A 121896-nucleotide genomic window follows, 5' to 3' on the forward strand; every position below is an offset into this window, starting at 1 on the left:
GCTTACAGTCTAGAGGGAATGGGACCGACATTATACTCTGTGTGTGTGCGGGGGGGGGGGGGAGCATTTTCTTTATGTATTTTTTGGTGTCCATATAGGTATATTTGTGCTTTTTGTGTTGTTGAGGAAAACAGCACTGCCTAGAGGAAAGAACCCAGGCCTGGGAGCCAGAGGACCTAGATTCTAATCCTGGTTCCACCACTTGCCTGCTGTGTGACCTAGGGCTAGTCACTTCACTTCTCTGGGCCTCAGTTTCCTTAACTATCAAATGGGGATTCAATACCTGTTCTCCCTCCTCCACTGACCGTGAGCTCCAGGTGGGACAGAGACTGTGTCTGACCAGATTAACTTGTATCTATGCCAGCATTTAGAACAGTGCTTGACACATAATAAGCACTTAACAAATATTGGTGGTAGTTAGTAGAAGTTGTAGTCGTACTAGCTGTAGTAGTTTGTGACTGTTTTTCTCTTCAGCATGGCATGGTGGAGAGAGCACAGACCTGGGGGGGTCAGAAGGACCTGAGGTGGGTCAGAATCCCACCTCCGTCACTTATCTGCTGCATGACCTTGGACAAGGCCCTTCACTTCTCTGTGCCTCAGTTCCCTCATCTGTAAAATGGGGATTGAGACTGGGAGCCCCACACGGGACAAAGATGTGTCCAACCCGATTTGTCTGTACCCACTTCAGCACTTGGTTCGGTGCCTGGCACACAGTAAGTGCTGAACAAATAACACAGTTAATATTTTTAGTCCTGTCTCTGCAGGTGTCTGAATCTGCTTAAGTGTTTTGTATATGTATTTGTTGGTAGTTATATAGGTATGTTTGTGCGGGAGTGACCGTGTAGCTCTGTCAATTCTTTTTGAGCAGGTGCGTGAGCATGTGTATGTTTGTGCTCTGTATATGTCTTGGTGTCTGTGTGGGTGTGTTTGTGCTGGGGTGAATGACTGTGTGTCTATTGGCTCTGTTTGTGCAGGTGTGTATGTATCTGTGTGTGCAGATGTGTATTTGTCTGTGTGTGTGTGTGTATGTCTGTTTAGTGGTATCTGTGCTTTTCTGTCACATCTCTGTAATGGGATTTTTTTAATTTTCATTCACTCATTCATCTGCATTTACAGTGCACTTATTGTGTGCAGAGCACTGTACTAAGTGCTTTGGAGAGTACAATACAACAATAAACAGACATAGTCGCTGCCCACAATGACAATTTCAAAGTGACACTTCAGAAGGCGCTTTCGTTGTTATATGATTATTGTTATTATTATTAATGTTATTTGTTTTATGCACAACCTTATGCTAGCACTTTAGAATTTATAAAAGAAACAGAAATTCCAGATCATCCCTGCCCATAATGAGCTTATATACTCTGTTGAGGGAGGCAAACACTGAAAATTATTCACCTTCAAACATCAGCGTGGCCTCGTGGAAAGAGCACAGGCCTGGGAGTGAGAAGAACCTGGCTTCTAATTCCAGCTCTGTCACGTACCTGCAGTGTGACCCGGCGCAGGCCATTTCACTTCCCTGGGCCTCTATTTTGTCACCTGCAAAATGGGGACTGAATACCTGTTCTTCCATCTACTCAATGAGCCCCGTGTGGGACCTGATTATCTTGTACCTACCCCAGAGCTTAGTACAGTGCTTGGCACATAGTAAGGGCTTAACAAATACAATTCTTCTTCTTATTTTAATTATAGTTTAATAAAGTGCTTGCCATTTTCTCATAAGCCTCACTGTCAGACCCAGCCATGCCCAAATCTGGGGAAACCTCTGGATCCCTTGCTGTTCCAAAACTAAGAGTAGGAAAAGGGGCTACGCTTCCAAATAGCAGTTCCTTCCCCAAGCCTCCTGACATCCCTCAAGCCAGGGGTGGATCGGAGGGGCCGAGTCTCGCCAGAAGCAGTTGGGAGAACAATCGCAAGCAATCTTCCCAGTTTTAGTACGGACCAGTTGCCAAGAGAATGTTTTCCAGAGAGCTACTAAATATAGTTGAAATCTCCCAGGGGATGATGCATCTCTCGCTTTCTTTGGAAGACTGCTGGTGGGGTCTGAGTGTTTCTTGATATAAGCCATCCCTGCGGCAGCTCTTTCTGAGGGAAAAGGAAAGTAGGGAGCTGTACAGTGCTCTAGGCCTAGAACAGTGCTTGGCACATAGTAAGTGCTTAACAAATACCATCATTATTATTACAGGGTTAGTTTGGGGTGATGGGGGAATGAAAATGGAGATCGTCCGACTAATCTAGGAGAGTGACTCCATCAGTTTTTTTAATGGTATTTGTTAAGCACTTACTATGTGCCAGGCACTGTATTAAACGCTGGGGTAGATACAAGTTAATCAGGTTGGACTGTGTCTCTGTCCTGCATGGGGGCTCACAATCTAAGTAGGAAGAAGATTAGGTATTGAATCCCCATTTTACAGATGAGGTCAGTCAGTCAGTCGTATTCAAGAGCACTTACTGTGTGAAGAGCACTGTAATAAGCTCTTGGGAGAGTACAATACAACCATATAGACACATTCCCTGCCCACAGTGAACTTACAGTCTAGAGGACTTTGCCACATCTCTGAGGCACAGAGAAATGCAGGGATAGGTAAGGTCCCACAGTAGCCAAGTGCCAGAGCCAGGATTAGAACCCAGGTCCTACAGACTCCCAGGCCCGTGTTCTATTCACTAGGCCACGATGCTTCTTTCTTTCATTCATTTGATCATATTTATTGAGTGCTTACTGTGTGCAGAGCACTGTACTAAGTGTTTGGAAAGTGCAATTCAGCAACAGAGACAATCCCTGCCCACAACAGGCTCACAGTCTAGAAGGGGGGAGACAGGCATCAAAACAAGTAACCAGGCATCAATAGCATCATTATAAATAAATAGAATTTGAGATATAAACACATCATTAAAATAGAATTACAAATATGTACATATATACACAAGTGCTGTGGGGCAGGGAGGGGGTTGGAGCAAAGGGAGTGAGTCGGGGCGATCGGGGAGGGGAGCAGAGGAAAAGGGGGGCTTAGTCTGGGAAGGCCTCCTGGAGGAGATGAGCCTTCAGTAGGGCTTTGTAGGGAGGAAGCGTGCTAGTTTGGCGGATGTGAGGAGGGAGGGCATTCCAGACCAGAGGTAGGAAGTGGGCCAGGGGTCGACGGCGGGACGGGCGAGAACTAGGCACAGTGAGGAGGTTATCGGCGGCAGAGGAGCAGAGTGTGAGGGCTGGAATGGAGAAGGCGAGAAGGGAGGTGAGGTAGGAGGTCAACTGGGGCTAAAAGTTAGTGGCAGATTTCCCAGTAGGCCTGGGCCTAAAGTGGCAACATTTAGGATAATGCAACAGAATCTGCAAACTAAAAAAAATAAAAATTAAAAGTTAGAGCCAGAAGGATGGGCAGAGCAAGGGGACAAAATTTTCTGCAACATCTGGGGAGTAACGAGGAACCAGAAGACCGTTCCTTTCACTGGTAATAATAACCTTAAATGTGGCATTTGTTAAGCGCTTATTATGTGCCAAGCACTAAACACAGTTCAGGTATAAGATAATCAGATCGGACACAGTCCCTGTCTCATACGAGACTCACAGTCTAAGGGGGAGAGAGAACAGGTATTTAATCCCTATTTTACTGATTAGGAAATTGAGGGACAGAGAAGGGAAGTGAGTTTCTCAAGGTCACACAGCAAGGATGTTGAAGAGTCAGGATGAGAAGTCGCATCTCCCAACTCTCAGGGCCAACCTCTTTCCATTACAGCATGGTAGAGTATGGCCTTTCAAAGTCAGTTTATAATCAAATACACTTATTTGAACAATAAATGACAATTTTATCACTGTTTTAAAACTTTGTCATTAAGAAACAAAGGGGCGGCAGTAGGTGAATACTGATGGATAGCACAGGAAGAAAGCCATCCTTATCTGAGGCAAAGGGGCATTTTGGGTAGGATTTATGCCTGGAATAGGATAATAACACTAATAATAATAATAATATTTTTAAGTGCTTACTATGTGTCGAGCGTTGTACTGTCGGCGTAGATGCAAGATAATTAAGTTGGATACAGGCCCTGTCCCACATGGGGCTCAAAAGGGACAAATTTCAGGAACAATTAGAAAGCAATGAGAAGGAAGCAGGGTAGTCACTGAGAAGAAGGAAGTGGGGCAAAACCACAGCCAGCCTAAATTGTCTGTGATCAAGGAGCATGGAGAGAAAGGTTTGGGGGGAGGGGGGAGGGTGGTCTGGTGAAGGCTCAGCTGGCGTGGCAGTCTGAGTAGTCAGTCAATCATATTTATTGAGCGCTTACTGTGTGCAAAACACTGTACTAAGCACTAGGAAAAGTACACTATAACAATATAACAGATGCATTCTCTGCCCACAACGAGCTTACAGCCTAGAGGGGGAGACTCACGTGAATATAAATATATAAAATTACACTTATGTACTTAAGTGCTGTGGGACTGTGGGAAGGGGGGATGAAGAAAGGGATCAAGTCAAGGTGAAGTGGAAGAAAATGGGAGAAGAGGAAAGGAGGGCTTAGTTCAGGAAGGCCTCTCGGAGGAGTTGTGCTTTCAAAAAGACTTTGAAGGTGGGGAGAGTCATTGTCCGTGGAATACAAAGAGGAGGTGGGATGGGGGCAAGAGGTCGTGAGTGAGTCGAGACCTTGTTGGGAGAAGCTCACCCCATCCCACAAACCCTTCCATCCCTGTGTCTGTCTTAAACACTGAGGCAGAAATGGGTTCCGGTGGAAAGAGCCGGGAAGTGGGAGACAGAATGTCTTGATCCTAGTCCCATTCATTCATCATTTATTCAGTCGTATTTATTGAGCACTTCGTACGTGCAGAGCACTGTACTAAATGCTTGGAAACTACAGCTCGGCAACAAATTGAGACAATCCCTACCCAATAATGGGCTCACAGTCTATAAGGGGGAGACAGACAACAAAACAACAACAACAAAAAACCAAGTAGACAGGAATCAGTAACATCAATATAAATAAATAGAACTATAGCTCGGCCATTGGCCTGCTGAGTGACCTTGGGCAAGTGAGTTAATCTCTCTCGGTTTTTATAAAATGAGGATAATAATACCTGACTTCTTATGGTATTTGTTAAGCGCTTACTATGTGCCAGGCACTGTTCTAAGGGTTAAGGTAGATACAAGATAATTGGATTGGACTCATAGTCTTAATCCCTATTTTTCAGATGAGGTAACTGAAGCCCAGAGAAGTTGAGTGACTTGCCCAAGGTCACAGAGCAGGTAAGTGGTGGAGCTGGGATTAGAACCCAGGTCCTTCTGACTTCCAGGCCCGAGCTCTATCCATTAGGCCACCCTGCCTCTTCCCACTCACAGAAACTTTGTGAGGATAAAATATGTCATGTGAGAGCCCTTTGGGAAAATAAAAGCGCTCTAACATATTCAAAATATTTTTATTACCCCAAAATGTACTCTGTACTAATCATTATTGGGCACCCACTGTGTTGTTCTAAGAATTTGGGAGAGCATGGTAGGGTTAGGGGACATGATCCCTGTCCTCGGGAAGCTTGCGGTCAGATTGAGAGATAGACACAAAATAGTTTACCATAAGAAAAAGGGATAGGTAAATAAGGTGCTTAATTTGTAGAATGAGATGTAAGATGATTCATTCATTCATTCAAACATATTTATTGATCAGAGCACTGTAATAAGTGCTTGGAAAGTACAATTCGGCAACAGAGACAATCCTTACCCAACAACGGGCTCATAGTCTATAAGGGGGGAGGCAGACAACAAAACAAAATAAGTGGACAGGCATCAAGAGCATCAGTACGAATAATTAGAATTATAGATATATACACACCATTAATAAAATAAATAGAAGAATAAATATGTGCATACATCCACAGATGGGGTGGGGCCGGCGGGGGGTAGAGGGGATGATGTGTATGAAAATGCTACATGTGGGTTTGAGGGCACAAACGTGTAGTCCGTGCAGGTGATAGCTGAGGGGCTAAACCTAAGGAAAAGAAAAAATAGTCAGGGAAAGACTTCTGGAGAAGATATGATTTCAGAAGGGTTTTGACGATGAAGAGAGCTGCTGTGGGGTGGATTTGAAAGCGGAGGGAGTTTCCAGGCAGGAGGCAGGGTGCGAGCAAGGGGTTGGAAGCAGAAGATTTGAGAAGGAGGCACAGTGAATAGATTAGCTTGAGGGGATCAAAGAGTGCAAGCTGGGGTGTAGTGGAAAGAGAGAGCAAATATTTAAGAGGGAGCAAGCCGACGGAGATCGGATACATCAGAAAGAGCTGGTGGAGTGTCTGAGGCAATGGTCAAGAACTGGTCATTATTATTATTGTTCTGATAATAATATTTGTTAAGCGCTTATCCTGTCCCTCGTGGAGGCTCACCACAGGACACTGATGAGAAATGCAATCACTTGCTTCATTTATTGATTGAATAAATGAATGAACTGACCTGTTAGCAGTTTTTAAATTTCCCTTTAGACACCACTAAGCTAAGCCCAGCCACGTTCTAAATACTTCCCATCCAGCCCCCTAGTCATACTTTCTTCTCCCCCCAAATTGTCCTCAGTTTAGCTAGGTCATTCTCTCTGGGAAATGTTCCAGGTCAGCCCTGGCCCACGGAGACAGTATGCAAAGAGGAACTATTACTGCTCTGTAACATTATGTCTTCTGAGCTGCCGCCAAAAGTGTTGTGTTCTGTACTCAGTGCCCTGTCTCACAGAGTTCTCTCATACCCTTTTAACCGCCCTGTCCTCCTCCCGGTCTCCGTTAGTGCTCCTGCCATTCATATCTTACTTTCCAGCAAATATACCTTTAGATTCTTTTCTCTCAGGAGAAATAGCTTGTGGTTCTCCCAGTTTAAGCTTTTTTTTTTTTTTAATGGTGTTTGTTAAGCACTTACTCTGTGCCAGGCACTGCTCTAAACAGTCGGGTAGATACATGGTAATCAGGATGGACACAGTCCCTGTCCCACGTGGGGCTCACAGTCTTAATCCCCATTTTGTAGATGAGGTAACTGAGGCACAGAGAAGTGAAGTGACTTGCCCGAGGTCACACAGCAGACAGGTCATGGAGCCAGGACTAGAACTCAGTTCCTTCTGACTCCTAGGCCCGTGCTCAGTCCAGTAGGCCATGCTAAATGTTGTTCCCAGGCAATATTACTTTCCATATTCTTCTTAATGAAAAGTAGCATAGCCTAGTGGGAAGAACACGGGCCTGGGAGTCAGAGGACCAGGGTTCCAATCATTCATTCAGTAGTATTTACTGAGTGCTTACTACGTGCAGAGCACTAAGCACTTGGAATGTACAATTCGGCAACAGATAGAGACAACCCCTGCCCAATGACGGGCTCACAATCTAAACGGGGGAGACAGACAGCAAAGCGAAACAGAACAAAACAAAAACAAGACAACATTATCAAGATAAAATCCTGTTTCTGCCACCTCCCTTTTGTATTTTGTTAAGCCCTGACTATGTGTCAAGCCCTGTACTAAGTGCTGGAGTAATTACAAGATATTCAGATCCCACATGGGTCTCCCAGTCCCAGTAAGAAGGAGAACAGGTATCGGACCCTCATTTTTCAAAAGAGGGAACGGAAGCCCAAAGAAGTTGAGTGATTTGCCCGAAGTCACTCAGCAGGCAAGGGGTGGACGTGGGATTAGAACCTAGGTCCTGTGACTCCCAGGTCTGTGCTCTTTCCACTAGGCTACAGGTTGTTGGCTTCATAACCAATCCTATCCCATCAGGGTCTTTAAGGATTGAGTTCCGCCACTGCAGACAGGAAGAAATCTCCTACGTGAATCCCAGTCTAAATCAGACCCTATTCGAATCACCAGGGCTTGACGGCACTTAGTACAATGCTTGGCACATAGTAAGTGCCTAACAAATACCATCATTATTATTAAAAGTGAGAAGTAGCATGGCCTAGTGGATAAAGCCCTGGCCTGGGAATCCGAGGAGCTGGGTTCTACCAATCCTGCTCTGTCCCTTGCCTATCATATGCCTTTGGAAAAGTCACTTAACTTCTCTGTGCCTCAGTTCCTTCATCTGTAAAATGGGGATTAAGATTGTGAGCCCCATGTGGGACCTGGCCTGTGTCCCACCTGAATAGCTTTCATCTACCGCACTGTTTAGTACAGTGCCCGGCACAGCGTAAGCACTTAGTACATACCATTTATATTAGAATTGGACTCCTCTCCAACAGATAGCAGTTTCAGCTACATACATTCAATTGCCTATTGCATTTCCAAATAATCAAGCTCCATTTTTTTATCATTTTATCTCTGAAATTCCTTAATAGCCTCTGAGTATTCCTTCTCAAAATTAAATCTACGAAGAAATACATTCCTTGCGAAGCTGTGCGACATTCTGAGAAGAAATATAATCGAGAGATAGAGAGCACGGAAGAGGAAAACTTAGGAAATGTTAAGCAAAATATGCAAAAACAAATAGAGTTTGCAGGAATTGCAAAAGGAATCTATGGGCTCAGAAAATGAGTTGGGCAAAGTAAGAGCAACATGGTTGCAACAATCATTCGGATAACTGTAACCGCGCGCCACTTTTTATTTTTGTTAACGCCAAACCGTGTCTGCATTCCGGGCAGCACGAGGCCAATTCTCTGGATATGGCACAATTCTTTCTCCTGCAACCTCTCTGACACTCTAGTTAGCTAGCAGGCAGCTAGCAGGATGGGGGAATAAACTGACTTGAATTGTAGCTTGACAGTGCCCTCCCCTCCTACTTAATCGGATTCGATGAGCACTTACTGTGCGCAGAACACCGTACCAAGCACTGGGGAGAGTACGGTAGAACAACAGTAGAGAAGCAGCGTGGCTCAGTGGAAAGAGCCCGGGCTTGGGAGTCAGAGGTCATGGGTTCCACTCCCGGCTCCGCCGCTTGCCAGGTGTGTGACTTTGGGCAAGTCACTTCACTTCTCTGTACCTCTGTACCTCAGTTACCTCATCTGTAAAATGGGGATTAAGACTGTGAGCCCCACGTGGGACAACCACATCACCTTGTATGCCCCCAGCGCTCAGAACAGTGCTCGGCACGTAGTAAGCACTGAATAAATACCACTATTATTAACAATTGAACAGACACATTCCCTGCCCACAGCGAGCTTACACTCTAGACCTCCCTTACTCTCCTCAACTCCTGCTTAGCGGCACAACGTGGCAGGGACTGTATCTGACCTGGTTAACTTCCAGCTACCCCATTATCTAGTGTAGCGCTTGCCAACTAGTAAACTTAACAAATACGATCATTATTATTATGATTTAAGCACGGTTTGAATGTCCAAATTAATGCTTCCTGTTTGTTTTTCACATCCTTCTTTCAGACGGGTTTGAGTTTTAAAGAGTTTTTAAATTTAAATACACAAATACAAAATGACTCCATTCATTCATTCAATCGTATTTATTGAGCGCTTACTGTGCGCAGAGCACTGCACTGAAGAGCTTGGAAAGTACAATTCGGCAACAGATAGAGACGATCCCTACCCAACAACGGGTTCACATCATGCTGGTGTTCAGGTGTCTATCCTTTAAAATAGGGAAGCAGTGTGGTCTACTGGATAGAGCACGGGCCTGGGAGTCAGAAGGATCTGGGTTCTAATCCCGGCTCTGCCACTTGTCTGCTCTGTGACCTAGGGCAAGTCATTTCACTTCTCTGTGTCTCAGTTTCCTCATCTGGAAAATGGGGATTAAGACTGTGGGCCCCATGTGGGACATAGACGGTGTCCAACCTAATTAGCTGGTGTCTACCCCAGCGCTTAGAACAGTGGCTGGTACAGAGTAAACACTTAACAAATACCATGAAAAAAAGGTTATGTAACTTTGAAACAGCTTTCCAAATTTAAAAATACAGGCAGAAAATAATTTAATTCTACTTTGTCCATTCTTTGGCCTGGGAGTCATTTGGCATGATAAATCAATCAGTCATATTTACTGAGCGTTTACTATGCGCAGAACTTTGTACTAAGCACTTATATATGATGCAGTATTCTTAATTAGGAAGAGCATTGCCTAGCTTTAGATCAAATGGGTGGAAAAGGGAAAGTGAAGGATTAGATCAAAGCAGCAATCACCTGAACAGACCTTTTGTATTCTGTTATTTTATGGCTTTTCAGTCTCCTGCTTGATTTAGTCATACAAATCGATTTGACCTCTCAGCATTTTTCATTTCCAGAGCTGTAATTACAGATGATAAAGGCAAAAGGCAAGCAGTCCTTCTTTATTCAGATCCCAAGAAAGGGAAATATGAACCATGTTGGAGTCCACATGTAGTGCAGAAAGGATGGGCCTGGGAGTCAGAAGGTCAAGAGTTCTAATCCTGGCCCAACCACTTGTCTGCTCTGTGACCTTGGGAAAGTCACTTCACTTCTCTGAGCCTCAGTTCCCTCATCTGGAAAATGGGGATTAAGACTGTGAGCCCCATGTGGGACGGGGATTGTGTCCAAAGCATAGGCTTGAATGTCAGAGGTTGTGGGTTCTAATCCTGATCCCACCACTTGACAGCTGTGTGACTTTGGGCAAGTCACTTCACTTCTCTGTGCCTCAGTTCCCTCATCTGTAAAATGGGGACTAAGATTATGAGGCCCACATGGGACAACCCCGATAACCTTGTATCTACGCCAGCACCTAGAACAGTGAGAGTAGAGTTTCAGAACCCCTGCAAAGAATTCCTAGAGAGACTCAATTCCAGCTTCTTTTAGTGGGAAGCAGTGAAGACTGAAGAACCCACCTCAGGCCTCCTTCAAACTAGATTACAACCTACAGGCAGTCTCGACTGGAGGCCTTTCATTCATTCATTCAATCGTATTTATTGATCACTTACTCTGTGCAGCGCACTGTACTAAGCAATTGGAAAGTACAATTTAGCAACAAACAGAGACAATCTCTACCCAACAATGGGCTCACAGACCAGAAGGGGGGAGACAGACAACAAAACAAAACAAAACAAAAAGCAAGTAACCCTCTAGACCTTTAAACTCACTGTAGGCGGGGAATTCTTTCTGTCTCCCCCGACTAGACTGTATGCCTGTCAAAGGGCAGGGATTGTCTCTATCTGCTAGCGATTTGTACATTCCAAGCGCTTAGTACCGTGCTCTGCACACAGTAATCACTCAATAAATACTATTGAATGAATGAATGAATGAATGAATTCAATATCTATTGAGTGCTAACTGTGTGCAGAGCACGGTACTAAGCGCTTGGAAAGCACATTTGGCAACAGATAGAGACAATCCCTATCCAACAATGGGTTCACATGTGCCTAATAATAATAATAATAATAATAATGGTATTTAAGTGCTTACTATGTGCAGAGCACTTCTAAGCACTGGGGCAGATACAGAGTAATCAGATTGTCCAACGTGGGGCTTACATTTTTTAATCCCCATTTTTATATTAATGTTTGCCTCCCCTTCTAGACTGTAAGCTTGTTGTGGACAGGGAATGTGTCTGCTATATTGCACTTTACCAAGTGCTTAGTTCAGAGCTCTGCATACAATAAGCGCTTAATAAATACAATTTATTGATTGATCTTGGACCAGTCACTTCACTTTTCTGTGCTTCAGTTACCTCATCTGTAAAATGGGGATTAAGACTGTGAGTCCCATGTGGGACTTGGACTGTGTCCAACCTGATTAGTTTGTATCAACCCCAGAGCTTAGAACAGTGGTTGGCACCTATAATTACTTAACAAACAAAAGACATTATCCAAAAAAACAAAAGAAAAAAATTTCCAGTGTGGGAGAATTTGACTACCTTAATACCGACTCAATGCCAGTATATCAATTTGGTTACGTTATTCGTCTACGATTGCTTTGAGAATGCATTTCTGGCCAATTTGGCTAAAAATAAGCTATCCGACCTTGGTTCAGGAACCGTGTCTCTATTTATAATATTATTCTGAAGAAAAAAATTGGTCGCAACTCACAACACTGCAATTTAAGGCATTTTCCAGGAACTAGCTGCGTCATCATTCTAGGGACTGCTGGTACCTGAATCAGCCCCTACTCCTATCTTCCATCCAATCCGACGGGGTCACTGCGATTTTCCAGGGCAGTTCTGCTTTTCCACAGTTCCTCCAAGATGGGAAAAATCAATGTAGGAGGAGTCACATTCCCTATTCACTCCCGGACTAAACTCCCATCTCTCCACTCAGATCGCATCCCGTCAGCCACATTAGCACGCGTGTGCTTATCAGTTTATTTATTTACTTGTTTACCCAGGTACTCATGTTTTCCCTACTTTTCATTCATTTGATCGTATTTATGGAGTGCTTTTCCCATTTCTTGTTTGCAGTTTGGGTCTGCCTCATTCTCCATTAGATGGTAAGTTCGTCCGGGGTAGGGACCAATCAGTGATTGGTTTTATAGGTGCAGAGCACTGTACTAAATTCCTGGGAGAGTATAGTAAGATACAGTTGATTGACACAATCCTGCACTCAAGGCATTTACAGTCTAACTGGGGGGGTGGACATGAGAATAAAATACAGAAAAACAAAGCGACCAAGTATAAGGGTATGAAAATAAGTGCCATGGGAATGGGGGGCCAGGGCGAGTACCTAAATTCTCTGGAGGTAGGAAGGGAAAAGAGTGTGGTGGGGTGAAGGGATGAGAATGTAGGGAAGGCTTCGTGGAGGAGGCAGGCTGTTACACTTTTACTGTAGGCGGCCAGTACACTTGCCCGGCACAGGTCACCGTAGCATTTATTGAATGCTGCTGACACAGATGGAGCCCTGGGGGTTAGGGTTTAGGCCTCTACGCTAACCTTCTCCCTGTGCCTCCATCTCGCCTGTCTGCCCGCTGATCCCTGGCCCACGTCCTCCCGCTGTCCCGGAACGCCCTCCCTCCTCACATCGGCCAAACTAGCTCTCTTCCCCCCTTCAAAGCCCTACTGAGAGCTCACCTCCTCCAAGAGGTCTTCCCAGACCAAGCCCCCTTTTCTTCAGCTCCCCCTCCCCATCACCCTTACTTGCTCCCTTTGCTCTTCCCTGCCCCACATTACATATGTCTATACCTACAATTCTATTTACTTTTATTGATGCCTCTTTACTAGTTTCGATATCTGTCTCCCCCCCATCTAGACTGTGAGCATGCTGTGGACAGGGACTGTCTCTCTTCATTGCTGTATTGTACTTTCCAAGCACTTAACCACTTGTCAGCTGTGTGACTGTGGGCAAGTCACTTCACTTCTCTGTGCCTCAGTTACCTCATCTGTAAAATGAGGATTAACTGTGAGCCTCACGTGGGACAACCTGATTACCCCGTATCTACCCCAGCGCTTACAACAGTGCTCTGCACATAATAAGCGCTTAACAGATACCAACGTTATTATTATTATTAATACAGTGCTCTGCACACAGTAGGTGCTCAAAAAGTTTGGAGGGGGGTGTGCAATGGTAGCAGCTGCACACCAGGCCTCGGCGCCCTATGCAGCAGCAGCTGCAGATTTAAGAAGCCGCGAGAAGTGTGGCAGTGTGGCCTGATGGTAAGTGCAAGGGCTTGGCAGTCAGGGGTGTTATGGGTGCAGAACACTGTACTAAGTGATTCTTTCCCGACTCTGCCGCCTGTCAGCTGTGTGACTTTGGGCAAGTCACTTTGCTTCTCTGTGCTTCCATTGCCTCATCTGTAAAATGGGCCTTAAGTCTGTGAGCCCCACGTGGGACAACCTGATCACCTTGTACCTCCCCCAGTGCTTAGAATGGTGCTTGGCACATAGTGAGCGCCTAATAAATATCATCATCCTTATTGCTATTATTATTATTGTTAACAGCAACGGTTGCACCTCCAGCCTCGGCGCCCCCTGCAACAGCAGCAGCTGCAGATCCGGCCTCGGCGCATCGTGGCTCAGTGGAAAGAGCGCGGGCTTGGGAGACAGAGGACGTGGGTTCTGATTCCAACCCCGCCACTTGTCTGGTGTGTGATCTTGGGCAAGTCGTTTCACTTCTCTGGGCCTCAGTTACCTCATCTGTAAAATGGGGATTAAAAGCGTGGGCCCCATTTGGGACGATCTGATTACCCTGTATCTACCCCAGCGCTTAGAACAGTGGTTGGCACGTGGTAGGGGCTTTACAAATACCATTATTATTATTATTATTATCGTGCAATAGAAGCGGCTGCACAACCGGCCTCGGTGCCCCATGCCAGCAGGGGCTATGGCCCCAACCTGGCTGCCCTGTGCAAAGGGCAGCTGCACCCCCAGCAACGGTTGCACATCCGACCTCGGCGCCCTGTGCAGACCGCAGCAGCCGCAGACTCGGCCTCGGTGCATCGTGCAATAGCCGCAGCAGCCGCAGACTCGGCCTCGGTGCATCGTGCAATAGCAGCAGCAGCTGCAGACTCGGCCTCGGTGCATCGTACAATAGCAGCCGCAGACTCGGCCTCGGTGCATCGTGCAATAGCAGCAGCAGCTGCAGACTCGGCCTCGGTGCATCGTGCAATAGCAGCAACCGCACACTCGGCCTCGGTGCATCGTGCAATAGCAGCAGCAACCGCAGACTCGGCCTCGGTGCATCGTGCAATAGCAGCAACTGAAGACTCAGCCTCGGTGCATCGTGCAATAGCAGCAGCAGCCGCAGACTCGGCCTCGGTGCATCGTGCAATAGCAGCAGCAGCCACAGACTCGGCCTCGGTGCATCGTGCAATAGCAGCAGCAGCCACAGACTCGGCCTCGGTGCATCGTGCAATAGCAGCAGCAGCCGCAGACTCGGCCTCGGTGCATCGTGCAATAGCAGTAACCGCACACTCGGCCTCGGGGTATCGTGCAATAGCCGCAGCAGCCGCAGAGCCGGCCTGGTGCATCGTGCAATAGCAGCAGCTGCACACTCGGCCTCGGTGCATCGTGCAATAGCAGTAACCGCACACTCGGCCTCGGGGTATCGTGCAATAGCCGCAGCAGCCGCAGAGCCGGCCTGGTGCATCGTGCAATAGCCGCAGCTGCAGACTCGGCCTCGGTGCATCGTGCAATAGCAGCAGCTGCAGATTCAGCCTCGGTGCATCGTGCAATAGCAGCAGCAGCTGCAGAGCGGGCTCGGTGCCCCGGGCACCGGTGGGGCGGGGGCAGCCGGGGCCGGGCCGGTCCTTCCCGCCCCCCTCCCTTCCTCTTGGCGCAGACGAGGCCGGGGGCGGGTCTCGGTGACATCAGAGCTGCTGGGGGGGGGGGGGGGGTTTCGGGCCTCCGTCCCGCCCCCTCCCCGTGACCCTTCCCCCGCCCCTCTCTCTTTCCATCGGGCCGGCTCGGTCGGGCCGGTGGTCGGGCGGTGCACTGGGCATCGCCCCCCGAAGATGGCGGCGCTGACCCTCCCGTGGGCCGCCGCCCGCCTCGTCCCCGGCGGCCGGACCCTGGCCAAGGTGGGCAGCACGGGGGGGGGACAGTCCTGGGGGAGGACAGTTGGTCCTGGGCTGGGGCCGGTCCTTGGGGGAGGATGGTCAGGCCTGGGGGCGGGGGGGGGGGGAGGTTTGGGGACAGTCCTGGGAGGGGGACATTTGGGCCTGGGCTGGGGCCTGTCCTGGGGGGAGCAGTCCTGGGGAGGATGGGCAGTCCTGGGGGGCAGTCCTAGGGCAGGATGATCAGTCCTGGGGTTGGGGGCAGTCCTGGGGAGGATGGGCAGGCCTGGGGTGGGGGGGAGGCCCTGGGGAACATCCCTGGGGGAGGGTGGTCAGTCCTGGGGTGGGGGGCAGTCCTGGGGCAGGATGATCAGTCCTGGGGAGGATGGGCAGTCCTGGGGTGGGGGGGGAAGGCCCTGGGAACATGCCTGGGGGAGGATGGTCAGTCCTGGGGTTGGGGGGACAGTCCTGGGGCAGGATGATCAGTCCTGGGGTTGGGGGCAGTCCTTGGGAGGATGGGCAGTTCTGGGGTAGGGGGGACACAGTCTTGGGGAGGATGGTCAGTCCTGGGGTGGGGGGGACAGTCCTTTAGGGGCAGTCTTGGGGAGGATGATCAGTTCTGGGGTGGAGGGGTTGTTTGGGGACAGTCCTGGGTAGGGGACAGTTGGTCCCGGGGAGGATGGCCAGTCCTGGGGAGGATGGTCAGTCCTGGAGTTGGGGGACAGGCCTGGGGGAGGATGGTCAGTCCTGGAGTGGGGGGGGACAGTCCCGGGGGAGGATGGTCAGTACTGGGGTGGGGGGACACTCCTGGGGAGGCAGTCTTGGGGGAGGATGGTCAGTCCTGGCGGGGGGGCAGGCCTGCGGGAGGATGGTCAGTCCCGGGGTGGGGGGGGGGGGGTTTCGGGCCTGGGGGAGGACAGTCCTGGGAGGGGGACAGTTGGTCCTGGCATGGGGCCAGTCTTGGAGGGGGGCAGGCCTGGGGGAGGATGGTCAGTGCTGGGGGGCGGGCCTGGGGAGGGACAGTCCTAGGGGAGGATGTCAGGCCTGGAGGGGGTGGACAGTCCTGAGCGCGGGGGTGGGGTGGACAGTTGGGCCTGGGGTGGTCGGGGCTGGGCAGGGGGTCCCACAGGAGAATTTGGGGTCACGGTTAACGTTGGGGAATGGGGTCGGGGTCCTGCAGCCACCCTCTACCTGTCCCACCCTCAGCCCCCCTCCCCTCCAAACCCTAACGCCCCCCACCCCCTGCTGCCCCCGACCTCTGACCCCCATCTCCCCGGGCCGGGCCTGTGTATCCGTGTATGTATGCATACATCAGTGTGTGTGTACGTGTATTTATATGTGTGTGTGTTGTGGGGGGGAGGTTAGGGGAGAGGATGTATGGTCTAGAGGGGGAAAACTGCCAGCTCGTTGTGGTCAGGGCTTGTCACCCGTTATTGCTGTACGCCACTTTCCCAAGCGCTTACTACAGTGCTCAGTGCTCACTAAGCGCTCCGTCCATGCGGTGGAAGGAAAGAGTGAATGACGACATGAATGAATGAGCGGAAAAGGAGGAGGGGGCGCTGGGGGCTGGAGGTGGGGCAGACCCCGGCCGCCCCACACCCCCGGGACAGGTGGCTTTCCTGAGTTTCCGGGCTCTTTTACAAACACACGCTAAAGCACCCAGAAAAAAATCCTGCCAGGGTTCCTGTGCCACGTGGGGTGGGGCCTCCCCCGCCCCACATCCGGCCCTGCACGTGCTCTCAGACTCTGTGCCCCAGTGCTCTGCACTTCCTAGCTCTCCGGTGCCTTGCACCGTGCTCCCCAGCTGCCCGGCACACTGCCCTGTACTCCCTAGCTGCCCAGCATGGTGCTCTGCACCCCTTGCTGCCTAGCCCAGTGCTCTTCACTCCCTAACTCTCCAGTGCAGTGCACTGTGCTTCTAGCTGCACGGCACAGGGCTCTGCACTCTGTGGTAGCCCGGTGTGGTGTATTGTGCTCCCTAGCTGCCCAGCACAGTGTTTTGCACTCCCTAGTTGCCCGGCATAGGGCTCTGTGCTCCCTAACTGCCCAGTGTGGTGCCCTGCCGACACAGTGCTCAGCGCTGTCTAGCTGCCTAGAACAGTGCCCTGCACTCCCTAGCTCCCCAACCCAGTGCTCTGCACTCCCTAGCTGCCCAGTGTGGTGTACTGGGCTCCCTAGCTGCCCAGCACAGTGTTTTGCACTCCCTAACTGCCGAGCACAGGGCTCTACCCTCTCTAGGTATCCATTGTAGTGCACCGTGCTCTTAGCTGCCCAGCACAATGCTCTGCACTCCCTAGCTGCCCAGCACGGTGCTCTGCACTCTCTAGCTGCCCAGCACGGTGCTCTGCACTCTCTAGCTGCCCAGCACGGTGCTCTGCACTCTTTAGCTGCCCACGACGGTGCTCTGCACTCCCTAGCTGCCCACCACGGTGCTCTGCACTCCCTGACTCTCCAGGCTAATGCTCTGCACTCCCCTAGCTGCCCAGCACGGTGCTCTGCACTCCTTAGCTGTGCAGCACGGTGCTCTGCACTCCCTAGCTGCCCAGCATGGTGCTCAGCACTCCCTGACTCTCCAGGCTAGTGCGCTGTGCTCCTAGCTGCGCACCACGGTGCTCTGCACTCCCTAGCTGCCCACCACAGTGCTCTGCACTCCCTGACTCTCCAGGCTAGTGCTCTGCACTCCCTAGCTGCCCAGCACAGTGCTCTGCACTCCCTAACTGCCCAGCATGGTGCTCTGCACTCCCTGACTCTCCAGGCTAGTACACTGTGCTCCTAGCTGCTCATCACAGTGCCCTGCATTCCCTAGCTGCCCACCACAGTGCTCTGCACTAACTCTCCAGGCCAGTGCACTGTGCTCCTAGCTGCCCGGCATAGTGTTCTGCACTCCCTAGCTGCCCAGCACAGGGCTGTGTGCTCCTGAGCCACCCGGTGCAGTGCTCCCTACCCGATAGACCCCGGTAGAGTTGTGTGCACATGGTGGGCGGCCCAAGTACGGCTCCTTCCTCCCCGCCGCTCGATTCCTGAATCATCGGTTTCTAAAGATGTCCCTCTTTCACTATGAATCAGCCCTGAGAGGCAGCTGGGAGTTATTTCAGGACTAGACTACCTGCTAGTAAAATAGACAGAATATCAGAGCCCCCTTGGTATCATCCAGTTTCCTGTAATTTGATTACTGACTGAGTTTTTTCTTAAAAGAATAGGAATTAAGATAAAGATTGTGTCTCAACCAGTATTTTGCCATCACAGTGGTTTTGTTGAATGAATTCACTTATTTGTATTTGAGCACCTCCTGTGTGCAGAGCGTTGTATTAAGCACTTGGGAGAGTGCAGTACAGCAGTCAGCCGATACATTCCCTGCCCACAAGGAGCTTACAGTCTGGGGGGGGGGGGGGTGCAGGCAGACTTTAATGTACATAAATAAATTACACATGTGTACCGTAAGTGCTATGGGGCTGGGAGGGGATCTACTATTCACTGCTTTTTTGTGTATTGTTCTGAAAGAGTGAAAAACCTTTTTCAGTACAATGTTTGTTTGCCAAGGGCAGGGTGGTGACTGCTGAACTAGGAATTCAGCTCAAAATTCATATCAGAAATGATTTAAAATGCAGAGGTTTGGGAGGTCTGGTTATCATTATATTATTATGGTATTTGTCCATGCTTTTGATATGCCAGGCATTGTGCTTAGGCAAATACAAGATTGAAACTTTAGACAATCAAGAGTGTCGTTTTTGAACGTGCTATGTACAGAGCACTGTAGTGGGCACCTCCTGTGTGCAGAGTACTGAACTTGGTGCTTAGGAGAGCACAATAAACACACAAAAAAAATCTTTTTCTCCCAAATGTCTTACAACTAATAATAATAATAATGTTGGTATTTGTTAAGCGCTTACTATGTGCAGAGCACTGTTCTAAGCGCTGGGGTGGATATAGGGTAATCAGGTTGTCCCACGTGAGACTCACAGTTAATCCCCATTTTACAGATGAGGGAACTGAGGTACAGAGAAGTGAGGTGACTTGCCCACAGTCACACAGCTGACAAGTGTCAACTAGACACTTAGGTCAAGTCATGCCTAGACTGTAAACTACAGACTCTCCCTAGCACTTAGTACAGTGTTCTCCACACAGCACTCAATAAATTTGATTCCACTTACACGGACTGTGCTCTCCCCTCCCCAGCTCCTTTCATTTTCATGTCTGCCCTCCTCACTAGATTGTAAACTCCTTGAGGGCAGGATTCCTGTCTAGTAACTCTGTCGTATTTTACTCTCCCCAAAGCACTTAGTAGTAGAGTGCTCTTCACTCAAGAGACACTCAGTAGGTACCACTGATTGATTTTTATGTTTGGGATCTTTCTTATCGCACCCGTTGCCAAACTCTTATTCGATTATGAACTCCCAGAGGACCAGAGGTTGTGTCCAGTTCTCACCAGTGTATTTTTTTCCCCAGTGTTTAGTATAATGCTCTGCACCCGGTAGGTAATATTAATAATAATAATTGTGGTATTTGTTAAGCTCTTAACTATGTACAAAGCTCTGGGGTGGTGTGGCTCAGTGGAAAGAGCACGGGCTTAGAAGTCAGAGGTCATGGGTTCTAATCTCTGCTGTGCCACCTGTCAGCTGTGTGACTCTGGGCAAGTCACTTAACTTCTCTTTGCCTTAGTTCCCTCATCTGTAAAATGGGATTTAAGACTGTGAGCCTCACGTGGGAAAACCTGATTATCCTGTATCCATCCCGGCTCTTAGAACGGTGCTCGGCACATAGTAAGCACTTAACAAATACCAACATAATTTTACAAGCAAATTGGGTTGGACATAGCCCCTGTCCCATGTGGAGCTCACAGTTTCAATCCCCATTTTACAGATGAGGTAACTGAGGCCCAGAGAAGTGAAATGACTTGCCCAAGGTCACACAGCAGACAAGTGGTGGAGCTATTAGAACCCATGACCTTTTAACTCCCAGGCCCGTGCACTGTCTACTATGCCATGCCACAGATGTCCATATTACTTTCCAAGATTAACTTTCCTCCCTGCTCGGGCCTTATCATCCCAACAGCCATCTCAGCATTTCCAGCCATGCATTCATTCATTGTCATACTTATTGAGCGCTTACTGTGTGCAGAGAAGCAGCGTGGCTCAGTGGAAAGAGCCTGGGCTTGGGTGTCATAGCTCATGGGTTCGAATCCCGGCTCTGCCGCTTGTCAGCTGGGTGACTGTGGGCAAGTCACTTCACTTCTCTGGGCCTCAGTTACCTCATCTGTAAAATGGGGATTAAGACTGTGAGCCTCGTGTGGGACAACCTGATTACCCTGTATCTACCCCAGCGCTTAGAACAGTGCTCTGCACATAGTAAGCGCTTAACAAATACCAACATTAATTAACAATACAACAGTTACAACAACAGTATAACAACAGTGGCAAGAGTACGGGCTTGTGAGTCAGAGGTCTTGGGTTCTAATCCCGGCTCTGCCACTCATCAGCTGTGTGACTTTGGACAAGTCATTAAACTTTTATGTGCCTCAGTTACCTCAGCTGTAAAATGAGCCTCACGTGGGACAACCTGTTTACCTTGTATCTACCCCAGTGCTTAGAACAGTGCTTGGCACATAGTAAGCGTTTAGCAAATGCCATCGTTATTATTATTACCTTTATACTCTCTGAACAGGGCTTTTGTACTTGCTCCTTGGTTTGGAGCACGTAGAAGTGCAAGACAAGTGGAAAAAAAGGAAGGAATAGAGGAGCCCTATAAATAGAGGTTGAGAACTCAATAGCCTGTTTATTCAGTTTGAAGAGGGTTTGGGTTTTGGAAGCCGGCCAAGACTCCTGTCTTTCATCAAGTCCAGTGATGTAATAGTGGTATTTGTTCAGTGCTTACTATAGTGCCAGGCACTGTACTGAGCGCTGGGGTGGATACAAGGTAATCAGGTTGAACACAGTCCCTGTCCCCCAAGGGGCTCGCCGTCTCAATCCTCATTTGACAGTTGAGGTAACTGAGACACGGAGATGTGAAGTGACCTGCCCAAGGTCACAGAGCAGACAAGTGGCGGAGCCGGGATGAGAACCCTGGTCCTTCTGACTCCCAGGCCCGTGCTCTTTCCGAGAAGCAGCACGGCGTAGCGGTTAGACCGCGGGCCTGGGAGTCAGAAGGTCATGGGTTCTAATCCTGGCTCTGCCACAAGTCTGCTGTGTGTCCTTGGTCAAGTCACTTGACTTCTCCGTGCCTCAGTTCCCTCACCTGGAAAATGGGGATTGAGACTGAGCCCCATGTGGGATGAGAACTCTGCCCAACCTGATTTGCTTGTATACACCCCAACGTTTCATATAGTCTTTGGCACATAAGTAAGGGCTTAACAAGTACCACAATTCTTTCCACTAGGCCACACTGCTTCTTGCCACCTCGCAGGGCACTCAGAGTGCCATTAAAGCCCAGTTCTTTCATAAAGCGGAGCAGGGAAGCAAATCTAGGTTGCCCTTGCCGGTGAACGACTTCTCCGTGTCCTCTTGAATACCCAGGGTCAGCCGTATTCATTGGGCATGACCGTCTTTCTCTGCGTGTCCATCCCAGCCCTGATCTCAAACCCCTGAGGGTTAAAAATAGGCCAGCCACGTGTGGGCTCCTGAGTCATCGCCACTCAGGATATTTGTAGCCCCTGGGGGAGGGCTATTTATAATTTAGAGGTGTGTCCAGGTGCCCCTTAGAGCCAGAGATTAAGGGTTGGGGTTTCAATTCTTTTGGGATCTCCGTTTCTAAATCCTTCCAGTATCTGCTGTACGGTATTTCCCAGATCCGCTTCTTCCACTCCATCCTTAAAGCCACCACTCTGGTCCAAGACCTCGGTACCTCCCGGCTAGATCACTGCATAAGCCTCCTTACTGGCCTCCCTGCCTCCAGCCTCTAACTAAGCTGCAAACACAGACGTCCATATTACTTTCCAAGATTAATTTTCCTCCCTGCTTAGGCCATATCATCCCATCTCAGCATTTCCAGCCATGCATTCATTCATTCATTCATTCATTGTCGTACTTATTGAGCGCTTACTGTGTGCAGAGAAGCAGCGTGGCTCAGTGGAAATAGCCTGGGCTTGGGAGTCATAGCTCATGGGTTCGAATCCCGGCTCCGCCGCTTGTCAGCTGTGTGACTGTGGGCAGGTCACTTCACTTCTCTGGGCCTCAGTTATCTCATCTGTAAAATGGAGATTAAGACTGAGCCTCGTGTGGGACAACTTGATTACCCTGTATCTACCCCAGCGCTTAGAACAGTGCTCTGCACATAGTAAGCGCTTAACAAATACCAACATTAATTAACAGTACAACAATAAACAGACACATTCGCTGCCCACAATGAGCTTATAGTGTAGTATAGTGTGGATATAATGATAGTATTATTTAAGATATTACCATGTGCCAAGTGAAGTGACCACCTGCCCAGGGTCACACAGCAGACAAGCCACAGAGGTGGGATTAGAACCCATGACCTCCTGACTCCCAGGCCCCATACTCTAACCACTAGGCCATGCTGCTTCTCTGTAAGGCTCTAACGGAAGATTCTTGGGGACAGAGAATGTGTCACTTTGTTAAATACTTACGAAGAGCTTAGTAAAGTACGCTATGTGATGATGATGGTATTTAAGTGCTTACTATGTGCCAAGCACCGTTCTAAGCACTGGAGTAGATACAAGGTAATCGGATTGTCCCACATGGGGCTCACAGACCTAATCCTCATTTTACAGATGAGGTAACTGGGGCACAGAGAAGTTGTGACTTGCCCAAAGTCACACAGCTGATGTGACGGAGGCGGAATTAGAACCCACGACTCCCAAGAACTCCCAAGCTGGTGCTCTTTCCACTAAGCCAATGGGTGCTCAATAAATACTAGTAATCTATTATTACCAGTTGTATCTCTTGTTTTTCTCGCTTCCCCTAATGTGCGAATAGCTTTTATCTTTCTGTCTCCCCACTCCCCCACATAGATTTTAGCTCTTTGAGGGCAGGGAAGATGTTTTATATGTCCATTGTACTTTCCTGAGTGCTTAGTACAGTGCTCTGTAAATGGCAGGCACTCAGTAAATACTAGTGATTGATTTATCGTTCTAAAATTCTGTTTAGAATGCTTTCACTCCACTCCACCAAGCCTCCAACGGTTACCCATTTTTCTCTGAATGAAATAAAAGTTCCTGACCTTTTGAGTGAAGGTTCACCACTGGCCGTCTCCCTCTTGCCTTTTGGCTTTGTGGGTTACACTTTCCTCCTCATTCTTTGCGCGCTTCCGAAGCTCACCTCCCTCCTAGCTGTGCCTTGCTTTCTCCTCTCCTCGATCAGTCATATTTATTGAGCCCTTACTGTGTGCACTGCACTCTACTAAGCGCTTGAGAGAGAAGCATAGTGGCCTAGTGGATAGAGCGGGAGCCTGGGAGACAGGAGGACCTGGGTTCTAATCCCAGCTCTGCCACTTGTCTGCTGTGTGAGTTTGGCCAAGTCACTTAATTTGCCTGTTCTTCAGTTCCTCCTTCTGTAAAATGGGGATTAAGATTGTGAGCCCCATGTGGGACATGGACTGTGTCCAACCTAATTAGCTTGTACTTACTCCAGCGCTTAGTACAGTGCCCGGCACATAGTAAGCACTTGAATGCCATTACCAAAAAAAAAAGTAGACTATAACAGATTAGACATTCATTCATTGAGTTGTATTTATTGAGGGCTTACTGTGTGCAGAGCACTGAACTAAGTGCTTGGGAGAGTAGGATATAACACTGATTAGATCTGTTCCCTGCTCACGATGAGCTTAAAACCCAGATTTACTCTGTCTCCTGGCAGGGATTCTTTCCCACCCCCTAAAATCTGCCAGACCCCACCTTCCTCTACACCTCCCTGGTTATGTTCTCTGGCCGTGTTTAATGCTTTATTTATTTCCTTACTTTAGTTTTTATCAGCGGTATCTACTTTCTAAGTGTTACTGCTAGTGTATATTCACAGTGTACATAACTGATCTCCCTCTATAAATTGTAGACACCTTCAGTGTTGAGTAGTGTGCACTGGGGAAGCAGCATGGCTTAGTGGCTTGGGAGTCGGAGGACGTTGGTTCCAATCCCAGCTCCGCCACTTGTCTGCTGTGTGATCTTGTGCAAGCTGCTTAAGTTCTCTGTGCCTCAGTTACCTCATCTGTAAAATGGGGATTAAAACCGTGAGCCCCACGTGGGACAACCTGATTACCTTGTATCTACCCCAGCGCTTTGAATGGTGCTCAGCACACAGTAAGCGCTTAACAAATACCATCGTTATTAGTGGAAAGAATGTGGCTTAGGAGATAGGAGACCTGGGTTCTAATGCTGGCTGGACCCTTGAATACTGTGTGACGTATGGGCAACTGCTGGAAGATCTCGAGGAGTGGGGAAACATGGACTGGACGGTTTTGTAGAAAAATGATCCGGGCAGCAGAGTGATGTTAGACCGGAGTGGGGAGAGATAGGTAAGCAGGAAAGTCAGCAAGGAAGCTGATGCGGGAATCAAGGTGGGTTAGGATCAGTGCTTGGATTAACGGGGTTGCAGTTTGGGTGGAGAAGAAAGTGTGGAGTGTAGCGATCTTTTGAAGGCTGAATTGACAGGATTTTGTGACAGATTGAATATGTGGATTGAATGAGAGAGATGAGTTGGGGATAACATCGAAGTTACGGGTGTACGCGAGAGGGAGGATGGTGGTGCCCTCTACAGGGATGGGAAAGGCAATCAGTTGTACTTATTGAGCGCTTATTGTGTGCAGAGCATTGCGGTAAGAGCTTGGGAGAGTATGATGTAGCAAAATAAGATACATTCCCTGCCCACAGTGAGCTTACAGACGTGAATATAAATGAGTATATTACGGATAGGCGCATAGGTCATGGTGGGAATATGTGTTTTGGTCAGTCAGTTTCCCCGTCTTCAAAGCCTTGTTGAAGGCATATCACCTCCTAGAGGCCTTCCCTGACTAAGCCCCTATTTCCTCTTCTCCCACTCCCTTCTGCTACCTATATTCAGTGGATTTGCTACCTATATTCACCCCTCTCTCAGCCCCACAACACCTATGTACATAGCTGTAATTTATTTACTTATGGGTGTCTCCCCCTCTAGACTGTAGCTCATTGTGGACAGGGAATGTGTCTACTGACTATTGTACTCTCCCAAGCTCGTAGTACAGTGCTCTGCGCACGGCAAGCATGCAGTGCATACCATTGGTTGGTTGATTTGGACACGTTAAGTTTGAGATGTCCCTGGGACATCCAAGCAGAGATGTCCTGAAGACAGGAGGAAATACGCGATAGCAGAGGAGGAGAGAGATCAGGGCTGGAGATGTAAATTTGGAAATCATACACATAGAGATGGTAATTGAAGCCATGGAAGCGAGTGAGTTCTCCAAGGGAGTGGGTGTAGACGGAGAATAGAAGGGGACCTAGAACTGAGCTTTGTGGGGGTGGGCGGCAGAGGAGGAGCCCGCGAAAGAGACTGAGAGTGAGCTGCCAGAGTGATAAGAGGAGAACCAGGAGAGGAAAGTGTTGGTGAAGCTGAGGTGGGATAATGTTTCCAGGAGAAGGGGGTGGATGGCAGAGTTGAAGGCAGCTGAGAGGTCAAGGGGGATTAGAAAAGAATAAATTATCTTGTATCTTTCCCAGTTCTTGGCATAGAGTAGGCTCTTAGCAATACTACGATTTTTATCCTTCTTTTTCTTCTTAACCTTCTTTCTTCTGTTTGTTCCCCAAAACTTAAAAGCAGCGCTCAACACACAGTAGGTGCCGAGTTCCATGTTATGCCTGAAGCCCTGGGTGGCTACTGTGTGCCGAGCATGCCATAAACACGGGAATGTGCGAAGTAAAGAACACACGTCTCTCTAGTCAAACGAAGGAGATAGGCAGACACAAATAGTTGACATACTTATCAATCCTTTGAACATCTGTACTTTCAACACTCCTCTTATTTACCATAGGGCCTTCTTGATACTGTTGACTTCCGTGAAGGTAAAGCTGAAATTTCTGGTTTCTTTTTTGTGTTTCCAGATTTGCAGTTGTTCTTTCTCTACTAGCGGTCGCCACCACACCAAATTTTTCAGCGATCCCGTGGAAGCCGTGAGAGACATCCCGAACGGGTCAACGGTGCTGGTTGGTGGTGAGTGGCAACGTTGCTTTTCTTTCTGGAGAAATGACCTCATCAGGGAGACGGCAGATTTCTTTAATGGAGGCGTTATAGATGTCTATCATAAAATGGAGTCACTACAGTGTTTTCGCTCCAGTACTCAGAGCTCAGCAACTCCCTTATTTATGGAGTTGATTGTCAACGTGCATTTAGCCAAAAGCAGTAAGAGACAGGGAATTATTGAAATACCCTGTTGACTCCCATAATTGACTCCCCTGCATCTTTCTTTGCTCTCTTCCCCCCATACCTTTGCTCCCCGGTGATTTTTGAGGAGAAAATAGAATTTCCCTGAGCTGTGATAGCAGCATGCACAGGCATCAGAAGAGAAGGATCAGAAATTAAGAATGGCCCAGATACAGGTTGAGAAAGGGAGCGCGTTTCTTCTCTGGCATGTGGGAACTACAGAGCTGGAGCTGAAGAAGAGCTGGGCAGGGGTGGGGTGGGATTAATTCACTGAGTGCCTGTTTGCAGCCCTTAGAGTGTAAGGGAAGTAAGAGATAGTCTCAGTTGCCTTCCTCTTCACTCTCCCTTCCCTTCCTTTTTTTCTTTCTCTTTTTCTTCCTCCCATAATCACGGGACTTAATTTTCTATGACCTCTTATAAATGGTATTATAATAATAATGGTATTAGTTAAGCGCTTATGTGCCAAGCACTGTTCTAAGCACTGGGGTAGAAGCAAGGTAATCAGGTTGTCCCATGCGAGGCTCACAGATACACACACAGTACTGGAGCGGAAACACTGTAGTGACTCCATTTTATGATAGACATCTGTAATGCCTCCATTGAAGAAATCTGTCTCCCTGATGAGCTCACGGTCTTAATCTCCGTTTTACAGATAAGATAACTGAGGCACAGTGAAGTTGTGATTTGCCCAAAGTCACACAGCTGTTGCAAAAAGGGGCAATAGCATCAGTAAATACAGAAAGATATCATATTCACTAAAACATTCAAATGCACAGATGAACCAGTCATAACACAGAGTCAAAGTTAGAGTACAGTAAACGGATATTTCAGTCACAATGAACTAGGCTGATGTCTTTCGTGTCCTGAAAATGCTCATTCTATTGATGACCTGAAATCCCACCTGAGTGGCTCCAGTTCTTTTTTACCTGATGGTGAAATAAGATTTAGTGCTTGTGATGCTTCTGTTTTCATTGTCCATCGCCATTTTCGGTTCTTTTATTTTAAGAAGATGGCTTTTAGAAACTCCCCCATGGAACCTCCCTGAAATCACCCTGATTTGGCTCCCAGAATTGATGAAATATGCATCGAAATACCTCAGTACCACTGCCTGATTCTCCTTGGGCCCAATCTCTTTGAGGTTCTGGATGTAAGGGGCAAGGTTTATTTTTATGACACATTTACTTACATATAGGCATGCTCACATGCATGAGCAAACACACACACACACACATTGACTATGCTCGGTTTGGGTCTCATGATTTAAAAATTAGACATCCAAAGAATTCCCTTGAACTTCTGGCTCTTTGTCATTTCCCAAGAGAGTTGCTGGTTTCTTTTTATACGTTATTCTGGCCACAGTTCAAATTTGGTAGAATGGGGTTGAGTGTGAGTTGTAACAACCGACTTAGTTGACAAGCAGTATTTGGGAACCTTCCCTTCTCAGAAAGGGCAGTGGTCATGAGCTGCCACCTAATGTTTCTCTTTTCTGTGTGTTATAGGATTTGGGCTCTGTGGGATTCCAGAGAACCTTATTGGAGCTCTGCTGAAGACTGGAGTGAAAGAACTAACTGCAGTTAGTAACAATGCAGGGTAGGTGTTGGCAAACCCCTACAGTGACAAGGTTAAAGAACGGAGAAGCAGCCTGGCCTAGCGGATCAAGCACGGGGCTGGGAGTCAGAGGACCTGGGTTCTAATCTTGGCTCTGCAACTAGCCTGTTGGGTGACTGTGGGCAAGTCACTTAATCTTTTTGGACCTCAGTTTCCTCATCTGTAAAATAGTGATTAAGACTGTGAGCCCCATGTGGGACATGGACTATGTCCAAGCTGATCAGCTTGTATCTACCCCAGCGCTTAGCACACAGTAAGTATTTAACAAATACCATAACCACCCTCCCCAACAAAACAACAAAAATATAAAACTTGCACAGATCTGTGAGCAAGCCAAACCCCCTCGCCCCCAAAGACACACACGGTTTCCTCGTGAAGCATCAAAATGGTGAATGAGTTTTCAGGGATTAAATATACCTGGAAAAGTCCCAAGAAGCTCAGAACAGATAGGCGAATGCTGATCGCCAAGCTCTCGCTTTTTCGATCTATTTTTGGTAGTCTACTGGGAAATAATCCTCTGGCCATCAGAGTCAGAGTGGGGAAGATCAGGGGCCATCTGGAGCAGCGCTTGAAATAAGCCGGAGCTGATGAACATCGATCTTGGCAGGAGCTTCTGGGAGGCTGTAATGGAGAAAGGGAGATGGGAGGCAGTGGGGAGACTTTGATGAACAAAACAGTGGCAGTAGGCAGGAGCTCTCTTGAGCCATGTGGTTGATGTGTAAAGCGGTAGCACCGCCTCTTTTCCTCTCCTACCCCTCCCCCCCCATTCCCTACCACTTCCGGGGAGAATCCCCATCCCAGTGGAGCAGGACTTTGTCTGACCAGGGATGGACTTGCCGGGAGCAGGATGGAACTCAAGGATGGCTCTCTCCAGCAGGGATGGACTCTTTCTTTTGCTGCTGTTGTGGTTGTGGAATCGTTGTTTTGATGGAATTGGCCACAATATGTCTGTCCCAATGTGTCTGGGTCCTCACTCCTCACTCATCTTTTAGCTTGGGGTCCTCCTGCAAGTCAGGTATCGGGTCTGATCTTTGCTATTTTCCCACCACTCAGTATAAGCTTGGCACAGATTAAGAGCTCAAGTGATGTCAGAAATAATAATAACTTATATGAAGCACTCAGTCACCTTGCCCCACCCTCCCTTCCATTGCTGCTTTCCTACAACAACCCAGCCTGTACCCTTGTCTCCTCTAATGCCAAGCCACTCACTTCTTCACTCTCATCTATCTCGCAGCCAACTTCTTGCTCACATCCTGCCTCTGGCCTGGAACGCCCTCCCTCTTCCTATCTGACAGACGATCACTGTCCTCACTTTCAAAGCCTTATGAAAATAAAAGTATGTCTCCTTCAAGAGGCCTTCCCCGATAAAACCCTAATTTCCTCTTCTCCCACTCCCTTCACTGTTGCCCTTGCACTTGGATTTGCATCCTTTATTCACCCCTCCCTCAGCCCCACAGCATTTATATATGTATTCATAATTTATATTAATGTCTGATACCACCTCTAGACCGTACGTTTGTTGTGGGCAGGGAACATATCTGTAAACTCTGTTATAGTGCACTCTTCCAAGCACTCAGTACTGTGCCCTGCACTTGGTTAATGCTCAGTAAATATTGATTGATTGAAGGGAGTTGGACTGTAAGCCTATCATAGGGCAGGGACTCTCTGTTACCTATTTGTTCATTCCAAGGGCTTAATACAGTGCTCTGCACATAGTAAGCGCTCAATAAATACTATTGAATGAACCTGGTGCCCCAAAATTCAATTTTAGTTCAAATAGGTATATCAAAAGGTCAGTCACCTAATTTTGAAAGGTGGGTTTGTCCTTAAAAATAAAGGGCAAGAAGTGCATAATTATTATTTTTCTTTATGGCATTTTTAATGCACCTACCCTGTGCCAGGCACTGAGGAAAGGTGAAATAACGGCGGCTCAGATGAGGTTCCTACCCAGTCTTACAGGTTTAGAACAGACACACTGAGAAAAGAATAGGAAAATTATTTAAAGACAGTACAACACCATGGTAAGAGAAGTCAGAGGAATGGGGAAGCAATTGGGAATGGGGAAGCAACTGGAAATTTTTCAGTGTTTTAACAGTCGTTACAGGAAATTATTCCCATCTGCTCCCACGGAACAGGACTGGAAGGAGGGTTGAAGGGAGAAGCCACTGCTGTCTCAGACCTGTCCCAGTATACCCAGTGTCCTGGTTGCAGGGGAGCTCAGGAGCTGCCTCTACTGCAGAAAAGTTCTTTTCCTGTGTCCCAGACAGTGGTACATTATGCAGTCTGATCCAAACAGAGAAGGGGGTGGGAGATCCGGATCCTGGGGGAAGGAGTCAGTGGGCTTCTGGGAGGCTGAGCTGGAGATAAAAAGTCCCCTTAATTATGGAGAGCTCTTTAATCACCTGATCAAAGCCTGTTCTGCTTTTAACAACCCTTTAGTGCCGTTTCTTTCTCCCTTCTGACCCCCGCTTTCTTGGCCAAACGGCCATGTGTTAGAACTATTAGTATTATTATTAAGTGCCGTTGAGTCCTTTCCGATTCATAACCACTCCATGGATATGCTTTCTGCAGAACATCCTGTCCTCTGCCATACTCCACAGCCTTTCTAACGGTTCTTCCGTTCTCGTTGTTATGGTCTCTGTCCATCTAGCTACCGGTCTGCCTCTTCCACGTTTTCCCTGGTCTTTTCCTAGCATTAGTATCTTCTCTGGAAAATTAGTGCTCCTGATTATGTGTCCAAGAGAGTAACGGGAGGCTGCCCTGCCATCCTCGAGCCATTGATGTAACTGAGGTAAGGGTAAATGGAATCCCTATAAAAGAATCAATCAGCGCTTAGAACAGTGCTTGGCACATAGTAAGCGCTTAAAAAATATCATTATTATTTAATAATAATAATAATAATAATGTTGTTATTTGTTAAGCGCTTACTATGTGCCGAGCACCGTTCTAAGTGCTGAGGGAGATACAGGGTCATCAGGTTGTACCACGTGAGGCTCACAGTCTTAATCCCCATTTTACAGAGGAAGTCACTGAGGCACAGAGAAGTTAAGTGACTTGCCTACAGTCACACAGCTGACAAGTGGCAGAGCTGGGATTCGAACCCTTGACCTCTGACTCCCAAGCCTGTGCTCTTTCCACTGAGCCACGCTGCTTCAGGTGCAGCAGCCTCCCCCTTCCATGTGCTTTGCAGTTTCTTCCTCTCCTCATTCCAGAAGGATAAGCACGGTTCAGCAGACAGAGCACGGGCTTGGCAGTCAGAAGGTCAGGGGCTTTAATCCCGGCTCTGCCACTTGTCTGCTGTGGGACCTTGGGCAAGTCATTTCATTAGGCCTAGTTGCCCCATGTAGAAAATGGGGATTGAGACTGTGAGTGGGACAGGGACTGTGAGATTTGGGGACCACTTGCAGGTATATTTCACTGGTGGGACAATGCTTTTGTTTCCCCAGGGGTCCAGAATATAGTAGTGGCATAATCCATCTCAGGTGCCAACCTGATTTGCTTGTACCCACCCCAGTGCTTAGTACAGTGCCTGGGACATAGTAAGCGCTTAACCAAATACCACAGTTATTATTACTATTAGAAAATTTTGCAGATCTTTCAACGCTCACACCCCCAACACTCCCCTTGCCAGAAACTCAACAGCTTTCCACCTAAAAAAGTTCCATCCTGCACTAGCCACACGCATAATGGGGTGAGTGGTGTCCTCATTCAGCTGAGCCCCCAGGTTGCCTGTTGCAGGGGCAATTTGGGTCATTTTGAAGAGAATTCCCAAGTTGCAAAATTCACATGAGGAAAAGTAGGAAGGGAAGTGGGAAGTGTTATCCCTGTCCTGTGGCTGGGCCTGTTAGAATTACTACAAGGCAATGTGGCTATTTTCCTGTTGCCCATCCTGCACTTTAATGGCCCTTGTAGCAAAAACAGAGTCCTGAGATGTGGGGACCACATGTGAGGATATTCCACTCTTGGGGTGCTGACTTTGTTTTCCCCAATAGTTCAGAGGGTAGCTGTATCAGTGGCATAATTAATCTCAGTCGCCAATTACATCTGTGGCATTTTATCTGCCCGCTGTTGTCACCCTGCCTTCCGGCCTGTGCTTTGAGTTGTTCGGTCCCCTTGGCCACTTTCAGTGCCTTCTGGTGCCATGGTGTAAGGACGGGGGCGTTGGAGGCAGAGGGTGGGCCCAGTGGACCCGTGACACTGTAAGCTCATTGTGGGCAGGGAACATGCCTACTAACTCCATTATATTGTACCCTCCCAAGCACTTAGTACAGTGCTCTGCACCCAGTAAGCACTGTGGGTGGAGAACACATCTACCAGCACTGTTATATTGTACTCTCTCAAGTGCTTAGTAACAGTGCTGTGATTATAGAATGTGCCTGTAAATACAATTGATTAAAAAATAAATAAGGGATTGGAGGTCCCTTACTGCCCCTCCCCCGGTGGTCTGCCCCCAATGGATGCTTGGCGAATGTTGTTCCCAGAAGGTGGCCCTCTGTTGATTTCTCTTTCTGCCCAATCAGTCAGTAAGCTGTATTTATTGAGTGCTTCCTGTGTGCAGAGCACTGGATTGAGCACTTAGGAGAGTTCAGTACAGCAGTATAATGAATACATTCCCTGCCCACAATGAGCTTATAGTCTAGTAGCAGAGAAAGACATTAAATAAATATAATTATAGCTGTGTACATAAGTGCCGAGGGGCAGGGAGGGGGATGAATAAAGGGAGGAAGGGCAGTGCAGAAGGCAGGGTAAACGGAAAGGAGGGCCTAGGGGAGGTCTCTGGAAAGAGATATGCTTTGATATTTTGAAGGAGGGGAGAGTAATTGTCAGGTATGAGGAGGGAGGGCATTCCAGGCCAGACGCGGGACGGGAGCGAGAGGTCGGCGGCAAGAGAGATGAGACGGAGGCACAGTGAGTAGGTTAGCGTTAGGAGCCAAGCGTGCAGGCTGGGCTGTAGTAGGAGAGCAGCGAGGTGAGGTAGGAGGGGGTAAGATGATTGAAGGCTTTGAAAGCCGACAGAGGCATTTCTGAGGTGGACCCAGTCTCCACGGACCCCCTGAGGCTGGAACCGTTTTCCGCCCCCCGCCGCAGAGCGTGTCTGCCATGTCCATTATCCAGGGAGAGCCCCCACTCCTCTGAGGAGTGAAATGGCAGGAAATGGAGACTCAGTCTGCCACTAGTAGGCCCAGATGTGGGCCTGCTCTGCAGCGGCTCTAGCTCGGAGGTGGCACCCCACCCTACAGCCCCATTTGGGCATCCGGCCGGGCAGCAGCCAGGGAAAAAGGAGGGGTCGTGGGGTGGGGGGATGCACAGGGGGCTAGCACTTGGCTAGGCAAATCCCAGAACCTCTGTTGATTTCCTAATAATAATAATAGTGTGATTAGTTAAGCTCTTACCATGTGCCAGGCACCTTACTGGGGTGGATACAGGCAAATGGAGTTGGACCCAGTCTCAATCCCCATTTTACAGATGAAGTAACTGAGGCCCAGTGAAGTGACTTGCCCAGAGTCACCCAGCAGACATGTGGCGGAGCTGGGATTAGAACCCATGACCTCCTGACTCCCAGGCCTGTGCTGTATCCACTACGCCATGCTGCTTCTCTTCTGCCCATAGCGGGGGTGGCGAATTCTCTGGGCTGGCTTGCATTGTGCAACCCGGCTGCGACAGCGGAGCATTCTGGACCTCTGGTTCCCTTTCCAATTATAAACTATGTGAATAACATCACAGTCCCCAGGGGTTTGGGTTTTGTCGGCAGGCGGCCCAGGGAAGGGGCTTGGGGGAGGGGCTTGTCCATGCTCCGCTTGGGCTTTGAGATTGAGATCAGCAGAGCGTGTGAGGTGCTCGGCTGCAAGTGGCTCACTCGAGCTGGGTCCTTTCCATTGCCTGGGCAGACAGCTTGTCCCCACATTAAACCCGATGAAAGCGCGGCGGGTTGAAAAATGTGTTGGTTGGTGGGTGGGGCTAGGGGGAGGGGGTCCTGTTGTCTGGGCTGGCAGAGTTGGCCCTCCCAGACGGAGGGCTTGTCTCCTGAAATCTTGCTGGATGGGAGAGAGGAAAGGGGTGCGTGGGGGATCAATCAGTCAATCAGTGATATAATTCACTGTAATAGTAATGCATTATTTTAGTATTTGTGAAGTGCTTACTATGTGCCAGGCACTGTTCTAAACACTGGGATAGATACAAGATAATAGGGTTGTACACAGTCTCTGTCCCATATGGGGCTTGCAGTCTTAATCCCCATTTTACAGATGAGGGAACAGTCACAGAGAAGTTAAGTGACTTGCCCAAGGTCACACTGTACTATATGCTTGGGACAGTACAGTGTAACAGAGTTGGTAGACATGTTTCAATATTAATTGTGATATTCACTCTGCGCTTACTATGTGCCAAATGCTGTTCTAAGTGCTGGAGAAGATACAAGATAATCAGGTCAGACACAGTCCCGGTCCCACGTGGGGTTCACAGTCAACGTAGGAGGAAGAATGGGTATTGAATTGCCATTTTACAGATGAGGTAACAGAGACACAGGGAAGTCAGGTGTCTTGCTCACACCATCACCCAGCAGACACGCGACAGAGCTGGGATTAGAACCCAGGTCCTCTGACTCCCAGGCCCATGCTCTGTCCATTGGGCCTTGCTGCTTCTCATTTGGAGGGAGTTGGCTGGGCCTAGTCTGAATCGTCCTGAGCGATTCGGAAGCTGGTTCTTCTGAAGAGCCTGGGGGAAGGAATCTCTCCCACCCTCCCTGGAATTATTCCTGGAAGCTCTCTGTGCAGTATCATTTTTATGAAGCAGCTATTGTCTTATCCTCACTTTTTTTTATTCTACTACTATGCCAGCCACTGTACTAAGCCTTGGGGCCAAGAGCTGACTACAAGCTAGTCAGGTTGGATACAGTCCACATCCCACAAGGGGCTCACAGTCTTAATCCCCATTTCACAGATGAGGTAACTAAGCCGTGTAGAAGTGAAGTGACTTGCCCAAGGTCATGCAGCAGACAAGTGGCAGAGCTGGGATTAAAAATCAGATCCTTCTGACTCCTGGGCCCGGGCTGTATCCACTTGGCCATGCTGCTTCTCATTTGGAGGGAGTGGCCCACGCCTGGGGGACTGGGAAGATGGTTTTTCTGAATCAGTATCTCTATCCTTGCCCTCCACCCCTACCCTGGGAGGGAGAACCAGAAATGATTTGGGGATCCATTAACAGATACAGGTTAATGTTTGCTCTCTACACTTCTTTCCACAGAATTCTTAGTTTGAGATTGGACAGATGATCAAAACCAGGTTATTTTTCCTAAGAGGGTTTGGGGTTTTTAACGGGCAAATTCACAAACATTAGGCAAACACCCTTATTTACTCGTCCCATTTCAAAAGATTTCTTGAAGACAGTCATGTGTTTCTCAGGGATAAGTAACCCAAGTATGAGGTTCTTCCCTTATTGCTGCCTCATTAAACTAGTCTTTGGTGGTAGCTCAACCAGACTCACCTCTTGATTCCTCTGTCTCCCAAGCGTTTTGTTCGCGGCCATGCCTTTGTTCTTCCCATCTTTGAAAGCTCCGGGAAACCTGTCTCTTCCATGAAAATTTTCCAGAGTAATCATGTTTTCTGTCATGTTTTCCCATTTTTTTAAGCTCTCCTAGCAATCAATCAGTAGTATTAATTAAGCACTTACTATGTGTAGAGTATTGTGCTAGGAGTGCTCGCCCTCTAGATTATTGTCATCTTCTGGTCAGGGATCATATCTGCTAACTCTGGTATATTCTCCTCTCCTTTGTGCTTAGTACAGTGCTCAGCTCACAGTAAGTGCTCAGTAAATACCCATGATTAATTACCCTTAACCCTTTTATCAAAGTGTGTATTTCTTTTATTTAATTATTAATTTGTTAATTCATTCATCTTTCCAGTTGTTGAAGTTGTTTTTTTCCTGTTCAGTCAATTAGTGGTATTTATTGAGCGCTTACTGGGTGTCGATCAGTGTACTAAGTGCTTGGAGGAGTACAATACAATAATATAACGTTCCCTGCCGACAAGGACCTTTAGGTCTAAAGGAGGAGACAAACTTTAAAATGAATTTTGGATATGTACATAAGTGCTGTGGAATGAATACCAGTGCTTGGCACATAGTAAGTGCTTAACAAATACCATTATTATTATTATTATTATTATTATTATTACCAAGTGCTTAAAGGGTAGAATCCAAGTGGCACAGAAAGGCCCGTCTCTCCCATTAGACTAGTGGAAATAATGGTATTTTTTAAGCGCTTACTATGCCCTGTTAAGCACGGGGTAATTACAACATAAACATTCTCGATGTTGGTTAGCACAGTCTAAGTAGGGGTAAACAGGCACATAGAACCATAACAGTAATTATGTAAAATAACAGTATCTTACACAATCAACAATGCAAGATAGTATTGTAAAATGAAAAACAAATTGGGCACAGTTCTTGGAGGGCAGAATCCTCACTCCATGGCCTCAAACACAAGCTGTTATTCAGTCAGGAGTGCAGAGCACTTGAAAGAGTACAGTAGAGTTAGGAGACAGGATCCTTGTCCTCAAAGCACTTTACCATCTTTACCATTTACCAATTTATTATTACAGGTAATAATAATGATGATGGTATTTGTTAAGAGCTTATTATGTGCCAAGCACTCTTCTAAGCGCTGGGGTGGATACGATGTAATCAGGTGGTCCCATGTGGGGCTCACAGTTTCAATCCCCATTTTACTGATGAGGGAACTGAGGCCCAGAGAAGTGAAGTGACTTGTCCAAAGTCACCCAGCTGACAAGTGGTGGAGCCGGCATTAGAACCCATGACTTCTGACTCCCAGGCCCGTGATCTTTCCACTAAGCCATGGATGTGAACAGAAGGGCTGCACGATGCGTGGGGGAGGGTTGGGGGGGTGAATGCCCAAGTGCTCGCGTGACGCAGAAGTTGCTGAAGTGGCAGTAGGGAGGAATTAAGAGTGGGGAATTGAGAGCTTAATGAGGGACAGCCTTCTGGAGGAGGTGTGACTTCAAAAGGGCCTTGAAGTGGCTAGCTGGATGGGGTGGGGGGTGATGGGAGAGTTGGGGGGGGGTGAGTGGGAGTGAAGGTACCAGAGACATAGTAGGAGTAATAATATAGTAATAATAATAGTGATGGTATTTGTTAAGTGCTCATTGTGTGCAAAGCACTGTCCTGCAAGAGCATGGTGTAGTGGATAGAGCATGGCCCTGGGAATCATGGTCATGGGTTCTAATCCCGGCTCTGCCACTTGTCTGCTGTGTGACCTTGGGCAAGTGACTTTACTTCTCTATGCCTCAGGTTGCCTCATCTGTAAAATGGCGATTGAGACTGTGAGCCCCATGTGGGACAGGGACTGCATCCTACCTGATAAGCTGTATCTACCCTGAGCTTAGTAGAGTGCCTGGCACACGGTAAGCACTTAACAAATGCCACTATTATTATTTTATTAGGTGTAATAGTGTTTATTAATAATAATGTTGGTATTTGTTAAGCGCTTACTATGTGCAGAGCACTGTTCTAAGCGCTGGGGTAGATACAAGGTAATCAGGTTGTCCCACGTGAGGCTCACAGTCTTAATCCCCATAGTACAGATGAGGTAACTGAGGCACAGAGAAGTGAAGTGACTTGCCCACAGTCACACAGCTGACAAGTGGCAGAGCAGGAATTCGAACCCATGACCTCTGACTCCGAAGCCCAGGCTCTTTCCACAGTGCAGTGTACTGTGTGTTGGGAAAGAATCCCCAGGTGGAAATGAGAGTCTGTGTTTTCAGGGGCTCGCAGTCTAAAACAACATGGTAATCATAACTGGTATTTGTTAAGCACTTCACATGCGTCAGGTACCGTACTAATCACTGGAGTGGATACATGCAAATCGGGCCCCCTCTCAGGGTCGCACCTGGAGAGTTTCCGGTACTTTTCCAGTCTTGACTACAGGAGGGAGAGTCAAGCAGAGACCTACCCATTCCATTCCTAGCTTGGCCAGTGGTTAGGGAGGGGAAGGCCATCTGCTACAGTCAAAACTCCCCTGTGCTAGGCAGAGACCCAAGTTTACTGCGCGGAAGGAGGCAACGGTAAACCACTTCTGTATTTTTACCAAGAAAACTCTCTGGATGCACTACCAGAACGATGGCAGATGGAGGTGGGGTGTTCTGGGGGAGATGTGTCCATGATGTTGCTATGAGTAGGAGATGACTCGACAGCATAAGACAAGACAGTCCATGTCCCTCATGGGGCTCACAGTCTTAATCCCCATTTTATAGGTGAGGTAACTGAGGCACAGAGAAGTTAAAATAATGTACCCAAGGCCACACAGCAGAAGTGGCAGAGCCCGGATTAGAACCCAGGTCTTTCCGACTTCCAGGCCTGTGTGCTCACCACTGGGCCACGATCATAATAACAATTATGGTATTTAGCATTTTCTATGTGCCAGGCACTGAGGTAGATGCAAGATAATCAGGTTGGACACAGTCCATGTTCCACATGGACCTCACATTCTAAAGGGGAGGGCGAACAGGTTTTGAGCCCCCATTTTGCAGAGGAGGAAATTGAGGCACAGATAAGTTCAGTAACTTGCCCAAGGTCACACAACAGGCGAGGGGCAGAGCCGGGATTAAAACCCAGGTCTACAGGCTCCCCATCCTCTGCCCTTTCCACTAGACCGGGCTCACTGACCTCATCAATTGGCCAGAGGTAGAACTCTTGAACTTCTTCTCCATCTCCCACATCAAAGACCAACAGGCATTCAAGCACCACTCCCTTCAACCTGTCCTCTTGGGCTGTAGCTTGGCGGGGAGGAGGAGGTGGAGTTAATTCTGCTGACCTCCCTCACCCAGCACCTCTCTGGAGGCCAGTGCTGTGTTACCCGTTGGAATCATTACAAACATGAACTGCAGAGGTAAAAACATTGTTTCTAAAGAAACCAAAACAATCCTTTAGATTATAGTCAACTATGAATGGTTACTTTTTCAATGATGTCCTCTTTTGGTGATGTTAATGGTCTCTGTTCATTTGAAATTTTCTTTATTATTGCGAAGAAATGTAGCAATATACTAGTGTTGAACACCAGATGTAATTTCCTCCCAGGGTTGACAACTTCGGCCTGGGTCTTTTACTGAAGACCAAGCAGATAAAACGAATGGTCGCCTCGTATGTGGGTGAAAATGCAGAATTTGAACGCCAGTATTTATCCGGAGAGTTGGAAGTTGAACTCACTCCTCAGGTAATGCTCACTTCTTTGAGTTAGAAAACCTTTTTATCTCTAATACCGGATTCTCAAAGGTGGATTTTTCCTAGGAAGATTAGTTTCGGATGGAGAATGTCATTTTAATCACAGTAAGGAATTCTGCAGATGGATACTACTTTTTTGATTTGGGCATTTGTGATGACTCGTGTTCCTGTTACCGAGAGTGAAGTAGGTACAGCCCTTCCCATTTTCATATCAGTATTTATAAGCATTCTCTCACTTTAAGCCTGCAGAGTTTACTTTGGAGGGCTTCCTTGCCTCTTCAACCTTTAAAATATTTCGTCTGACCTAAATAAAGTCATTAAAATGCTTTTCATTTTAGCATGGGTAATAGAAAATCTATTTAACATAGAAAATGTCAGAGCTCTCCTTGGTTAGCAAAAGGTTTTTGTTGAATAGGTTGTCAAGGATAATACTTTGAAAACAAAGTATATACATAATAGGCACAAAAAATGTATTCAAAAATGTTTCACTATTGGAACATATTTACTTTGCTTTTTGATCATGTAATTACTCTGTTTTTGGGTCACTGTTTTGAAAATATCCATGTTGTTTTGGTCAGTTCTTTGAACTTTGGCAAAACATCCATGTAGCTTCATAATTTTCTATGGGACATCCCATGATGTCCCTAAGGCTCTTTCAGGTAACACTCCTTATTTTCACAGAGCCAATGAAGTATCGGACTCTAAGCTTTTTGGGACTGTTCAGTCGTCCCTTGGCATGCCTGGAATTTTTTTTTTGGTATGGTAGTTAAGTGCTTGCTATGTGTCAAGCACTGTTCTAAGCCATGGGAGATAAAGGTTAATCAGACCAGACACAGTCCCTATCTCACAAGGGCCTCGCAGTCTAAGTAGAAGGTGGGCAGGGAACCTGATTGCCAACTCTGTTGTATTGTACTTTCCTGAGTGCTTAGTACAGTGCTCTACACACAGTAAGAGTTCAGTAATTACAGTTGATTGATTGACAGAAGGGAGAACAGATTTTCAACCCCCATTTTACAGTTTAGGAAACAGAAGTCCAGAGAAGTGAAGTGATTGGCCCAAGGTCACCTAGCAGACTAGTAGCAGAGATGGGATTAGAACCCAGATACTCTGGCTTCCAGGCCCGTGCTCTAACCACTAGGGCACACTGTTTGGGGGCTTTGTGGCTTTGTTTGGTGTTCTGCAAAAGATACTGTTAGTGCTACAGGCCCTGCTCACTTTTTTTTTAATGGTAAATGCTAAGCCCTTACTATGTCCCAGGCACTGTTCTGAGTGGTAACAATAATAATAATAATAATAATGTTGGTATTTGTTAAGCGCTTACTATGTGCAGAGCACTGCAGAGTCTAAGCACTGGGGTAGATCAGGGTGATCAGGTTGTCCCACGGGGGCTCACAGTTTCAATCCCCATTTTTACAGATGAAGTAAGTGAGGCACAGAGAAGTTAAGTGATTTGCCCACAGTCACCCAGCTGACAAGTGGCAGAGCTGGGATTTGAACCCATGATCTCTGACTCCCAAGCCCGTGCTCTTTCCACTGAGCCACGCTGCTTCTCTGGTGGCTAGAAGGTAAGCAGAATGGACACAGTCTCTGTTGTCCCTGGTTGCCAACAGCCACAGCCCCACCTCTCCCATCTTCCTCCAGCCCGAGGCCCTGGGCAGCATGCCCGGTGGTGCCGTGCCCCCTCTCCCCCGGGCTCCCCAGAAAACTTTGGCCCGCCGGGGCTTGTTTAAATGCAGTTGCGGTCCGGCCCTTGAATACATTGGTGGAATTCGCCATTTCACCTTTGTCATGGGGACTTCTAACCAATCCTCCTTGATTACCCAGGGATTGCTGAGTCAGAAGGTCATGGGTTCTAATCACGTCTCCTCCCCTTGTCTGCTGCGTGACCGTGGGCAAGCCACTTCTTTGTGCCTCCGTTATCTCATCTGTAAAATGGGGATTGAGATTGTGTGCCTCACGTGGGAGAGGGACTGGGTCCAACTCGATTTGCTTGTATTCACCCCAGCACTTAGTACAGTGCCTGACACAAAGTAAGCACTTAGCAAATGCCAGCATTATTATTATTATCATTATTATTATTGCTGTATTAGAAATTTCTGCCATCTCATGGTGAGAAAGGAAAATGCATTGTGAATTTTTTGACATTTGTGTGTGTTCTTTTTTTTAATGGTATTTAACTGCTTACTGTGTGCCAGGCACTGTACCTTTGTTCAGTCATTCATTCAATAGTATTTATTGAGTGCTTACTGAGTGCAGAGCACACTACTAAGCGCTTGGGAGAGTACAATGCAACAATAAACAGACACATTCCCTGCCCCAAACCATCTTATAGTCTAGAGACAAGTTTAGCATATACTATGTGTCAGGCACTGAACATTTGTTAAGCGCTTACTATGTGCCAGGCACTGTACTGATCGCAGGGTTAGATACAAGATAATCAGGTTGGACACAGTCCATGTCCCACGTGGTGCTCACAGTTTTAATCCCCATGGCCGAGAGGATAGAGCACGGGCCTGGGAGTCAAAAGGATCTGGGTTCTAATCCCAGCTCTGCCGCCTGTCTGCTCTATGACCTTGGGAAAGCCACTTAACTTCTCTGGCCCTCAGTACCCTCATCTGTAAAATGGGGATTGAGACAGTGATTCCCCATGTAGGACAAGGGACTGTGTCCAACCTGATGATCTTGTATCTACCCCAGAGTTTAGTACAGTACCTGGAAGCCTGGCACATAGTAAGCGCTTAACAAGTGCTTTTAGTTTTTTTTAAATGTTAAATGGAGAGACCAGTCGTAGACTTTGACATCCTGCAAGTAGTTGGAGAGAGTAGGAGAGTAAATTGGATGGATAGTCTCTATCATGCTGGTGGAAAGAGCGCAGACCTGGGAGTCACAGGACCTGGGTTCTGTTCCCAGCTCTGCCACTTGCTTGCTGTGTGACCTTGGGCAAGTACCTTAACTTCTCTGGCCTCAGTTTCCTTATCTGCAAAATGGGGATTCAATACCTGTCCTCCTTTCCTACTGTGACTGTGAGCACCATGTGAGACCTGATTAACTTGTATCTACCCCAGTGCTTGGCTGTAAACCCTTAGAGATGCCACAGTCATGATTATTACTTTCATTAGCACTGAAGAAAAGGGAAGCAATGTGGCGTAGTGGATGAAGCACGGGCCTGGGAGTCAGAAGGTCATGGGTTCTGATTCTGGCCTTGCCACAGGAATGCTGTGTGACCTTGGGCAAATTACTTAACTTCTGTGCCTGAGTTACCTCATCTTTAAAATGGGGATTGAGACTGTGAACCCCACATGGGGCAGGGACTGTGTTCAACCTGATTTTCTTGTGTCCACCGCAGCACTTAGTACGGTGCCTGCCACATAGTACGTGCTTAACAAATACCTCAATTATTGTTGTTGTTGTTGTTGTTGTCATTCACTGGAGCAGTAAGGGTGAGGTCTTCTCATTGCTCTGCTGGGTTAAAAGTTAAATGAAAATGTAAATGAGTGGTCCCAAATGAAAACCCCCCCTTCCGCTTGCGCCGAAAGCTAGCGTGGTGGGATTCAGCAGTGTCCCGTGTCTGTTCCTTGCGCAGGGCACGCTTGCCGAGCGGATCCGAGCCGGTGGAGCCGGGGTGCCGGCCTTTTTCACCAGCACGGGGTTTGGGACGTTGGTGCAGGAGGGCGGCTCTCCCATCAAGTACCACAAGGACGGAAGCATCGCCATCGCCAGCCAGCCCCGAGAGGTAAGAGCTGCCGTATTTGCGCATATCTTGTCTTAGGCCCAGAATCCTCTGGAGACTCAGGGGGCAGGCCTCCTGACAAGGCCTCTGGGTCGAGGTGAGGTCGAGGGGAGAGGCCTGTTGTTAGTGAGAAGTGGCGTGGCCTAGTACTCATTAATGGAAGACATCTGTATATTCCTCTCTCTGGCATTAGACCGAAGGGTTCTCCAGGACTAAATCATGTCTCCTGGGTATATTCTGGACTCCCAGTCATCTAGTACAATGCTCTGCACATGGTTCAGTGCTGTCTCCTTTAGTGCCAACTTTCTCACTGTACCTCAGTCTCTCATATCTCGCCACTGGCCTCTTGCCCACATCCTACATCTGTCCTGGAATGCCCCCCTCCTCATATCTGACAGACAATGATTCTCCACCCTTTCAAATCCTTATTGAAGACACATCCCCTTCAAGAGGCCTTTGTTGACCAAACCTCCTTTCCTCTTCTCCCACTCCCTTCTGTGATACCTGACTTGCTCCCTTTATTCACCCCTCATCCCAGCCCCATAAAACTTATGTACATATCTGCAATTTATTTCTATTAATGTGGGACTCCCCCTCTAGACTGTAAGCTTGTTGTACGCAGGGAATAAGTCTGTTTACTGATATATTGTGCTCTCCCAAGCGCTTAGTACAGTGCTCTGCACACAGTGAGTGCTCAGTAAGTATGATTGATAATTGTGGTATTTAAGAGCTTACTATGTGCCAAGCACTTTGTCAAACATTCATTCCATCATGTTTATTGAGTGCTTACTGGGTGCAGAGCACTGTACTATTCATTCAATAGTATTTATTGAGCGCTTACTATGTGCAGAGCACTGTACTAAGCGCTTGGAATGAACAAGTCGGCAACAGATAGAGACAGTCCCTGCCGTTTGATGGGCTTACAGTCTAATCGCGCTTGGGAGCGTACAGTACAACAGTAAACTGATACTTTCCTTGCCCACAATGAGCTTACAGTCTAGAGGACTGGAGTATATACAAGATAATCAGGTTGGACACAGATCCCGTCCCACATGGGGCTCACTCTCTTAATCCCCATTTTACAGATAAGGTAACTGAGGCTCAGGTAAGTGAAGTGACTTGCCCAAGGTCACACAACTGACAAGTGGCGGAGCTGGGGTTAGTGGCAGGTCCTTCCGACTCCCAGGCCTGTGCTCTAGCCACTAGACCACTCTGTTTTTCTGGTTTGATGCCTGCATCCGAGACTTACAGGTTTCCCCCGATCTTCCCTTCTCTTGCTTGCAAGCCTCTGAGCGAGGACAGTTCTGGAGGGGCTCCTCCTTTGTGGGAACTTTTGTATTAAGTTGCAGTATTTGTGTTTTCAGTGATCTGGATTCTGGAATTCTGCTTCTCCAACTGGTGTGAGTAATCGTGGATCACTAGAGACCTTATATAACCGTAGCTACGTACATAACTAGGGCAGCCATTTACAGAAGTTTCCTGGCAGTTTGTTACACACGCTGGAAACAACTGAGTAACTATTTCTTACCCCCTCTGCTGTGAAACAGTAGTTTAACGTAAATACTATGGCACTCCTGGATAGAAACATAGCTGAAGATAGCTCTCTGTGCTAGTCTCCAGGCAAAGCACCCCCTGCAATGGTCAGGAAATTCTCTCCCGTGCCAAGGAGATTGGGGAAGCAGCGTGGCTCAGTGGAAAGAGCCTGGGCTTTGGAGTCAGAGGTCATGAGTTCGACTCCCGGCTCTGCCACTTGTCAGCTGTGTGACTGTGGGCAAGTCACTTAACTTCTCTGTGCTTCAGTTCCCTCATCTGTAAAATGGGGATTAACTGTGAGCCTCACGTGGGACGACCTGATTCCCCTGTATCTCCCCCAGCACTTAGAACAGTGCTCTGCACATAGTAAGCACTTAACAAATACCAACATTATTATTATTATTATTAGAAGGTGTGGCAGGAGGGACGAAAATAAGGCTTTGCAGAGACACTTATCTCTCCCACAGCTTGCAAGGCAAGAACTGGAGCTCTGCGGAGCTCGATGAGAATGACAAAGCCCCAGTTTTCATTAGTAGACTGCTTCCGGTTGGTGAACTGCTCTATCAATCAAGTAATGATATTTACTGAGGGCTTTCCAATCCCCTCTAGACTGTAAACTTGTTATGGGCAGGGAATGTACCCTAGTGGATCGAGCCGGGCCTGGGGCTCAGAAGGATCTGGGTTCTCCACGACGTGTCTGTTGTGTGACCTTGGGCAAGTCATTTCACTTTCCTGTGTTTCAGTTCCCTCATAAATGGTGTTCAATGCCCGTTCTGTCTCCCCGTGTGGGACCTGATTATCCTGTGCCTACCCCCAACACTTAGTACAGGGCTTGGCACAAAGTAAACGCTTAACAAATACCAGTATTTTTCTCATTATTATTATTATTACTATTTTTGTACTCGCCCAGGGGCTTAGTACAGTGCCCTACCCATAATAAGCCCTCAGTAAATATCATTGATCGATTGATAGAGCAGCTCACCAACCGGGAGCGTGCTACTAATGAAAACTGGGGCTTCATCATTCTCACTGAGCTCTGCAGAGCTCCAGTTCTTGCCTTGCAAGTTGTGGGAGAGATAAGTGTCTCTGCTAAGCCTTACTTTCTTCCCTCCTGCCACCCCTCTTGTATAGTCTCCTTGGCACGGGAGAGAATTTCCTGACCGTTGCAGGGGGTGCTTTGCCTGGAGACTAGCACAGAGAGCTATCTTCAGCTGTAGAGGCATACCTCTAGCTATTTCGGCTTTTAGCAGCCCTGCCGTTGATCCAGGGAAAAGAACACCGTTCTAGGATTCTGGTCCAGGTTCTAGTTCCATCGTTGTTGTGTGTGGTATTTGTTAAGCACTTACTATGTGCCAGGCACTGGTCTAAGCATTAGGGTAGTTACAAGGTAATCAGGTGGGACACAGTCCCTGTCCCACATTGGGCTCATTGTCTTAATCCCCATTTTACGATGAGGTAGCTGAGGCCCAGAGAAGCGAAGTGACTTGCTCAGGGTCACACTGCAGACAAGTGTTGGAGCCGGGGTTAGAACTCCCAGGTACTTCGGAGTCCCAAGCCCATGCTCTGCCTACTAGGCAAAGTGTGCCCTAGGTGGCTAACTAGTGTGGGTGAAGGCCAGACATGCACTTCACAAGACTGCTGCACCATTGCCCGTCTACTCCTTCCTGGCACTCCGTGCCCCAACGGGCACCTGGCTGACAGTAATAAGAGAGCACAAATGGTGTTGAACAAGCAACTAGCACTAGAATCAGTTCTTCTGCGTTGGCCTCCGCTCCTGAAGTGCCAGGACTGAGAAGTTCGTCTTTGTTTCTGACTGGAATAATAATTATAATAATGGGGATGTTTGTTAAGCCCTTACTACATGCCAGGCGCTGGACTAAGAGCTGTGGTGGATACAAGGGAAGCGGGTTGGATATAGTTCCTGTCCCACATGGGTCTCACAATCTTAGTCCCCATTTTACAGATGAGGTAACCAAGGCCCAGTGAAGTGACTTGCCAGAGGTCACACGGCAGAAAAGTATCAGAGCCGGGATTAGAACCCACATCCTTCTGATGACAATAGACTCCACCATCATGCCAGTAGCTCTCCCTGCCTCCAGCTCTCGCCCTGTTTCCCTGCTCACATTCTTTGACTGGTTCACATTTCCGTTCACATTCTTTGACTGCTCGGATACACCTCGTCTACTTCTTCTTCCCTTCCTCTCTCTTGAGCCACTGCAATCTCTTTCACCTTCTTCATTCCACTGAAACTGGGCTCTTCAAGGTCACCGATGACCTCTTCATAACCAAGTCCAGTGGGCTCTACTCTGTCCTAATGGCCCTGACCTCCCAGTGATCTTTGACACTGTTGACCATTCCCTAATCCTGACTATTCTCTCTGACATTCCTTTCGTGACCTGGTTCTTTTTCTTCTTCTCTTTTGGTTTCCTTTCTTTCACTAATATGGCAGCGTAGCCTAGTGGAAAGAGCAAGGACCTGGGAGTCAGAGGACCTGGGTTCTAATCTCGCTCCCCAACGCCCCCCAACTTTCCCATTACAGTTGACAGAGCTGCCTACCATCCTTCCTGGCCCAGAAGCCTGCAACCTCAATGTCGTCTTTGACTCCCCACTGTCTTTTAACCTTCTTGTTCAGTGTGTCATAAATCATGCTGGTTCTATTTCTATAATATAGCCCAGACCCGCCCCTTCCACTTCTTCCAAATAATTATCTCCTTGGTTCAAACTTGGGTCATGTCCGGATTAAGGAACTGGGTCAGCCGTTGCATTGGTCTCTCTTCTTTCAACCCCTCTCTCTTTTATTCTGTACTACAGTGCTCTCTCGATTATCTTTCCATCAGGTCTCTCTGCATATGACTCTATTCCTCCAAGACCTCCAGTGGCTACTTATTTCCCTCAGCATCAAAGCTTGAACTCATGGTCTAGCGGAAATGTGTGGCCAAGTGGAAAAGGCACGGGTCTGGGAGTCAGAAGGACCTGGGTTCTAATCCCAGATCTGCCACTTATCAGCTTCATGACCTTGGGCAAGTCACTTAGCTTCTCTGGGCCTCCATTTCCTCATCTCTAAAATGGGAATTAAGACTGTGAGCTCCATGAGGGACATGGACTGCGTCAAACCTGATTATCTTGTATCTACCCCCAGGACCTCTTGTGGTGTCTGGCACATAGTAAGTGCTAAGCACTTAACAAAAACCATTAAAAAAACAACAAAAAACTCCATCCAGTTGACTTCAGCCCTCTCTCCAGATCTCTCCATTTACATATCTAGATTGTAAGCTCCTCAAGGGTAAAGATCATGTCTACCAACTGTGGTGTATTGTACTCACCCAAGTAGTTTAGTACTTTGCTCAGCACTCAGTAAGCGCAAAAAAAGCACAATCGATTATTTGCCCTTTTTATCTGCCACACACTTGCACTCTTCCTTCCTCCCCAGTTGACTCTGTGACTGTGACCCGCTCCTGACTCTTCCATCTCTGTCCCCTTACTTGTGTTGTTCCTCCTGTCTGGAACTTCCTCCCTCTCAACATCTGTCAGACCACCGTTCTCTCTAATCATCAATTTATCCACCTTTGAAAAGGGAGTAATTATGCCTGCATCTCTCTATCCCACAAGGATCTATGTATCTTTGGTTCCTTCTGCCCTAGATTTTCCAGAACTCCGGATGCAGAATCAGCAGCCTCTGCTCCTCCTCACCCCCCACGCCCCCAACATGCCATGCATTACCCGCTTACTGTCCATTGTTTCTCCAGAAAACAACACAGTCACCCATGCCAGTCTGTTCCAGAGTCACCACCTCGTGGTGGTGCCAGAAAGAAAAATGGATTTTCTTCTGCCACCTGGGCTTGGGTGTCAAGGAGTAGTCGAATGGCCAGCGGGTAGGCGCTCATGGGAACGAGGAGCAGCAGAGGCTAATTTGTCAGTCTGCCCCGGAATTATCTGCATCTGACCTGTAAGAGGACAGATTCCCCTGTGAATCAGAGCTCGATTTAGGAAGAGCTGTGAGAGCAATCTGCATTGGTGTCATGATCCCCTCCTCACTGCTCCTCCTTCTCTTCTCTTATTCTCTGCACTGACCTCTTGTTCAACCCTTTCCCCTCTGCCCATAACTCCCTCTCCCTTCATAGCAAACAGACCGCAACCCTCCCCATCTTTTAAAGCTCTTCTGAGATCCCCTCTCTTCCAAGAAGTCTTCCTGAAGCTCCTAATGCAGTAATCAGTCAACCAGTTAATCACTCATATGTATTGAGTGTTTACTGTGTGCAGCCCACTGTACTAAGCGCTTGGGAGAGTACAGTACAACACAGTTGGTAGGTACGATCCCTGCCCACAACAAGAAGCTTTCTTTAATCATAAAGAGATATCCTTATCCAGGAGTGCTTTTTTTTTTTAAGTAGGGAGAGAAGACTGAGAATGCCAAAGTATTTTTTTTTAAACCCTGAGGAATGCTTAAAATGGAAGACCAAAAAAGAGAAAAGATTCTGAGGTTTAAAAATATTACCATTTAGTCCATTAGTCTTCATATTTCTTTGAAATAATTTCTATTAGCATACTGAAGGAAACTGAGAGAGTGTGAATTATGTTTTAAGTACACCAGAAAAGTTTTAGACATATTTAAATAAAACACAATTAGTGTTTCCATGGAACCCAGGTATTTGTCATCTTTTTGCAATAATATTTGGATTTCAGCCCTTAGGATTTCCTAAATCAACCCAATACAATACCCCCTTTTCAGATAGATTTTATTAGGCGCTCCACTGACAAAGAGATGGAAATTTTACGGGCGCTTGTAGTCGAGCCAGTGAAATGGCTTTTTCGTCTGTGCTGGTGTTTGAGCCCGTGAAACATTATTCATCGTGAGCAGATGCGCAGTGTATTTATGAGTGTCCATGAAGAAGGGTAAATTCTCCCTTATGTTCTGCCAGAGCTGGCTTGGGTGGCTGTCCTGTCACACGACATGACACGTGTATTTACCAGTCATGCAGGGTAAGAGAATGATGTCACGAGGAGCTTTTGGCAGGCAATGAGTGACATTTATTGAGTGCTGCTGTGGGTGGTCCACTGTACTGAGTGTTTGGAAGAGCAGAAAAGAGCGAGAAGGTACAGTCCCCTCTCCCTCCATCCCCTCATCTCTTCCCCCCAGTGGCTTTCAGTCTCTTGGGGAGACAAACACCTAAATTACAGAAAGGGAGAGTAATAGAGTATGTCACCTATGTGTATAAATTCCCACAGAGGCACAATGTGGGAGGTTAACTTGAGGAGTCTGTCCAAATCCTCCTGAACCTCTGACAAAAACATAGCACAGAGTGGTTGTGAACAGGAAGTCAATCAATCAGTTGTATTTACTGAACACTTAATCTGTGCAGAGCACTGTCCTAAGTGCTTGGGAGAGTACGATACAACAATATAATGGCCACATTCCCTGCCCACCACGAGTTTACACTGTAGAGGGGGAGGTGGACATTAATATAAATAAATGTTACAAATCCATGCAGAAGTGCTGTGGGGCTGAGGAAGGCGTGAATAAAGGGAGCAAATCAGGATGACGCAGAAGGGAGGAGAAAAGGAAATGAGGACTTAGGGAAGGCCTGGTGGAAGAGATGTTCATTCAGTGAGTCTATGAAGGAGGGGACAGTATTTGTCAGATATGAAGAGGTAGGGAGTTCTAGGCCAGAGGCAGGACGTGGGTGAGAGGTCTGTGGAGAGATAGATGAGATTGAGATACAGTGAGTAGGTTGGCATTAGAGGAGCCAAGTGTGTAGGCTGGGTTGTAGTAGAGTAGTGAGGTGAGATAGGGGCTAAGGGGATTGAGGGCTTTAAAGCCATTGATAAGGAAATAAGAGACTGTCCCACTGTCCCTTAAAAGAATGTCTCCACTGTTACACAGCCCTCCACTCTCTGATGGTCCACCCTGAGACAGCTGCCTCTTTCGCTTCCTCCCTGAAACTGGCCTTGGATTCTCTACGTTCCTGGTGAAATAGAGTCATGTCTTCTCAATCTTTCTACCCTCCTACCAGCTACATTCAAACACATGCACATAACCCATGAGAGTTTCTATCCCCCAGAAGGCATTCGTTGTAGTGGAAAGAGCACCGCACGGGGAAGTCGGGAGACGTGGATTTTAGATCCCTCATCTGCTTCTTGCCTGGTTTATGACCTTGGACAAGTCACTTCACTTCTCTCTTAAATGGGAGTAAAATGCCTGTTCTCCCTGCCTTTTAGACTTTGAGCCCCATCTGGGCCAGGGATTGGGGCTGATCTGATTATCTCCTGTCTACCTCAGTGTGTTTAACACAGTGCTTGGTGCACGGTAAGCACTTGAGGAATAGCATCATCATTACAAATCTTTTTTTTGACCCTCTCACACCGAGTGTCATTGCAACAGGGTTGCAGTGACCGGTAGCGCTCATAACCTGCTCAAGCAATCCTACTACCGTAGGGCAGAGTGGCACTTGGAAAATTCTCTCATAGCCACGGACTTCCTTTTAAATTTAGACCTAACCTAATTTCAGTGGGATGAGGAAGGGTGTCCTAAAGATGGGGGGAATGTTATTTTTATCTCACACTGACATTGTGGTTATCATCATCATAGTTAAATTTATTAAGATTTTACCACCAACCACCCACTGTGCTAAGTCCTGGGATAAATATGAAGTAATTTAGTCAGGCACAATTCCTGTCCTATAAAGGGTTCACATTCTAGGCATGGGCAGACACACAGGATAGAGCACAGGCTCCGTCACTTGTCTGCTGGCTATCCTTGGGCAAGTCACTTCACTTCTCTGGCCCTCAGTTACCTCATCTGTAAAATGGAGATTAAAACCGTGAGCCCCATATGGGACTTGGACTGTGTCAAACCTGATTAGCTTGTGTCTCCCCCAGTGCTTGGAACAGTGCCTGGCACATAGTAAGTGCTTAACAAATACCATTAAAAAAAATGGGCTGTGGACTTACTTTAGAAAGCTCAATGCTGCATCTGTATCTATATATTGATTAGACATATTTAGCATATGTAGATTTAGCTCAGGCAGATTCAGCATATATGTATAATATATATGTGTATTCTTTTACTTAGACACACACAATATTGCCTAGAAGTAATTCCCCTGTAAGTATTCAGACTTCCTTATCTTAAAAAAAAAAAAAATCATATCTGTCCTTTCCCTCGGGGGAAAAAAGGCTGAAATTCAGGCAGGTTCCCACCTTGACAGAGGTGAGAACCATCCCCTGCATGCACTAAATGGCAGCTCGGATTTTGTCTTAATGCTAACAGGGTTGGCATTTTTTCAAAGTATTGATTTCAAAACGCACCTCTAAATCCTCCAAGGTTAACCCCGAGAAAGCCTTAAAGATGGGCTCTGCCCGCATCCCCGGCTTTCTCTGCAAAATACACCCAGAAATCCAGCAGATGGTGCAGTTGGAATGGTTTAGAGGGAAGGAGGAGATGTGCTGGGAAAATGCTATGGTAATTATACGGTCAGAGAGGATTTTGGTTTTCAGTTCCTAGAGCCTCACCCCATTCAAACTCGACAACTTTTAAGCAAAGTTTCAAATCAAATTTCCTTAAAAAAAGAGGCAAGCAGAATGTGTGCAGTAGAAAGTAATCTTGCAGGAAACTGCTGGACTGACCTACCCTGTGTGTGCTTTTCTGCAGGTGAGGGAGTTTGATGGTCGCCAGTTCATTTTGGAGAAAGCCATCACGGGGGACTTCGCTCTGGTGAAGGCATGGAAGGCAGACCGGGCAGGAAATATCATCTTCAGGTAGAAAGCTTCGAAGAAGAAAGCATGACGTAGTGGATAGTGTACGGGCCTGGGAGTCAGAAGGTCGTGGGTTTTAATCCCGGCTCTGCCACTTCTCTGCTCTATGACCTTGGGCAAATCACTTCACTTCTCTGTGCCTGTTACCTCATCTGTAATATGGAGATTGAGACTGTGAGCCCCACGTGGGACAGGGACTGTGTCCAGCCTGATTTGCTTGTATCTCCACCCGCGCCCCCCCCCCCCCCCAGTCGCCACCCCCCGGCACTCAGTACAGTGCCTAGAAAACAGTAAGTGCTAAATACTACTACTATTATTATTATTGTTATTAACGCAGTAAGAAATCACAAGAAGGTTTTAGGTGGAGGGATTTGACGAAGATGATGAAGGTGCTTATTCAGAAGAAGTTATTGCACCAAGATGATTCTGTAAATGCTCGTCTTGTGGCTTGTCAGGAATGGTCTTTTAAGCACCCTAGCCTTTCGAAAGACACTTTGATGTTTTTGATGATTTTATAAACCCCAGTACCATCTCTGGCATTGGAGAAAAATTTTAGGTACAGAAGACATTTGTGGATGATGTAGCCTGGAATTTTTGTTGTTCAGCTAGTCAGCTGGGAAATTCTTCCTGCCTCCTCTGGTGAGACTCTTCTGACAGTACCAAATCAGTACTTGAATAATGGTTACAAATCAATTTTTGCAGAAACAGTAAAGGGCCAGCTCTCATTCAATAAATCAACCAGTGGATGGTATTTATAGAGGATGTATTGAGTGCTAGACCCTGACAAGTTATTTGGAGAGTTAGCATTCGTGAGATACATGTTTTCTGTTCTCAGTTTTTTTGGGGAGACAGACGAAAATTATTTACTGAAAGCAAGAGGAAAAACAAGGATAAAACAGAAAACAGTATAAACACAGCACAATGAAGCAGCTGAACACAAAACTGAATGTACAGATAAATATATGCATACAATATAGAAATAAAATAAAAATGCATTTGTACATCCTTCCACTTCCTTCCCATATGCTTTGGCAGGGACGTCTCGTGCTGGGTGGTAGTTTTGTGCATCAAATAGCAGCAGCGGATGTATTTATTGAACACCTACTGCTTGCAGAGCACTGTAGTGGACACCTTCTGTTTGCAGAGCACTGTACTGGGTGCCCTCTTTGGGCAGAGCACTGTCCTGAATTTTTCTCAAGCCTCCCTCTGCTTATCTTTTCCTAGTCTGTGTCGATTCTTTGCCCCCCTCCCACATTGTAATGAAACACATTTTCTCTCCCCCACTTCTGTCTCAATTACAGGAAAACCGCAAGGAATTTCAACTTGCCCATGTGCAAGGCTGCACAGACCACAGTGGTAGAGGTAAGAAAAAAATCAAAATCAAATAAAAAAAACCCATTCAAACCAGACAGTGAAACAGGGTTGCGTTGCGGAGTGGAAATCGGACTTTGGGCTCCACATTGGGGTTGGTCCAGAGGAGACCTCCGAAGCTGGAAGTCCCCCTCCTGAACACCCCGGCCTTCTAGTCTCCGGGCAAGGATCCAGAGTATTGCCAAGTTTGAGAGGGGAAGCCAAGCTTCAATAGGAAAAAAAATGGTTCATAGAAAGTCTTTGAGGATTTGTATTGAAAGCGGTGTATCTAGGAGTTTGTGGGTCGATGGATCTGGTTTATTTTTCCCCTTTTTCCCTGTGGACTAAACTAAACTTGAATATCTCATTTGTGTGTGTGTGGAATGTCTGAAGGTGCCCTGGACTTTTCTCAGGGTCTCCCACAATAACCCCATCAGGCCAGCAGTTTACCAAATACCATATGGGTCGTCAATGTGGCCCTATGGCTTGGAATCGGATCTCAGATGTCTTAAAGAGCCCTGGTTGCCACAGATCTGCGACTATTAAATAAAAAACATGTGGCTGAAAAGAAAGGACAACTGCTTGATTTTTCAGAATGGCCTCTCATTTCATTCCATTTGAGTATTGTCTTTAGTTCCACTTGAGATCTTGTTAAAAAAAAAATTGGCGTGTAATAAGAAAGGCAGCATGGTTTCATGAATAGAGATGGAAATGTTCCATTTCCCCAGACGGTAGTTTTGGTATTTCTTTGAAAACGATTTTCTCTTCCAAAAGTTTATTTTGAATTTCGAAACATAATTTAAGAACTGTGCACAGTGAAGGAAATGACAGGTTATGCATGTTTCGCCTTTCAAAATAAAATAATGTTTTTCCTTCTAAATTCTGCAAACCTCTTTTAGCTTATACCATAGAATGAAGATAGAATGAAAGCTGGAGATATTTCTCTCGTATGGCAGCAGGTTAGTTGCTCCAACAAATACAACTAGTGGGTGCATATATGATGCATATAGTTACCCTTCAGTTTTGAAGATGATATGACTCATGGTAGGAGCCCATCTGTGCATGTGCGTTTGACTGAAAAGGTTGACGTCGACCGAAACACTGTGCCGTGTTGTTAGAATTTAAGAACAGTTCCTTTCTGTGTTAACGGACTTGTCCCATTCAGGGCCTGTCTCTGTGTTTTCAGGCCTGCCTCCTGGCAATTCCATCTCGGTGAAGTCTTTGCTCAAGGAGCGCAGGCCCTGTCTCGATCTCTGTCCTCCAGGCTGCTCCGTCGGCTACAGTGTTCTCCCAGCGTGTTGTTTGAGACTGGGCTTCACTTTGTGTTTACTGCATTTACCTTGCCCTCCTGGCATAGGCTTGGGTTGCCTTTCAGTGTCCTGGCTGGGTGTCCTGCTCGTGCTCCATTTTATCACGTGCCCTCCCCACTGGCTGACTAGACTGTGTTGTTGAGAGTGGCGCCTCAATGGTGGTGAGCTGACTGTGTTTTAGGACCTCCTTGATGGTAATCCCATCCTGTCATCCGATGCTGAGTGTGGTTTGCAAGTGGGGCGGGTGACACCACTCTAGAAGTCACATGTGTCTTCTGAAGAGGATCCAGGTCTCACAGTCCTCTTGAAGGCTGGACAGCACCAGACCTTATAGATAGTCAGCTTCCTGACTGCCTTGATTCCCTTTTCTTACCTCACTCTGACTCACAGTGTGCCCAAAGTCTTGCTGCCTTTTTAAATTCTGTTTTGTACTTTATCCATGCACCGTTGGGCAGTGTACTGCCAGGTAGCAGAATTAAGTGGTGATGTATTTTCATACGCAGCTGCTGCTGCTCTGCTAGCCTTGGGGCAGGTCCTGCAGGGTGTGTCCCACTGCTCTGCTCTCCCAGAAGCAGAATCGGGGGGACTCGTCTTGGAATTAAAGCATATACAGGAACCGGGTCAGGAAGAATTTCGGGGAGGGGGCTGGTGAATCACTGTTAGAACTGGGCAAGTTGGGAAAATTTTGAGACTTGTCACCATCATAGGATGCAGTCAGAAGTAGCTTTTCTGACTCATAACAATAGTCAATGATGGCTTCATCTTCAGAGATGGACTTCATGAATTTAGGTTGTCTTGGGCTCCGGGATTAATGTTATTGAAATGACAGTGTTCAGGTCTAGACAGTCAATCGGTTCATCAATCAGTCAATCAGTGGCATATATCAAACAGTGGCATTTACTGAGCACTTATTTTGTATAGAGCACTGTACTCTGTTTGGGAAAGCATAATACAGAGATAGACGTTAAAATAGACCACGGATAACGAAGATAGTAGAATGCTGTTCATTGATAGTATTTATCGAGTGTCCACTGGGAAAACCTTTAACTGCTGGTTGGTTTTTATTGTCTCTGTGGCAAGGTGTCTTAAGAACTTCTGCAGGAAACCTTTTGCATCACGCCTTTTTGCAGACTGAACTTCAGTTAATAGAAGGGGTGAAATAAATGTAAATCAGCCGATATTGCTCCAAGAAGTGAAATTTGATGAGAACATCAACTATTTGACTTGTTAAGTTCTCTAACCAAAGATTGGTGTTTCTGGTTTCAAGGTGAGGAGCGTTTAGCTTGCTAACACCTCAGTGTCCAAAATCATGTGAATTGCACTGACGTGTAATGGGTGCATTATTGTTTAAAATAACAGATGGGCTCTAGAAGGACTTTTGTGATTATAAATTGCTAGAGATGAGGGATCACTTTTCAATCAGGAGAAAAAAGATGGGAAGATCATAGTAGGTCAAAAGTTCTGAATCAACAGGGAAATACTGCTGTTAAGATGTTGTTGAGATGGAACAACAGGAGTGGAACAAGCATGTTCCTGTTAGGATATGCTATTCTCCTTGCTATCACCCCTTAATTGAAGTCCCAGACAACTCAGTCAATGGGATTTGAGTGCTTACTGTGTAAAATGGGGATTAAGAGTGTGAGCCCCACATTGGACTTCCTGATTACATTGTATCTCTCTGGGGAGTCAGAGGTCATGGGTTCTAATCCCAGCTCTGCCACTTGTTAGCTGTGTGACTTTGGGCAAGTCACTTCTCTGTGCCTCAGTTACCTCATCTGTAGAATGGGGATTAAGACTGTGAGCCCCACGTGGGACAACCTGATAATCATGTATTTACCCCAGAGCTTAGAGCAGTGCTTGGCACATAGTAAGTGCTTAACAAATACTATCATTATTACTATTATTGATATTGCTTGGTACATAGTAAGTGCTTAAATACCATTATTATTATTAATACTAATATTGCTTGGCACATAGTAAGTGCTTAATAAATACAATCATTATTATTAGTATTACAGAGCACTGTACTAAGCGCTCTGTGCCTTAGAGAAATGAAGTGATTTGCCCAAGGTCACACAGCAGACAAGTGACGGAGCCAGGTTTAATACTCAGGTCCTTCTGACTCCCAGGCCCAGGCTCTATCTTTTAGGCCATGCTGCTTCACTACCCACTTCCCTGCCCTCCAGGAGCCTAGAGTTTAGAGGAGGAGGCAGTCATTGAAATAGGTTAAGGATATGAATACAAGTGTGGTGGGGCTGAGGGTGGAGTGACTAAAGGATATTCTAACTTCACTTTGTGCCTCAGGTTCCAGTTCTGTAAAATGGGGATTAAATGCGTGTTTTTATCCCCCTTAGCCCGTGAGTCTCATGTGGGACAGGAACTGTGGCTGAACTGATGATCTTGTCTCTTCCCCAGGACTTTGCACAGAATAAGCATTTAACAAAAAACACAGCTATCCCTCGAGGAAACATCTAGGTTGCCACTGTCTGAACTCTGGCAGAGGGAGAGATAGCAGTACCATTCAATGGCAGTGGTCAGAGGCCAGAAAGTGTACCCACCTTCATGGGCACAGTGGGCAAGAGATAATAATAATTGTGGTATTTGTAAAGTGCTTACTATGTGCCAAACATTTTTCTAAGCACTGGGTTGGATACAAGCAAATCAGGTTGGACACAGTCCCTGTTCCAGATGGGGCTCACAATCTCGATCCCCATTTTACGGATGAGGGAACTGAGGCACAGAGAAGTGAAGTGACTTGCTCAAGGTCACGCAGCAGACAAGTAGCAGAACCGGGATTAGGACCCAAGTCCTTCTGACTCACAGGCCCGTGTTCTCTCCACTAAACCACGCTGCTTCTGTTAAGATTATTAAGAGAAGACTAAGCCCCCGATTTCCCAGATGGCTTAGTTATTCGCCTGCCTGAAAACAGATTGGTTGGACGACATAACCTCTTAAAGCTCCTTCTGCTCTTATGATTTTATGATTTGTAAAGTGATTCATCCTAATTATCAATCAAAATGATTGAATGAATATGTTTGCTTGCATGCCAGGTACTGTACTAGGTGCCTGCTGGACCCAGGACACTACCAGGCATGTGAGTGCGTGCAAGAAAAATAAAAATCACATTCCCTGCCCTTGAGAAGCTTGGGAAATCAAGTGACTCTGATTGTTTAGTGGTTTGGGACCACATATATCTAGTTAACCCTCATCACTCCTGCCTGTGATTTTCTTCCCAGAAAGCCCTTCCCCAAAATGGCAGGGACGAGTTGAGGTGAAACAGCAGACAGTGTCCTTCAGTAGATAAGGAAACACTGAACCCAGATTCAGATTTGAAATTTGACTCTCCACAGCTATTAACATTGGCCAGTGTAAGCGCAGAATGTTTACAGAACCAAGAAACGTGAATCCAAACCCTGAGCTTCGGAAAGAAAGCCTCTTCTGTGTTCCCCAGAACACAGAAGTCGTTATTAATACTGAGCCGACTGGCCGTTGACAGTTCTTCTTAGATTAATCCACAAAGGTCAGGGAAAGATCTTTACCAGCAGCTAATTCTCCAGTTCAATTGGCAGTTGACTAGTGACTCCCATTCCCCTAGATCCAGGGAACATTACACCTCCACAGAGTAGACCCATTAGAAGATCAAAGTTTCACAGTTTTCACTTGTTTTCTCTTCGGCACAAGTGCTTCAGCTCTTTAAGGTTCTTCCCCTTTTCTGTCTCTTCTTTATCTTCAGATTAATAGTGACTCACCAAATTGTTTTTTAAGCGCAGTGAAATTTCCAGAGCACTTTCGAAAGGCTGAGAAAAACAAGCTTTACAAGCAGGAAGAACTGGAGGCCTTGTGTGCGTGAGGCTGGTGGGATGGTATTGTGGAGGCCAAAGCTGCAAGTCTCTGCGCCGTCATTAATTCCCCCTCCCGGGTTCTCAGTCCGGAAGTCTCAGAACCCAGGCTCGTCCGTTCTTGGCAGGGGGCCCCAACATGCTCTCAGCACAGTGCTCTGTACCCAGTACTACACGCGAGATGTCAAGTACAGTGCTCAAATAGGTACTCCTCAAATAGTAATGATAATGAGGGGCAGCGGGGAAGCTCAAAAGCAGCTTTCCCAAGCTCTGCTCTCTCTCCTGTGAATCCCCTCTGTACACGCTTCCATGGAAACTCTAACTGCCCCGACACAAACTGCTCATGGTGGCGTTCTACAGCTGCTGGATCACCTGGTTAATATGTTGGTATTTTGTTAAGCGCTTACTATGTGCCAAGCACTGTTCTAAGCGCTGGGGTAGACACAGGGGAATCAGGTTGTCCCACGTGGGGCTCACAGTCTTAATTCCCATTTTACAGATGAGGGAACTGAGGCACAGAGAAGTGAAGTGACTTGCCCAAAGTCACACAGCTGACAAGTGGCCGAGCTGGGATTCGAACCCATGACCTCTGACTCCAAAGCCAGTGCTCTTTCCACTGAGCCACACTGAGACGTCCGTTTTTATAAATACACCTATGGGTAGATTTCTGGAGGTGTGGCAGAAGAGTGGAAAGTACCCTTTTATTTTCCATCGGAACAATAGTTTAGGGCTGCTGGTATTGCTTTTTATAAATTCCCCTATGCATTTATTCATTCGATCGTATTTATTGAGCGCTTACTGTATCCAGAGCACTGTACTAAAGGCCAGCCGTATTTTCATTAAAAATAATAGATTGCTTCACCTATTCGTGGAATTTATTAAGCCCTTACTGTGTGCAGAGCCATGTACCAAGCACTTGGGAGAGTACAGTATAACAGAGTTGGTAGTCACGTACCCTGCCCACAACAAGATCACAGCCTAGAGTTGGTGGCTACCAAATCAATAGGATGGAAGAACTGTCAAGGCATCAGGAGTAGACTAGACTCTCTCCCTCTTTCTAGACTGTGAGCCTGTTGTTGGGTAGGAATTGTCTCTATTTGTTGCCGAATTGTACTTTCCAAGCGCTTCGTACAGTGCTCTGCGCACAGTAAGCGCTCAATAAATATGAGTGAATGAGTTGAACGAATGGACGCATCATTTAAAATAGATTCTGAAAGGAAAATAAATGGCTCGCAGAGGCCCAGCAACCATAATCTTCTCTTACCCTTCAGAGACCATGTTTCCCAACCCGACGTGCCTGTTTGTTTTGGGCAGGGAACATGTCTGCCGATTCCATTGGATTGTACCTTCCCAAGCACTTAGTACAGTGCTCTACACATAATAAGCGCTCAGTAAATACCATCGATGATCTGCTTTCTTCACTATTCCCTTTGCCCCTTTGTAGTTTACTTATATTAATGTCTGTCTTCTCCTCTAGACTGTAAGCATGTTGTGGACGGGGAATGCGTCAGTTTATTGTTATATTGTTCTCTCCCAAACTCTTAGCATAGTGCTTTGCACACACTAAGCACTCAATAAATACAATTGAGTGACTGAATGAGCTTCCCCCAATCAACCTGGCCTTTCTGCATTCTCTGCGACTGATTTGTTTTAACTCTTTAGTTAAATGAGCCACTTTCTCTCCTTCTCAGGCTGCACTTTTTGCCTTGGTGGGTTTAAATTAGAAATGGTCTAAGAAGAAAACCTTTCATACTGCAAACACGGGTCAGAATGTGAACTGGAAAGCTTTGGTACCCTCGATTCTGCGTAGTATTCTCCAGAAGTGTTGGAAGGCATCTTTTCAAGCGGTGAATGAATGTTGTATTGAGAAATTGATAGCAAGGAAAAATTTTCAGTCTTCGTAACTCTTGGGAAAACACGTTTTCTAACTAGGCTAATAGGGAAGGTTGTCTTTAGTGCCAGTTTCTTCTATGTTGTTCCAAGTGGGGTAATAATTTTGCTGGATTTTACGATCCATTTTCAATTTGTTGTTCATTTTAAGGCTTCCAAAGTCTCACAATATTGACTTAACCGCATAGAGGGGACTTGGGCTTAAACATTACTGTAACAGAATTGATCAGTGGTATTTACTGAGTGCTCACTGTGTTCAGATCACTGGACTTCAGTCATAACCATGCCTGCTGTTTGATAGAGCATGGGTCTGGGAGTCAGAAGGTCCTGGGTTCTAATCCTGGATCCATCACTTTATAATAATATAAATAATAATAATGGTGGTATTTGTTAAGCGCTTACTGTGTCAAGCACTGTTCTAAGCGCTGGAGTAGATACAAGGTAATTGGGTTGGACCACGTGGAGCTCAGGGTCTTAATTCCCATTTTGCAGGTGAGATAACAGACACAGAGAAGTGAAGTGACTTGCCCAAGGTCATACAGCCTACAGGTTGGTGGAGCCAGGATTATAACCCAAGTGCAGCTGACTCCCAGGCCCATGCTCTTTCTGCTCTGTGAAGTCAGGCTAGTCACTTCATGTCTCTGTGCCTCAGTTAAGTCATCTATCAAATGGGGAATAAGGCTGTGAGCGCTCTGTGGGACAGGGGCTGTGTCCAATCCAATTTCCAATATCTACCCCGGCGCTTCATACTTTGCCTGGCACATAATAAGCACTTCTTAAATCCACAATTATTATTATTATTATTTCCTGCCGCAGTATTTTCACAATCTTGTGTTAGGGGTACGGTAAGCACTCAATAGAGCATTCTATTCACAGAAGATTCTCTGTAGAATGCTCTGCACATGGAATGTTCCCAGGAGAGTGTTCTGCACATGGTATGTACCTAATAAGGCGCTCTGTACTGTGAATGTGCTCAGTAGAGTGCTCCCTGAAGTGCTCAGTAGAGTCCCATGCCCACAGTACATACCCTGCGCATATTAGACGCCTGGTACAGTGCTCTTGATGGTTAGTTGTTAAGTGGTATTTTTTTAATGGTATTTAAATGCTTACTTTGTGCCAGGCACTGTTCTAAGTGCTGGGGTAGATACAGACTAATCAGTTTGGACGTAGTCCATGTCCCACGTGGGGCTCACAGTAAATTCAGTACAGTTGGTGGGTTTCCAGGTATTGTTGTACAAAATAAAACATTCTTTCAAAACTTTTTTGTTTATGTAATTGAGCTTACCATAGATGGGTTGGGAGAATTTTCTGAAAATGCTAATGGAACAATTGAAAATGTGTTTCTGCAGAATGGCCTTTTTGTCAGAGGCGTGTTCAATAAATATTTCTCTTCCTACAGAGGAAAATGAAATTATGAAAAGGTACACTGGTTGGGTGACAAGAGTAAATTATCCATTTTTTCCCCCCATGCTTTAGTGAAGTTTCTAAATCTAGTTCCTACCCTAAGCACCACTTGCATCTAGAAGAATGACAGTAAAAAGGGGGCATTATTCAATTTGATAAAAATACATTAGCTAAAGTGTTAAACCTCACATTGTACTTCTCGTTGCTTAGTAACAACGTGAATACGTCAGAAAGTTCCATTATCTCAGGTACAATATAGTCTCTCCATGCATTGTGGGAGAGAAATGCTCATTGCATAAAGTCATTTGTACTTCATTAACCATTATAACCCTGGAAGTGTTTTTATTGTTGAAACTGAAGGCTGATAAACAGTTCTAGAGTTACCTACTAGAAATCTCTTCCTTTTTCATTCTTAGCGCACACAACCACAAATCTTTCTGTGCCTTTTTAAAACCATTTTTGTTATTGTTAATGTTATTAATTAAGTAGTCACTTTGTGCCAAGCACTGTTCTAAGCACTGGGGTGGATACAGGTTAATCAGGTTAGACACAGTCCCTGTGCCAAATGGAGCTCACATTCTTAGTCCCTGTTTTACATATGAGGAAACTGAGGTCCCAAAGAAGTGAAGTGACTTGACCAAGGTCATACAGTAATAAAATAATAATAATGTTGGTATTTGTTAAGCGCTTGCTATGTGCAGAGCACTGTTCTAAGCGCTGGGGTAGATACAGGGTAATCAGGTTGTCCCACGTGAGGCTCACAGTTAATCCCCATTTTACAGATGAGGGAACTGAGGCACAGAGAAGTTAAGTGACTTGCCCACAGTCACACAGCAGACAAGTGGCAGAGCCGGGAGTCGAACTCATGACCTCTGACTCCGAAGCCCGTGCTCTTTCCACTGAGCCATGCTGCTCACATTTCTATAATAATAATAATGCTGGTATTTGTTAAGGGCTTACTATGTGCCAAGCACTGTTCTAAGCTCAGGGGTAGACACAAGGGAATTGGATTGTCCTATGTGGGGCTCACAGTCTTAATCCCCATTTTACAGATGAGGGAACTGAGGCACAGAGAAGTGACTTGCCCAAAGTCACACAGCTGACAAGTGGCAGAGCCAGGATTAGAACCCATGACCACTCCCAAGCCTGGGCTTTTTCACTAAGCCACACTGCTAACCTCTAACATAGACATGAGCATATGCTTGGTAGAGTTTATGTTGAATCAGTTGTACGTGGATGGTTTACTCCTTAGCTATAAACTGCACATTGGAATGAATGATTTAGCAATGCTAACAATGGCAGTTTATTCTCCTTTTCAGTGCTGAAATTGACTTAGGTCAGGGTATGAATCCATCTTAATTCTGCTGCAGCAGCAGCCGTTCTTTCATTTGTCATTACTCATTCCACATTTGGGGGGAGCCTTTATAAATCCAGGCCAGACTCTGAAAGGAAAGTTCCCGCCTCAGATTTTCACTATTGAAAACTGCCAGAGAAGATGGGTGGGTGACACAAAGTCCCCTGAATTCTGGGAGGATGGATTTTAATTTTGCTTTTTTGCAGTTGGGTTGGAGATTTGGAAAGGCAGCTTCACGTAACTTGGGAGGAAGCTTGGATTGAGAGTTAGGAGACCCGGCTGTCAGTGTCTGCATCCTTGGACAGGTCACTTAACCTCTCAGAACTTTAGATGTCTTAATTCAATTCAATCGTATTTATTGAGCGCTTAGTCCAGTGCTCTGCACATAGTAAACGCTTGGAAAGTACAATTCGGCAACAGATACAGTCCCTACCCAACAACGGGTTCACAGTCTAGAAGGGGGGAGACAGACATCAAAACAAAGCAAGTAGACAGACATCAATAGTGTCAATATAAAAAAAAGTAGAATTATAGATATATACCCATCAAATAGAATAATATGTACAAATATACACAAGCGCTATGGGTCCGGGGAAAGGGGAAAAGCAGAAGGAGGGAGTTGGGGCGATGGGGAGGGGAGGGGGAGCAGAGGAAAAGGGCTCAGTTTGGGAAGGCCTCCTGGAGGAAGTGAGCTTTCAGTGGGGCTTTGAAAAGAGGAAGAGAGCTAGTTTGGCGGATTTGAGGAGGGAGGGCATTCCAGGCCAGAGGTAGAATGTCGGCCAGGGGTCAACGGCGGGACAGGCGGGAACAAGGCACAGTGAGGAAGTTAGTGGAAGAGGAGCAGAGTGTGCGGGCTGGGCTGTAGAAGGAGAGAAGGGAGGTGAGGTAGGGGACAAGGGGATGGAAAGCTTTGAAGCCAAAAGTGGGATAAGCTAGCAGCCTAGAGAGGTGATGCTCGCCAGTTCTTTTTAGAGAAAGCCATCACAGGGGAATTCGCTGTGGTAAAGGTGTGGAAAGCAGACTGGGCAGGAAACATCAGCTTCAGGTAGAACACTTTGGAGAAGCAGCATAGAGTAGAGGATAGAGCCAGGGCCTGGGAGTCAGAATGTCGTAGGTTCTAATCCCGGCTCTGCCATTTTTCTGCTCTGTGATCTTGAGCAAGTCACTTCACTTCCCTGGACTTCAGTTACCGCATCTGTAAAATGAGGATTGAGACTGTGAGCCCCACGTGGCACAGCTTGATTTGTTTGTATCCCTCCCAGTGCTTAGTACAGTGCCTGTCACACAGTAAGCACTTAACAAATACCACAATTATTATAGGTTTTGAGCACTGGGAAGGATAGGGACTGGGTCCCATCCAATAGGCCAGTATCTGTCCTAGCGTTTAGAACATAGAAAGCTCCTTATGAATGTGATATAGACTTCCAGTGGGGTAGTGGATTAATCAATCAGTGATATTTATTGAGCGCTTACTGTGTGCTGGGCACTGTGCTAAGCACTTGGAAGAGTGTGCCAGGCACTGCTCTAAACTCTGGCATATTCACCCCACTCCTCCCTCTGCCCCATCTTCCATAGTACTTATGTACGTATCTTTAGATTCTGATTCCCCTTCCTGTAGTTTGTTTTGGTGCCCGTTTCTCCTGTTTTTATTCCCTAAACATTTGTAAGTTTACACAGCTGAGCAGTATACACAGGCGGATTTGGCTCCTACCTTCAGGAATATCCAGTCCAAAGAGATGACAGACAATTTCCCCCAACCTGGGACCCATTTGCCTTTCAAATTCACCAGATCATATCCTCCACTACTCTTTAGATGATTCCTGAAAATCCACCTCCTGTGGAAGCTGATGAATGACTCTCCCTGCTCATATTGTCCTGTCAGCCTCTTGGGCGCGGTATTTATACAATTCAATCAGTGGATTTAATGAGTGCTTACTGTTCGCAGAGCGCTGTACTAAGAGCTCGAGAGAGTACACTAGAACGGAGTCGACATTTTCCCTGCTTGGCAAATTTGTTCACTTCTTCCCTTTTTATGGTATTTGTTATGCACTTACTATATGCCATGCACTTTTCTAAGAACTGGGATAGATTCAAGCTAATTAGGTTGGACACAGTAATCAATCAATTACTGGGAGAGTAATCAATCAGCCGTATTTATTGAGTGTTTACTGTGTTGTGAGCACTCTGCTAAGCGCTTGAAAGAGTACAGTATAACAGAGTACAATTCAGCGGGCACATTCCCTATCCACAATGAGCATTCAGTCTAAAGGGGAAGGCAGATATTAATATAATTTATAAGATGTAACTAAAGGGTATCTACATAAGTGTTGCGGGGTTGAGGGTGGAGCTAATATCAAATACCTAAAAGTCGTAGATCCAAATGCTGAAACCTGCATCATGTATATGTCTGTACTTGTATAATGTATATTAAGTGTCTTTGCCCAGTGTTTTCTAATAGCTTGTTGTGGGCAGGGATTGTCTTTATATTGTTATTTTGTACTCTCCCAAGTTCTTAGTACAGCGCTCTACACACAGTAAGCACTCAATAAATACAATTGAATGTACAGTGCACTGCACACAGTATGTGGTCAATAAATACCATTAATTGAATAATAACAATTGTGGTGTTTTCCATGTGGTGGGCTGAGCACTCGGGCAAGTGCACTATAGTCACCTAAGTACTTGGGTATTTTTTTTTTAAATGGTATTTAAGTGCTTACTGTGTGCCAGGCACTGTACTAAACTCTGAGGAATTCATCACCCCCCCAGTCTTCCCCCATAGCATTTATGTTATTTTCATACTCTATACACTGTATACTTTGAGAAGCAGCATGACCTGTTCATTCACTCAGTCATATTTATTGAAGGCTTACTGTGTACAGAGCGCTATACTAAGCATTTAGGAGATTCTTGTCTTATGCTGTCGAGTCGTCTCTGACCCATAGTGATGCCATGGCAAAATGTCGAGGTGAGGTTTATGCTACAAAATAGCTTTGATTCATGTACTCATTACTCACAGAAGAAGGGCAAGGGAACTAGAGGTCTCTATCTAAGGCAAAGTAATGGTTTTGGACAGTTTAATTGTAAATTCCCTCTCTTCTAGGGAATTACATTTTAGTGTGAATAGGTAAACTTTGAGTGGCTGCCTTAATAGTTGAGCTTTTCTCCTAACCTATTTATTGTTCTCTCCCAAGCACTTTGAACAGTGTGAACTAAATATAATTGATTGATGGAATGATTGACCTGCTTAATAATAATAATAATGATAATTGTGGTATTTATAAAGCACTTACTCTATTTCAGGCACTCTGGGGGTCGATTTAATGGTGGTATTTAAGTGCTTACTATGTGCAAAGCACTGTTCTAAGTGCTGGTGGATACAGGGAGATCAGCTTGTCCCACGTGGGGTTCACAGTTTTAATCCCCATTTTACAGATGAGGTAACTGAGGCCCAGAGAAGTTAAGTGACTTGCCCAAAGTCACACAGCTGGCAAGCGGCAGAGCTGAGATTCGAACCCATGACCTCTGACTCCCAAGCCCGGGCTCTTTCCATTGAGCCACGCTGCTTCTGGGGTTGGATTCAGTCCTTGTTCCACATGGAGCAAACAGTCTCAATTCCCAATTTACAGATGAGGTAACTGAGACTCAGAGAAGTGAAGTGATTTGCCCAAGGTCACCCAGCAGACAACTGGCAGAGCCAGGATTAGAACCCATGACCACCCGACTCCCGGGCCCATGCTCAATCTACTACTCAGTGCAGTTTACTGTTTGTCCTTGAATCTCAGTCAATAACTTACCTTTAAGTGAAATGCGCAAGACTGTGCCTTTTTATTTTTTAGGGAAAAAAAACAGTTTTATTTCTAATGGACCACGGAATCTCAGAGTGGTAGTCCTGGGGGGCATCTTCTTGCTAGCTTAATCGTTCTCCTCTCAGTGGCTGGGTGAATGCTGAATCCATCTCAGATTATTGGAAATTCTTTTCTTAAGGACCTCCGGAATGGAACTGCACCCTCTCCCTTGCTCAGTTCTTTCTGGGATTTATCACCCTTACCGTTGTAGAAGTGTGCACTTAGGACAGCTGCATTCTCCTCGACTGCAATTTAAACCCATTTCCTCTTAGTCATTCTTTCGTGGACATGGGGAGTAATAGCACAGTATTCTCTGAAGAACCTTGGGTATCCTAGCAGACAGTGGCAGTAATGGCCTGTGAGGAAACAGTGGGTCCTTAAGGGAACTTTTGACTAGTTGTTCAAGGAATTACTTTCACCCCTCTGACTTCTTCAAACTAAATGACCTCAGAGTAAAGGGATTTCCTCACAATAATTCTCTATCACTTTTGCCATTTTTGTCTTACTGGTCTAGAAAGGCTCCATCATGTCATCTTGAAATCATGCTTCGCCAAACTGGACAGAGACATCCAAAAACAGTCCTGCTGCTGAGTTATAGTAGAAGGTTTTCTTTCCTGCTCTACTAATATCTCTCCAGCTTTCCCCCGTCTTGGACCTATGATGTTCATTTTCTGTTCTTGCACCTGTCGCTATTGAATTCCAACCTGTTTCTGTAGGGAGGTCATTCTAGTTTGTCTAGCTTTTGTTTTTCACGATATTTGTTAAGCGCTTACTACGTGTCAGGCATTGTTCTAAGCACTGGGGTAAATACAAGGTAATCAGTTAGACACAGTCCATGTCCCACATGGGGCTCACAGTCTCCATTCCAGTTTTAACAGATGAGGTCACTGAGGCTCAGAGAAGGTAAGTGACATGCCCAAAGTCACACAACAGACAAGTAGCAGATCCTGGATTAGAGCCCAGGTCCTTCTAACTCCCAGGCCCATTAAGCCACACTGCTTCTCTAAGGCCACTTGGGATTTTCTGTCTCTTCATTCAGTTGTATTTAATAATAATAATAATAATAATAATAATAATGTTGGTATTTGTTAAGCGCTTACTATATGCCGAGCACTGTTCTAAGCGCTGGGGGAGATACAGGGTAATCAGGTTGTCCCACGTGAGGCTCACAGTTAATCCCCATTTTACAGATGAGGGAACTGAGGCCCAGAGAAGTGAAGTGACTTGCCCACAGTCACACAGCTGACAAGTGGCAGAGCCGGGAGTCGAACTCATGACCTCTGACTCCGAAGCCCAGGCTCTTTTCCACTGAGCCATGCTGCTTCCCCATTATTGAAAGGTTACTGTGTGCAGAGCTCTGTACTAAGCGCTTCTTGTCAAAAGAACTGGCAACTCCACCCAATTTAGTGTACAGATTTAATGAGCATGTTCCAAATTCTTCCTTCCATGTCACGGACAGAATGCACATCTGTTTCTCCCAGAACTAAAGTCATCATGAAGGAACATTTCTAGAAGAGCATTTATGCATTCATTTAGCTTTGAAGGGTTAGCTGCTGTTCTCCATTTTCCAGCTTTCTAGGCATTATGCTACTGCGACTCGTTGTTATCATCATCGTTGTCATTATTAATAGTAATTGAATGTTTGCTGTACTGGTCGTGTCATGTGTACAACGCTGTACTAAGTGTCTGCTGCGTTCAGAGCCTTGTATGGGGACTCAGGAGGGGGCCCATCTTGGGCAGAGCATTATTGAGAAGCAGCATGGCCTAGTGGAAAGAGCATGGGCCTGGGAGTCGTGGGGGCGGATCTGGGTTCTAATCCCGGCTCTGCCACCTCTCTAAAAGTGACCTTGGACAAGTCACTTCACTTCTCTGGGCTTCAGTTACCTCATCTGTAAAATGGTTATTGAGATGGTGAGCCCTATATGGGACAGGTACTATGTCCAGTTCCATCTGATCGTGTCCACCCCAGCACTTAGTTCAGCGCCTGTTACATTGTAAGTGCTTAACAAATACCGTTATTATTATTATTATCATCATCATTAGAGCACAGGCCTAGAAGTTAGAAGAACATGGGTTCCAAACCTGGCTCAGTCACTTGTCTGCTGAGTGACCTTGGGCAAGGTACTTCATTTCTATGGGCTTGTTACCTTATCTGTAAAATGGGGATTAAAACTGTGAGCATCATGTGGGACAGGGACTGTGTCCAACCCAGTTAGTTTCCACAGCACTTAGTATAGTGCCTGGTACATAGTAAGCACTTATAACAAATACCATTAAAAAACAATTAGGAGTGCTTTGTGAAATGCTGAAACCCAATCATACATTGAATAAGGTCATAAATATCTACAAGGATTTTTAAAATGTCTCAGCAGACATGGTTTTGGACCAAGTGCCATTTCATCTTGATTCTATTTATTGCTATTGTTCTTGTCTGTCCGTCTCCCCTGATTAGACTGTAAGCCTGTCAAAGGGCAGGGACTGTCTCTATCTGTTACCGATTGTACATTCCAAACGCTTACTACAGTGCTCTGCACATAGTAAGCGCTCAATAAATGCTATTGAATGAATGAATTGAATGAATGAACATATTGACAGCTCGGCTTCTCCATTCCAGGAGCTTCAATCCCGAAGCCACTGTGGTGGTAACTGAGGGTGTATCACACATATGATTCATGTACACAACTCAACGATGTGTCTAATTCACATTTTGCTATTAATATTGCCTGATACATAATCCCCATTTCCTCACCCCTCCCTCTTGCAGCGTTCTTCTTTTATATTCTTGCTACCGACTCACTTTTTTTGCATAGTTGTTTGGAGAAGAAAAAAGTTGCCGAGTAACAAACTTTTGTAAAAATCGTAATATTTCCAGTTGACTAGAGCCGAAAGTATTTCATCTTTCTCTTTCCTCGCTTTGAATTTCAGGTACTAGTCTTCCCCAGCTGCCCGTCTTCATATCCTTTACAATTTTCAGGGCTTAGAGACTGTTTCTTCTGCTATTATGGGTAGATGCGGGCAGCGGATCAGAAGAAAATTTAACCAAGTATTGTCCTGTAGCTCCCCTTCCTTTTGGACTTTAGGGATCTAAATAATAACACGGTGAACAGAATCAGCGCAATATCTGTATCAGTCAGTTGATCAATGGTATTTACTGAGCACTTACTGTGTAAAGAGCACAGTATTAGGCATTTGGGAAAAGGCAGAATAACAGAGTTGGTAGACATTCCCTACCTGCATTGCATTTCCAGTCTATCACTCATACTTTCATGCCTTCTATAAGGAAGGAAAGCCCCATTCAAAATCAGAAAGGAGTTGGGGAGAGAAAGCAGCCCTTTAAGATAATGCTCAGATCAGTATCAGTGAACGTTTCCCATTCTCCATTCTCTTGTTAATGAGGGGAGACAAGGGCTAATTAGAGAAGCGTCACATCCGCAGGGTTTTGGGATTCTACCAGATGGTTCAGGACTGGTGTTAGACACATGGTAGTGACAAGTCTGTGTTGGTCTCTCGCTTTTTGCCTTGATCTTGTTCCGGCACAGTGAACTTCAGCATCTGTTCTGGAAGTCATTTCGTTTGTCCTTCAGGATTTTCCTTCCTGGTCACTCATTAATTCCCGAAACTTCTCCCTTGTGACATCAGTGGGACACCCTTTGGTAGAATGAGTAATAATCTTAGAGTTTGTTTGTCATTGGAAAACGATCCGGCCATCTCTCCATCTTCTTCAACTAGCGTATATGCCCTTTTTCATTCAGATTTTCTTCTCGAACTTTCAGAGGCCTCATCCCCAGAGGCTTTCCTAAGCGGCGTCTACTTTTCCAAAGAGGAAAGAGGAAAGTTGCCTTTCCGTTGGAAAATGGTGGTGCTGATGGTGTGAGGTTGAATCCAGGTGTGTCATGTGTGAGGATCTAGACTGTGAGATCTTCCCCCAGATGGTGGGCGGGGAATGCGTCTACTAACTCTATTGTGTTGCACTCTCTGAAACGCTCAGTGCAGTGGTGTGCTCCACAAACATGCAGCAGTGTACCTTTTCTGCCCCCTTTCCACTTGGTTTTCTGGTTAGGAGAGGAGAAGGATGCTCTGCCAACAACTGAATTGTTTTTGCATTCCTCTAGACTGTGAGCTCATTGTGGCAGGGATTGTCACTGTTTATTGTTGTATTGTACTTTCCCAAGCGCTTAGTACCCTGCTCTGCACACAGTAAGCGTTTAATAAATACGATTGAATGAATGAGTAATAGTGATGGATTCATTCAGTCGTATTTATTGAGCGCTCGCTGTGTGCAGAGCATTGTACTAAGCGCTTGGTTTGCACCAAGCCCTCCCCACTCACACTTGGTCCTCCTGGGCACAGCGGCAACCGGTGTAAGACGGATGATAGGGAGAGCGGGTGCAGCGTGTTGTCATTGTGGGCAGGGAACATGTCTGTTATGCTGTCGTATTGTACTCTCTGAAGCGCTTAGTACTCTGCACACATTAAGCGCTCAATAAATGCCATTGATTGACTGAAATCACAACAGTAGCAGATTCCTCTGTTCTCTCAGTCTTCTGAGAAGCCAACACTGATGATGCTGCTCAGAGTCATTTAGGAAAGGATGGAGAGGTCTTTTCTACTTCCTGGCAGAAACCATGGAACTAAGGACAAATCAAGAAATAAAGAATGAAATAGGGAACCAACATAAGCAGTTTAAAAAAATGTGGTTGTATCTGGCACAGTTAGACAGACTTGGGCTGGAAAACTGCAGGAGGAACAGAGGAGGGTAAGGAGGTCACCTCTGAGTAGACTCTGATTCCAACAGTTGACTGCATGCTCCTATCCATTCTTTCCCTTCCTCTTCCCACCCTCAGGCTGATGACTCCGGTCTCATCAGGGGAAGAACTCTCCCAAATGAGGTGCATCTAGGTGGTCTGGCCTGTACCCCAGTGCTGTGACGTGGTCTCCGTACTCAGCTAGTCCATGAGCTGTAGATCATACCATATTTTCTGGGCAATGCATTATTGTCGTTTTTGCTCAGAGCCTCAGTTAGAAGGAGTACAGTATGGAAGTGACAGTGTAGAGAGAGGAGGAGTGAAGTGGAAGAGCTGAAAACTCACACTCTCTACACCCACAGCACTGGCCATCTCTCTGTTTCTTGATTTTGGGGGGATTAAAGCTGTTGGTATCAACCACAAATATATTTTTTCTTCCTTGTTTTTTTTTCCAGCTCTTTCCATAGGCTGTTACTCGATCAGTAGTATTTATTGAACGCTTACTTTGTGTGGGCAGAGAATGTGTCTGTTTACTGTTGTACTCTCCCAAGTGCTCAGTGCAGTGCCCTGCACCAAGTGAGCACTCAATAAATACCACCGACTGTTGGTACTGTTCCAAGTGTTTGGGAGAGTACAGTAGGGTTAGTAGGGCCGAGCCACACCCTCGAGGAGTGGAGAGCATGTTTTCCTTTCTAGTTTGATGTCCAAGTTTTTGTTCCTGAGTTTCTAATTCTGTAATTGCCTTGGATTCATTGTCGTATTTACTGAGCGCTTAATGAGTGCAGAGCTCTGTACTAAGCATTTGGAATGTACAATTTGGGTGTCATTCAGAGTTGTCAGGTTGTGTCAGGAGTGTTTGGGTGAAAGTACTCCACAAGGTGTGTCAAACCTGGGTTACTATTGGCTTTGTTGCATTGGCATAGCATTGTGACCCCACATGGGACAGGGATTCCACTTGAAAACCAAGTGGAATCATCCAAAAAAGTGGATGATTTGCTGTATCCACCCCAGCACTTAGTACAGTGCTTGGCACATAGTAAGGGCTTAACTACCACAGTTACTATTGGGTGGCTCATGTATACCATTTTTTCTCACATTGAGTGAAATGTAGAGTTGGTTCTGCACGGATCTTTTCTGGTACACTGTCATGCACATTCAGATCTCACTCTCAGTAGCACGGTCATCTCTGAAAACTAAGGACAGCTAGAAAAGTAGACATAGTGTTTTGTTCTGATATTGATTAGGCACTAGCACTTCTCCCCAGCGAAGCCCTAGAACTCTGAATGAGACCCAGCCCTGGCAAACTCGGAGTGCGAAGAAGAAAGACAATCAGGAAAAGAAATACTCTGTCAATCATTTTGATCATCCAGCATTTTTTGTTTTTTTGTTTTAAATCAGTCTCATTTTGTTTTGAAACATCAGGGATGGTAGGCGATCTCTGTTTTTGAAGACAAAGCACTTCCAGTCATCCTGTGACTAATCTTCTTGCTTTAACTGGTGGAACAAGAAGGGAAAGGGTGGCTGTTTCTAGACCGTAAGCTGTTCTACTCTCTCAAGGGCTTAGTAAGGTGTTTTGCACATAGCAAGCACGCAGTAAATATGATTGACTGACTCCAGTTGTAGCCTGGCCAGGATTGGTGGGCTCTTTGTGTTTTTGCCACGGTCCTGGCGTTGGTTTCGCTCTGACTTGCCAAAGCTGGCGAGGTGGGAAGAGGAGACTCTTGCTTCTCATCCATTTCTCTTTGCCTTGCCTCCCAGATGCACCCAAGTGGAGGTATTGAGGTTCCTGACTTGCTTTACCAAACCAAAGAGAGGAAAAGTCACCAGTGCTGATCTAATATCAGGGACCTGCAGTTGAGAATTTAGAGCCAGATAATATGGCAATTGTGGTATTTGTTAGCGCTTACTTTGTGTCAAGCATTGTTCTGAGCACTGGGGAAGATAGTAGGTAATCAGGTTGGTTACAGTCCCTCTCCCACATGGGGCTCTCAGTCTTAATCCCCACTTTACAAGTGGATACAGCGCAAGCACAAGCCTGGGAGTCCAAAACGTCTGGGTTCTGCCACTTGTCTGCAGTGTAACTTTGGGCAACTCATTTCACTTCTCTGTGTCTGTTACCTCATCTGTAAAATAGGGATTGAGACTGTGAGCCCTATGTGGGACATGGACTGTGTCCAACCTCATTGGCTTGTATCTACCCTTATCTTGGTTAGTTTTTGCTGAATTGTCCCTCTGGAACATTTTCTCAGGTAAGGGCTGTTGCATCAGTCTTGACGTTTCTGAACATCTGGAGCTTGTGTTAGTTGATCTGAGGCACACATTTGTATTTCTTCATCTTTTGAGACCTGGAAGAGATTGGTATCTCGGTGCGTTATGAAAATATACCAGATTCACCATTGTTACTCTTTCCTTTTTCTCCCTCTAGGTTGAAGAAATTGTTGATATCGGATCTTTTGCCCCAGAAGATATTCACATTCCTAAGATTTATGTTCATCGCCTCATAAAAGGGGAGAAATTTGAAAAGAGAATTGAAGTAGGTATCTCAGTCCCTTAGTCTGTCACCAGCGAAATGTATCTTTATCGTTCATATTTCCATGGTAATAGATATTTCATCCTCTAGCTTCCTTTCTCCTTTTGACCTCTCTCAGATTTGGTTAAACTATCAGCATGACTTCTCTTGGTTGCATTCTTTTATTTCCTCCCAGTATTGTCAATCAATAAATGGGGTCAGTAAGTTGAAACTGGGACACAGAGGCTGTATAAAGAGCCGAGAGCCCTGACTTCCAGCTGTCTGCTTCAAATACTTTATCCAACCTTGTCCTGGTGTGGTTATAGTAAAGGAAGGGGGTTCGGTGGGTATGTCAAACAGCAGGAGAGTTTAGGGGGGACAAAGCAGGGAGAAATAGGAAGGGTCTGATAGTCTAACTGTTTATTCATGATGATAGCGATCGTTTTTCAACTTTTCATTGCACTTTTGTCTTGTCCAAGGTGCGCACATTGTCTACATCTCATTGTAGTCTCATAGAATCCCTGGGAAGGGGCAGATGTTATGTCCATTCTACAAATAAAAAACTAAAGCCCAGACAGGTTACACTACCCAAAGTCACCCAGCAGGCCAGTGGTAGAGCTGAGGACTCTACCTAGGATCTAGACTGTAAGATCCTTGTGAGAGCAGGGAACATGTCTGCCAATTTGGTTGTATTGTACTCTCCCAACCCCTTAGTATAGTGCTCTGCACATGGTAGGCACTCAATAAATACCACTGATCGATTGATTAGATCCCAGTTCTGACTCCCCACCCTTTCCCTGTCCCATAAGGCCACACCACCTACTCTTCTCCCTGGAAACTCCATTTCTTGCATCTCTCCTTTTCTGAAATTACTGTTTGCAGCTTTCCAGTTATTTTCAGCTAGCTGGCCCAAAAGTTTTTTCAAAGCCAGTCATTTTAAATGGAATTCAAAAATCAAATTAGAAGAAGGAGAGAAATTGCTTTTTCCATCCTGAAGGCATGAAACAGACTGCTGTTTTCCTTCCAGCCCATAGATGGTATTGCTACACCTAAGCCGGAATCCAGAGGCTCTTCCCTGGGCGTCTACAGAGTCTTTGCCATCCATGTCAGATTTCTTCCGTCCCCTTCCCCTCCTCATGTCTCCCTCACCGCAATCAACCATTCAATCAATCCATCGTATAAATTGAGTGTTTACTATGTGTAGGGGAGAGTACAACACAACAGGGTTGGTAGGCCCTTTTTTAAAAATGGTACTTATTAAGCACTTACTATCTGTTAAACACTGTTCTAAGTGCAGGAGGAGATAAAAACTTATTAGATCCTAAGCAGTCCCTGTCCCACATGGGGCTCACGGTCTAAGTAGGAGGGAGAGCAGGTATTGAACCCCCAGTTTGCAGTTGAGGCATAGAGAAGTTACCCGACTTGCCCAAGGTCTCACAGCAAGCAGTTGATAGAGCCGGGATTAGAACCCAGGTCCCCCAACTCCCAGGGGTCTTTCCACTAGGCCATGCAGCTTTTCACATTCACTGCCTACAAGGAGCTTACGGTTTAATCTCTCCTGCGCCTTCTCCAGCCTAGATGCCCTTGGAAGCAGGACTAGCCAGCTCGCTCCCCTTCTGATGAGTCGCTGCTTCTAGGACCCTGCCTGGTTGTGTCATCCCCTTGTAGCATTCATGCTTGTGCCTGCTTATTTATTCCATTCATTTATTCCTTTTTTAATCATCTGATTGTTTTGTTCATTCGATGCTGTTACCAGTTGCATCAATGGGCGTGGGAGTCAAAAGGACCTGGGTTCCAATCTCAGCTCTGCCATTGGTTTGCTTTGTGACCTTGGGCAAATCACTTCACTTCTCTAGGCCTTAGTTCCCTCATCTGTAAAATGGGGATTAAGACTGTGAGCCCCATGTGGGATTTGGACTGTGTTCAACCCGATTAGGTTGTATCTACCCCAGCACTTAGAATAGTGCTTGACAAGTAATAAGTGCTTAACAAATACCATCATCATCCGTTTACATTCTTTTTCCCTTCTGAAACTGTGAGGCCCAAGACCACCCAAATTAAGGTCACAAAGCAGGCAGTGGAAGACCTGGGATTAGAACCCTGGTCCTCTGACTCCCAGGCCCATGCTCTTTCCCACTAGGCCATTCCGCTTTTCCCCAAAACTTCCTTTTCCCTGACTTTCTGCCCTTATATGGATTGATGACCTCTTCCCAACCAAAGGCTCCTTCTTGAGAAGGGACAACCAAGGAATCCTGACCCCGGCCAAGGGGGTGAGGGAGAGGGGTTGGGTGGAATGGGACTAAAGAATGCCAGTAATAGACACGGTGATCTTGGGGCAGGGAAACTGTTCGCCCCAAGGGCTGTGTTTGGGGGGTCCGAAGGGTCCTCATATACTGACTAGATAAATCTCCTCTGCGTGACTCCCACAGCCAGCTTCGTGTAATAGCTCTACTGTGCCTAACTATACTATGCACTGATTAATCAGTTAAGATAATCAGGCTGGACACAGCCCCTATCCGACACTGGGCTCACAGTCTAAGTAGGAGGGAGAACAGCTATTGAGTTCCCACTTTACAGATGAGGAAACTGAGACCCCAAGCAGTTAAGGGACTTACCCAAGGTCACACAGCAGGCAGCGTAAGACCTGGGACTAGAACTGGTCCTCTGACTCCCAGGCCCTTGCTGTTTCCCACTAGGCCACACAGTTTCTCTCCGTGGCCTCTGTTTTTCCAACTTCCTGCCCTTGTGTGGATTGATAACTTCTTCCCCACCGAAGGCTCCCTCTTGAGTCTTTTAAGCGGGGATTGGCAAAAATGAGAACAAAGAAAATGAACGTCCGTTATTCTGTTACTAATGGCATAATTGTTTGTTTCAAAGCGTTTATCTGTCCGAAAAGAGACTGACGTGAAAGCCAAATCCACTAAACCCGGAGACAACGTCCGAGAAAGGATCATCAAACGCGCAGCTCTGGAGTTTGAGGACGGCATGTATGGTATCCTTTAGCAGCTTGGGCTAAACTGGTTTGGGCCAGTTCAGAGGAGTGGCTCAGGCCCAAGAGACGTGCCCCCAGTAGTGGGCAGGGAATGTCTGTCATATTGTTCTTTTGTACTGTCCCAAGCACATAGTACACTCATCTGCATTCAGTGAGCACTTAATAAATACGATCGACTGACTGAGCGATAGGTTCTGGCAAATCCTGGTTGCTCAGGCACTCAACGTTCGACTGTATCCCATCGCTGTGGGAGGCCTCTGCATGAAGGAAGGTTCTGCTTGCAGTGCCAGAGGTCTAGGAAGCAAGCATGGCGGCCCTGGCTCCCAAGCACTGCCAGCCAATAGGCAAATTGGAGAAAAGTTCAGAGATGGCATTGTAGTGACATGAGTTTTGCAGCCACATAGTAATAATAATAATGTTGGTATTTGTTAAGTGCTTACTATGTGCAGAGCACTGTTCTAAGCGCTGGGGTAGATCCAGGGTCCCACGTGAGGCTCACAGTCTTCATCCCTGTTTTACAGATGAGGTAACGGAGGCACCGAGAAGTTAGGTGACTTGCCCACAGTCACACAGCTGACGTGGCAGAGCCAGTATTTGAACCCATGACCTCTGGCTCCCAAGCCTGGGCTCTTTCCACTGAGCCACCCAGTTCCACATCTAAGCCTGCCTCAGAAATACTGACATCAGTTCCCTTTGCCCGACAGACAGACTGGCTTCATCAGCCAGTCCCCCACCCCTACTCCATCTCTGCACTACGATGACATTTGTTGCTTCCTTATCCCCCAAATCTGGATGGGAGAGGGGGAAGGTGAGTCAGGATGCTATAGACTCCTACAGGTGAAGACACTACTAGATCAGTTCATCTGATATTCATTCATTCAATCGTATTACTGAGCCCTTAATGTGTGCAGTGTACAGTATTATGTGCTTGGGAGATTACAGTATACAATAAGCAAATTCCCTGCCCACAGCGAGTGTAGTCATAATGGTCTTTATTGAGTTTCTAAGGCCTTGAAGTAATATATCCCACCAACTCCATTTCTTCTTCTACTACTTCCCAAAAGGGCCTAGTATAGGATCCTGTTTCCTGATGATCCACGGACTGCCTTAGGTATTATCTGGTACAGAGAGAAAGTTCATGATCCAGGTGACCGATACGCCTTCGGAATATTCTGTACATTTTCTTGAAATTCCAAGGACTCTGGGATCAGCCCCTACTGAGCCCACATTCCTGTGGCCCCGAAGCTTTGTTTGGGCTGTTGAGACCTTCAAGGTTCATTTCAGTAGCTTTTTTCTTTTTTTTTTGAATGGTATAAGTTAAGCTCTTACTATGTGCCAGGCACTATTCAAAATGCTGGGGCAGATACAAGGTAATCAGGTTAGACACAGACCTTGTACCTCATAGGGCTCACTGTCTTAATACTCATTTTCCAGATGTGGTTACTGAGGCCCAGAGTAGTGAAGTGACTTTTTCCACTCAGCCAACTCCTGACCTTTGACCCTTTCACTAAGGAGGGCAATGAGGGGGACGTTGAGTCTGGATCGGGTAAGGTGGTGAGAACTTTCTATCTGCACTTTCAGTGCCAGTCTTCTGTGGGTGCTTCAGTACATGACCTGTGCTGTGTAGGTCCACCTGGCTCACTGGAAAGAGGCAAAGACTGGGACAGATTACAGAGTAAAATGAAGAAGAGTTGAAGTAGAGCAAGGCTTATAACTCAGCGGGGAAGGGGACTCTTTGGAGTTGTTTGAAAAGAGTGGAATCAATCGCAATAACAGACTGGAAGGAGGTTGGAAGGCATGGTGAGGGGCAAAAGCAAGCAGGAAGTGATCTAGTTCATATTCTGCTTAGGTAGAACAGCTCTGTATCACCCCTGCCTGATCCATAATTGATGTAGGCACTGGGTCAACTTTTTTTAGGCTGACTTTTTCTGTACAGAGCAGCCAGGCATCTTCAAAAAATTAACCCATCCCTTTTTTAAAAAATGGTATTTAAGTACTTATTATGTCTACAGTTGTTGACAATCGGAGAAGCAGCTTGACCTAGTGGCTAGAGCACAGGGCTGGGAGTCGGAAGGACCTGGGTTCTCATTCTGGCTCTGCCACTTGTCTGCCCTGTGACCTTGGGCAAGTCATTTCACTTCTCTGTGCTTCAGTTACCTCATCTGGAAAATGGGGATTAAAACTGATTACCTTGTATTTAACCTAGTGCTTACATCAGTGCCTGACACATAGTAAGTGTGTAACAAGTGCCATAAAAAATAAATCATTAAAAAACAATCTTAGGAAACACTAGATCCCCTAAGGGCAAGAATAACTTCATTTCTAACCCTGACCCTTAAACCTTGCCCTAATTTATCTTATCCTAGCTTTATTAGTGTATTTTGGCGCCTGAGATTGCAAATGGGTCGAATTTGGTTGTTTGGAAAGGGTGACCTTTGTAATTCATTGACAAGTAGACTTTAGAAGTATAGTTTGAACTCTTTATGTTGTGCTCCTTTGGGCAACCGGTGCAATTTTGAATCAAAGTAAAACAGTCCCTGTCCTGGAGGATATAGTCTAATGGGATCATTGTGGGGGAGTTCCTTTGCGGTTTTGGGCCTAGAGCTGGCCCAGAAGGGAAGATTACCGTTCTCAGTTGCGTCGTTGGAAAATTTGTCGGGGGGCCTGATCTATCCCACTTCTATTCCGAGATGGACCATGACAGTTCTGTTTCAGCCAATTTGGGCATAGGGATACCACTGCTGGCCAGCAACTTCATCAGCCCCAACATGACAGTACACCTGCAGAGCGAAAATGGAGTCCTAGGCCTGGTAAGACTGAGGGAAGGTTATTGTCCATCAGATAGAATCCATTCATTTTCCCCGTCAGGTTTGCCTTCCCACAAACCTTACTGAGGAATGTCCATTTTCAATGTGGGCTTTCACACCGTGAGCTTTAGGGGTTCAGAAGTAGCCTTTCATCATCATCATCCAAAATTAATTTTAATCATTGTGATATTTAACGCTTATCAAGTGCTAGGTACTAAGCTAAGCACTGGCGGAAATACAAGATCATCAGGTAGAACAGAGTCGCTGTCCCACATGGGGCTCACAGTCTAATCAGTCAATCCATCAATCATTGATATCGATTGTTTACTGTATGTAGAGCATTGTACCATGTGCTTAGGGAGGGAGAACATATATTCATCCTCCTTTTGCAGATGCGGAAACTGAGGGACCGAGAAGTTGTGAGTTGCCCATGGGTTTGAAATTCTGGGTTTGAGCTGGGTTTGAAGTTCTGTCACTGAGCCCTGTGCTCTTTCCCCTAGGCTGTGCTGTTTCTTTGTTATACATGAAACAGTATGGTCTGAAGGAAAGAGCATGGTTCTGGGAGTCAGGTCCTGGGGTCTGCTGTGACCTTGGGTAAGTCATTTAACTTCTCTGTACCCCAGTAACCTCATCTGGAAAATGGGGATTAAGACTGTGAGTCCCATGTGGGGCTGGGACTCTGTCCAACCTGATTACCATGTATCTGTCCCTGCTTCATATATACTAAGCACTTAACAGATAACATCATTATTAATTATTGATTGTGTTTTTTGAGCGCTTACCCTGTGCTAAGTACTATATTAAGTACTTGGGGGAGTACGTATAACAGAGTTTGTGGGTTCTCCTCTGACCTTGTGTGTTGCTCTGGTACCCATGGCTTTCTAGAGTAGCTCACTCTAAATTCCACTGGTCCCCCAACCTCTTGCCACTCCTTCCCCAAACGTGCTTTCCCACTATATCCAACTAAAGCCATTTTTTCCCATGGCAGAGGAGGGGTCCGAATACCCCCCCACCATTTCAGTATTTTATTTGCCTTTCCTCCTTCCTGGAGTTCAGATAATTGAGAATTGCCATAATATAGAATGATAAAAATCTATCAGAGGTTCTCACAGTCTAAATAAATGGAGTGTTGCATGAAAAAGTTTGAGGAGCTAAGGGCATGTATTGATCTAAAACTTTCTTGGCACTGTCACATTTCCATGTTCTTCAATATTTAGCCCTAAGGCTCATAACTAATTAAGAAAATACATGGTTTTTATTATATTGTGTCAAATGCTCTTTCGGGTTTGATATGTAGATAATTATAAGGATTACGTTGTGTGAATTATTAACATGCCAGGATAATAGGAAAATATTGATGAATGAAAGGAAGGAGAAGAGTGGAAACTTTTTACAATAGCTCGCTCAGAGGTTGAGGTTAAAGTTTTCTGTTTTCTTTTAAAAGAACCTTTAAGTACGTCCTCGAATGCGCATTTTAGCAAGGTTTATCTCCAATCTAATGAAGTAATTTTTTTCTTCGTTAGGGTCCTTATCCATTAGAAAATGAAGTCGACGCAGACTTAATCAATGCAGGTAAAGTGACAACGATGTATTATTCCAATAAGATGATTCATCCTTTTGCTTTCAGCATCTAATAATATGAGCCCCTGTGACAAATGGGGCTCTCCAAGGTTCAGCTGTTTGCAGTGAAATTCCAGGAGTATGTGACCCAGACCCTAGAACATCAAGTACTTCAGATGTCTTGTTTCCGTAGTTTCTCAGAATGCAGAAGTTTTAGGGTTTGGAACAGATTGTACCTCTAAAGGCAAATAATCTACATGCATATGAGAGAAGAGAGAAAAATCAATCAACCATATTTATTGAACCCTGGCTGTGTGCAGAACACTCTGCTAAGTGCTTGGGAGACTACAATGCAACAGAGCTGGTAGCCACATTCTCGGCCCACAAGGAGCTTAGAGTGTAAAAGTTGACGGACGTTAACATAAATAATGGATTTATGTTTAAGTGTTTTGGACTGAGTGTGGAGTGAATGTCAAGTGCTTAAAGGGTATGGATCCAAATGCATAGGTGATATAGAAGGGAGAGGGAGTAGGGGAAATGAGAGCTTAGTCAGGGAAGACCTCTTGGAGGAGATGGGATTTTTATAAGGCTTTGAAAGTGTGGATAGTTGTGGTCTGTGTTATATGGAGGGAGAGGGAATTTCAGGCAAGAGGGAGGAGGTGGGCAAAGGATCGGCAGGGAGATAGATGAGATTGAGGTCAAGTGAGTAAGTTGGCATTAGAGGAGGGAAGTGTGTGTACTGGGTTTTAGGAGGAGAGCAGCAAAGTAAGGTATCTGAGTGCTTTAAGGCTGATGGTAAAGAGTTTCTGTTTTATGCCAAGGTGGATGGGCAACCACTGAGGTTCTTGAGGAGTGAGAAACTATGGACTGAATGGTTTTGTCGAGAAGTGGTCTGGGCAGAAAGTAAGGGCTGGAGTGATGAGAGGCAGGAGACTGGTTGGTCAGTGAGGAGGCTGATACAGTAGTCGAGGTGGGATAGGCTAATTGCTTGGATCAGCCTGATAGCTGTTTGGATGGGGAGGAAAAGGATGATAGCAATGTTGTGAAGGTAGAACTGACAGGATTTGGTGATAGATTAAATACATGGGTTGACTGAGAGAGATGAGTGAATAATGCCAAGGTGATGGGCTTGTGAGACAGGGAGGATGGTAGTGTTGTCTATGGTGATGGTGAAGTCAGAGGGAGGTCAGGGTTTGCGGGGAAAGATGAGTTCTGTTTTGGACATGTTTAGTTTAAGGTATCAGTGGAACATCCAGGTAGAGCTGTCCTGAGGGCCAGAGGGAATGTGAGACTGCAGATAAGGAGAGCGGTCAGGGCTGGGGAGGTAAATTGGGGAATCATCCATGTAGAGATGGTAGTGGAAGTCTTGGGAGTGAAAGAGTTCTCCAAGGGAGTGGGGGTAGATGGAGAATAGAAGGGGACCCAGAACTGAACCTTGAGGGATTCCCACAGTTAGAGGTGGGAAGGAGAGGAGGCACCTGAAAAAAAGACTGAGAATGAGCGGTAGGAGAGAAAGGAGGGCAACCAGGAGAGGACAGAGGCAATGAAGCCAAGGATGGGTGATGCTTCATGGAGAAGGTGCTGATCCACAGTGTCAGAGGTAGGTGAGATTGAGCAGAATTGCAGTAAAGGGGAGGGGTGGCTAAGGAGAAGAGTAGAGGAATTGTGCTAATATTAAAGCTGATAACTTCAACTATTCAGATTCTTATTCGATTCCAAACACCCATTCCACTGCCTTCAACCCAGTTTACCCATGAGCAAAATGGATTGCCAGATCCATGGAGTAAATATTTATGCTGAACTCTTTTTTGCATTATAACTATTATCAATCGTTTTTATTACCCACTTAATTTGTGCGAGAATTATGCTAAACACCAAAGTCAGTAGAAGATAAACAGTTCCGACGTGACCCCTTTCCCACAGTTTTCACCGTCTAAGTGAAGTCAGACACCGAGAACAACCATGAATTAATGACCAAAACCGTGGTATTTATTTAGTGCTTATTATGTACCAAAGCCCTGGGGCAGTAGCAAGATGATCAATTTGGACATCCTGACCCACATGGGACTCACAGTCTGAGGAGGGAGAAGAAGCATTGAATTTCTGTTTTACAGATAAGGACACTGAGGCACAAAGCAATGAAGTAACTTTCTCAAGGTTACGCAGCACTCCCGTGGTAGAGCCGGGATTAGAATCCAAGTCCTGTGACTCCCAGGCCTGTGCTCTCCCCACTAGGCCATGCTGCTTTTTCTATTAAGAACATAGTCATTCTTATTTATTGAGCACTTACCGTGTGCAGAGCATTGTACTAAGCGCTTGGGAGAGTACAATACAATAAACAGACATTACCTGCTCGCAAAGAACTTACAGTTTAGAGGACGAGTTTATAAGCAGCTACAACCATCCTGGACCAGGGCGATCCGTAGGCTGCTTGCTGTTCTAGACTTGTTGGTTCCACATGGTGAGAACCATCCCTGCACTGTGAACCTCCTTCCAGGTGCCCCTCCTTTAAAATCTGGTGGCGGGAGCGTGGGGAGGAGGCTGATCTGCGCTTTGGAAACAGATTCTCACTGGCCTGGGAGACAAAGCTTCTTCCTATGCTTCCAAGGAAAAGAGGTGCCTGGAGTGTAGCGAAGCTGCCCGTTAGTGGCCAGTGACTAACAACATCCATTTTAGGCTCAGTGCATGTGATTCTCGGAGAAGAGTTAGCTGTCATATCTCAACTTTCAGTAGCTCCCTAAGACAAAAGGCCGACAGTCAGCCGAGGTGTAATTTAATTTCACCACGCCCAGCAGTAACTTCATCATTGACCTGTGAAACTATTTGGCTGGCTTAATTAATTTATTATATTAGCCTGTCCTTTGCCAAATGAATAATTCCACTTTCCAGAATGGAGCCCCGAATTAAGAAAAGCCTCATTTCCCGTAATGGCGGAGGCATTTTAAGGTGACGGATGTTTGCTGAGCAGAAAATTCTGGCTGCCCACTGATCATAGTACCTGTAAAAATTGGCTCTAGCAGTGAAATCGCCAGCTGAACCTCTATGTATCCCCCAAGTCGTGGGAAATGCAAATCTAATTAGCATGAGAATGCTCAATGTCATTGTCATGGACCACTCTTGGCTTTGGGGTGTGAGGGAAGAAGGAAATATGGAATATTTGTACTTCAAAACCTCCAACTCTCACTCTGAACCTCTCAGGAATTTGGGGAAAAGTGACTAGGTAAAGGAATTTTAATTCCTGAAACCTTCTGTATAATAATAATGGTAATAGTAAGTTCTTCCTCTGGGCAGTAAGCTCATTGTGAGCAGGGAATGTGTGTGTTTATTGTTGTATTTTTCCAAGCACTTAGTACAGTGCTCTGCACACAGTAAGCTCTCAGTAAAGAAGATTGAATGAATGGATAAATGAATACTATGTGTAAAGTACTGTTCTAAGCTCTGGGGTAGAATCAAGCTAATCAGTTTGGACACAGTCCCTGTCCCACATGGGGCTCTCAGTCTTAATCCCCATTTTACAGATGAGGAAAATGAAGCACATAGAAGTTAAGTGACTTGCCCAAGATTGCACAGCAGGCAAGCGGCAGAGTCAGGATTAAAACCCACATCCTTATGACTCCCAAGACTGTGCTCTGTCCACTATTCCATGCTGCTTCATCATCAGTGGTATTTATCGAGTGCTTAGTGTGTACAGAGAATGGTACTGAGCATTTGGGAGAGTACAACAGAGTTGGCAGACATGTTCCCTGCCCACAAGAAGCTTGCAGTCTTCTCCATGTGCTACATTAGAGAATTTGGGGCCTTTGCAGTGTTTTTAGACCATTGATAATTTTGATGGAGAGCAAGATAACAGTTATTGTAGTATTTGTGAAATGTGTCAAGCATTGCACACAGTAAGCACTCAAATATAAATGAATGAATGTACTAAGCACTGGGGTAGATACAGGTCGTCAGAACCCGTGCTCCGCTCAAAGTCTTGGTAGGCGGTAGAAAAGGTATTGAGTTTCCATTTTGCAGATGAGGGAACTGAGGCACAGAGAAGTGAAGGGACTTGTCCATGGTCACACAGCAGACAAGTGGCGGCAGCCAGAATTAGAACCCAGGTCCTCTGACTCTGAGGTCCTTGCCTTTTCCCGTAGGCCATGCTTCTTCAGATTGGGCGGGGGAAAAGCAGGGCAGCAGTGTGAATATTCTTTCACCTCTGTAAGTTTATCTTTTCCCCTTTTCTCATCTGCTCACAGGGCTGACGGGAGGAGGAATAAAGGAAGCTGCTGAAAAGCACTTAGTTTGTCGGCGAAAGGGGTCGCATAAGACAAATTGCATTCTTCCCCTGTCATTCTTAGAAATCTACTTCTTAAGCACCCCTGTGAGTCCACTGGAATTTTACCAGCTTATAACCAAGTCCATTCCCCAATATGCTGTCCCCGGAGTCTAGTGTGCTCCCAGGAATAGCAATAAGACATATGGAGCCATTTCCTCTTTCCGTGGCTGAGACGTTGAAAACCTCACCGAGTAAACAGCCGCAAACAGTCCCAGACATGTGTTAATACGTGAGGGTTTTCCGGCCTTCTTATGATCACCACTAATAAAGAAGGAAGTCTCTGAATTTCCAGAGTATAGCTTTCATTGGGCAGTTATACTTCCACTGGAAATGGATATTTCTTTACAGATAATAAAGGTGGGAAAGACTCCTGAGGGTTGGCTTTGAAACACCCCTTTCGATCAATTGTGATATTTATTGATCACTTACTATATACCAAACTCTCTACTAAGAACTAGGGTAGGTAGATACAAGATAATCAGGTTAGACACAGTCCTTGCATGGGACTGTCAGTCCAAAGGAGGGGGAGAATAGGTATTGAACCCCCATTTTACATAGGAAACTGAGGTAGAGAAGAGAAGCAACTTGCCCACTGTCACACAGCAGGCAAGTGGTGGGGCTTGGATTAGATAACCCAGGTCCTCTGGCTCCCAGGCCTTGCTTTTTCCACTAGGCCACACTGCTTCCCATCTACTCTCTTCTCCCATTACACCCCAGCTTGTACTCTGTTCCTCCCAAGATTACCTCACCATGCCTGCCACCCCCTCTGACTCCAGCCCCTTTCTCGAGTCTTCCCCACTGGTTAGAACCCTTAATTCCTTGAAGTCTGCCAGACCACAACCTTCCTCAACTTCAGAACCTCCTGAAATCCCACCTTCTCTATGAGGCTTTCCCCACATTGGTTCCACCAGTCAGTTAATCATATTTATTGAGCACTTACTGAGTGCAGAGCACTTGGAAGAATAAAGTATAACAATAGGCAGGCACATTTCCTGCACACTGTGAAATACTCTAAGTCACCACTGTATGTTTGTTGTGGTCAGGGAACGTGTTTTGTGTTCTCCCAAGCACTTACTACAGTGCTTAGCACAAAGGAAGCACTCAATACCACTGATTGATTCACAAGGTGCATCCATCCAACAACTGTCCTGAGTGATTTTGCATATTCTCGATGTACATTCATTTATTCATCTAGTTATCGTTCCTTATTTTCGCTCTCAACAGTCACAACATTTTGGAAATATCTTGGGCCTTTGCACTTGTAAACCTTCTCCTCCTAACTTATCCATCACTTTAGACAGTACCACTATCCTCCCTATCTCACAAAGTTATAACCATGCGTTATTCTCGACTCTCATTCAACCACCATATTCATTCTCTCACCAAATCCTGTTCAATTATATTTATTGAGCTCTTACTGTGGGCAGAGCACTGTACTAAGCGCTAGGAAAGTACAATTCAGCAACAACCAACAAACCTGTTGGTTTTACTTCCACAATGTCCCTAAAATCCTCCCTTTCATCACCCAAACTACTTCAGTGTCAATCCAAGCATTTATCCTATCCCCTTTTGAGCTCCCTGCCTCCTGTCTCTTCCCACACCAATCAGTACTTCATTCTGCTGCCTAGATCATTTTTTTCTTTAGGAAAAAAAAGCCATTCATTCCACATTGCTCCCCCACACCTCCATTCTTCAGGAACTTCCGGTGGTTGCACATCTATGTTCACATCAATCAGAAACCCTGCACCTTTGACTTTAAAGCACTCAGTCAGCATGTCCCCTCTTACTTTATCTTGCTGATTTCTTACTACATCCCAATTTACTCATTCCTTTCCCTTAATACCAGCCTACTTTACTGGCTCTACGGTAGTCTCATCTGTCCCACCACTAACACCCCTTCCATGGCCACATCCTCTCTCATGGGGCCCAAAATCCCCTCCCCCTTCACATCTGACAGACTACCACATACCCCATTTTCAAAGCATCATTAAAATCTCATCTGGTCCAAGAGGCCTTCCCCAACTAAACCCTCATTTCACATACTTCCTCTCTCTTCATCTTTGCACTTAAATCTGTATCCTTTAAGCACTTGATAGTCACTCCATCGTCAGCCCCACAGCACTTATGTACCTAGCTACAATTTATTTTAATGTCTGTCTTCCCCTCTAAACTGTAAGCCCCTTATGAGGGAAGGGAACTTGTGTACTCACTCTGTTGTGTAGTACTCTCCCAAACGCTTAGTACAGTGCTCTACATACAATAGGTGCACAGTAAATATCACTGATCGATTAGTTTTCTCTTTTCCAAAAAATACACTCCAACATTGCCACCTTCCCCCTCTGGAGGATGAAAACCAGGGTCTTCATGGAGAATCTAACAGCCATTTCTTTTCCCCCAGGCAAAGAAACTGTCACAGTTCTTCCAGGAGCCTCTTTTTTCTCCAGTGACGAATCATTTGCCATGATCAGAGGGTATGTATGTGCTATCTGGGACCACTCAAGTTTTCTAAGGAAAAAGGAGGAGCTGAGCCACTCACCAAGTGTATCAGTAATGCTTAGCAGCGCAGCTCACGGTTCACAGATGAAAACGATCGTGAGCTTATTTAACACCTTCTAAAGTGGTTGGATTCGGATACTGGAAATTGAAATGCTTACTTCCGAGAATGTCTGTGTAAATATCTAAGGAAAGTTCTCCTTCCATGTGTGTTCTGGGTGGAACGCCATTAAGGATTTGGGATCATTCTTGCCATAATATGTGCCTGTCTGGAACAACTGCAATCCAGGAAAGGAAATGTTTTCTGCATGTGTGTAGAGCTGTTCAGGGAGTCAGTTCTATAATATGAGATGTTGTGAAAGTGAAGTTCATCAGGAACAGATACCCTGTGTAGATATAATAATATATAATATGATAATAACGACATTAGTTGTGGTATTTATTAAGCCCTTACAATGTGCCAAGCACTACTAAGCAAGGGATGGATACAAGATAATCAGGTTGGACCCAATCCCTTTTCCTCTTGGGGTTCACAGTCTAAGTAGGAGAGAGAACAAGTCTTGAATCCCTATTTTACAATTGAGGAGACTGGGGCCTAGAGAAGTGAAGTGATTTCTCCCAGGTCAAGCAGCAGGCATGTGCCGGAGCCAGGTTTAAAATCCAGGTCTCTCAGGCATGTGCTCTTCCCCCTAGGCCACATTGCTGTCTTATAGAGGAACTGACTACATATTAAAAATATATTGTTAAAGATATATTTTAACTGTGTGGAAACAATGCTCTTAAGTGTCTCAGAGGAATTCTGAAAATTATATATACATGCGTCTATATTATATCTAATTATATATGTATATATAATTTTCACAATTGGATAATATTTGCACAGTACTCCATCATTTATTTCACTTTCCCTCAGATTGTCCCCATGAGATGGAAAGAGTAGGTAGAGACAGTTATTATCTCCATTTTTAACAGATGAAAGGAACAAAGCTAAGAAAGGCTACGTGACCTGCCAGTGGTCACATAACCGGCCAGTGACAGCTGGGACTGAAGCCCAGGAATCCTCACCCACCCCCAGCCCCATGTGCTTCCCATGAGACCGGACTCCTTCTGCCTCCACCTCTAGTACCTCATTCATTCATTCCATTATTGTATTTATTGAGCACTTACTGTGTGCAGAGCCAGTGCTCTGTACTGAGCACTTGGGAGAGTACAGCATAACAGTCAACAGACACATTCCCTGTCCCAAACGAGCTTACAGTCTAAAGAACAGCCTCTGCCTGCCTTGCCCCTGAAGGATTGTCTGCCAGGAGGACAGTACGAAAAGAGCACTCAAAGAAGAGCAGTAGATACAGGGGGAAGCCCTGAACTCACTGTTCTTTAAGGGCTCGAACTTGAGTCCTCAGGCGGGGATATCTGGCTTTGAGTCTCGGCACTAACTGCGGATTCTTCTTTCCTCCTCAGGGGTCATGTTAACTTAACCATGCTGGGAGCTATGCAGGTGTCCAAGTATGGGGATCTGGCCAACTGGATGATACCTGTAAGTTTGAGCTCTGTTTTACTGGCCTGTAGCTTTCAGGGATGGTGAGATGAGGCTGGGAGGTCCTCTAGTCTTTGGTCCCATTGGGTGTTTTTGCAGGTGAAACTTAGTGAAGAGACTAGGCAAAGCCGGTTAAGGATCGTTTAACAGAACAATACAGTATTTCATCAGAAGCCGTGCCCTGGGTCCCTCAGACCTTCAGTCAGTCAGTTGTATTTATCGAACACTTTCTGTGTGCAGAGCACTGTGCTAAGTGCTTGGGAGAGTACAATACAACAATAAACAGACACAGAGGAACACAACGAGCTTGTGGTCTAGAGGGCAGGGGAGACAGACATTAATATAAATAAATAAATTACAGATATGGACATAAGTGCTGTGGGACTAGGAGGGAGGATGAATAAAGGGGGCAAGTCAGGCCAATGCAAAAGAGAGTGGGAAAAGAGGAAAGGAGGGCTTAGGGAAGGTCTCTTGGAGGAGGTGTGCCTTCAATAAGCATTGGATAAGAGCTGTAGGGCTAGAGTGAGCATTCAAGTACTTAAGGGGTACACAGCCAAATGCACAATTGGCACAGAGGGGAGGGCAGAAGGGAAAACATTGGCATAGTCATGGAAGGTTCTTGGCGGAGATGTTATTTTTAGGAGGGTTTTGAAGGTAGGAAGATTGATGGGCTGTCGCATATGAAGGGAGAGGGGGTTCTAGCCCAGAGGCAGGATGTGGGCAAAGGGTCAGTGCTGGGTTAGGTGAGATCGAGGTACAGAGGGTAGGTTGGCCTTAGAGGAGTAGTTTGTGGATTGGGTAGTAGTAGTAAGAGAGCCATGAGGAGAGATAGGGAGCAAGGTGATCGAGTGCTTTAAAGCCGATGGTAAGGAGTTTCAATTGGATGCGGAGGCGGATGGGCGATTGCTCGAGGTTCTTGAGGAGCGGGGTGAGGTGGACCGAACGCTTTTCCTGTAATGTGAAGTATGGAGTTGAGAGAGACAGTAGGCAGGTAGATCAGCGAGGAGACTGATGCAGTGGTCAAAGCAGGATATGATGAGTGCTTGGATCAGCATGGTAGTAGTGTATATGGGGAGGAAAGGGTAGATTTTAAAAACGTGAGATGGAATCGGCAAGATTTCATGACAGGGTGAAGGTGTGGGATGAATGAGAGGGATGAGTCGAGGATAACGTCACGGGTACAGGATCGTGAGACAGTTATGGGGAAGTCGGGGATGACACAGTTTAGGTGGGAAGGTGACGAGTTCTATTTTGAACATGTTAAGTTTGAGATGTCAGCAGGACATCCAAGTAAAGATGTCCCAAAGGCAGCTGGGGCTGCGAGGCTGTAGAGAAGGAGAGAGGTCAGGGCTGGAGATGTAGATTTGGGAGTCATTTGTGTAGAGGTAGTAGTTGAAGCTATGGGAGCAAATGGGTTCCCCAGGGCACTTGGTGTAGATGGAGGATAGAAAGGGACCCAGGCCTGAGCCTTGAGGCACTCTCACAGTTAGGGGGTGGGAGGCAGAGGAGAAGCCTACGAAGAAGATTTGAGGAGTGACTAGAGAGATAGCAGAACCAGGAGAGGATAGTGTGGGTGAAGCCAAGGATAATGTTTCCAGGAGAAAGAGGGTGGTCCACAGTGTCGAAGGCAGCAGAAAGATGGAGGATTAGGGTGGAGTTGAGGCCAGTGGATTTTGCAAGAAGGGGGACATTGGTCATTTTCTTTTGTGCTAGCATTGGATGTAATAAGATTCATGTGATTTGGGTTTTTCTTTGTGTTGGGCTTCCTTGCAAGCTTTTGGTGGCAGATTTGAGCCACAGCCTTAAATCCCCAAGCCAAGAGGCAAAATGATGTGGATACTGTTTGTCCTGCCACTTGGCAGCTTCATAACATCGTGAATTGGTGCCGGACCCCTGCCTTTATATTGGTTTTTCAGTAATTTTACCTTGAGCATTCGAGTAAAAAGTCTTCATAAAATAATGGAGATTCTCTTCAGCATCCTTGTTGATGATCCCCTCAACAGGGAGGGAAAAATCCAGAGACACAAGATGGTTAACCCCTCCCCAAAGCACATGTGAAAGCTTGTCAAAAGGGCCACGTCAGTCAAGCAGCAGTATATGAGGGCTTAGTCTGTGCTGAGCACTGTACTAAGCATGCTTGGGAGAGCACATTAGAGTTGTTGGATATGATCCTTCCCCTCAAGGAGCGTACTGTCTAATGTGGGAGACCTATGCTAAAATAAATTACAAATAGAGGAAAGCAGCTGACTATAAAGATATGTACATAAGTAGAACAAAGGGGTTTTGAGACTCCAGGGGTTTAGGCCACATGAGCTTAGTATCACATGCCAAAATCAGGCATCATTCAATCTGGCCACTTTGGTCACTAAACATAAACCAGAATTGCTTAATATGGTGCTCTAGTCACAATAAAGCACTCAATAAATACCACTGAGTGATTTTTTTGGCAGATTAGTGCCAGTTTCTTTCCACAGAAGTGATGCTTGTGGTTAGGGATTGCTACACTAACCTGGGCAAGTGATAGATTTGGGATTTTTGCTGAAGAAACTGACCCTTCAGATCACGTTAGATGCTGTCTTACTTGCACTGAATTCATTCTGTAATTTTTTTATGACATTTGTTAAGCGCTTACTGTGTTGTATTGTACTTTCCCAAGTTCTTAGTACGGTGCTCTGCACTGTAAGCGCTTAATGAATATAATTGAATGTATGTATGTACCGGGTACTGTCTTAAGCGCTGAGGTCAATACAAAGTAGTCAGATTGGATACTGTCCATGTCCCACTAGGGGCTCACAGTCTTAATCCCCGTTTTACAGATGAGGTAACTGAGGCCAAGAGAAATGAAGTGACTTGCCTAAGGTCACCCAGCAGACAAATGGTGGAGCTGGAATTAAGAACCCAGGTCCTTCTGACTCCCAGGTCCGTGCTCTATCCACTAGGTCATGCTGCTTCTCTGCCTGGAGAGAACCAAACCCTCCCCTTATCAGGAAACACACCTCTTCAAATCTACAAGATCATGTCCCTCCTCCAAAGCCCCCCTGAAAACCCACCTCCTCCACACCCTTAGTAAGCGCTTAACATGTACCGTAATTATTACTCAATTAGTTTCTATCTACCCCAGTGCTTAAAACAGTGCCTGGCACATAGTAAGTGTTTCACAAATACCATAAAAAAAATGAAGACCGGAAAATATACAGATCAGTAAGTGCTGCACATACCAAATAGCAGAGCTGTTCATCTCTGATCATTTCAGACAAACGCTTACACACAGACTCGCACACACATCCACCCACGCAGTGGGAGTTTGAGTAAAGTGTGAAGGGCTTTGATTGTGTAAATTTACTGTTCAGTGGATAAATTTGGAAATGGATTCCAGTATTTCTTTTGGGAAAAAAAAGCGGTATTTCCTATAACTGTAATCTTTTGACTAATGGTGCTTTTCTGTGGCTGAACTGCCCCCAGCCATTTAACCGCCCACTTAGAAAGAAAAGAAAAAAGATTGAGAATGATGGAGAGGCCCAAGTGATGCATTCATATTAACATCATAAATATCGGTGCCACTGAACAGATAAGTCCCTGTATTAATGACAAGAGGGTTCTGAAGCTCAGGTTAATTAACCTTGATGAATAGATGCACCTTTACACAGCTCTCAAATTCAACCTTTTCCCAAAGTTCACTTAGTTTTTTTCATGTTCTGTGGTAGGGGAAAGACACATAATTTTAATTTCAAGTTAACAGACATTGTTTATGAAACTGTTGATTTCAGTGAATATTCTGATAAACATTTTGGAAGGCAGGCATGGTGTAACTGAACAGTAATCTTGAAAGCCCACTTACTGTACTTTATATTCGGTACATCTAGCTGCCCCGTTCAAAGAAGACATCACTGATGGTGAAATCATCATTATTATTATTACTATTATTACTTTTATTATATTTTGATAAGTGCTTCCTTTGTGTCAAGCACTGTCCTAAGATCTGGGATGGATACAAAGTTAATCAGTTTGGACACAGTTTCTATCGCACTTGGGGCTCACAGTCTAAGAGGGAGGGAGAACCGATATTTAATCCCCATTTTATCGCTGAGGAAACTGAGGGACAGAGAAGTTAGGTGTCTTGGCGTGGTCACACAGCAAACAATTGGCAGAAGAGGTATTACGCTGCTCCCCGAGTTTACTCAGATAAGTGAAAGATAGGGCCTGTGTGTGACTCAGAATTCTGACGACTCTGTACAAAGGTGGTCTTTTGTGGTGCTGTTGTGTTGTCCGTAGCTCTTGCATTTATCTCTCTGCCTCACAGTCCCCTCGAAGTTCCCGCTCAAAAAATGCCACTTCTTTCTGGATCGCGATGTATCCAGTGGTTGCCTATCGACCTCCGCTCCAAACAAAAACTCCTCACTCTAGGCTTCAAGGCTCTCCATCACCTTGCCCCTTCCTACCTCTCCTCCCTTCTCTCTTTCTACCGCCCACCCCGCACGCTCCGCTCCTCTGCCGCCCACCTCCTCGCCGTCCCTCGGTCTCGCCTATCCCGCCGTCGACCCCCGGGTCACGTCCTCCCGCGGTCCCGGAACGCCTTCCCTCCTCACCTCCGCCAAACTGATTCTCTTTCCCTCTTCAAAACCTTACTTAAAAATCACCTCCTCCAAGAGGCCTTCCCAGACTGAGCTCCTCTTCCCCCTCTACTCCCTCTGCCATCCCCCCTTTACCTCTCCGCAGCTAAAGCCTCATTTTCCCCTTTTCCCTCTGCTCCTCCACCTCTCCCTTCCCATCCCCACAGCACCGTACCCGTCCGCTCAACTGTATATATTTTCGTTACCCTATTTATTTTGTTAATGAATTGTACATCGCCTAGATTCTATTTAGTTGCCATCGGTTTTTACGAGATGTTCTTCCCCTTGACGCTGTTTAGTGCCATTGTTCTTGTCTGTCCGTCTCCCCCGATTAGACTGTAAGCCCGTCAAACGGCAGGGACTGTCTCTATCTGTTGCCGACTTGTTCATCCCAAGCGCTTAGTACAGTGCTCTGCACATAGTAAGCGCTCAATAAATACTATTGAATGAATGAATGAATGAATGAATGAATGAATGAACCTGGGCCATCTACCAGAGTTAGTTCACTCCCAGGTTTGCCGTAAAAATAGACCTTTAACTTTTAAGGGCCTCCTTCCGACAATTGGCGAGCAAACCCCGTAGAGTTCCAAGAGCGTTCAGGCAGCAGACTACCTGAAAATCAGCAGTTGAGAAAAGCAGGTAGAAGAGCCAAGCAGCCAACCTCAAATCTCCAGTGCCTGATTCAAAGGTTCAATTGACCTTGGGGATTATGAGAAGCAGCATAGCAGTGGAGAGAGCATGGGCCTGTGAGTTAGAAGGACTTAGGGTTCTAATCTCACCTCCCTCACTTGTCTGCTGGGTGACCTCGGGAGAGTCACCTCAATTCTTTGTGCCTCAGTTTCCTCAACTGTAAAATGGGGATAACCTATTCTCCCTTCTACTTAGACTGGGAGCCTCATAAGGGACAGGGACTGTGTCTGACCCAATTAACTTGTATCTACCCCCTTGCTTAAAACAATATTTGATGCATAGTAAGCGCTTAACAAATGCCATTTTAAAAAAAAGAAAATATGATCAGTGGAGAGTAATCCACACTGAAGTAGATTCTGGATGCCAAGATTACTGAAAAGTAAAAGCCCCTGAAACACATCTTAGTCGATATATGCGATTATCTCCTTTTATAAAAACTTTTACCAGGGTGCTTAGCAATTTCATTTTGTCCTCCTCTCCTTCCCTCCACAGGAGGGAAGTGTAACAAACCATGAGCTGTGCATAAAGGGGTTAGGGAGAGGGCAGAGGGAGAGAAGTACAGTATCTGGATAGTCAAAAACAGGACTTTTATCCACTGGACAGTCAAACAGTAGCTTCCCCAATTTAGAATGAACTGGATAACGTTTTCTTACAACATCTAGTGTACTGAACCTCATGAAAATTGGAGCTTGCATTTGATTTGGGCGCATTTCATTTACTTAAGCTTTGGACTCTTTTTAGGTACCTGAAGATGCAGATTTTACATGTACATGTTTTGAGGATTTGCCATTTTCTTCACTCCAGAATGTTATAAAACATATTAAGTACTCTGATATCTAGAATTCCACAAGTCACCTCTGGACTTGACATTTGCTATGGGCAGGGAACGTGTCTGCCAATTTATTCGGTTTCATTATCCCAAGTGCTTAGTACAGTGCTCTGCACATAAGTATTCAGTGAATAACGGTGATTGGCTACACCAGTGCTTGAATGCCAGTTGTCATCATGAGTATTTATTGACTTTTGCTGTACTGGTGGTGTCATGTATGCCATGTATGTATGGTATGTATGTATGGTTGTGTCATGTATGCCAGGAGGCCTTCCCAGATTGAGCCCCCACTTTTCCTCTGCTCCTCCTCCCCTCCCCATTGCCCCTACTCCATCCCTCTGCTCTACCTTCTTCCCCCCCATAGCACTTGTGTATATATTTACATATTTATAATTCTATTTTATTAATGATGTGTATATATCTATAATTCTATTTATCTATTTTGATGGTATTGTTACCTGTATATTTGTTTTGTTTTGTTGTCTGTCTCCCCCTTCCACACTGTGAGCCCATAGTTGGGTAGGGGTTGTCTCTATCTGTTGCCAAATTTTACTTTCCAAATGCTTAGTACAGTGCTCCGCACACAGTGAGCGCTCAATAAATACAATTGAATGAATGAATGAATGTATGCACAGCACTGGACTAGGTGTCTACTGGGTTCAGAGCACTTTACAGGTCAGGGGCCCACTGTGGACAGAGCATTATTGAGAAGTAGCATGGCCTAATGGAAAGAGCCCCACCCTGGGAGTCAGAGGACCTGGGTTCTAATCCCGGCTTGGCCACCTGTCTGCCGTGTGACCTTTAACAAATCACCTAAGTTCTTGCTTTAGTTTCTTTATCTGCAAAATGGGGATTTAACACCTGCTGTCCCTCCTGCTTAGACTGTGAGCCCCATGTGGGACAGGGACTATGTCTGATCAGATTAACTTGCATTTACCCCATTGCTTAGAAAAGTGGTTGACACATAGTCAGTGCTTAACAAATATCGTAATTGTTATTATAATTATTATTAAGAAGAATAGCCCATTCACCTTTAACCATTGAGCGATTGCAGGTAGCTTTGTGTTCTAGGGAGGAATTTCTCTTATTAACTGTGTTGCCCCACCCAGGGAGTCATTGGGGAGTTTTGAGGGGATTCTAGAGACCAACCTTTTTCTTTTTCCAAACCACTTTCTTGATACTTATCTCATCTGGTCTTTGCAGCATCCCTGTGAGGCAGGGAGAGGATGAGATTGTTATCCTTGTTTTTACAGAGGAGAAAATTGAGGCCCAGAGAGGGCAAGTAACTCATCCACCGTGGCTTAGTAGTAAGAGCCCAGGCTTAGTAGTCAGAGGTTCTGGATTCTAATTCTGGCACCTCCGCTTGTCTGCTGTGAGACCTTGGGCAAATCACTTCTCTGTTCCTCAGTTCCCTCGTTGGTAAAATGGGGATTAAGACTATGAGCCCCATTTGGGATAACCTGGTTACCTTCTATATAACCCAGGGCTTAGAACAGTGCTTGGCACATGGTAAGCACTTAATAAATACCATTATTATTATTATCTAAGGTCACACAGGCCAGTGTCAAGACTAAGGCTCCGTCAATCCATCAATCAGACAATCAGTGGTCTTTATTGAACACTTACTGTGTGCATAGCACTGTACTAAGTGGTTGGGAAGAGTACAGTATAGCAAAGCTGGTAGGCACATTCCCTGCCCACAAAAAGCTTACAGTTTTAAAGCTCAAGTCTTCACCTCCTGACTCATGCCATTTCTAAGAGACAACTTTCGGGGAGATGTCAGAGCATAACATATAGAGGTCATAAAGTAACATTGTTGATGAAGGCAGTGTGTTGGCCTTTGAGGAGTACTTAAGCTCATTGTGGGCAGGGAATGTGTCTGTTTATTATTGTATTGTACTCTCCCAAGTGCTCATTTTAGTGCTCTGCACATGGTAAGCGCTCAGTAAATGTGATTGCCTAAGGGTCAGCCAGTATTAATGAATATTTACCATTAATTAGTCACCAGGGACATAAATGCCACTTTATTTTCTTATTATTACTGTTGATAGGGACTTAGGGCTTCGTCCTACCGTGAACATCAGATTGATACCTACTCGGAGAAGCGTCATTGAATTGGATCTTAAAATCCATATTCCCCCTGTGTTTTCTTCTGTTGCTGATTCAAGTTTAGTCAGTGCATTCCGTTATTGATACAAGGTGTATTCTGTGGAGGAATGAACTACATAATCGGTACATAACAGACCACGGTTGATAGCTAGTAAAAAAAAATAAGAACAGAACAATGCGAAAGCCATAAATGTATTTCTCATGGCAAAGTCAGATTTTTGCAGAGCCTTTGAAAACAACAGGCTCAGGGAATTTATCCGTTCCTCCCAGATGGTAATCTGAAGTTATTCTCACTGTGTGTTTTCCTTTTGATGTAAAACCCCAGGCACAATCCAAGCAGAAGTCCTTGCAATTGTTTTGAAAAGACAAAATAGTCATCCCAGACCTCGCTCAGCACGTGACTTCAGAGCAGATTGGCTGACGCTGAAATCGGTGTATTTTGAGTGAAATGAAGTCAAGATAAGGTTGTGAAATGTCATGCCTTCATTCATTTGTTCAAACATTCAATCAGTAGTACGGTCAGTTCTGCTATAACCTGGTAGTTGTGTTCCTGGAGAATATTGTGTTATGAGAAAATTATGGGACATTGGGAGCCCCACGTGGGGCAAGAACTGCGTCCAACTCGATTTGCTTGAATTCACCCCGGTGCTTAGTACAGTGCCTGGCACATAGTAAGCGCTTAACAGATACCATCATTATCATTATTACCTCTTCGGTCAGCCAGTTTGTGGGATTAAAGAGCTCTGTGGGTGTCATTTCCAAAGTCACAGTTCTGCCAACACCGCAGTGTGACTCTCTGGAGAGGTCAGTAGATTCAGTGTATTTATTGAGCACTTACCGTGTGCAGAGCACTGTACTAAGTGCTTGGCAAGTACAATTCAGTGACAAATAGAGACAATCCCTGTCCCTCACCAGTAGATGATCAGAAATAGCCAAAAATATTGTCCTTTGCACCAAACTAGCAAATGGCCTCTGGTTCAGACTTCAGCTTTTTCACCTCTGTCTATTGGTAAGTGCACTGTCTTCCAGATGCACAAAGCAGGCTTGGATCAAGTGGAATCTCACCGATTAAGAGTCAGCATTTCAGTTTTGGACAGACACAGGGAAACGGACTTGGGGAGGCCAGAATTGGTGTGGGAGAGAGAGGACTTTCATCATCTGCAACATGGGAATTCTATGCCTGTTTTCCTGCTTACTTAGACTGAGAGCTTCATGTGGAACAAGAACTGACTTTGTCCTTTCGGGTGATCTTGAATCTATCCCACTTTTTAGTACAGTGCTTGGCATGTGAGAAATGCTTCACAAATACCGTTATTACAATTTGTATTGTCATTAGAGGCATGCTGGAGAGTGAGAGCCACCAAAAGCTCTACTGCTAATCACACTGTCTTGAATTCTTCAGGGGCTTCTTCATTTTCACACAGTGTGTTCATATTACGTCTCTCATTTTATCATCACAGCATCCCTAGGAGATAGGGGCTATTATCTCCATTTCAGATGAGAAAACTGAGGCTCAGGGAGGTTGTGATTTACCCAAGGTCACTTACAGTGTAGTGGCAGAATTGGGATTAGAACCTGGGTCTTTGGTCTCCCGACCCCATTCTCTTTTCCCTGGGCCATGGGATCTCCTGTCCTGTATTCCGTCTTACAGTGGGGCAGTGAACCCCATGAAAGCACGATGGATAGCATTCCCCCTTTGCCCCTCTTTTTTTAGCTATTTTGGCTTTCTGTACAAATCATCACAAACACTGATTCAGCACTGACATGTACCCCAGGTTTACATTGCTTGACGTAGACACCATTTCTGCCCTTAGCGTTGAGAAATGAGCAAATCCCATAGGGCAAGTAAAATCAAAGCGTGTGGTAAGCACTGCATCAACCGTGTGAGAGAATGTGTGGATTTAGGCTCTTTATTGAGTTCCTCCTAATTGAATACACTATACTATGTGCTTGGTATTGCAGGGGAAAACCAAAATTGCTCTCCATGCCCTAAGTTGTATCCCAGCCTGCTAACAATTTTATTTGTATAATTTTTTTAGTCAGTATTATTGCCCACTTTGTGTCAAGCACTGTGTTCCTCACTGGGGAACATACTAGATAAAGTGTAAGATCATTACTTTTCTTACACAGAGTAGGGAATGGAACAGTGAAAAGCATCACTTCAATATGCTGCCTGTTGCAACCCTTGAAAGAGCACAAAGAAAACTTACATGGGATGAATCTTGCAAAAAGCAGGTACTAGTGGAAAGATCACCGACCTAGGACTCAGAGAACCTGGGTTCTCATTCCTGCTTTGCCATTTATCTGCTGGGTGACCTTAGGCAAGTCACTTAACTTCTCTATGCCTCAGCTACCTCATCTGTATATTGGAGATTTTGACTGTAAACCCTATGTGGGATAGGGACTATGTCCAACCTGATTATCTTGTATCTACCTCAGCACTTAATAAAGTGCCTGGCACATAGTAAAGTGCTTAACAAATACCATTTTAAAAGATAAATAGAGCTCACCTCCTCCAAGAGGCCTTCCCAGCTCCCCTTTTCCCTCTGCTCCCTCTCTTACCCCCCCCTTCACCTCCCCTCAGCTAAGCACCCTTTTCCCCCTCTTTCCCTCTACTCCTCCCCCTCTCCCTTCCCCTCAGCACTGTGCTCATCCGCTCATTTGTATATATTTTTATTACCTTATTTATTTCATTAATGAGGTGTACATTCCCTTGATTGTATTTATTGTTTTAATGAGATGTACATCCCCTTGATTCTATTAATTGCTATTGTTTTTGTCTGTCTTTCTCCCCCAGACTGTAAACCCGTCAGTGGGCAGGGACTGTCTCTATCTGTTGCCAATTTGTACATTCCAAGCGCTTAGTACAGTGCTCTGCACATAGTAAGCGCTCAAATACTATTGAATGAATGAATGAAGTAATGGTTATTTAGTTCCCAGGGACAAGCAATGCCTTCCTAGGAGTCAGAAAGGGAGACCCTCTTCCCTTCATGGCCTCCAGAAATGGCAATTGAAGCAGACTTCATATTGTACTCTCCCAAGGTACAGTGCCGTGTGCACAGTAAGCATTCAATAAATACGATTGATTGATTGACTTATGCTCCTTCCCAAGACTTGCCCCCTCAGTGGAAGTCTGAATTTCTCCCAAGTCTTTGACTTTTGTTGCGCTCTGCCTGGAACAGTGCTCTCTGCAAAACAGAGTAGGCATCTAACTTAGGGCTGGGCCCACGGAGGCATCCAAGACAATGCTCTTCACACTTTTGGTACTCACTATAGAGTTCAGCACATGGCAGGAACCCCGTCCAGGGATCTCTGCATCCTAGGAGGTCAGTAAAGACATTTGAATTAATTTGAAGCCATTGAAATCCCCCTGCAGAGCAGTCAGAGCTGCTGCTAGCTGAGTGTCTGGGTTTTTTTGTTTGTTTTTTCATGGTATTTGTTAAGTACTTAAAATGTGCCAGGCACTGTTCTAAGTGCTGGAATGATAATGATGGTATTTGTGAACTGCTTACTGAGTGCCAAGCACTGTTCTAAGTTCTTGGAAAACACCAAATCTTAACCACTAGACCATCAGGTTGGACAGTCCCGTGTCCCACATGGGGCTCACATTCTTAGTCCCTATTTTACAGATGAGGGAACCGAGGCCCAGTGAAGTGATTTGCCCAAGGTCACACAGCAGAAAGCCGAGCTGGGATTAGAACCCAGGTCCTTCTGACTTCCAGGCCTGGGCTCTATCCATTAGGCCTGTGCTCTATCCATCAGGCCACTCTGCTTCTCTACCCAGCTTACCCCGGCACTCCCTCAATGCGCTCGCCCATGCAGCTTGCGTGTACTGGGGGCATGACATGTCCAACACGTGTCCAATGACCATTTGCAGGGTTCTTACCACAGGCCCCAATCACCTTCTCCCCCCTCCATTCAGTCGTATTTATTGGGCGCTGTGTGTGGAGCACTGTCCTAAGGGCTTGGAAAGTACAATTCGGCAACAGATATATAAGGAACAGTTTGGATTTCCTTCGTGGTTTTGACTGGCTGGGTGGACTAGACAAATGGTATTACTGGTTGTGGATTGGATGACCACCTTTTGTCCCTACTCTCAGTCTTGATTTAAAGCCATTTTCCTGGTCCCAACAGACAATTCCTTTCTAGTTTACACAACACAGAGGATACCCGAATGCCTATCCATCATCTTCTCCACCTCTAGACTGGATGCTTGTTGTGCGCAGGGAGCATTTCTACCCACTCTGTTATATTGTACTCTCCCAAGCACTTAGTACAGTGCTCTGCACATAGTAAGCACTTATAAATACCACTGATTAAGCAGGTGTTGAAGAGCATTAGAAGGGTTGTCTCTGCGTCTGAGGTGGAAGATAAGGTGGGAATTAGAGAAGCAGCGTGGCTCAGTGGAAAGAGCACGAGCTTTGGAGTCAGGGCTCATGAGTTCGAATCCCAGCTCTGCCACTTGTCGGCTGTGTGACTGTGGGCAAGTCACTTAACTTCTCTGTGCCTCAGTTCCCTCATCTGTAAAATGGGGATTAAGACTGTGAGCCCCACGTGGGACAACCTGATTCTCCTATGTCTACCCCAGCGCTTAGAACAGTGCTTTGCACATAGTAAGCGCTTAACAAATTACCAACATTATTATTATTATTAGACACGGATTCGTTTAAAGCCCAAAGCAATTTTATGTGGTGCAATTGAGTTCCGTCCCCATTTTTTGTGTCTACAGCATCCAGCTTTGCAGCCATACAGAGGCGTTCTAACTCAGTGCTTGACTGTCGTTTCTTTTACTCTCCTGCCCCCCAGACAAACCCCCAAGGCCTCGTTAATGATTTTGCAGTTTTCCATAATAACATTCCTTCTGTCACCATCTCTAGGAGTAAAATCTAATCTGGCTGTCAGGAACGGCAATTTAATTACAATAATTCTGTAATCGTCCCCTTTTGAGTGCCGCAGTCGGTAGGGGGGAGGTGAGGGAGTGTGGAATCACGCATCTTCTACAGCAGCTGCTGTTGTCTCTCTATCAGTCTATCCAGTTCTTTCTTCCTCTCCCGCTGGGGAGATTGGGGTAGGCGGGGTGTGGGGGAAGGGGACCAGAGGGAACCAGAAAATGAAGCGCCTGGGGAGAACCTCCTTTTTCTTGGGGTGCAATCATCCCAATTTCCAAGTGAACAGATCCCTAGACCCACATCCAGGCACATCTGCTTTTGCCTTCTGTAGCCATTAACATCGTGTCATCCTGGGGTCCTTTGAAAATGAAATCGATTGAGAAGCGGGTTTGTTTGGGAATCCCACACAGGAGAGAGTGTGTTTCTGGGCTTTACCTCGGGGAAAGGATCCTCCCTAGTGATCCAGGGATAATGGAGAAGTTTTTCAGACAGCGGAGAGCTCCCAGCTTAGCTTCTTTCTGCTTTCGGCGCATTCCTTTTCTCGTCAAAAGCCTGCTCGGCTAGTAGTTGGTCCGCTTTTAGAAATCCAATTAATTATGCTGTAAAAGTCAATAACGGTTTCAACAGGAGAGCTCTTGCTGTCAGTCCTGGCCTGTTTGCTCAAGGTCTGTGGAGAGAGAGACTGGCGTTCCATTGAAGGGTCAGATGAGCAGTCATCCCACTGCCGGGTTGTTTTATACGTGTTTTCATCGCTACGGAATTATGCCCAGACCTTATGAAAGTTTGCAGCTGAATCGATGGAACTTCAAAGTGAAGCTTAAGTGGAATTTTCTTTGGCGAGGATTTTTATGAGTCCACTGGGGAGATTACAGCATGGGGCCTGGCTGGAACTTTAGGGAAGTTCCCAAATCTCTCTCTCTCTCTTTGCCCCCATTTTTACAGCTATAAAATAGGAGTCACAAATCAAGAAGCAGAGTGGTCTTGTGGATAGAGCATGGGCCTGAGAATCAGAAGGACCTGGGTTTGTCCATTCAGTCATATTTATTGAGAGCTTCCGCGTGCAGAGCATTGTACTAAGCACTTAGGAGAATACACTATAACAGTAAACACACACATTCCCTGCCAACAACGAGCTTACAGTCGAGAGGGAGACCGACATTAATATAAATAAATAAATTACAGATCTGTACTTAAGTGCCGTGAGGCTAGGAGTGAGAGAATGAATAAAGGGAACAAGTCGGGGCGATGCAGAAGAGTTCTGATTCTGGCTCCACCACTTGTTGGACCTTGTGTGACCTTGGGCAAGTCACTTCACTTCTCTGAACCTCAGATACTTCAACTGTAAAATGAAGATGAGGACTGGGAGCCCTCTGTTGGATGGGGACCATATCCAACCTGATTAACTAGAATTTACCCCAGCACTTAACACAGTGCCTGGCATATAGTAAGTGCTTAACAAATGGTCATTAAAAAAATCCTTCCATTCACCTGGGATTTTGTTTGGAAAAAAAAAAACTGCTTGTTTAGAATGTTTGGAGTACATACTATGTGCAAAACACTGTACTGGGCACTTAGAGTTCATTCGAAGTAAAAGAGACATCCCTGCCCTCAAGAGAGACAGTCACAGATTTATTTTAATGGTATTTGTTAAGGCTTACTATGTGCCAAGCACTGTTCTAAGGGGGTACAGACAAGCTAATTAAGTTGGACACAGTCTGTTTCCCACATGGGGTTCACAGTCTTAATCCCCATTTCAGAGATGAGGTAACTGAGTCCTAGAGAAGTTAAATGACTTGCCCAAGGTCATACAGCAGACAAGTGGCCAAACTGGGATTAGAACCCAGGTCCTTCTGACTCCCAGGTCTGTTCTCTCTCCATTACGCCATGCTGTTTTTCTTGAATATGTATAGTGGGAACAAGTGGAAAAGCAGAAGCAACTAGTCACCACAAAAGTAATCAATCAGTGGCATTCATTGAGTGCTTAATGTATGCAGAGCACTGTACTAAGCACTTGGAAGAATACACTATAACAAAGTTGGTAGACACATTCCCTGCTCATAATGTGGTAGCAATTAACCTTATGTATTGAGCACTTACTATGTGTAGAGACCTGTACAAAGTGCTTGGGATTGTACAGTACAGCAGAATTAGCAGAAATGTTCCCTGCACATAATGAGCTTACATTCTAGCGAAAAGAATAGCAATAATAATAATTGTGGAATTTGTTAAGCAGTGTAACACTGGACAAATAAATGGAATATGTGTGATGTATGCATAAAGGCCCCCTTTGGTTGGCAGCAGCGTGGCTCAGTGGAAAGAGCCCAGGCTTGGGAGTCAGAGGTCGTGGGTTCGAATCCCGGCTCCGCCAACTTGTCTGCTGTGTGACCTTGGGCAAGTCACTTAACTTCTGTGCCTCAGTTACCTCATCTGTAAAAATGGGGATTAAAAGATGAGCCCCACGCAGGACAATCTGATTACCCTATATCTATCTCAGCACACTGTTCTAAGTGCTGCACATTTTAAGTGCTTAACAAATACCATAATCATTATTATTATTTGGTTGTATATTTATAGGTGTCGGCTGTTGAGGGGAACTGTTGGAAATTAATTCAGTTTTATTTATTGAGCACTCAGTGTGCTAAGCACTGTACTAAACCCTTGGGAGGGTGCATTATAACAATACACAGACACATTCCCTGCCCATAATGAGCTTACAGCCTATAGATCAAATAGAGACTCTGTCTCGGGGGAGATGGTTTTACGGAAGGTTTGGATGGGGTTTTCTGGGGCGTGCTTTGAACCATTTGAGGGGTGAGGGTGTTCCTGACAGGAAGGGAAAAAGGTAAGGAAAAGACTAGAGGAGGGAGGGTCAAAAGTGAGGTTACAGGAAGAAGTTTGCTTGGCAGAACTTCGAATCAATAATAATAATTATTATCATGGTATTTAAGTGCTTACTACGTGCCAAGAACTGTTCTAAGTGCTGAGCACTATTCTAAGCATTGAGCACTGTACTTGGGGAACATAGAGAAAAAATGTAGAATTCCTCCCTCGAAGACGATTGTAAGGACAAATAGATATAAACTAACACATATTAAGTGGTTGAACAGTCAGTCATATTTGAGTGCTTACTGTGTGCAGAGCACAGTTGAGAGAGTACAGTATAACAGAGGTAAAAGGTATAAACCATAAATAAAAGGACAAGAAAATCAATGTTTCTTTGAAGATAAGAGTTCACCAAAAGGCCTACAAGCAATTACCCTAAAATTCCTTATGGTTGATCAAGAATCTCTAGTACAAAAAAAGTCAACAACAATTGTGGTTCAATCGTTGGAATCATTACAGCCAAACTAGATAGTGTCTCTTTTAGTTATTTTTAGAGAGTAGGGTGAGGGCAAGCATTGGTATTAGGGTGAATAATAAGTTTCAGGAATTGGTCTGAATGATGATTCTTGGGCTGTCTGTAATTGAAGCTTTGATATTGGGATGGGATGATCTGCAGTGGCTCAGGTTTTGATTGTCCTACTGTGATTATTTCATTTCCATTTATCCAGGAAATCATACTTCATGAATATAGGCTCCAAGAGGTTTATGTTAATCCACTCCCATCTAAGCTAGCTATTGATTTGACCTGCCTTTAACTGAATCCCAGGATTTAAGGTATTTCACTAGGGTATGAGAAAGCACCTCTGGTCCCCAGGTGATAATCATCATATCTTCTTCCAAATGTACATTGCCATTTCTTTCCTGATTGTGTGCTCTTGGTATGTTTATGCCTTTTGGAGAGATCATCATGATCATTTTCTTGTCAAAAGAAGAGCCAAATAACATTCGTACCTATTAAATTTTCAAAAGTTTTCAAATGACCAATGTAAAAACTATTTAAAGATGCGGTTTTTATTCCTGCAACCCTAGGATATGCCAGCCACCAGTCCTCAGTAATGGCAAGTGTGTGACTCAGTACAGTGGAGAGCATATTTTTGGAGGGGACTTGTTTATTTTCATAGTTTCTGTAGTTCTCTATTTTAAGATGACTCCTTGTTTCATTTGGTTTTTATATTTGTTAAGCGCTTATTATGTGTCAAGCACTGTTCGTGCTGGGGTAGATATAAGCTAATCAGGTCAGACACAGTCCCTGTCCCACATAGGTTTCACAGTCAAGGTAAGAGGGAGAACAGGTATTGAATCCCCATTTTGCAGATGATGGAACTGAGGCACAGAAAGTGATATGACTCGCCTAAGGTCACATAGGTGGTGGAGGGGAGTTTAGAACCCAGTTCCTCTGTCTCCCAAGCCCTTGCTCTTTCCATTAGACCAAGCTGCTTCCATGTGGTTTTGAGCACTAAACGGGGCCGAATCTTTACTCTAGTTTTCGAGTAGTCGAGTACTGTAACCCAATTGGAAGATCCACTCTGCAGGAGTTGAAGCAGTGCCGTGAATGAAGTTTTAAAATTTAAAGTGTTGGAATTTGAGAAGCAGCATGCTCTAATGGCTAAAGTACGGTCTTGGGAATCAGAAGGATCTGGGTTCTAATTCCCGCTCTGCCACTTGTCTGTTGCAGGGCCTTGGGCAAGCCACTAAACCTCTCTGTGTGTCTCAGTTCCCTGATCCTTAAAATGGAGATTGACTGTGAGTCCTATGTGGTATTTAAGCACTTACTATGTGCCAAACACTGTACTAAGCGCTGAGGTGGTTACAAGCAGTTCGGGTTGGACACCGTCCCAGTCCCACGTGGAGTTCACAGTCTCAATCCCTACTTTACAGATGAGGTAACTGAGGCACAGGGAAGTGATGTGACTTGCCCAAGGTCACACAGCGGACAAGGGGCGGAGCCGTGGGACAAGGACTGTGTCCGACCCAGTTATCTTGTATCTACTCCAGCATTTGGTGCAGTGCCCAGCATGTAGTAAGCGCTTAACAAATGCTACAATCATTATTATTATCATTATTATTATGAAAGCAAGTCTGGAAAGCTGCTCTTTCCATGTGGCCCAAATCTGTCCCTAAAGGGAACCGTTTCAGTTAACAGGGGTTCCTCTTCTCCTCCTGTTGCCTAAATAAACAATCCAGTGGCCTGATGCACGCACTCATTTGGATTCTGTGTTGCAGGGGAAGATGGTGAAAGGAATGGGCGGTGCCATGGATTTGGTATCCAGTGCCAAAACCAAAGTGGTCGTCACCATGGAACACTCAGCCAAGGTAATGGGCTACCAATGCCGTTTTTGAACTTTCCGTCCCATTTTCTACGTTCATCTCTCTGAATTTTTCAGTTAATCTGCCTAATGAATACGGTGTTTATTAAGTGCTCATTGTGTGCCAAGCAGAGAGGGAAATGCAAGGTAATCAGATCAGGCAATCCCTGTGTGTCACAGGGATCACAGTCTAAGAGGGAGGGGAGGTATCTCAGTGTGGCTTAGTGGATAGAGCAAAGGCCTGAGAGTCAGATGCTCGGGGGTTCTAATTCCGGCTCCGCCACCTGTCTGCTCTGTGACCTTGGGCAACTCATTTCACTTCTCTGGCCTCTGACTTCATCTGGAAAATGGGGATTGAGACTGTGAGCCCTGCACGGGACAGGAACTGTGCCCAACTGATTTGCTCGTACCCACCCCAGCGCTTAATACGGTACCTGGCACATGTTAAATACCTGACAAATGCCACAGTTTTCCCCATTGGACAGATGAGGTGATGGCGGCTCTGAGAGACTAAGTCAGGGTCACACAGCAGGTCAGTGGTAGAGCTGGGATTAGAACCCAGGTCTCCTGACTCCCAGTACCATACCGTTTCCTTAGGCAACATTAGGCACTACTCACGCTCTTTTCATGTTCATTTTGGTCAGGCTATACTCTTTAACCTTTTATCAATAATTAAGGCTCAGTGAGTTTGATTTCTATACCTATTGCTGGAGATTGGCACCTGTCTTTTGTCATTCTTTGCAGGAACATAAAACCCCAATCTGATTTATAGCAGAAACTCCCAACACTGTCTTACGTTGTTATGGAAATATTGGGAACTAGATGGTAATAAATCAGTGGTATTTACTGAGCGCTTACTGATTGCCAAGCACTGCACTGCATCAATACTGAACAACAGAAAGGAAATCCGCACAAGTGGCTCCGTAGAGCTGCTTTATGGAGCATAGCAAGGGTTTTCTTGCCAAAGGGAAGCAGCATGGCCAAGTGGGTAGACCACGGGCCTGGGAGTCAGAAGGACCTGTGTTCTAATCCCAGCTTTGCCATTTGTCTGCTCTGTGACCTTGGGCAAGTCACTTCTCTGGGCCTCCGATACTTCATCTAGAAAATTGGGATTAAGACTGTGAGCCCAAGTGGGACATAAATTGTGTCCAATGTGATTAACTTGAATCTATCCCAGTGCTTAATACAGAACCTGGCACACAGTAAGTGTTTAACAAATACCATTAAAAAATTAATTGGGAAGGACAAACTCAATGAGTAGCCTTTCCGTGCACTAAACTCACTGAGGTTGGGAAATGTATCTGTTTACTGTTATACTGTTCTATTCCAAGTGCTTAGTTCAATGCTTTGTACACAGTAAGCGCTCAATAAACACAAATGAACAATCGAACATATTGTCTCTCTCGAGGAAAATGGTAAAAATACCCACATCTCTCATCGCTTTATACGTTTAAGCACATATCCCATTATGTCCTTTGCAAAATGTCTAGTTTGAGATCTTTTTCCATGTATTTCCTTTGCAAGACCGAAAGGCAATCTCTAGCAATTTTGTGTGGTCTTTACAATTTATTCGGCTGGAGCTCCTGAGGAAGGGAAATAGATGGTTTCCCATACTGCCTCAGACTTAGAGCCAGCCAGCTAGCCATCTTCTCCTGGAGCTTTCCGCAGCAACACAATCTGAGCTGGATCATCTCGTTCTTGGGTTTTGTTTCTGGTCCCAGTGAGAGTGAGAGAGGGTAAGGGCTGGAGAAATTTGCAGTACACACGTGTGCACACACACAAGTGTGCAGCTACTCTGTATATGTGTGCTTTAAAAATAAAATTTTCTAGACTATGAGCTCGTGGGCAGGGAACATGTAATATTGCTATATTATGCTCTCCCAAGCATTTAGCACAGTACTGTGACCACAGAAGCTCTCAGTAAATACAGCTGACCGATTGACTAATCGGTATGGTATTTAAGTGCTTACCATTTTGCAAAGCCCTGTACTAAGCACTAAGGTAGACACAAGATAATCTGGTTGGACAACGTCCTTCTATGGGGAGGTGAATCACAGTTTGAGACAGGAGAACAGCGCTTTTCACAGATGAGGAAACTGAGGCCCGGAGAAGTGAAATGATGTCCCCAAGATCACAAAGCAGGCAAATGGAAAAGCTGGGATTAGAACCCAGATCCTCCAAGTCACAGACCCGGGCTCTTTTTGACTCCTGGGCTTCTCATTGGATGACCCCTCCCCGTAGTAAATGGCAGCTGTTCCTGGATCCAACCACAAAGGCCTCAGGACGGGGAACCTGTGTGAAGGAATTGGTTGTAGTGACCGTGGTTTGCTCAGCCCAGGGCTCTGCACATAGTAGATTCCGGAACGGCACTCTGCATGTCGTAGTTGCTCCGGCACTATGCACTTAATAGACCCCAGAACTCTGCACACAGTGCTCTGCACACCGTAGATGCTCACCTTGGTGCAGTGCACACAGTAGACCCCAGATCAGTGCTCTGCACACTCTAGGTGCTCAGCCCAAAGCTGTGCACACATTAGACCCCAGAATAGTGCTCTGCTCAGTGTAAATGCTTATTCCAGCACTGTGAAAATAGTTAGATCATAGAACTGTGCTCTGCAAACTATAGTCTCAAGATAGGACTGCCAAGTGCTGACCATCTGGAGAGTAATATGGGTACTTAATAATAATAATAGTAATAATAATGTTGGTATTTGTTAAGCGCTTACTATGTGCAGAGCACTGTTTTAAGCGCTGGGGTAGATACAGGGTAATCAGGTTGTCCCACATGGGGCTCACAGTCTTAATCCCCATTTTACAGATGAGGTAACTGAGGCACAGAGAAGTTAAGTGACTTCCCAAAGTCACACAGCTGATAAGTGGCAGAGCTGGAATTCAAACCCGTGACCTCTGACTCCCAAGCCCAGGCTCTTTCCACTAAGCCACGCTGCTTCCCTCTAAGCCTGACGGGCAATCGTTCAAGTCTAATGATAACCAAAGAGGAAGGGAGCAGCATCTGCTTTGGGATAAAGGAGACTTTTGTGGTGTGTTTGATTGTCGTGCCGTTAAGGAATCCCGCTTTGACAGTACTTACGGAGAGTGCCTATGTTGTTCTCGTGACTGCAGGGAAACACACACAAGATTTTGGAGAAATGTACATTGCCACTGACCGGGAAGCAGTGCGTCAACCGCATCATTACCGAGAAGGTAAAAGTGCCTTTCTTTGTTTCTTTTCTTTCTTTTCATCAGTTGCGGTATTGATCGAACAGCTCTGTCGAAATTGTGCGTAGGCCCCCGAGACCCTAAAGCATGCGGGGGTGATTTCAACTATTAAACACACCCATTGTGCTCAAGAATTGGTTAAACCATTAGGATAATCAGTCTGAACTAGGGGTTTGCCCTTCTAGAAACAGACACCTTTTTACCACATACCCCTTGAGCTGTCTTACTCCCTGTTTATACTTTGCCAAAGTCCACCACGCTACCAGAGAAACTACTTGTAAACATTTTAATAATAACACTAATACTGATCAGTCAGTGGTATTTATCGAGTGCTTGCTCTGTGTAGAGCACTGTATGAAGAGCTCGAGCGAGTACAGTCCAAAAGAATTAGCAGACAAGTTCCCTGCCCAAAACGAGCTTACGGTACAGAGCGGGGATACAGACATTAATGTGAATAAATAAGTAACTTATATAATTTAAAGATAATTCAGTGGTATTTATTGAGTGCTAACTGTGGGCAGAGCACTATTAAGTGCTTGAGTAATTATGAATTCATTAAGAACTAATGAATGGGGGAGGACAGTATATCAGTTGGAAGACAGTGTTACCTAGTGGAAAGAGTACAAGCTTGGGAGTCATAGGACCTGGATTTGAATTCATTCAATAGTATTTCATTCAATAATATCTATTGAGCGCTTACTATGTGCAGAGCACTGTACTAAGCGCTTGGAATGTACAAATCGGCAAAAGAATTCAAATTCGAATCCCACCTCTGCCACTTGTCTGCTGGGAGACCTTGGGCAAGTCACATCACTTCTCTGTGCCTCAGTTTCCTTATCTGTAAAATGGGGATTCACAACCTTTTCTCTTTCCTACTTACAGTGTGAGCCCCACGTAGGACCTGAGGATCTTGTATCTTTGCCAGCACTTAGAACAGTGCTTGGCACACTGTAATCTCAGAACAGATACTATTATTAGACACATTCCTTGCCCATAATGAGCAGAAATGTAGAGTGTACCTAGCCTCCCCTCTAAAGAGCACTGATGTTTTTATCCGGTGCTCTCTGGGAGGCCGGGATGTTCCTTTGAGCTGGTCGTGCAGTCTTTCATAGACCTGAGTCACAAAAAGCGTCACGTGTGAGAAAGGTCATAAGCCCCAGCCCCTCTCTTTATCAGCGACAACTCCAGTTGTGTGTAATCTTCTCAGCACTACTCTTCGGAGACTGCTTTGAGAAAACAGCAACCTAGAAACCTGTAGCTCTTGGCTTTCCCTCAGTGTTTACTTGGCTATTAAGTGGAGGGTGCCCCCTCCCTGCCTCAGCAGGGGGTAGTAATCTTCTCACAGATGCTCAAATTAACCCACACGCTACTTTGGGAGTCGAAGTGCTCTTGTGCGGCGTAGCATTTAAACAAGCCAATTGGGACATTTATTTAAGTGCCGACTATGCGCCTGGCACTGTGGTTGGATGTGGGTCCTTTGGAGGTCACAGTTTAAGGAGGGAGAGTAGCTATTTTCCTCCTCAGTTTACAGATAAGGAAACTGGGGCCCTGAGAGGTTAAGTGACTTGCCCGAGGTCACCTAGCAGGTGGAGGACAGAGTCGGAATTGGAACGCAGGTTTCCCGACTCCTGGTCTCCTGCTCTTTACAGTTGTCAACACTGCTGCGTCATGGGCAGCGGTAAGGGGAATGTATCCCGAACCCAGGGTGGAACCAGGAAGTTCCAGGGACAGTTCTTTCTGGTCCTCTGACGAACTTTGTGGGAAAGTCCACCGAGTTGACCGAGGAGGGGCCGAGGATGCCACGTCGCTTAAAATCCTTCTCCTCTGATTTATGCAACGGCAGGAGGTGTGCTGTAAAGCCTCCGCAACTACCATCCTCAGTTGGGTGGAGCTGCTCCGTCTGTGGGAGAGCAGGGAAGCAGCGTGACCCCAGTGGATGGAGCACTGTCTGGGAGTCAGAAGGACCTGGGTTCTAATACTCTGCTACTTGTCTGCTGTGTGACTTGGGGCAAGTCACTTCACTTCTCTGTGCCTCAGTGACTTCATCTGTAAAATGGTGACCAAGATTGTGACCCCCATGTGGGACAGGGACTGGGTCCAACCTGATTAGCTTGCACCTATCCCAGTATTTAGTGCAGTACCTGGCACACAATAAGTGCTTAGCAGATGCTCTTTAAAAACCCCCCAAAAACAGCATTCCCAGTTTGCTCTCAGTTGCGGAAACAGCCTGTATTTCTCCTTGGCTAGGCATCATCGTGATGTCTTTATTTACCTGCACTAACAGCAGAGGACCTTCTTCTTAGCCTGCAGAGCCATGAATTTCCCCGATTTCAATAACAGATGCTGGCTCTCCAATAGAGTGCCTAAAAACTTAATTCTGTTATAATGAGGAATGTGTACATAAAAGCTTTTAAAAGCAGCAAACAAGTTGGGTATGTTTTCCAGGGTTTTATGGATTGGGGAAAACAGCCATATAGACTAGGCTGTTTTTCCTCTATAAATGCTGAGAACAATTTTATAAGCAGAGTGGCACATCTTGCTGTTCCTCAGCCTTCCACACAGACCCTCTTCATTCATTCAATTGTATTTAGTGAGCACTTACTCTGTGCAGAGCACTGTAATAATAATAATAATGTTGGTATTTGTTAAGCGCTTACTATGTGCAGAGCACTGTTCTAAGCGCTGGGGTAGATACAGGGTAATCAGGTTGTCCCATGTGAGGCTCACAGTTAATCCCCATTTTAGAGATGAGGTAACTGAAGGCACAGAGAAGTTAAGTGACTTGCCCACAGCCACACAGCTGACAAGTGGCAGAGCCGGGAGTCGAACCCATGACCTTAGACTCCAAAGCCCAGGCTCTTTCCACTGAGCCACGCTGCTTCCTTGTATTAAGCGCTGCTGTACTAAGCGCTTAATACAAAAGGGTCGTTTCTCTCTTTAAACAGACGATTTTAGATGTCTCATTAACTTGATCCAGACTTCTTACTTTTTGTTTTTGTATGTTTCCCTCAATGTTGAACAGAAACGTCCGTAAGACTTGTCTGCTAGATCAATTGTTTCTTTTGGCAGTAGACGATACAGTTCTCTGTTAAATGAAAGAGGCACAGTTCAGTCTAATGAAAGCAGTTCTTAATGGATCTTTTCCAATCTCTAACCCAATCTCGGTGTTACCGGCTCCTTTCTTAAAGTTATGAGATCGGGTGCAGGGAAAACATATTGCTGAAATAAGAATTGACTTTGAAATAAAGCTGCTTGCCAATGGAGCTGGCTAGGATGATACCCTGAATTTGTAGAGCTCTTTCGTTTTCCAAAGACCTGTCCTTATAGCTTGTGTTTACATAACATCCCTGTGTGGTAGGGAGAAGCAGGAATTATTACCTCCAGTTTACAGGTGAAACTGAGATATAGAGCAGTTAAATTACTTGCCAGAGGTCAACCGACAGGGTAGTTCCTGAACTGGGACCAGAATTCAGCTCTTCTCAGCCCCAGATCTATATGCTTTCCACTAGATCATGACAAGAGCAGCAGTATGGCCTAGTGGAAAGAGCGTGGGTGTTGGGGGTCAAGGAACCTGGGTTCTAATCCTGGCTCCGCCACTTGCCCGCTGTGTGACTGAAGAAGGTCTCTTAACTATGTCTGTAAAATGGGGATGAAATACTTAACTGTGGTATTTGTTAAGTGCTTACCATGTGCCAGGGCACTGTACTAAGTGCTGGGGTGGAGACAAGCAAATTGGGTTGGACAGAGTCCCTGTCCCACATGGGACTCACAGTCTCAATCCCCATTTTACAGATGAGGTAACTGAGACCCAGAGAAGTGAAGTGGCTTGCCTAAGGTCACATAGCAGACAAGTGTCAGAGCCAGGATTAGAACCCATGACCTTCTGACTCCCAGGCCCATGCTCTATCCACTATGCCATGCTACCTGTTCTCCCCGGACATAGATGTGAGCCCCAAGTGAGACAGGGATTGCGTCCAGTCTGGTTATCCTATATCTAACCCAGTGCTTAGTAATGTGCTTGGCACTTATTACCACAGTTTTTTACTAAGCGGGTAGCCTTATAAGCAATCAGTTCCTTTTTTTTAAAATGGTATTTGTAAAGTACTTGAGTGAGTATAATAAAGCAGAATTGGTAGACATGACCATTACCCTCACGGAGTTTGCAATCTAGATAGGTAAATGGAGAGATTTGGAGAAGAGCTTTAAAGTCATTGAAGAGGAGTTTACTTCTTAAATTTTTTATGGCATTTGTTAAGTGTTTACTGTGTGCCAGGCACTGTACTAAGCACTGGGATAGATACAAGATAATCAGGTTGGACACAGTCCATGTCCCATATGGGGCGCACAGTCTTAATCCCCATTTTACGGGTGATGGAACCGAGGCAAAGAGAAGTCAAGTCACTTGCCCAAAGTCACACAGCTGACAGGTGGCAGGGTGGGGATTAGAACCCACGACCTCTGACTCCCAAGCCCGTGCTCTTTCTGCTAAGCAACTCAGTTGTATTTATTGAACACTTAATGCGTAAAGAGCACTATACTAAATGCTTGGGAAAATATAGTACAACAGTGTTGGTAGGCATTTTCCTTGCCCACAGTGAGATTATAATCTAGAGGGGAAGACAGGCATTATTATAAAAAAAAATATGGATATGTACATAAGTGCAGTGGGGCTGAAGGAGGGATGAATGAAGAATGCAAATTCAAGTGCAAGAGTGACGCAGAAGGGAGTGCGAGAAGAGGAAATGAGGGTTTAGTCATCCTGGAAGAGATGGGAGTTTAATGAGGCTTTAAAGGTGGGGAGAGGGATTGCCTGTCAGATATGAAGAGGGAGGATGCCCAGTCCAGAGACAGAACGTGGGCAAAAGGTCGGCAGTGAGATAGACGAGATCGAGGTACAGAGAGTAGGTTGACTTTAGGCCCGACCAACAGGAACCAGAACCCAGGCAAACTGACCCTTGGCTCCATGCTCTTTCATCTACACTGAAAACTTATTGAGGTTAGGAAATTTGTGTGTTCATTGTTCTGTTGTATTCTCCCAAGCGCTTAGTACAGTACCTTGCATACAGTAAGCGCTCAGTAAATATGACTGAATGAATGAAAGTGCTTCGTGAGCTTTCGGCTCAGTTTAGGGGTGACCTCCGATTGGGATCCAGGCCTGTTTCATCGCTTAGGGCTTAATCTCTTAATCGTATTGAGCATTTACTTTGTGCAGAGCACTGTACTAAGCACTTGGAAGAGTATAACATAATGGGTAGACACATTCTCTGCTAACAAGGAGTTTATGGAGTAGAAAGGAGCTTGCAGTCTTAAGATCTTAATAGAGTGCTCATCACACAGTAAGAGCTGAGTAAATACCATCGATTGATCAATCGATCAGTGTCCTCACTGGGCTAATATGATGTCTGACCCAAGGCCAGTGAACTCCCAAACCGTGCGCTTCACTTAACACACACTGCGAATCTAGCCTTCTCCCTCAATATTTCCCCACCATCTAGTATCACACATCTTAGCTAAGCAACTGCCCTCCTCCTCTGTCACACCAGAATGTTTTTTTTTTAAATCAGACCCGAAAAGTAGCCCTTCCGGCTGCCAGAGGAAGGAGAAGATAGAACCGTTTCTCAGAATGTTGAACAAACCCACGTCATGATCGTTCACCACCTTTCAAGCACCAACAAATGGTGTTGAAAGCATTTCTGATCAGGCGGGCGTCCCGCGGGCTGTGTCGGTAATGGCGGGGAGTGAGGGACATTTACAGACGACCGGTTGCTCTGGCCTGTCTCTCCCCTGCTCTCTGCCTCCTGTGAACGAACGGTGATGGTTTCTCATTCTCTGAACTCGGCAGGCGGTGTTTGACGTGGACAAGGATAAGGGCCTGACTCTCATCGAGCTCTGGGAAGGCCTGACGGTAGATGATATTAAGAAGAGCACCGGATGCGATTTTGCCGTAAGTACCTGTGGGGAGTCAGTGGAGCCTCTAAGGGTCCAGGGCACAGACCATCCATTTAGGATCAATTTCAGGGTGATCCCAATGATAATTACGGTATTTATTGAGCATTTCCTAGGTGCTAAGCGCGGGGATCGATAATCAGGGCTTGAGGAAGGCCAGAAGATCAGAAGCGAGCATTGAAAGAATCGAGGGGTGCTCATCAATCGTGATTCCACACTGATCCCACCCCACCTCCCGGGAATGACAGGGAGGAAAAGGTGCAGAACAGCCGGTAACTCCTGGAGGGTAACAGTCAGTCAGTCTGTGCAGAGTGCTGTACTAAAACGCCTGGGAGAGTACAATACAACAAAATTGGTTGGCTTACAGTAAGTGCTGTAGCACTGAGGGTGAGGTGAATATCAAGTGCTTATAGGGGACAGATGCAAGTGTATGGGCCACCAAGAAGGGAGAGGGAGGAAGGGAAATGAGGGCTCGGTTGGAAAAGGCCTCTTAGGGGAGTTGTGATTTTAATAAGGCTGAGAAGGTAGGGAGGGTCGAGGTGTCTCAGATATGGACGGGGAGGAAGTTGCACACCTGAGGGAGTGTGCGGGCAAAAGATCAATGGTGAGCTAGAAGAGACGGAGATACAGCAAGTAGGTGGCAGACTGCTCTGCTAGTAGATTGGCTGCAAAATATGAGTCCACACCTCCCAGTTCCTCATAGATGATCAGAGAAGCAACGTGGCCTAGTGGAAAGAGCATAGGCCCCGGGAGTCGGAGGGCCTGGGTTCCAATCCTGGCTCTATCACAGGTCTGCTCTGTAATCTTGGGCAAGTCAGTCCACTTCTCTTTGCCTCAGTTACCTCATCTGTACAATGGGGATTAAAGACTGTGAGCCCCATGTGGGACATGGACTGTGTCCAACCTGATTATCTTTTTTCTATCCCAGTACTTAATATAGTGCCTGCCACATGGTAAGTACTTAAATACCATTTTTTCTTAAAAAAAGGTCTTTGTAAACCATTTTGAATTCCAGAAATTCCTTGCACAAAAGCATAGAGAAGAGCGTTGCTTAGTGGAAAGAGCACAGGCTTGGGAGTCAGAGGACATGGGTTCTAATCCTGTCTCTCCCACTTGTCTGTTTTGTGACCTTGGGCAAGATACTTAACTTCTCTGTGCCTCAGTTACCTCATCTGTAAAATGGGGATTGACTTTGAGCCCCGAATGGGACAACCTGATTACCTTGTATCTACGCCAGTGCTTAGAACAGTGCTTGGCACATAGGAAGTGCATAAGAAATGCCATAATTATTATTAAAGTTCTTTGCACACAGAAAGCGCTCAATAAATATGATTGAATGAATGAAAGAAGCCACTCATGGGACCTCCTCCATGAAGGGCGACACTCTCCCCTCACCCATTTCCATTAGGGCCTGATAGGGTGTCAGGAACCAGCCATCGGCTCTCGGGCTGGAATGGGCCAACCAGAGAGAGCCTCGATCCGTCTTTGTCCGGTTTAATGAAATCAGGTCCCCTTCCTGCACTGTGGCATGGCAGGGCGATGTGTTTCACTTTGTGCTTCTATCTCCGAGACCAAGAAAGCACGATATGAAAGGCTGTCCTTCAGTCAATGTTTCTCATCGTAAAAATAGATAAGGGACGTCAGCCCGCCGAAAGGTTCGCCTTCCCCCGTGTCTGCAGCAGCCAGTTTCCACAATCAGGGAACAAATGATATTAAAAGCTCTAACCCAGGGCTCAAAATAGGCCCGAGTGACAAGGGGAAGAAGCAGACGTTTAGACGGGGGAGAAGTACCCAAAAAACTCAGCTGTTCGAGTTTCTCTGAAAGGAAACATTATAATGCCCAAATGGAAATCCATCTCTTTTCAATATCAGCTTCCCGGTGATGCTCCCACAGGTTTCCGGAGCGGGGTGAAAGAAACCTCTAATGGGTGACCTGTGAGACCCATCTTATGCTAATGCCCACAACTGGGTCTCTGCCCTCTCCCACAGCCCAGTGTTCTCATCGACCACATGGCGTGATAAGCTCAGAGGCTTTGGCTCCGTATCTGTCTGGGGGAGGACGTAACCTGTGCGCGCTCTTGTTTTTCTTCATGGTATTTGTTAGTACAGTGCCAGGGACTGTACTAAGCCCTGGGGCAGATACAAGCTAATCAGTTGGACATGGTCCAAGTCCCATATGGGGCTCACAGTCTTAGTCCCCATTTTACAGATGAGAGAACTGAGGCACAGAGAAGTGAAGTGACTTACCTAAGATCACACAGCAGACAAATGGCAGAACCGGGATTAAAATCTGACTTCCAGATCCGTGCTATATCCACTAGGCAATGCTGCTTTTCCTTCTGGGCAGGAATTATGTCTACCCACTCTTTTGTAGTGCACTTTCCTTAGTACTTGGAACAATGCTCTGCACACAGTAAGTGTTTAATAAATGCCACTGATTGACGGATTGAGTGATTATCAGAGCGAGAGCTTTCAAGCACTTCCAGCCTAAGGGTAAGATGAGATAATTGAGGCCCAGAGAAGTAAAGGGACTTGCCCAGGGTCACCCAGCAGACAAGTGGCGGATCCGGGATTAGAACCCATGAACTAGATGATCTCCTACCAGCCACCCTCATAGTTGGGTGCTTTGGACTAGCGGCAGCGTGGTCTAGTGGAAAGAGCTCGCATCCAAGAATTAGGGCACCCAGGTTCTAATCCTGGCTCCTCCACTTTTTTTTCCACTAAGCACTGTACTAAGAACTGAGGTAATACAAGATCATTAGATCGGATACTGTCCCTGTCCCATGTAGGGCTCACAGACATAATCCTCTTTTTACAGATGAGATAACTGAAGCACAGAGAAGTAATGTTGGTATTTGTTAAGCGCTTACTATGTGCAGAGCACTGTTCTAAGCGCTGGGGTAGACACAGGGTAATCAGGTTGTCCCACGTGGGGCTCACAGTCTTAATCCCCATTTTACAGATGAGGGAACTGAGGCACAGAGAAGTTAAGTGACTTGCCCACAGTCACACAGCTGACAAGTGGCAGAGCCCGGATTCGAACCCATGACCTCTGGCTCCAAAGCCCGTGCTCTTGCCACTGAGCCACGCCGCTTCTCATGCCCAAAGTCATACATCAGACAAGTGGTAGAGCCAGGACTAGAACCCAGGCCCTAGCCTCTTTCCGCTAGGCTATGCTTCTTCTCGTGGCCTGCAGGTTGACCTTGGGCAAGCCACTTCACTTCTCAGGACCTGTAAAGTAGGGAAAAAACAACTGTTCATCTTCCCTCTTAGAGTCCATTGTGGGACAGGGACTGTGCCTGACCCGATTATCCCATATCTGCCCCAACACTTGGCTCATAGTAAGCGCTTAACCAGTACCACACTTATCACTTGGATGATGATGATGTTGATGATGTGAAGGAACCCAGGAGAAGACATACTTGACCCCTGAACAGGGCTGGGATCTCATATCAACCTTCCTGTTTCTTTCTTTCCCTAGGTCTCGCCAAAACTCATACCTATGCAACAGATCACAACTTGATACGTGGATCAGATGTCACCAGTCCACGGAGCTGTTGGGGGGAGATTTTTTTTTAAAAAAAAATAACAAAACAGGAATTCTTGGCCAAGAAATCACAGCTGTCTGTTTTGCATTTATACTCTTTTTAATGGGCCGTTATTAGTTTCTCGTAGCTTCTCTGGCTTTGAATAATGGGGCAAACTTTTTTTTGTCTCTCATTACGTCACGTTTTAATACGAAAGGAATATGTACCCGTTCCCTATCAGGTTGAACCCTGGTGGACGAAACCACGATCCACGAGTGGAGTTAATGTCGAACGTGTATACAGGTTCTCTAGCCTTTACAGTCAAACATACAAAATGGTGCTTTGAAAAGGTCACATAGGAAGCATTTCAGCCAATTGCTGTCTCTTTCTCTCATAAGTTAATGGTGAAATTCAGAGCTGAGAAGCCTAAACTGAATGA

At 45.8% G+C, this 121896-nt stretch overlaps 1 protein-coding gene and 1 non-coding gene across 2 annotated transcripts; both read left to right on the forward strand.

Moving 5' to 3' along the window:
- The first annotated feature begins 15201 nt into the window (after window positions 1-15201).
- Window positions 15202-121548, forward strand: OXCT1 (3-oxoacid CoA-transferase 1). Its single transcript, XM_029060355.1, has 17 exons — window positions 15202-15323; window positions 26320-26428; window positions 28138-28228; window positions 39335-39470; window positions 43062-43211; window positions 52390-52496; window positions 53795-53855; window positions 74659-74766; window positions 77620-77734; window positions 80450-80544; window positions 82065-82113; window positions 88818-88890; window positions 90374-90449; window positions 108683-108772; window positions 111889-111969; window positions 117827-117928; window positions 121412-121548. The coding sequence occupies exons 1-17, from the start codon at window positions 15258-15260 to the stop codon at window positions 121451-121453; spliced, it is 1551 nt and encodes a 516-aa protein (XP_028916188.1). The 5' UTR covers window positions 15202-15257; the 3' UTR covers window positions 121454-121548.
- Window positions 38130-38267, forward strand: LOC114810927. The gene has a single exon (XR_003758616.1). It is a non-coding gene; the product is annotated as a small nucleolar RNA SNORA7 (small nucleolar RNA).
- Window positions 121549-121896: the final 348 nt, after the last annotated feature.

Source organism: Ornithorhynchus anatinus, chromosome 3 (genome assembly GCF_004115215.2).
Source record: "Ornithorhynchus anatinus isolate Pmale09 chromosome 3, mOrnAna1.pri.v4, whole genome shotgun sequence".
Classification (NCBI taxonomy): Eukaryota; Metazoa; Chordata; class Mammalia; order Monotremata; family Ornithorhynchidae; genus Ornithorhynchus; species Ornithorhynchus anatinus.

What these genes read in the sequence shown, in the direction of transcription:
- OXCT1 (XM_029060355.1), top strand. Translation starts at nt 15,258, where the DNA reads ATGGCGGCGCTGACCCTCCCGTGGGCCGCCGCCCGCCTCGTCCCCGGC. An exon ending in GTTTGAGGACGGCATGTATG is followed by an intron (nt 77,735 to 80,449) that starts GTATCCTTTAGC and finishes GTTCTGTTTCAG; the next exon opens with CCAATTTGGGCATAGGGATA. An exon ending in AAAATGGAGTCCTAGGCCTG is followed by an intron (nt 80,545 to 82,064) that starts GTAAGACTGAGG and finishes TTTCTTCGTTAG; the next exon opens with GGTCCTTATCCATTAGAAAA.